General features: G+C 41.1%; 1 protein-coding gene across 26 annotated transcripts; it reads right to left on the reverse strand.

Annotated features, from left to right (window-relative positions):
* Positions 1–8,755: 8,755 nt before the first annotated feature.
* On the reverse strand, positions 8,756–117,840 carry EPB41L3 (erythrocyte membrane protein band 4.1 like 3). Of its 26 annotated transcripts, none has more exons than XM_088060304.1 (27): positions 117,824–117,840; positions 73,729–73,943; positions 68,745–68,942; positions 49,218–49,322; positions 46,927–46,969; positions 44,025–44,100; positions 42,251–42,469; positions 41,877–41,964; positions 38,225–38,377; positions 36,051–36,148; positions 34,535–34,710; positions 32,207–32,427; positions 28,153–28,719; positions 24,061–24,114; positions 22,165–22,200; positions 21,932–21,997; positions 21,265–21,456; positions 17,884–17,958; positions 17,368–17,469; positions 15,889–16,617; positions 15,248–15,370; positions 14,328–14,720; positions 13,141–13,272; positions 12,604–12,702; positions 11,450–11,530; positions 11,067–11,183; positions 8,756–9,838 (listed from the first exon to the last, which is right to left on the reverse strand). In XM_088060304.1, the coding sequence occupies exons 2-26, from the start codon at positions 73,930–73,932 to the stop codon at positions 11,073–11,075; spliced, it is 4,341 nt and encodes a 1,446-aa protein (XP_087916430.1). In that variant the 5' UTR covers positions 73,933–73,943; positions 117,824–117,840; the 3' UTR covers positions 8,756–9,838; positions 11,067–11,072. The 26 variants fall into 26 exon arrangements, with proteins under 26 accessions (XP_087916430.1, XP_014112360.1, XP_087916434.1 ...); XM_014256885.2 differs by lacking the exon at positions 117,824–117,840 and adding an exon at positions 105,024–105,138; XM_088060308.1 differs by lacking the exon at positions 117,824–117,840 and adding an exon at positions 104,152–104,413 and having other exon boundaries at positions 32,207–32,373.
* Between the last annotated feature and the right edge of the window lie 26,339 nt (positions 117,841–144,179).

Genomic DNA, 144,179 nt, shown 5'->3' on the forward strand with positions numbered 1-144,179 from the left:
TACCAGGAAGATGACAGTAAAGCTCAACAGGAAGTGTGGCTGTGACTTCATCCCAGAGAAAATGACCGAGATGAAGCTGAGAGCTTTGTTAGAAGAAGGATGAGAGCTAAGGGGCCCATAATGCATAACAGTGATAAACACTGCAGAACACCTGGGAGGGATGCACAGGAAGCACAAGCAGAACAGGGGAGGCCGGTTTCTCCCCTGTGCAGTTCTAGATTAGTTACACTGTAACTGGGCAGGAAAGGATGGAGAGGAGACTGATGAAATACAGCTGGAAAAGGCAGCACCATTTCCAAAAGACACCATCAGATCCAGTGCTCTCAAATACCACATCTTCTGAGGACAGTGACTTGCCCTGTCAGCAAAGCCTGTGTGGGATTATGACTTCTATCCATCGCTGTATTCCCAAGAGGATCAAGAGGGAAATTCTGCTGTCTTTGTTTATTTTTTGTTCTTCTGGGAGAGAAATGAACGCAGAGACATCTATATTAGCAAGTCTTAGATACTGAGACTGTTGTCTCAAAAGATCATTATTTCTCTCTTCAGCAGCAAAACAGTGACAGAGGTGGGTGAGTTTGAATTGTTGGTGCCAACACAGTGTGCATCAATTTTGACAAAAGCTTTACCAATTGACTTATATTAATTAATAGACTTTATAACAAATCTGTTTGCCAGAGTAGCTGAGCACACAAGTCTTTTTTGACCAAGCAGATAATTTAAGGTGAACATCATTATCAAATTATGTACAGCTGAAATGAGATCACTTGGGAGTCTCAGCAATATCTGCTTTGCATAATTTCATGTAGGTACAGAGACATTACTGGTTTAGTGTTGAAATACTTCAATCTTGTTCACACAATTTGTAGCTTCATGCCTGCTTATGAAGGGGAAAATACAAATGCAAATATTACTGCATAATGAAATCCCTTGAAATTTTTGCTCATGACTGAGCTATCAGCACTGTCTTCACAGCAACTCTGCAGGCATTGCAGACTCTTTCCCCTAGTTTCTCCCTGGCCCACATGAGAAATATCATCAAATAACAGCACTGTTGTTGGTGTCTAAAGACATGATTAGAGATTTAGTTTAGTATTATATAACCTGAGGATAAGCTGTGGAATTTAGCAACATTATGGGGATGGCCTTTTCTGTTCTTATTTCTCTTCATCAAGGTCTTAAAGTAATAACATATACAGGTGAAATATGCCTGTTTCAGATGGTGGATGGATATAAGTCCATCACTGTTTTTACTCCTTTTGGAGACAGCAGTGCTAGTAATTTATGACTGCAATAAACACTATGAGTACGTTTTACAGGATACATGCTAACAGAAGAGATATATTTGTCTTGCACACCTGAATTTTTTGTTACACCTGTGGTACATTTTGTCTGGTTTATTTTTTACCAAGCATCACTTAGACAAATAGGTTGTGTTACCTTTACAGAAGTTCTGCATTAGCACTGTCTGCCCTACCTCATTTTCCTAAATAAAAAACCCCAAGATTTTTATAAAACCGACATAATTATTGGTTGTTCTGTATCACCATCTGCTGCAACACTACTCCCTTATTTTTCTTGTACATACCTGGAGGCTTTCTTTTTTCCACATGATGGTTCTCTTATGAATAGCCGCAAGTTTTTTCTTCCCCTTTGCCACCATTGTTTTGCTTTAAAGAAGTACAAAATTAATACTGTAAACAAAGCATAGAGTTTGACATGATAGCAAATTTTTTTACTGAGACTCAGGCATAAGCTGCATCTTTCTTGATCCTGAACTATTACCAATTACCTTGTCTTTCAGTCACATCATCTTCCCCAGGCTCAAAAATAAGTTCCATCATACATAGTGAAGGAACTGATTTTGACACCAAAACATGTCAACAAGACTGATGCTTTTGATGTAATTTTGATAAGGTTGTTGGCGGGATCTTTTCACATCACTGTAAAAGGCAGGTTTTTAGTTTTGGCCAAATTAGTTTTCTTTTGACAAAAAAACCCCAAAACAACTTGTTCCAAATCACTAGAACAATGGGGTTTAGCCTGCCATAGCATCAGGTGGCTTCCTTAATATAGCAGGCTTAATTGTCAATAGGAGATTAACATATTTCACTGGAGAAATTGGAATCAGCTTCCCACATTGTACATATATTTCTGGAAAAACAAGGACGTATAATGATAAAATTTGGGTAGGGAGCCAGTTGGGCCTACTGTTGTCACAACATCCATTAGCTTTAATTGCTGGGGTGATTGATGTACTTGACAACACAGATGGAACATGCAGGGTGCCAGCCAAGATCTCTGTCACCCACAAGGCTATGGCAGAGCCTGTGCTTTGCCTACCTCTCTTCTGCTATGCCGTCTTCCTCCTGCAGCATTAAATGCACTGAAGGAGAGCTTAGTAGCATGACTGAATAAATGGTGTTGATGCAGCATTTCAGTACAAATGCACCGACGCATGTAAGCAGTGAGTTGATACCTGACTTGCTCAGCCTGTGTCACAGCAGCCTGGCTCACGTGGATCAGAACATTTCACTGTATTACTAAGGTTTATGTAAGGGTCATGTGTACAGGAATGGAAGGAAACAGTCCCGTTCCTCAGCCCTTCCTCTGAGCAGACTGGGTAGAATCCAGCTCCAGTTCAGAGACTACAATGCTGGGCCCCAGTGAAGATGCCCATTTGGTCATGGGCATTTTTATCAGTGGAAATAGAACTGGTGGTTTATTCCAGAACAGTTTAGGTGTCGACACAGCAATGATGTTACCTCTTTATTCTTATACACTAACAAATAACCACATTTCCTGGGGGTGTCTCCATTTTGCCTTCACACTGAAGTTCTAATGTGGTAACACACATTAGACAGAGCTGTTTCTACTAAACAGTGTTGCAGCTGTAAATATACACAAATTGCTTGAAGAGAAGCAATACTAACTTTGCTTTCAATAAGTTAGACACAATTTGGGCTGTCTGAATCCACATTCCTGGGAAAGATCACAGCAAGGAAGTGTAAATAAAGACTGGATGCACACCACGAGCTCCAAAGATTTCCTCAGAAAAGTGGAGTGAAACAAGGAGGGCCTTTGCTAAAAGAGTGGATAGAGGACAACAGAAAAGTACTGGTCCTGAGCCTGAACCTGGAGAAGAGCTGCTGTGCTATCTCTTGTGGGGGAAAACAGGCTGGACTCCAAAGTGGGAGAGAGTAGTTCTAGGTAATGTCAGCAACATGATCCTAGATATGAAATTGAGACTTTGTGGGGACCAGAGCAGACATTTTTACCATGAGAGGAACTAAAAATTTAGGAAATAAAACTGATACTGTGAGGAGGAAGATCCCTTGGGATGCAATCATGAGCATGTGTTGAGGCTGTCAGGAGCTGAAGTAGACAAAACACTTCTATGGCTGTGAAAAGGGCAAAGTGAGAATGAAAAGGAAGTAGAGAGGCTGGTAATAGTCATTCTGCTTGTTAATTCTGCATGTTAATTATGCTCTCCTTGGAAGGTATGGGCAGAAAGAAGAAAGCAGAAAGAAGTAGAAGCAACAGGCAGCACATTCTTGGGGGGGTGGGATTTATTTAAATAGAAGAGTGTAGTTTAATATTATTAGAGAAAAGAATATTTACTGTACTGAAGGCAAACTATCCACAGCATTTCCATCATGCATGCTTTTCAGTGACGGGTCAGAAAGAGGAGCAGGGAAAGTAGGGATGGGGTTTGAAAGGTCTGAAAGCAGATGACAACTCATCAAAGCTAATGGACCAGAAAACATGAAAGGTCCAAGTGTCAGTGTGAGGGAAAATGAGCAAACGTTGAAAGAGATCAGATGAAGGTTGAAGAGGGAGAAAGTGGCTATAAAATAAATATCAGAGAGTGCTGCTTGATAAAATCACTCATGGGAAAGACACCAGTGATGAGAAAAATGAACAAAGATTGAAATTTGTAGAGATGTGAAAGCAAAGAAATACGCACCTAAGGGTTGGATGTATCATCATTGTAGGAGTTGAAATGGTTATGGATGAGTGGGGAAGATTGCAGGATAGAGGATTACCAAGACTTTAAAGAAGGTTGATAGGCGTGATAAGATGTAATGGCAAAATGAATAGAAAGAAACATCAGATGCAGTTTGCTCAAAAGCTGGGAGAAAGTTGGAAGAGGAAAAGATGCAGAAAGAAGCCTGATAGATCAAACATAGATGAGTTAAGTTGGGGAATATGAAAGTAAGCAAGAAGGGACAAAACTAATTTAAAATAACTGGGAAGTGGTGGGATAACTATTACAGGCTGTCTTCCCAGAGTATGCAGAAGTGTCCTCATCACAGGAACCCTATCACACAGGTATTCGAGTCAGTTGTTTATTTCTAAATTATGTCAGATATCAGGCCACATGTTGCAGTGTTTTTGTGTTGTTTCCCTTTATGGAATATGACAAAAAGTACCTGTACTGAGATCTCATCTGATTGCAGGAAAAAAAATATCTTGTTACATGTCAATTACTAGATGGCATGTTGAATAGAAAGAAACAAACAAAACAAAAATCTGCTGTTTAATGGATATTCAAGGATGATTTCATCAAAATAATCTTAGAACAAATAATGTTCTGTGGAAATTTGTGTGTGTTAGTCCGGTACCTTAGGATTTAGGAGCTCCAAAGATGAGTGGTTAAACTGTCACTGCCTCTGTGACTATATAAAATGATTCACATCTATCTAAGTTGTGTATTGACTGGAGATTGGACTACAGAAATATAAATGCCTTTAGAAGCCTTCATATGCCAAATGCATCAACTTTATGGCCAGAAAACCAGTGTCTGAGAAATAGCCTCCTAAATCCACTGAGAAAGGACACCTGGGCTAGCAACACTCTTGATTTAAGAAAACATTATATTAGCTAGACTGTTCCAACTGGAAAAGACTTTGAAAGTTCTTAATCATTTGCTTTGTATACTCAGATATAATGCTTTAATTTGTTTCTTTGCATTTTTGTACAATTTATGGTAACACCCTTCCCTGAGCCCTTTAATGTGCTTTGTCTAATCTTGTATCTTTTACACTGTAGCCACCCAGGATTATCCACCAAGTAACACATGTCCAGTACTTTACATATGCACTGTAATGCAAGGCTTGTGGGGAAAAACACCCTCTGGGCTGTAGTTCAGGCAGCTTTAATGCTGCACATGTTCTAGGATCTGCTTTTTAGCAGTTCCTATTAGTTGACATTGCCCAAGCTTTGGTCATGCACAGAAGTTAAGAGTCATGGTACACCTCACCACAGCAGACAGCAAAGATACTTCCAGAAAATGGAAAAATAAGTTCCTAGTCAGCTCTGGACAAAAAAACCCCCTTCCTCAGCCAAGAATAAAAGGTTTGTAATTTAAGTTTTGTACTGGAGAAAGTAGAGCTGGCAGAGATAAAAATCTAATGTATTTAAAAATTAAAACAATTTCCAGTGTCAGAACTCTTTCTCATTTTTCTTTTCCCTTTTCTGTCACTGTAGTCATGCTCAAAGACAGGCCATTAATTCTACTTACAGTGAGTGATGGTCATTTCAGCTGCAAGGGTGAGGTCACTGATTTATGGAGGTTATAGCTGAATTTGGGAACATGAGACGATAGAAGAAAGAATTACTTTTTTTTTGTGTCATTTGAACATACTGGTTTCCCTTTAAACAAGGATTTTTGAAATTCTGTTCCAGGAGCCTTTACAGGTACCATTAGTTCCAGCTGAGGAGCAGGACTGATGCTGAATAGGAGTCAGAAAAAAGGGTGGAGGTGGAAACAAATGGCATAAACCAGACCAATGTACAATCTGAACAGAGGCTAACAGTATTCCAAGGTAACAGAATAATCTGGTTACAGTTCATGAATACAGAAACTTATGAAAAATATTTTTATAGAAAAACTAACAAAAATATGCCCCCTTGTTTATCTATATGTAAATCCTTGAGATGGAAATAGAAGATGCAAAAGTAATAATAGTCATTTTAAGTATGATTGAGTTTTAATTAGGAAGGCTGGTATTTTGTGTTGCTCTGAAGCGCTGGAGCAAACCACAGGCAGACTCTTTGTGATGTGGCATAACATTAATGACAAAAGACACAGCAACCCACTATATATAAATATAATACACTATAAGTGTAAGATTAATATAGCCCTTGGAATCTTAGATATTTAAAGTGCTTAATTTTCTTTCTTTAAAAATAACATAAACAATGGAATTAGTGTTTCTCATAGCCATCCACTTGTCCACCCACAGTCCATCCATAGTACCTCAAATCACCACTGTACCTTGGCACCTATATAAGAAGACTGCAGGAGATCTCAGCATTACCTCAGGCACATCACAAACCTTTAATAACTAGGAAACATTATTAAAAATAATGATTTGATTCCTGGTTTTGGAGATCTTGACCACATTATTGTTCTGGTATAAAAAAGGGGAATTCATTTATTTATCTCATCCTTATTACATATGAGGGGGGAAGATGTAAAAGTGAAACTTGTAAATGGGTTTTCTGATCTTAACTGACGGAACTATTTTGATGTAAGGAAAGAAACCTGCAGCAAGGCTTGCCAGTGCGATTGCCAAACTGAAGCCTGGACTCAATGTCGGATTTATATGCCATGAAGAACTATTTATGAGGAACTATCATTTTAGCAGATGCAAATTGTGGTACAGATGAAGCACATCATCTCACCAGCTGCCTAAATCTGCTCTGGGAAGAAATAAGGCTAAGCTGTTAAACCCTTCCTTTGATCAAGTATATGGATTTAGAATCTCATTAAATGTTTTTTATATTTGCTTGAGCATAGAAACACCATTACTTGCCATTTGTGATGAGACAGCCTTAAAAGATTTCAGGGGCATACATGTTAAGGGATTCCAGGCAGCCTTAAAAAAATGTCAGTGTGATTTAGTCACTCTTTCTGTATGTGTAATGGTCACTATTGCTGTGATCACTTGCCATTCTTGCCTGGTGTGCACAGTCCTTAACACAGTGGTGCAGAGTAGTCAGTTCTCTCAGGATTGAAGTTGGGACTCCAACTTTAGCAAGTAAGGATGTCTCTTGTGCTGGTGTCTGTGTTGGCAATGGTGCCCACAAGTAATACACTATCTGATGGTTTGTTTTCCAGGCTGGTTTATGTTGAGAAGCCAGACAAAGACCAACAATAAATGAGAAGAGACAGACACAAAAGATGGTTGGTAGAAACAGGCAGGTGCTCTTTATTTCATGTGGCACAGCATTAGGCAGACAACCCAAGAAACAGTTTCTAACAAAAACCAAAGCTATCACTTCCAGGAACCATCCCCCAAACAAGGGTCTACTACCAACAGTGGCACTGAGATGTCCTTGCCTGTCCACTCTCATCTCCTCATAGTTTTTATGCGCTTAGGCTGTATCTTAGTGGTGAGTGTCCTTTCCAAGGAGACTAACTTCTTACAATGCAGTATCTTTAGACAGAGTACATACTGTGCAGGATCACCAGAGTACAATCTCCTCAAGCCATGCTAAAATATAATGCTAACTCTGGAGAGAAGGCTGTGCGATCGCCTTGTGTCTCTCTGAGGTAATACAATGCTGTTTCTTAGCTGACAACATGAGGGGCACCTGAGGGAGGATCAATATGGCTTCAGAGTCTATTTTTAAACTCCTGATGCAGTAGCGAGGACCTGGTGTGCCACTGGCCGAGACAGGGCGAGGACCTCGTCCAGCCCCGACTGCTGCTGGGCACCAGCAGCACCAGAGAGCTGAGCCTACTGTCACTCAGGGGGTGAGAACAGAGATGGTCTTGGACAAGGAGGAGGAGGAGGAGGAGGAGGAGGAGGAGGAGGAGGAGGAGGAGGAGGAGGAGGAGAGGGCCATCAGAGATCACAACAGACCATCAGCTTCTCGTCGGTCATTAGGCAAAAGGTAACAATGACAGTGGCGCGGGGAGGGGTTACATTGTTAGCACTCTGGATTTAAAGGCATGAAGCATGGCTGGTGGAAGGAAGATGTTTTGGAGACTAGGGGCAAAGCTTTAAAAGCCTTGGGATATTACTTTTAATTATTATCTACAGGTTATTCTCTCTATATATACTATTTTTTCTTTCTAAATTATGAAAATAAACATTTATTAACAAGTCACTGGGTCAAATCCTGCTCTCCACTGAAGGCAAATCCATTGACTTCAATGGGAGGGAGCCCCGTGTAAACAACGAAGGGCAAATTTGGCCCTTTATGTCCTGAAAAGTCTGCTTGTACCCACTGTCTTTCAATCTTGCAAGAAAATACAGATTGAAGGGTGAACTAATCATTACAAATTTCTCATGAACTACCAGGGGAGTGTCAGTGAGATGTGGCAAAGGAGAAAAAGGAAAAAAAAAAAAAAAAAAAAGTAATACTGCTTTAAAGATAATTTTATCCATGTTTCAGAGCCAAAGTACAAAAAGAGAGTGGATCTGGATCAAGAGCTACTGGCCTTTACTTTCTAAGCAACAACAAAATTCTTCATTTAGCTTCGGTGAAATGTTACACAACCAGAGAAAACAGAAGGAACCCAACAGTCCTTTTCCTTTGCAAACATCATATGCCCAAAGGTGAACACTGTAATCCCTTTGGATTCTCTGCTAACTCCCACTGTCTGCACAGTGCAGTGTCAGCCACTAAAGACAAAACACATCTACTGTGCACGAGTAAAACCTGTGGTGTCTTACAAACAACATTTTGATGTTTTGAATACTAAAAACTACTAGGTGCTTTTAGACACAGAACAATACGATTTCATATGCGTTTACCACTTTTATTTCACTATGCAGAAACATACATTCACCATGTGTTGTGATGCAGCTGACAGTGTAATGGACGCTATCCCTTCCGTGGGTATTAGAGCTGGACACTAGCGAGTTTTCAGTGGACGTTCTGTACAGGTTAAGGCTTGACTCAGAACTAGATAGTAAATGCTGACCAGATTCTCAAACAGATTTTTTTTTTTTTTTTCCTCTGAGAACAAAAGGGAAATCAATAGAAAACCATCACGGTTATTTCAGATTAATAATTTTCTAAAGCTGCAAACTAAGTAAAATACAGATTTTTTTTTTTTTTTTCTCCAAAATAACTACATATAATTTACAAGGTTAGGACCTGTGAAGGGTGACTGGAAGCTGACTCTGAACAATGCTGACAAAAATTATTAAAGTTAATATACTAAAATCATTACTACCTCATAAGGTATTCAGTCAGGTATACAAAGCACACTTTGTAAGCATTTATATGTTTGGATAAGAGTGAAGATTCGTCATTGTTTATCGGGCAGTAATAAAACCAGATGAAACAAATATAAGATTCAAGTTGTTTACTGAATAAACTGTGTTATTGGCACATCTAATGTGTGGTAAAACATTATACACAGTACCTATACAGCTTCTAGCATTTTGGGGGTAATCTTCATTTACAGTATCTGTAAACAAAAGGCTTGCCACCTAACAAATTTTAATTTGTTTAGACTTTCAGAAACTGTGAAAGGCATGAACTGTTTATGTGTTACATGAGATCACTGTTTATATTGTTTATGAACGTGCAGGTAAAGCTGAAAACTTAGACATTTTAAGAAAATTAAAAATGCTGCTTTTCTGTAATTTTATTGTTGCTTCATGCAATATTGTTTAACTGCTGCTGATTCAGATTGCTTTCTATGGGAAGGTATCTCTGCCAGTTTCTTTATTAACGGTCAAGATCAATTCTTCTGTACTGAAATTTTCCATAGACAGATACAAGTCAGTCAGGTTGGAACTGAGACTCCATATAGGCTCTCGTATTCCTACTGGTATGCATGTCTGGATTCATATGCATTTCTAGGTTATTCCTGCAGAAAAGAAAACTGAGTTAATTACTCAAAGCAACTACTCTCTTGCAAAAGAGATTTTGTCAATTTGTTCGTATAAGAAAAGCTGTTTGAAAATGGCATCATCCCCATATAAGCAACTTGGACCAAATCCAAAGTCCACTGATGCCAACAGAAAGAATCAGTGACATCAATAGACTTTAAAGCAAGCCACATTGAGCTGTCTCTGAAACAATTAGCAGAATACCACAAGAATCACAGCTACTCACTCCTTAGTGACTGGTTCCATCTTCCAAATAAATAACTGACACTGAAATTCAGTTTTCTTTAGGGTCTGCATATCCAAAAGCAGGAGAGCCAAAGAGCTTCAAAAGGTGCTGTGCATTATACTCTGTTACTTACACCAAGTGCTAGGGAATACACATTGTTTTAAGAATAAAATGCTGCTATCGATTCAACAAATCTGACAAGCAGCTTTTTCTTCCCCTTCTGCATACAGCATTCAAAGCAATTTGTGCAATGGTGCTGGCATTAGGAGTTTTTGCATAGCAGGTTAGTATGCATGACATGTTTCTGCACACAGAATAAATATAGGAACATTGAGGCGTCTGTTTAGCCAGCCACTATTGGAGAGCATGCCTTTACTGAAGGAAAGCTAGACGCAAGGAAAGCTGCATTATCATCTCATCCTGATAAACAATGCTGCTTTAAAACATTAAATGTTCTTTCAAGTACAAGAAAGCCAAGACACCCAAATACCAACAAACTAATTCACTGTGTTTAAAAGCGAGTTGGACCATATCTTTGCAAGTTGGGAATCAAAGCATAACTTTTAACATATCTGCACAAAACATTTAAAAAGCAGCTGTAGGTTTTTCCCTTGGCATTTTAAAACCAAAATGCACACCTTTAAGAACAAATTTGTTTTGTCCTTAAATGACACAAAAGCAGACAACAGATTTTTTTATGACTTCAGAAATAGAAAATTAGACTATAACAAGGCATGGACAATGAGGACTTTTCAGAAAGCCAACGAAAGCAAATGAGTAGTTTCTCCAGCTGGCACTGTTTAATGAAGACAGATGTCTAGAGCTAATGTGGTTTATTTTCAAATATCAGAACTGATAACCAGCAACTTGAAAATGCCAGCGAGAGAAAGTGAAGAGTTAAAGGTGAAATATGGTAGGAAAACAACATCTGCAACATGCCAGCTCAGTAAATGCCTAGGAAAATCATCTGGTCCTCTTACCTGTGGTCAATCCTCCCCATCTTCTGGTGTGATTTCTGTCTCTTTATGTACCACTACTTTGGTCACTGACATGTCAGGGTGCTGCTCTTTGGCTTCTTTAATTGCCTGAGCCAGCGCCTATCCCAAGGAAACCACAGAAGGGCAAAAACAAAAAGGAGGTGGAACATGCATGATCAGTAGCAAGGTGGAGAGATTCATGACATATTACACAATTTACAAATGAGGAAAATGATTAAAATATGAAATATACCATCACTGATTTAACTACTATTCCCGCTTAATTTAAGGCATGCTAGTATGAATAGTATCTGTTGAAGGAATGTTTAGAAATGTTGTTTTTGGCAGTCTTCAGGGTAGCCTTTTTAGCAGTTTGTAGATTTTACCTGATCATGATCAATATCTGCATCTCCTGTGATGACTATTCGTTTTTCAATTCTTGTCTCTGAGATGCCTCCTTTCACAGTCTAGATGGGGGGAACAAAAATGCATATCAGTAACTTACTTCGGAGTGCTGCTACTCGTCCCCAGAATGATCAATGCAGGGATTCTCTCATGACTGGACTGAAATGGCTCAAAGAAATCTGCGCAGAGGTGACAACCCTGGACTGCAAGTGAGAGCTCTGGAGTTGGCCTGAATGCTCTGAATGGACTAATGGCCTCCAGATGTCCTTCCAACACAGGAAATTTTGTAATTCTAGTTAATGTGCACATGCATCAAAAGAGAGGTCTGTATGTCAAAAATGACAAACTCTTCCCATGAAAAACAGAATCTGGGAATACAGACAGCCCATATTCAGAACCTATTTAAGTCCAACTGCTTGCTTCAGAATGGCATAGGGGTATGGCCTTTGTATGGCTCTTCTACTAATGGGGGAACTTCACTGCAGAAAGATGAAATCCTGTTCTCAGTGAATATTGGTAGGAGAGCTGTCATAGCACTAAGAGGGTTTCTTCTTAGGGAGGAACTGTTACTTAAATGCTGCCTTAGAACCTGGAAGACACTGCATGGTTTGTCTGTGCAGATGAGCTTTTGGTCTGGCTGTGGGCAAGTTCCTCAGGGAATCACCCAGAAACACAGTGTTGGAGCTGACTGAATGTCCTGTTATGGCTACAGGATATAGATTCACTATGTGCTTTCAACACCATGCAGTGCTAATATCTCAGGGCTGAAAGGCACAGTAATGGCAATGGAGCCTCATGTTCAGACAAGTTTTTCCTTCTAGGATACCATATGATGCCAATACTCTTCCCTGTTCCAGGTATTATTTGCAGCTAAATCAAGTATCTCTGTACAGCAAGGTTTTGTGCTTTCATAGACATACCCAAAATGTTTAAGATTCGTGTGAAGTCATTGGATGATGCATTAATCAACTCAGCATAGCCAAAGACAGGTGAATAAAGACAAGGATAGTAAATGGACAACGTTTTGTCAAGAGAGTATCAGAATGTGTTTTCTTTTTGAAATAAATCATAGAACTAAAGCTAAGATAGCATACACCCTGGTGAAAAAGGAGCTCCCTGTTTTCTGAGGACTCACTTTGGTGATATGTGTAGTAGTTGTAGTGCTGGTGGTTTCAGATGTGATCGTTTGTGCACTCATCAATACACCTGGTTCAGAGTCAGCACCGCAATCCACCTAGAAACCAGAAGAGGAAACCAGTCACTGAAAAAATGCTCTTGAGCACAGGGAGACAAGAACTGGTCTGTTAAACTTCCCTGTTTCTACAGTTCTTCATAAAGTGAGTATCTTATGGTAGGGGACAACTGCTATTAGGGCGACCACATGTCAGTATTTCTCTGTGCATCTGGAGGCTGTCCTTCCCCTCTGGAAGCACAGATGAGAGGATGGTGCTTTTAAATCTGCACTTTCATCAATGTTCTCAAAAGGCCCTACATCATGATGTGAGAGTGACCCTCTGGTAAGTTATTCTAATGTACTTCCTCCTCATGCTAACATTTAATACTTGAACAACTTAGAAAAGTTTAAACTAATAAATCCACTTAAAGACGAGTGAAGAAATGGGTTCCTTAAAGCCACGTTAAATTAGATGCTGTCTTTTTCAGAATTTCTTACCTGAGAAGACTCATATGTAATGGTTTTTGTTTCTGTATGGACTACTGGCACTTCCTTTGTTGAAATTTCAAGGGTTTCCCCACCAGCGGGAATGCTGCTGAAACTTATAGTCTCAGTCTTCACAACTGGCGACTGCATGAACAAAAAAGAGGAAATTGGAACATTTAGCTAAGCTTATGGATTTCTCTACACAATTTTTTTTTTTCACTTGGGGCAAGGAAAGAATAACTAAAACATTCTCTTCATTTAACAAAAAAAAAAAAAAAGAGAAAATTATTTTCATTACAACAGTACATTCATGTGTATAATGGTGGTGACATTTAGAACTTCCCTGGATTTTACAAAAACAAAGTCCAAAATGTTCTAAATAATACAGTAATACAATGATACAGGAGGCAAGGGTCACGACTTGAAAAACAAAAAGGTTCCCTGTGAACATCAGGAAACACTTTTTCACTGTGGGAATGACTGAACACTGGCACAGGTTGCCCAAGGATGCTGTGGAGTGTCCTTCCTTGAAGAAACTCAGAAGAAGCTCTCTGGACATGGTCCTGGGCAGCAACTCACTCTGGATGTACTTGCCTGATCAGATTGGAGCAGATGACCTCCAGAGGGCCCTCCCAGCCTCAACTGTTCTGAGAATCTGTGATTCTACATTTTCTTAAAATGACAAGAGAATGAATTCTGTGCAGGCTTAGTAGTTTCATCTCTTGGGAAAAAACCCCGTACAAAACAGCTCTTGAATTCTACTAATGGGGCTAAGATAAGGAACCTAGTCTAAGACACAGTACACTTATTTATAATTGACCCAAGCATGGAAAAAACCAATCCATTTCCTATTTTTGAGGACATGTGAACTTTGCCAACCTTGATGGACTTTCCCAAACAGAATGCCAGCTGATCTTGTTATCTGCTGTGTAAAATGCCATGAAATTTGGTATTTCTCTGTAGCATGGAAAGCAGTTTCAAGTAAAACATGCATGGCATTTTGCTAATGATGGAAACCAGCAGCAAGCCTTGCAGGTGACATGCAAGGAGGAAATAAGAGGAGAAAAAAACCTGCTTGCTGTAAAAGTGCAATCATACAAGCTGGGCACACTTTACTTTTAATGACAGGAGTTAACTTAGCCCACTATTGCCTACATTCACAGTTCAGCACAGACATGACCAATTTAACAAGAAGTTACCTCAAAATGAGGTTTTCTTTCCAAAGACTCTGAAAGCTGGACTGTTGTTCTGTGCTCCTCCGCCTGCTCACACGAAGCAGTGGCAGCGGCTCCTTCCTGTTTGGTCAGGGCTTTCCCAGCCTCCTCCCTTTTTTCCTCCTTCGCCCCCGCAGTCCCAGCAGAGCCCTCCTTCCCTTTCACGCCAGCAGCCACCGCCGATGCTGCCTCAGCCTGGGCATCCAGCGTAAGTCCGGCCATTTTAGCAGGATCCCCGCCTGCATGCACCTCCATCCCATGTCTCTCCTTGACAACTACAGTCTCCTGTACAACCTTCTGCACTGTATCCTGATCCGGCTGAACTGCTTGCTTCGTGTCACTGGAAGTTATCTCCTGAGACGTTGTCGTGTCTATTCTCTGCAGGGAAGGAGGAAAAAACCCTCAGCATCAGAAGCACACAATACTATTTGATTTGCAGTAGCTCCCAAGCTTAATGTACTGTGAGAACATAAATTCTGAAAAATGGGCATTATATTTTGCCAAGTTATTTCTCTCACACTGCATAGATTTTTGTTCTCAGGATGTTATTAGTATAGCAGAAATGGAAAACAAAGCAAGAATCAAAATTTTTAAAAGAGAAGAGAAATTTTGATGTTGGTGTTCTCCCCCTTGGTATTTTCGTGTGAGTTTTACAAAGGCAAAATATAGCACCCCACAAAATGACCAAAATAAAATGAAATGAAAGAAAACCTGGTTACTTTTTTTTTTTTTTCCCTTTTTGGTGAAGTTTCTGTTGGTGGTCCATTGTAATAAAGGAAAACACACATGAATACATGCACTAGTCATACAGTTCCGTATTGTGCAAAAAAACCCCACAAAACAAGAGAAAAGCAAAAGCAATTGCTGTGTGGTTATGACACTGATGGAGGGAATCAAGCAGCCACCTGAGCCCAGCTATGGGAAGAAGAAGTAACCCCTCCTATGAACTCAGTCGGTTTTCTGGCGGACTCTATTAAAGTGAAGATATCTGAACCATCCAAGGTTTTTTCACTGGTGGACTGTTTAGTCTAAATAGACAAAGAAATGTAGAGTCATACACAGAAAAAAGGCAGACGCATATGCACAGACATATTAATTGCCAAAACCAGAGGCGGAGACGGAGGAAAAGGAGAAAAGGTTGCAGAGGCAAGGAGAGGTTGGAAACAGGAAAAGAATGGGAAAATAAATCAGAGCGAATTCATAATGGCTGTAGTAAGCAATAGTTACAAAGCGTAGTTGTTAGCATTGGCGTTTTGCTGGTTCAAGCAAACCTTTTTTTTTTTTTTTTCCCTTTTATTAACAAGCCACAGCAGCAATACTTAATTTCAGTACATAAACCAGGAGGGTTGAAAGCCTTATATAATGTCTGCTTCAGACTGTGAGTTGGAGTCAAAGTATGAGAGAAAAAAAATAAGCTGGGTTGGCTGCTGTCAACATAAAGCCAGGCAGCAAGAGAACCGAAAGCTAGGGTGGTGTGAAGGGATTGCCTAAAAGAAGTCATGCTTTTATCTTTAAATCGTGGCATGAAGTGAAAGCCACTTGTTACCACTACTTTTGATGCAGACGACTCAGTAACATAGTGAGCAGTAGCAATGGTAAATGGCTGTTCTCTGGAATATCTCCACTCAGACAGGCTCTTATCTGTCCGGGCAAACGCCCCTGCTTTTACAGCTTCTCCGCCAAGATGCTTTTCTGCTTTGCCAAGCTGTAAGCTTTCCAGTGTACCAAGTAACTGCAAATCCTGGTCCATCCTCAGTGTTTTTTTCAAACTCTCCTCTTCAGGACTTTGCAACTGAGATTCTGCTTCCTTTATGGGTGTCAGAGAGTCAGACAGCTTCCTTCTCGTGCTCTGCACATCGGATCCCCGCCTGGCATTCTCATCAGCGACAGGCTTGAGGATTTCATACTTGGCCACTATTGGAACGATTTTCACAGATTCTTGCACTTTACTTTCCATTTTTTGCAAAGTTTCTACTGAAGGCTGTACTGCTTTCTCGCTCTCTTTAGCTTTACTTGTCATGGTTACAATTTTCCCAGATATGGTATCATAGGACTTTCCTAGGGTGAACATTTTCTGCTTATTCTCCTCATTGGATCGTATTTCACTTTCCAAGTCCTCAAAGCTCTGCATTAGAACGGTACTGGATTTTAATATCTCAGGTGGAAAGGCAGTTTTACTGCTCACAGTCACCACTTTGTATGCCAGATTTTTTTCCGATTCACCATCAACTACCTCAGAGGGTATTTTGTCTATAATAACCCAATCCTCAGTGCCCTATATTTGAGAATAAAAGCTAAATTAGAATATCTGAAGGTTTATCTGTACTTCAGGAGCACTAAATTATGAAGACTTTTAAGAAATCACGTTGCTTCTTCTGAAAGCATATAGTAACTTTTAGCATTGTACCTCTTAGAGCAGTTATGAAGCTAATAAACAGAATCACCTTAGGCAAAATACAATTTCTTTGCATATTCTCTCTCTTCAGAGGTCCATATGACATGGACCCAAAAATATTACTTTTGCCACACTATTTCTGTATTTGTTTGAAGCAAAACAGCATGTCAGCACATAATTATAATGGTGATTGGGATCAAGCTGGGGTTAAAAATCACACATTGCAGTGGTTCACAAAGCTACAGTCAAAAACAAATTACAAAAATAGGGCAAATAAGCCCATTCAACTGTACCCCAGTTGTTACAAACATGCTGTTAATGACATTTTAGAATAGTACGCTTTTGTATGTAGCCTGTACTGAATTTCCTTGTTTTCCTTAGAAGAACATCAACACCCTTCAGGACTGTTTAAATGGAGAAGCACAACACAGCAAACTGTATAAACTAAGCATACTACTACAAATTCTGAATGAAACTTAATTGCAGCATCTTTTTTCCTCCTCATGCAAATGTGCTATGCGCTTTGCTTTGACTATGCAATCAGTATCCAGTTATTTGACTTTAAGACCACAACTTCTGTATTTAACTAAGCAAATTATGTAGTTTAAAATCGAATGAATTAAAAGTAACCTCTAGGGATGATGGGATACTTTTCTGGATAATGATTTGATGAGAAGTAACCAAAGTGCCAGCAGATTCTCCTTCCTTCAGCTTCTTCTCTATCACACTTGGCTAATAGAAAAACCAATAAAAATATAAAGTTCACCATCACTCAGCACAATCTAAATTCACTTGACAATATAAAGGAAACTCATTCTCGTGACAGAAGTGCCCCATTCACCGTAATGTTCTCAGTGAGGTTTATGCTGGAAATGCATGCAAACTGCAAACAACATCCAAACAGCACCGTGCAAGTAGATTTCTAACTAGCAGAGAAATCAGTCTCCATTAGGAAGCCACAAGCTCTGGAGAAGACCCATTCCTCAGAATTTGGTCTCCAGATTATATCCCTATCTGAAAATTATGAAATAATAATAATAAAAAAAATATTAAAAGGGAGGGCTTGGAAAGGAAAAAGGATAATAAAATAATAAATCATTGCCATCCTTTCTGACTGCATTTCAATGAAGTATTGTTTGTTTTTACCTGCATTTCAAGGAATGTAGTACCTCCCTTCTGCAAAAATATGAGTTTTTCTGATTTTTCTGTTTCTTCTTTGGTCTAATGTCAGGGGAATAAATGATTTTAGTAAATGGAAGGTATAAAGTCCACTATATTTTATAGTAGCTCATATTTCTCCACTCTACAAATTATTAATCACATGGAAAATTAGGAAACAGAACTAAAGGGAATCATTTTACAGCACAGAGGTTTCCAGTAAGAAGTGAAATCAGTGTCTCTCTATGGTAAATGCAAAGGAAACATGAATATACAAATGGTATGCACAAGTGTAGACCAAAACCCACTAAACTGAGCAACACCAGGTGTGGATGCACTGCATTTGTTTCATTTCATATTATTCTTTAATTTAACTTTTAAACTGATTAAACAGTTTAAAATTTAACTGAGACTGATGCCAGCTTACACAGCTTCCACCAACAGCCCAGAACAGGCCCCTCCACCTTCACTCTGGGCAAGGCTCTCTCCGGAGTTTGCAGCCCTCTCTGCTGAAACAGGCAGAAGGTATGCCCAGCAAAGATTTCAGATCTCCTTTTTTCCATGCTGGTATTAAAAGTCTAAGAAGCGCCTTTCCTACAGAGGGAGCTAACTGTTTTTCTATTATCCTGTAGTGTGACACCGAAATCTCCTCACTTTTATCCCATCAGCGCTTTCCCAGTGCTATGAGAATATCTCTATCTTGGACAACTGGGGAAATTTTAAATGTTGGTAAGACTCAATTTCCCAGGGCTTCTGAGTCCACCTTCTGGGCTGGCCACTGTTGTCATTTGGCCAGAGAAAGCAAGCCCCCGCAGAGCAAAATGGGTCTCTTGACAAACCCTTTCATGTGACTTCAGTAACTACTATATTTAATAGATATGCAAATGGAAGTCCTATGACTGGCATGATAAAAGGGTACATATACTCAAGAGGAAAGATAGAAATTTAAAGAGAAATATGAAAACAGAAAGGGATAAATGGCTCAACTCCCTGACTGCAATGAAATGCAAATCTTCTTTATTCCTAAAATGTTGGTTTCACCCAATCCAGGTCAGGTTAAACACTGTCAAAGACTTTGTCAATATGATGGCTTTCATATTCTACAGCTATATGACCACCATCATGGAAGTTCTTTAAACCATATTTTCCATCGTTAAGGAAAACCAAAGTATCTCCCCATCCATTCTAAGGAACCTAGTGGTGACTAGAGAGGCTTAAAGTCACACTGACCAAACACTCAGGTGCCACATGCTCAAAGATAACATTTTGAAAAGACATATTTCCTCTTCTGTTCTTGTTTTATTATAAGGAGGAGCTACAGGTAACAGCACTGAACACTGAACACATTTTAAAGTGGATATGCAAAATGAAATGTGTAACTTTGACTATCAGAAGGCAGTATACTATCTTGACTGCCTCTGCATTTCTTAGCAGACATCAAGGTGCTGATTTTGACCTATGGATGGCTTCAGCTTTTTTCCTGAAAAAAATCCCCTCTCATCAGGACATGTGAACTGAAACCATCTCACTTATTGGGACCAAAGGAATGGCCAGATGTTACCTACAGCAGAAGTCACCTCAGAGTTAGGCTCTAATAGCGCCAGTCTGCTCATAATTTTCCACAGAAATACCTTTGGATGAGATTCTGTGAAACACATGTAGACTACTTGGATGCGTGTAAGGTATACATGCATCTAAGTAACTGGATATTGCTTTTGAGCAAGTCATCTACTACTAACAAGAGAAGAGATACCAGATAATTCTTACCCTTTCCTTTCCAAATGAATGGATAAATTCAGATCTGTTTCCTCAGGGTGAAGCCTACACAGCTGTGTAATACTTTGCTACTTCTTGTGCGTTTTAATTAAAACTTTTTATTAAATTCCTAAAGTAATAAGGATATTAAACCAACAGGGTGGTCCTAAATTTGTTTCCCCTGCAATCCTCTGGTTCAGGCTCAGCTAGCCACCCTTTCCAACAGTTCCTTACAACTGTATTATACTAAATGCATCCTGTTCATCGTACTTACAATTTTACTTTTTAGAAGGATAAACCTTTATTTTTAATTACAATCAAACCAACCTGTTTGTAGGGTCTGTTATGATTCCTGAACAAGGCAGCAGGAGAACCACTAAAACGCCTCTGTGCTCCCCTCAAAATGGAAGCTTTGAGCACTGAGCCACTTTTTAAGGTATTTTAATCCAGTTTGAAGGCCACACTAATACATGTCTGGTGCCTGCATCAGCCACTGGGTATAATGTGGTAGAGGAGGAGGTGAGAGCCCTTTCCTTGGCAATATCCCTTTCCCTGTGAGGAGAAGCTGACACTTGCTACCTGCATGCCTCCAGGGATGCCCTTCCCCAGAGCTGTGGGTCTGCAACACCAACCAGGTGAGAAAGCAGAGCACTCTTTCAATTTACACTTTCCAGACAACATCACATCAGTGCTGTGGGCACAGAAACAAATCTCGTGACCATTTATTGGTCTCTAATGCTAAAACCAAGAGGTACCCATAAAGATAATTCCTGTGAGACGGAAACCAGATAGCCATTCAAAATAGAATAAAAAATTAACTTTCCGGCCACACATGCTTATTTCTTTTTGCTCCACTGAACTTAAGCCAAGACACTGGACTATGTATGTTATTGCAACACAAATGTTGCCTTGCTACCCCTCCATGTCCTTATCTACCTGAAGATCAAGTAAACAGCAGCTTTTAAATGGGCAAGTTTCCTCCAAGCACTTCGAGACTGCACAGTGAACAAGTTTTCACACATACACACTGCATGAAAGTGCAGATACTTAGCCATCTGCACTGGGTCTTCAATGACAGTATCCAGCAGACTGTAGCAACCACCAGGTCCCTTATGGAACTGGCCAAAAAGGTCTAATTATCATCATTATTTCTTCTCTGTCTTCAGAGACTGAGAGTTCTGCCCCTTCTCTGTATGTTCTTTTCACACTTGGCACCATAGCCCCCACCCGTCTCACTACACTGCTGCTCCCAACCAGTCAGCATTGTTTAAATTTTCTCTCCATCACTTTCATGGTTTCTTTCATGCATGGCTGGACTTCCTCAAGCTCACCCAACCTGTAACAACGCCTGTATTTTGCACCCTCAAAGAGACCCAGTTCTGCCACATGGCTTCCAGTGAATTTAATTCTCTATATACACATATATTTATATATGTATATATTTAGGGTATCTGCTCTTCCTCCCGTCTTTGCTGCTAGAGCCTGCGTCCTGAGAAAAAGGGAGTGCCTGCAAGCAGGGATTGGCCTCTAACTACGGCCTCTAACCTAGTGAGAGCTGCTATAAGTAAAAATGCATAGACAAATACATAATGAAGCCTTTCAGCTCACGCTGACCTCTTCAGGCACTAGTGGTTCAATCATAGGAGCATCCTCCTGCCTTGCTGCAAGCCGAACGGGAGATGTGGAAAGCCTCTTCTCCCACTCATTAGACACAGTCGTTTCTGTGGAGGTTTCCAAGAAGGTGCGTTTCAACTCGCTTATATTGGTCTGATGTTTCATCAGATCTTCCTGGGTTTTGTCTAGATCCTAGACAGTTTTAAAAGAATAGAGCAGTTTGTGATACATCCTAAGCCAACCAAACTTTAGAGCCAAAACACACAACTTGGTTAGTATAGAGGGAAGTAACAGCTCAGGGAGCCAGGGAGCACAGCACTAACACAACACTCTGTGAAAATGTGGCATTTTGAAAGAGAACAGCATAGCATATCTCGTACAAGTGAGTCTAAATACACTCTTAAAGAGCCTATCCATATTGCTGTAATTTGCACCTGATAAAGAGGCTCCAAACAAACATACATATGCGCGTGGAGGCACACACATATACGCACACGCATATATCGATATTGATAGTACAAGTTAGAGGAGTCATCATAATCTGAGAGAAAAAATAATCTATTAGCAGGTGGGAGTACACAGTTCATGCATCATAGTGCAGATCCACAGTTTACCACTAAAACTAACACACATGTACGTACATGCACTGGTATATACCAATACCAACCTCTAACATAAGATTACTATGTTTGACATACACATTTTCACCCTGTATTCGCTTAATCAGACTATTCTGAAAGAAGTGAAAAAGAAAGGGAAAGGTAAGGGACACAGTATTGAAAGGATACAAAATGCTGTTTCTACACATTTCTTCACAGAGAACTGACAGTAACATGCTGAAAGAGGCGAACACCTCCAACATTGATACCTGAGAAACTTCTAGACCTTTTGTTTCTGTACCTGTGCCTTTAGATCTCCGTCCTCCTCTTGATCCGACTGCCAGCATGAGAAAGATTGGAAAACAACACCTTACCCACTTGTATGAACGAAGGCTTTATGAACATTGGTGAGAGGTACACACTAGGTTAAAATCCCATTTTCTCTTCATTAAGGGTTTAAGGAGAAGGAGTAGACACACTGGGTTTGCACGATTTTCCTAATTCAGAGCAAACATCCTCTTGTCAAATTTTTAATTTTAATTATCAAAGGGGTATGAAACATCTTCCTTTTATAAATATTGCTACCCTCCACATTCATAGATCTCTATTTATGGAGCAGCAGTTGCACCTTCTCACCAAGGTCACGACTAGTCTAGGACTGAAGAGCAACAGCAAATGCTTTGGAATTCCATAACCCCAGAATCTGGGCCACAAGCAAAGCTCTGCATAAACTCACCATAGGCAAACAATCTGCAATGCTTTCTACAGAAGGAAGCACATTTTATTTGCTTAAAATGCTATTTTTCCTTAACCATAGTCCTTTTCTGTATTTCTGTAATTTTATTTCATATTTAGCCTGTATATATTCTTTCAGGACCTATCATCTGGAATGGCACACACATCCCGTCCACTTCAGTGCACATTTTCAAAAGCAGTGCCCTAAGGACTGCCTCAGCAGCCCTGTTTCCAAGGGTGCAAATTTCAGGTGGCAGATATAACACACATTTTGAAAATCAGGTATCTGTAAGAAAAACTGAGATGTGCTGTATCTTCTCCTCTAAATAAAGACGGCAACTAGGGATATTAACATGAATTTTTGAGGAATAAACTGAACATTTTAAATGTCACAATTTTATGATTATGTTTTACTTTCTGCAGGGCTCAGAAGCTATGGAGTGGAAGAAGCACTTCAAAGCATTTTGCACTCCTGACTCATCTCAACAGACTTTATGTTGTTGCACTGTTTGAATTCTTTTAATGCCCATGCTGCTATTTTATTGTTAATTTTTCATACAGTCCTAATTAGACAAATAACTCATGGGAAAATCTGTTGATTATTTTACAACTCAGTTCGAATTTATTCTATTTACAGCCAAGTCTGAATCGTCCTGACGTGTGACACAGAAAATTTTTCCTTGACGATAATTTTAACGGTCTCAAATATTAATGAAATCCTTCTGAGAACCTAGAGCGGTGTTTGTGGTAAGACTCTGTCTTCCAGCAGACGTCAGACAAAATTCAGCTCATTTTTGCAGCTGCAACCATATTAATTATGAAAGCATTATATGCACTTCAGTGAAGTCACATAGGGTTGAATTTGCCTGCACAATCTATGTACCATATTGTGGATATGAGGCTTCTCAGTGCAAGGAAAATACAAACATTTTACATTTTTCCTCTGAAAGGAATACCTGGACTAGTAGTGGCAGTATGTGAAGATGCTATGTGAAAGTACGTTAAGAAGAAAAACCTTAGATACTAAATATGTGAGAATACCTCTATTCAGTACATTTGAAAACTGCTTTTTATTGTCTTTTCCCCATTCTCCCCATCAGGCTTCAAAGTGTAAGAGCAAAGAAGGGAACAAAAACCCCCAGGGCATGATCTGGCCAGCACAATCCCCGGGTAGGCAGCACTGGCGCGGGTGACACCGCCACTGCCCCACTAACTGCGCAACGCAGAGGCCTTGCAGCTTCCAAACCCAACTCAGAGACAAGAGGAGCCCATAGGGAGCACTGGAAGCTCAACTTTCCTAGCAAAGCTCTCCCGCTTGCAGGCACGCACATGCACACACGCGCAGGGAGGGATCCTGCACTGCCGTAGCAGACATGCGGTTTAGCCCCGAGGCCCAGGGTCGGGAAGAGACGAGGCAAAACGCTCTCCCCTGCCATAGCTGGGTGCCGGCGACTGTACAAACCTCGGTGGCAGTGGTCTCACCATCAGCCGCAGTATCCGTCTGCTCACTGTCAGTCTATTGGGTTAGACAAGTACCCGGGTCCCGAGAGGAAGGCAGGAATAAAGAATAAACCCAGCTCATCAGTACACGCGGCTCGCACGGGGCACTGTTAAACTCAACAGCCCTGTGAACTGCATTAGCATTGCTTTTCAAACAACGCACATGTCAAAGAAGCAAAATAAAAATGCTATATTAGTAAACAGAACAGACTCAGAGGAAGACTCGAGGCGTACTGTACACAGTATATGGCTTTACTGGAACAAATTTATAAGCCAAACAAAACATTACTGGAAAAGTGTTATTTGAATAGCAGATATTTTTTTTCTTAAGAAAGCCAGGTAGCTTTAAAAAAAAAAAAAAAATGGGGAAAAAAGTGACTAATATTTTCTAAACAAACTTTTCCTCCCATAATGATTTTTTACAGAAAATTATTGAACTAATTTTTGATCTAGCCAATATAAAGTGGGGGTTAAATTTTTATCCGGAGGGGAAAAAGATAATTAGAAACAACAACAACAACAACAACAAAGAAGCTACTTTAACAGTCATCTGACTTTCAGCCCCTCATTTGTACAGAGGTTGTTCTTGTCTCCACATTTTTACACCATGAGGCTGTCTCCATTACCAAGGAGTTCAAATAATGGTACCCCCAGCCCATCTACTGTCTGTCTGTGGAGTAATGGTAAGGCTCAGATCCCACTCGGTTCCAATAAAGAGCAGCTGATAATTGTTAATGATAGTAAAAAGAAAGAAAACTGCCAGTAAAAGAAGAAAAAAAATACTTCTCATTCCATTTAAGAATATGGATGAAAGCAGGAGAAAACAAAAATAACTCCCCCCACCCCCCAAACACTTACTAGGTATGAGTGATAAAAATGAAACAAAGCACAGCATTGCACAGACTGATCTATCCCTGCTTTGTATGAAGAACATCTTAGTGGAGAACACAAATGTCAAGATTAATAGAGAGTGGAGTAGAGGTTGCTACAGACTGAGAAGAGAGCTCAAAAAACTACTCCGATGTCAGGTAAGCATATGGAAAACTAGTAAGTAAAGTGCACCCTACTGCCCCAGACTGGCACATCCAAGTTGTTTTGATAGCAGTAAAAGCTCTGGTTTCTGTTAGTGATTTTCTGTGGTCCTTAGATAATCTAAAGTAACCCAATTTAAAGCCAGGACAATACATCTCATCCTCCAATCACATCAAAATGAACAAGAACAAAAGAACAACCTACTGGTGGATGGAGTATCAGTCTTAGCTTTGAATTTCCTCCAATCTTTTGTCATTTTCTGACAACTCCAGTGTTTCATAAGACAATGTTTTGATTTTTTCATCACTTTGTTTTTTATTCTTTGAAGAGTTTGTATTGTTTGTATGACAGATAGAAGAATAAACAAGCATTTTGCACTACTTGCTAAGTGCACGAATGCAAGTTACATGTAATTTTTCAAGCCATGACCACTCTTCAGACAGACCACATTTATTTTTAAATGGAAGTGTAATGTCAAAGTAGTCTATTAGGCTGGTTCAATTGCTTTCACTAAAGTGCTAGAAAATTGTTTCTTTATTAACAAAGGATCTCATATCTTTATAACATTATAGGCAATTGCAAAGGTATGGCAATAGAAAAAAAAAGAATGCATTGTCACTCCTATTTACTGAAAAAGAAAAAAAATACAGAAACAAAGAGGAATTAATGAATGTAGGCATTTAAAAAGAATTAAAAATTGTGTCAAGGCACTGTAACACAAGTCTGGCACATATGGTTCATTTAAGAACCTGAAGTCAATAGAAAATTAGCTGCTAAGGTACAAACACATAAGCCAGTAACTCCAAGGGGTGAGATTCTGTCTTTGACTGCACGGACTGACTCCAGATGCATAGCTCAAGGGAGAACAAGCTCAACAATGTATGACATTGGTTCAGGATACTGGTTGTAGTCCTCTGCATCTCTGTGTGCAATCTTTTGTGAGCTGTGGGGGCGGGAAAGGTTCCTATTCCTTTTGCCGTAAGTGGAATGAAATCCTAAATAAAGCATAAAACTTGCTTTACTGCAAATATATGTCTGCTAATAAGCCAATCAACAGCCATGGAGTCAAAGTCACCATTACTGAACTACTTGAAATAAAGATCTAGGGTTATCACAGAGCAGGGAATGGTGAGTTAAGGCTGAGCAAGGCAGGTCTCCTCTGGAGTGAAGAGTAAGAAAGGCCAGGCTCAGCTCCAAGACAGGCTGAGGTACAGCTGAGGTGGGGCTGACGGGCAGGCGAGGGCTGGAGCAGGACAGAAGGCAGCTTCTCCTGACATGCTGTGGCTGCACCTCTCCTACCTTGTGATCGTAATTGCTGTGATTTGTTTTGCCAATGTAATGCAGACATGCCCGAGTTTAATACATATTCACTTTCATGCAATATTTTGAACAAGAAATACCCCGTGGATTAGGCACAAGTCTGTGTTGTCTGCCAGGAAGCACTGCCAGAGTAATCACCCTCATAAAAGAGCGGTATTAAAAACCCTATTTTAGATGTTTTTATGCTGAATACTTCCTAACTTTACTAACAAAAAGAAGTGCTCATTTCTGAAAAAGGAACAGACTAATGTATTACATAAACACTGCCTCATTATTGCCTCTAGAGCTGGAACTATATTAATGCTGTTATTGCTATTAAATTAATCCAAGTGCAGAGCTAATGCAAATTGAGACCTAAATGCTGTCTCAAAATGAGGACAAGAAATGAGACAGCAGCATTTTGGGTGTCTTTTATCAGAAATTGCACAATATTTTTTAGTTGTAGGGCATCACAGAGCCAAAAGCATCTAAAGACAATGTTTTTACAAGACAAATTGATGTGACTTTTGGCTTTCCATAAAAAGGAAATTAATTCCTGCACCAAGTCTTACAAAACCAACAGCAGCAGATGAGAATGTTCAAGCTAGTTTATTGCAGAGAGCTACTGCAATGGACTATCGACAAGTGGCCAAGGTGGCTTTTTACACGGCCAACTGGTCAGCGATTATGTGATCTGGTTTTCTTTCTTTATATACAAGGCCAAACCATACTTTTGTATTTGAAGCTGAAGAAGAAAATAGAAAATTAAGGAAAACCTGAACTTGTTATTTTATCCTGTCAACAAAGAACCATCAGGCTCCAGCAAAAACTGAGATGCCAGTTACTCTGTTATTTAAGCAGATTCCTTTCCGATTCCTGCATATACCATCACATCCACAGTACCCAGAACCACTGCAGATTCCTACTGCAGCTGGTTCATCTGCCCTTGATGACTCTGGTTGGCTTGAGGCATCAATTTTGGCACTGCTAATCTAACACTGCAAATGTCAAGACAGCCCACATGGCATGCTCCTGCAACAGCTGCAGAACAGCTGTCCCAATCTAACCCCTCACTGATACATTGGATTTAACCATGGGAAAACAATTTAATCTGCAGCAGAGATGGGATCAAGGCTGAAAATTGAGATCCAGGTTTTGCTGGATCAAAAAGCCTTTTCTAGGGTTCAGCTACAGCTGATAGCCTTTTGCAAAAAAGCTGAGTCCATCTGGACTTTGAACATACTGAAGCTGGTGAGGGTGCTCATCCTCATTGGAAAGCTAGTTATATAAATAAATGTAGATACATATGCATATATTTGCACACTTCAGTAGTTATGCAGGAAATTATATTTAATACCCACTATTTAGATATCTTTTCTAACCTTAGTAGAAACTGATAGAGGGAAGAAAAAAAGTCTTATCACTTAGTGCAAGTCTCTTTGCACCAGCTGACACAGTTCAAGCTAAGCCTCTTCCACACAGTGTTGTGCCTAACCCTGGGCTCCAAGCTGTACTCCCAGCATGAGGAAAAAAAAATAAGAAGAAAAAAACCAAACCAAAACAAAAAACAACAACCCCCAAACCAAAAAAAAAACCCTTCTAACATATCAGCACAGACAGAAATGAGGCTCTGAAAGTAGGACCACTATTGCAGCAATCTAACACTGGTTAGGACTGAAGCACTGAACACAAAAAAGAGTGTGTTCGATGCCGAGGTACACACCTCTTCCTCTGAACTGTCACTCAGGTCATTGGCAAGTGAGGCACTCAAGGAGGCCGCCTTGGGCTCCAGGTAGCAGAGGCACATAGCCAGAGGAAAGGAGAGAGTGAGGGCGTATGGCACTGAGAAAGAGGCAGAGAGCAGAAAGAAAAAAATGAAGAGGAAGCAAGGCACGAGGGAGGGGGAGCGGATGGGGAGGTAGTGCTGCACACTGGCAGGCAGGAGGTTGGTTTCGGAGAGATTAGGGAGCGACAGGTAGCCATCGTCATCCAGGAGGGAAGGAAATGACTCTGGAAGTTGCAAGGAGAAGGAAAACAGTGTTCCGCCTTTGCCAGCTTTTTGCTTGTAGCCAAAAGCCATGTCTTGCTCGGCGGAGCAAACTCGCCCCTTTCTGTCAGAGTCTGGCTCCGACTCGCTGTGTTTTGGAGTGCTCTCTTTGAGGGCCTCACAGCCTAAGGACTTTGTCCGAGTGCTCTCCTTGCATCTCCTGCGAAGCTTTGCTGAAGATACATGGGGGCCAGGCTGAGAGGATGGCGAGGAGTGGTGGGAGTCAGTGCCAAGCAAAGATGGCTGGTGACAGAGAAAGAGCAGCAAACAAGGCGCAAAAGCAAAAGGACAAAAAGAAAACTGTAATTAGTTAATTTTCTTCCGTGATGGTAAATAATATATATTATATATATAGAATTATAAACAGTATTTTAACACCACAGCTTTCCACTGAATCGAACGGTGCATGTTCCCATGCCACACATCACAGGTATTAGCGAATCACGCTTCCAGCTTACAAAAGGCAACTTCTTGATTCAACGTTTGTCTAGTCCTTTGCAGCACAGTATTTACATAAAAGCCTCCACGGCCACATGGGGAGTTCCAGGTGCTGCCAATTTCCTCTTACTGCAAGATTGGTTTCCAATCATAAGGAGTTTTCAAACATGAAGTACATGGAGAGCAACAAAGAAGGAAACATATTTCTGATACCAGCACGACTTGTAACAGCATTCTTGCACTCAGGAGGAGACCCGGTGGGGGCCAGATGCTTCCCATCTACGCCTTGGACAATCTCAGTAGTAATAATTAAAACTCCAAGGACTTAAAATTCCTCCATTGCAATATTAAAAAAAAACAAAAAAACAACAACAAAAAAAAAACCCTAGGCCCTAAACCAAATTAAAACATATTATGGTTTGGTGGGAGAGAACAAATCCATTCATCAGCTGCTCCTGATGGAAAAAAACAGCTCGACAGCTATCCCAGAAGCCACTTCCTCAGCACAGCTGCCACCACTGGTCCCTGCTGGGCATCCCCACAGCCCTGCCTTCACCTCTGCTCAGTGTGAGCCCAAGCAGGCAGTGCTGGGGGCTCACCCCCTCGCAGTCATGCACCCTGCCAGCCCCTCCACGCAGCCACATCATTGCCTGTGCACTGAAAGAAGGCAGCTGAGACTTGTGGCTCAGCAAACCCCATCATCTTTCACTGGGGATCTGAAGGGGGAATGGCTAGAGAGAGGTCCTTGCCCCACACAGCCAGATCTCATAATCAAAATGTGACCCTTTACACGCAGTGAAGAGCCAAAATGCCCCTGATGCTTTTGCTACAAGTTTTACCACAATGCCAAGAATACTGGCTACCAACAAGCAGGATTTTCTTTGATATATGCCACTTGTAGGACATTCAGCTGGCCTTTCAGGTCATTTGAGGACAAAAAATTGGTAGGAGGAGGGAGATGATTCAGCAGAAATGGTGACTGTCATTTCACATGCTCCCTGCAAGCAGACACCACTGTCATTACCAAAATGCATACCCCAGTATGACACATCTGCCACAATGCTGATAGATCAGAGATGTTTTGGCCAAAATCTACCAGGTGCACATAGCTGAAGTGGCCCACAGGATCCATGACCAAACCCTAAGTGCCTGAGCTGCTCCATCCATAGTGCATCTCCCCAAGGAGCTATAATAGCCATTTAACTTTCACTCCAGGCTCTCAAAAGCAAAATTACTTTAAAGCCACAACAACATTTGTCTCCAGTTCAAGCTGGTGTTGAACTGGAGGCAAAAAGCAAATCCATGTTATAGACACAGGTTGCTACTAAGCCCAAACTTTACCAGGTATATTAATGGTAGGAATGGGATGTAAGCCAAGTAATTACATGGAAGAACTGCTTTCCTTCCTCTTTAGTATTTCCTTTTATCTTTTTTCTAACAATCTATCAGTTCAAGGAATCTGTATTCCCACACTAAGCAACCAGAACCAAGCCTAGCTTCAAACCACTTACAAATGTCTTTATGGGTTTAATGCAGTAAGCTCAAGTCAACATTTAATGCTGATGGACTCACACAGGTTTTTGTGTGAACTAAATACACACACAAATATAACTTCTCTTTATATTGTAAAGGTAAAAATCCAAAGTAAATGTATTATTTTCTAATACAGTCTATTCACTTACTGACATCTTTACAGTGTTAATATTTAGAATAACTTCTGGTACTTAAATACACATGGATAAAACAGAGACAAAATGTCCTAATGGAAAAGCTGAAAACATCTAAAACATTTATATGCGCATAAAAAGAGATTTGATTTCAAGCTTGTCTTGTGTTTCTTGAGACATTCTCTTTATGATGACAGACAAATCTGTTAACAGGTCCATGTGGAAGCAGGACTGAGATCTCTGTAGGATTACAGAACTGAAACTCTATTTATAATGGTTTGAACAGAATTCATCTTTTGAGTAGGGGGTAAAAATCAATCATTTGTGCATATTTAAGTTCCATCAAATTAGTCTCCTAAAATATCTTTGAGTATTTCTACCCATATGTAAGGAATAACTAGATGATCTTCAAAATGCAACTGATCCCTTCATGGACTTAAATTAATAAACAGTTGGAACGGAACTAGCTTCTGTTGGATGTTTTCTACACACTTGATTTTCACCATTCTTTCTCTATGTGGAAACTAATGGAGTTTCAAGAAGACCACAGTTAAATTTTGCAGAGATTATCTTTTAAATGTTACAATTACAGCACACACTTTCAACCTTTTCTCATTCACAATTTTATTTGTTTATGGTTTTCAGTACCTTAACTGCAACCCTTTTGAGGACTTGATCCTTTCACTATGTTGCTTATCATGGCATTATATGATAAAGCTAAAAGTTCAGGTTTTAACATTTGCATACTTGACAGTTCTGTGGGTGTAAATATATATGTTTTTCTTCCTAAAAGATGAGGGTTAACCTTACTTGTATAGCAAGTGCATTCCACAGTACACTTTCTGAATGTTATTCTACCATATTTCTCTTCCCTGTCAATCTCTATTCACTATTTTCTCCATCCTCCTGTTTGGTTTACCCTGTATTAATATCTCAGTAGATAGTATGCACAACCATGTGTGTATGTGTGTGGGGTGTTGCTGGGATTGAAGATGATGAGGGATGACTCAAATTTAACAATTGAGAAGAGAACCATCAATAAAAACTGCTTTCTTAAGCACAAACTTCAAACAAGTGAAGCAAATACTTTTGTAAGCCAGAAAAAAAATTGCTTATAACAGCAGATTAATATCCAGAAGTTAATAGAGAAAAAATGCCCACTGAAATTCATGCAAGGAAACAGTGTTATGAGAAGGAGAAGAGGAATATTTTAAAGCACAGAGCTATATACAAGAATACAGAACTGTTTTGTTGCCTTGTCAAAATAAAAAAAACAGGATGGCCATACTGAAGTCAAAATATGACCGAAAACCAGAAGAACAAACATGCACCACCAGGCTACTTCTGGGTATTTCCTAAAGAGTTGTTGAATGCTGTGTGAAAAACATCATTCTGACTGTTAAACATATTTCAAAAAACAGTCCAAGGCAGGAACTAACTTTTACAACATCATACGAAAACTGAAAGGACTACAAAAACACTGATTCAAGACATGCGTATGCACATAGCATATTTCCTTTCGCAGAACCAGTTTTATTTCCTCATTTTCCCCCCTCCCTAAAAATTCTGTTTCTCCAAGCACTCTCCAGGCAGCCCTGTTTAATACAAAACTGTGAAAATTCTACCTTGGTGTCATGGCGTATTGCTGAAATCGGGGTGACTTCCTCTGCTCTCTTCTTTTTGCCCTCTTCATCAACTTTGTCCTCTTCTGTCTTTTTCTCTGGAGTCACAGTGGTTATCAAGTTGGTCTGAGAGATGCCCTTTGTTGTGGCGTACTGGCCAGTACCAACCTCTGCAGCAGACACAGAATCCTTCATGTACATTTCATGGTTTTCATTCACTGATGCTAAAAGCAAATATTTAAAGAGGGAAAATCTGAAATAGCTTTTGCTGAGAAGCTGCATAAAATCAAAAAAGCTGGTTTAGAAAAACATTTGAAATAGTGCTGAAAACACAACTATGTCATGTTTCAGGAAACCAGAAGCATGTGCATACATTTAAATAAACTGTTTACTTGAAATGAAGCTCATAGCTTTTATATGCATACACATATATTATGGATGTGTATACACACATTACTGTAGTTAATGTGTGTATACACAGTTGTTAAATGTTAGCAAGCCGTTAAAATTACTACTGTAGTAAAACACCAGACAAAAAAAAAAAAAAAGCAACACGTTGCCACAGTTATCGGGCAGGAAACATAAGGAGAACCAGCTATGACATCAGCCATGGGGGTGGAAGAGATTTTTTTTCTAAAATCTGTCAGAATATAAAAATTCAGATCAAATGCAGATTTAGTAACATGCTGCATTACAGAAAATGACAATATTGATATAACACAGGCATAATACCTGAGAAAAAAGAAATGTGATCCTTGTATTACTGAGTACTAAAGTCTGCCAGTTAGGTGAGCTCATTATCCTAAAAAATTCTGCAAAGTGATGACATTCAGTTCAGTGCACCCAACCAGAATATTTTAAGATGCAAGTGCTCAATAATTAATCAGATTTAAGTATTAAAGTTATTTTGAAAGAAACAGTACCTTTACAGATAGAATGTAGTCAAAACTTTAAGACATTCCCAGACCTTGCTCTTGACTATTGGGTAACTAATTTCTAAACCCAATAGGATTATTCAAATTTCTAAACTCACATCTGTAACAAATGATAGAGTCTGGGTCACAATGTAAGCACAATGCAGAATGTTACAGACACATCTGCATTATAGTAACAACGCTAGTGAAGAGATCATAAGCATTGATTTAAAAAACCTCTTTCCCCCATTTTCACTTGGGCAAATTAACATCATAAAAACCTTGCAGAGTCTAACAAATGCTGTATAAAGGGTTTCAGGTATCTTATCTCTTGGGATTAAATTTAGGAGGCAGGAGAAAGCAAAGGGAGTAGAGGGAGACATCTTGTTTAGATGTTACAAACAAAATAATGCAGAAGGATAATTTCTGCTTTGAAACACATGCACAGCAATCAGGTCACCAGTTGCTTGGTAACGAGCAAGAAGCACATCAGAATTAGAAGATTCCAAAATAATTAATGACAAACAGCACCTTTAGAGGGAGAGAAAAAGGCTTGTCACTTGTACTTTTAAATCAAATCTTCTCCCAATTCCCACCACAAATTATACTCATTGCAATTTGTGATATTCTGCAAGATAATTAACCTTTTTTTTAATCTGTAATGAATCTGAGTTTAGCCTCAGTCTCTTTTTTTCTACAAAAATAAACTACAACACTACAACCTCTTTTTACTCAACAGCTGACAACAGTAATAGCTGATGGGAGCCGACACTGAACTACACACTGATTTAACCAAAGTCAGCAGCAGAACTGTGACCTCCATGAACCAAGGAAAAAGAGAGGAAGGATGTAGTATTAACCTATGTATATCACTCTCCATTTCATACCTTCAAAAATAATGTATGAAAAAGGTCTCAGTGCTCATTGGAGCAGGAATTGGGTAAGGTGAGGTAATTGGAATCAAGTGTTATTACTCAAAGGATATAATTAATAATTTATGGATTGTAACAAACTTAAGTGAAAAACCTACACAGGAGAAAATCTCAGATTCAACCAAAACCCAAACAGTCACACGTGCAAACCCTGAAAAAGTGTTGAAGCCTGACTTTCTTGGGCAGGCAGGTCCATCCCATCCTTCCCCAAAGCAGGGAAGCAGATATGAGGCCAAGGACAGAGGCTCCAAAGAAGAGTGGGCTCCAAAGAACATCCTCCAGCCAAACACTTTGTAAGAACACTGGCAGTACATTTAGCATGGAATTTCTCTGCATCCTCCTCTACCCCTGCAGTGCACATGCAGGTACTCGCAGCCTCCACTCAGCCACATCTCAAGGAGAGGAGATGGTGAGCTCTACACCTAACCTAAAGCAGTGACCACTGTGATGATAACTTCTGACAAGGTCAGTTGAGAGGACCTTACCCCCATCTAAGCTGCGAGACATGGTGTAACGTTTACTAGAGGAGCGCTCAAAGTAAGGTGCAGGACGGTCGATGAGGGCACTGGCTCTTCTCGTCTGGGCCTGTGTCCGGCCGCTGTAGCGAAACTTGGAGCCCAATGTGAGGAACTTCTTTGGAGGTGCTTCTGGCAGCAGGAGCCTAAAACACACCAAGCAGTGCACATGTTATTCCCCCTCCTCCAAAATCAGTCCACTGTTTCTGCACAGGAGAGAAGATGACTGCTGGGTATCACTCTCCATCGTAACCTGCGCCTCACCGGCCTGTGGCTAAAAGGGAATCAAAGGATGCCTCTCATACAGCATGACAAAACCACTTAGCTAAAGCATTTGAAGATCTGAGTTCTTTGAAATGGGCAAGAATCACTCAGCTCCTTCATGCTTGAAAATCAGATTTACTATTTTCTGATTACCAAAAGTAAAAATAAGGTGTTCCTTGTACCAGAGGCCCCCACTGGGCTGGAATGCAGATGTAGCTCTTCAAATTTAACATGGTGATGTTATGCTGAGGACAGGGCCAGAATTGATTTCCAGTGAATGACAGGCAGTATTCATTCACAGAGGTGTAGACATTTTTCAGGTTTGAGCTCTCCCCCCCTCTGTATTTTGGGCATGGTATCTGGCTGAAGAAGCCATTCTCCTGCTATGGACTCTATGCTTCAGACACTGATCTTTCATTAAAAATCAGAAAATACCCCAAAAAATGCATACTTCATTTCTCTTTAGATCTTTTGCTGCTAAGACTGCATTTCATATGAATGTACAGACAGCCTGAACCAATGGTTTTAAGAAAGGAGGGAAATTCTTCAGTACTCCCAAATATTCCCCAGAGGAGGTTCTTAAACACTGAACACCCTTTTAAACTAGTGAAAATATCACCCTTTTGGGTTTTCCTTGTTAAGTACCTATTTAATGACTATCTTAGCACAAACTAATTACAGCACTTATTTCACTATCCTAAACTTTTCTCAGTTCTTAGAAGTCAAAAAAATAGCTGCAAAACTCCTTAGTAATCCAAAAATTACAGCTGTGGGTTGGGTATTCTGGGTGACCAAAAAAAACCATGGCCTACTACTGTCTGTACTTTCATATATAATTAAATATAAATATTCTTCTTTTTAAACTCTTAACCACATCCCCCAGCAATCTTCCATATAAGTTGTTTTCCCTATGCAAGCTTCTATGCAGTAGTGCAGCAGAGTCCTTCATCTCTTTAATTATAGCAGCTGATAATATCGTTGCACAGATAAAGCAAAATGATTAATTAGAACCATATGGTGATTTTAAGCAGTATCCATCTGAAATAGCATGAATAATTTGGGTGCAACATCTCAAATTTTGAAAAAGCAATAATCTTCATCTGCTCAGAGGTACCTCATGATCAAAAAGACAATTTGATTTGAAGGGTTTTGTCTCTGCTGACAGAATTGATATTTTTCTTTGCGTTTTATATCACACCTTTAGGAAAAGAAATCCACATACCTGAAAAATGTATGGTGTTCAACACACACTTTCCATAAGCGCTTTGCAGCACGATGATTTGGCAACTTAAACCCAATAGTGCTTTCAAACTGCTCAAACTAGGTAGGAAAAAAGAATAAGTATGTTTTTGGTGCTGTGCATCTATTTTTAGACAGTGTACACAGGTTCATCTTCACTTCCTCCGTCTGTATCACTTCATTGCAAGGGCGAACGTATATGCTCATGTATATAACACACATGTACATATTCTACAGAAAGTATTCTGGGAAAGAAACTGTGAATGATAATCTGTGGCAGCATTTGAGGATCACTTCTTGGGGGGAAATATTGGTAATGAGCAAGAGATTTCTTATGGTGACAGTGATGTTTTTTATACCCCATACAAAGAGATCAGTTAAGATTTGGGAGACTTCTGAGAGAACACCATTCAAGTGTTTTAACCCTGTTGATTTATTTTAACCCCGTTGATTCATTTTCACCAGTTTAAACTACAGTGGGAAGGCTGGTAATAGCTGGAGGTGAGCAGCAGTCCTCAGGGACTGATTTGGTCTCACACAGCCTTAGATTAAGGATATTTACAGAGAAAGTACTACCATTAGTAAATCACAGTGGTTAGAGCCAATTCATCTGAGGAGGAGGAGGCAAGACAGGTAATTGACAAGAGTTGTCCAGAGATATGAAGAGACCTCTTTAGATTGTGCTGCAAATTTATATATTCCAGATGGAGAGGCTGTGCCAGCTGTATCTGCTGTAACATTTTGATGGCCACATGCAGACAGCTGAGCAGAAAACAGAGTTTCTGTGATGGAGGGAAGGTAGACAGAAGGCCACTTGTAAGGAAGTCTGGATCCCTACAGGAGCTGACAGGGAAATAAGGCAGGAAACAACAAAATAATAAAGATTATGTGGGACAGTAAATCACATTATCATCAAATGTAATTTGGACAGAGGCTGCATTGATTATTTTGCACACAGAACAATGACCTGGTCACAGGATACTGTGTCCCAAGAACAGCAGACCTCAACAGGGTAGCAGTGGTGGAGAGCTTCAGGAATGACAGTGAGGGCACTAGGAATGACAGTGGCTATTTGTCTGGGCTTTTAAAATCAAACTCAAGGCTGGAAACTCATTTACTAAAACTCTGTCTGCAAAGGGGCAGGAGATGTAGGTTTGAGGATTTCAGTTTAGGACTCTAAAAATGGCTCAGGCTCTGGGGTGGGGAACCCCCACAGGTTTCCCAGGTCAGTTATGAAGTCAGTCCCATAGACATTGGCTGCATTAAGGGAGAAAGGCCAGTCCTTATTTAAGTGATTTCTGTCCTGCTATACAGCTCCACACTCTAAATGGATACGGGGTATTCATCTATCACTGGCCAGTTAATGTACTGGCACTTAAAATGGAAATCCTCCTTCGCCTGTGATCCTGAGTTCTTTAAGAGTTATCATCTTACAGGCCAGGTTGGATGGAGCTTTGAACAACCGAGTCTAGCGGATGGCATCCCTTCCCACGGCAGAGGGGTTGGAACTAGATGGTCATCAAGATCCCTTCCAACCCAAACCATTCCATGATATCCATGATTTCTGGGTGAGCGCATGCCCGGGCCGTGAGGTCGGTATTTTTTTCACATCCAGCTGAGCCACGAGAGGGCACTCGCTGTACGAGGTTTCACATCCCCTTCTCCAGAGCCGGAACAGGAGCTCCGGTGGGCTTGGGAGGGCTAATGTGTGCAGCTACCCAAAGTGCTCTAAATACACTGGTCTGATATGTTTATAGGGTTTGGCATGGCCTGTCTACATCTCTTACTGGGTGAGATAAATGCCAGTTTCACGTACAACATGAAGGAGGATAGCAAGCTCTCCACAAATAAGCACTATGCTACTTAAATGCCCAAAGTATTCATAATATGGGTGAGCTTATTATGTGCCGATGGCCATATTTGTTCCTTACATCAGTTCATGGATGTAAACAGAAAAGTACCAAAGTTGTTTTTTACCTGTAATTTAAAGAAAGTATATAATGAATCTTTTCTAAGAAAATCAGCATAAATTAAAATTAGGAAATATAAATGGAGAGGAATGTTAAAAGCATGTAAGACAAAACAAATGAACAAATCAGTAAAAACTCATGTTTTTTCAAGAAGTTCATCCACTTAAGAGAATCAGGACGTCCTTACCTCCCCTGGTCGGATTTTGATGTAGAAGTTGTTTCTCTTGTAGGAAATTTTCAAAACCTTTGGCCAGGCAAATCTATTTATTCTGAGCCTGTCTCGATATATTAAGAGTCCACTTGCACAGACTCCTAGCATGATTTCCACTCCTTCAGAATCCTGGAATAGCAAGAAGTGCACTTTGTTAAGTATTTCTATCCTTGCATGCTACAGTACTACAGATTCCCGTATCCCGTGTTTCTATCTGATCTATGTCTTTTTAATGCATCAGCTGTAGTGACCTGATTTCTGAGCACTACCCTACTCACTGAATGCATTCATGCAAATAATAGTAAGGTTGGGAAGGGCGAAGAAAACTGAGGGTTTCCAGTGTTTCCTTATATTTTACAAAGACTCCAAAAGGAGGAGGGAAATTTTAGATGTCATTAAAATAAAGATATCAATCATATAGCAAAGTTTCATTAGCATAATAAAAAAAGGTTTATTAGCATAAATACCAGATTGAAAATAAGTATGACAGCATACAAATTTACTTCTCCTCATATCACTTATCTCCATGACTAAGCCTTGTGGATCCTTAGATTTTCCTTCTGTAGTTTGCTCATCTTGGCTTTAGTAGGCTTGTTGGTTTATTTAATGTTCTTATGCCTTTGCCAGTATTTCCACTTTGAAATGGCCAGTGGGCATAAAGTTGGGCATTTGGACCAGTAAAAGTTCTTTTCTAAAAGTGTGCGACTGTGCCTGTGCACAACCTACGTTTGACAGGAGGCTGTAGCTCAGACACATTAGCACTACAGAAGATTTGTCCACAGTCTTATCAGAACATACGCATAAATATATGGTTTTTAAAGTAAGAAATACAGGTTTTTTTTCCTTTAGAAGTCTTCAAATAGTCTAAAACAAATTTTTATTATCTTCTATCACTGTATCTTCGTTTAGCTAAGCACTAGTACTGATTTAGTAAAGAAGAATCCACTTCAAAGTAATTGCATTTTTCAAAAATTGTTTTTAAATAACCTAAAGTCAAAAAAGCCTGATCGCAGATGCTATGAAGATGTCACCCTATGATATTCACGAAATGAATTCATCATTTTCCTCTGGTTTTCCCAGCCAGCTATCTTTTAGGCACTCGGTGAAAATCTGATTACATTTCAAGACCAGCACAATGGTATATATGGTCAGTCATGAAAAAAACAGCTACGGTGCAGCTTGAAATTAAAAAAAAAAAAAAAAGTTTTGATATCACAACGTAGAAATAGTGCCATGAAGTCATTTCAGTATTACAAAGCACTTCAATAGAGGACATATGTTCCAACAACGATGGTATCACCTCTTAAATATAATTTTTTTTCCAAATACAGCTCTTGTGTGGTATTACCATCAGGCACTACAGAAAAAACAAAGCAAATTTTTTCAGTGTACTTCTGTTTCACTTTCCTAAGCAAAGAACAATGTCCAAATACAATGAATACAGCCTAGAAAACAAGGTCTTACTGCAGTAATCACACTGCCTGGTGAATGCCTGAAATGCAAGTGTGTTCATACATGGCACATACCTGCAGGTGCAAGGGGTTTCTTTTTTTGATACCCTTTCTCAAAAACTTGTTGCAATGCCTTCTTCCCTTATCTACACCTTTGCTGCAGATCTAAGTTTATTCAAGACTTCTGTTACTTGTTGGTGTCAGAGAATGTTTTCCAATGTAATACTACTAGTGTAAAATGAAACCTGAATAAAATAATTTGGCTTTTTTCAGGAGCCATGTGGTTACATAGGGCAGAAACCTGTTAGCTGTAATGTCTGAGGCACATCCCTGTAGATCTGCATATGGATGGGGGGACTTCCTCATAATGGTGACAGCCCAGAGGACAGATCTATTTGAACATATTTTTCATCACAGCTTTGCACTGGATAACTGAGAACTAGTTTTAATGCGAGCTGTTGAGTCCAACATCTGTCCAACACTGAGGATATTGGCACAGCCTTAATGAATTGACATTTATGTAGAGACATTTGCCAGGGCACGACTTCCAAAAGGCATGCACACAGATACTTGTCCCCTAGCCTGACACCTTCAGATCTCTCTGGAAGACCTAATTAAAACTAAACATGACTTCTCACGCAGAGTCCACTTTTCCCACCTTCAGCTCAATTTTCAAGATGACTGTCAAGTTTCCTAACTCACAGACAGACACACCTTGGTTATCACCTCAGCTTTTTAAAATAAAGAGCATTAGTTTGAAGAGAGATTGGCTTTTCTACTAACTTCTCTTGTTCCGAGTCTTTCGATATGAAAAAAAAAGAAGAGAAAACCAGGATACTAATACTTTTTCAGGAAAGAATAAATAAAATGGTTATCTTATAATAACCCATCTTAAACTTCACAGCTGTTCTCCAGTATTCTGAAAAAATACTTAGGCCTTAATGCTATGTTATGTAAAATTTTCAGTAACAAAGCTTGTAACTTACTTAAAACAGTAATCCATTTAGTAGCTGGTTTTTGGTTTTCTTTGCATCAGAAAAAAAACTATCAAGTGACATTTGCCAATCCATTTCTCTCTGCTCCAAATATCCCTCAAGACAGTGTGCGTATCTGCAGGATACAGGGAAGGCAGTGGCATCCCCTCCTGGTGGATGTTGCCCATTGAGCTGTATACAGATTCTTCATTTTCAGTGAAGGCAATTAACAGAACACAAAAGACTGCCTTGAATTCTCTAACACACATACACAGCTCCTACAAAATGCCCCAGGGACACGGTTGCAGGCTCTTTCAAGATCCAAGCTGCAAATTTATCTTAATTCTTGAAAGGATCTGCTGCAGCAAAAAAACAGGCTCACAATAATTTGACCTTTACAGAAAATGGTTTTCTCCACAGGGCAGAATTCTTTGTTTCCATATTCATTTGCCAAGGATGCTTGCTAACCTCAAAAATGTTAAAATCCGTTAGTCTTACTCTGAAGAGTAAAGAAAACAACAGTAATTATTTATTTGAAAAGAAAATTTAAAACCAAAAATCAGACAACCAACACAAGGCTAATAGGTGGTTCTCCCAAGCCACAGTAAGAATGAGCATGTTTTATTCATAACTTAGCCTGCTGATGATTAGAGAAAATACTTGAACATGGAAGAATGTTTCCAGGAGAATTACTGCCCTCCCTGTCAACTGCAACAACCACACTTCAGGAGAGAAACAAGCTGCTGTCTCCCAATTATCATCAACCTGATTAGGTCATCAGCTAAATAATTGCTTGAAAGTCCTTTGCAACATAGAAATGATCTGCTATCCAGCTAAGATAGCATGGTTGGCCTTATTAAACTGGAAAATGTAGCTGAATTAAATGAAACTTGACCACTCTCTGGACAGCTTCTAAAATCCTCCCTCATCACCATCTATTCAGTATTTTCCTCAAGGATAGCACTGTTAAATCAACGTGAAAGTTGATGTGCAACTTCTTTGGATCTACAGGATAAGTTATGTTATGGTTACAGGATATATTTACACTTACTTCATGAGTCACCTTTCCTCATGTTGACACATAATCCATCCCACAAAATTTGTGTCTCAAAAATACAAGAAAAAATAAATCAGGGATTCCATGCAGATCCATGTACTATGCCACAGGAGACATATGCCCAGTGAAAGAACTAAACTACATACCTTGGCATGATGGAGATCTACTCCATACATGGATAGTTTTTTGGCATTCTCCAAGAAATGCATCTCAGCTTCTGCAGGTGTCATTCCCCTGTGGAAAAGTAACCAGTTCTAGCATAAATGTTAAGGAAACAGAATCCAAAAGAAAATCCAGCAGCTGGAAAACATTTTCAGAACTACAGCCATACCCCTTAGGTACCTACCAGAGCCACAGCTCTAGAGCAGACCCTGTTAACTCACATGCTGCAAAGCTCTTCTCTATCCAAAGACAAACAGAGGAGTCTTGCCAATTAAGTACACCACTTCAGAATTTAACATCTCCTGATGCACCAAGATGGTACCAGAAGCTAGAGCTCACACTGATGCCCTCTGCTTACCTGTGGCTCTTGTGCAGCTCGATCACTTTGTCCTCCAGCTCTTTAGTGTGGTTTGGCGCAAAGCGGAATTCGCTGATGTAGTCGCTGCCGTACTCGTCTGGGTCGTAGTCACCAAGCTCCGACTGCACGGTGTAGGAGCCCAGCAGGGCCAGCGTGACGAACGAGCAGGGCAGCCGACCCGAAACGATGTCATCTCTCAGCTGCAAGCAGAGGTAGTACCTGCAAGAGAGCACCAAAGCAGCTCAGACAAGGCCCCTCCACCACTGCCCCCAAAGAAGCACCGCCCGAGCACTGGAAAGAGACCTGGGTTCCAACAGGAATTTGCAGACGGCCAAACCCTGAGATTTTCAGCCATTTACAAGGACAATTATAATTTTGTAAAAAAAACCCCAAAACACCAAGCTTTTGTCTGATTTATCAGTAGGAACACCTAATTTATCTTTATACAGCAGCATGGAGATCTCTTAATAAAATAGGTTATTACTTTGTTTAGTGATCTAGATGAAAAAATACCCATTAAACATACTAGATTTCTATCATAAGTCACTTAAATATAGATCTACCTGATAACTCTTTAAGGAGAAAAAAATAATTAAAACCCTCACACACTGTTCATTTAAGAATAGCTGATCTCCAAGCCATTCAAAAAAATAAGCTGTCTCTTTTGCAATATGTTGTGCTGTCTCAAAAATACATTTAAACAATAAATGCTATTAAAACCACAGAAATATGCAGCGCAAGGTTTCACCAACTAGATGAAAACAGAAATACAGGTGAAGAGCATTGGTTTGGTGGCAAAGGCAGAGGTCCCAGGGGAAATTTAAGAGTCCAAAGAGGAATAAGGCAATCCTTTCCTTTGGAAGTCCACTGCTCAGTTGTGAACTCTTGGCACACTCTCCTTCCGCACAGTACCTACCACAGGGGACCCTGATCTAGGCCAAAGGCTTCATGCTACCTTAAAAGCAACGCATAGTTCATAAAGCAATGTAGGTTAAAAATATTCAAAGGTTGCAAATGTTGCAACAGGCTGGGGAACAGTTTGCTGATGGCATAATATCTCATCATGGCTCAAAGCTTTTGTGCCTCCTTCCAAGGAGGAAATCAGGTGAGGTTTTTATTTTGTTTTTTTTTGTTGTGGTTGCAATATGAATACAAAACCAGAGAGCAGAGGTATAGAGTGCAAAGCTGAGTGACTTGGAGAGCAGGGAGCAGCTATTCATTACCACCATATTCGCTATTCCATGCACATTGATTGCTTACTTTGTCGAATGATATACAAAATTTACATGCATGCTTATTCTCATCTATGAGAATGTCGATTTCAGCTGGGAAAGAGTTCATTCTTTTTTTTTAAGTAGCTGGTACAGTGCTCTGTTTTGCATTCAGTATGGTCATGAAACCACAACATTATCTCACTTCTTTCCTTTCACAGTCATAATTTTACTTACAGTAGTAACTTGGTACTGCTGGAAAAAATGGGGATTTGGTGTCTTTGTGAAAATTAAAATCATCTCCAAGGAATATATTCTATATTCTAAGGAATATACATATTGAAAAAGCTGGGGTTTAGGCTTAAACTACATAAAATAGTTCATAACACAGGAGATAGACACTGTTCACACTGTCTTTTCTGCCAAAGCATTGCATATTTTCCATAAGCTCATATGAAAGACAACAGAATAAAAGCATTTATTTTCTTGGATAATTAGAGTGTAAATACTACCAGGAACAGCTTTTAATCCACTTTTAAAAAGGTATTTAATGTTTAAAACACCTGGTAATGTCTTCAGATAGCTGGGCAGGGTCTGGAGGGTAGAATTTCACATTAAATGCAAACTGCCAAGCACCACCTGGAAAAGAACACAGGTTGACTGAAAGTATACTGGAAGTGCAAACAGAGATGCTCATGCTATTCAATCACCAGCAGACTTAAAAAAATATCCCAGACAAGCAATTAACGAGAACGGGCTTTAGAATATTTTTCTCACACGTTGTACTGAAGATACTGCATTAAATCAGATTTTACAGCTCTTTTCTTATTTAGTAGGACTACCACTAAAATGAGGACTCTGAGTGTGCAGTAATTTATTACTAATACTAAAAAAACCCTCAGTCTGAGAACAAAGTTTATGGAAAGTAAGCACCACACAGCCTGTACAAGCTTTAAAAAACAATAACCCAGAACACCGAGGCACTGGAAACACCACAAGCCAGAGTACAAGCTGGCTCTGGAGCAGGGTGATGTGCCGAGGTCTAGCTGCCCAAATCAGCTCACAGCATCCTCTCAGAGTGCTGCCTCAGCACATAGCTCCTTTCTTCAGCAGACATAAATTATTGTGCAGAGAAAACTGCAAGGACAAACAGAGAGTATGACTGCAAAAGTCAGCACTGGGGAATTCTTATTTAATTATTTCACTAAAGTTAGTTGACCCACAGGATGAATACTGGTTTGTATCTCCAGATTTAGCAAAATTATTTCTGGAGTGTTAGCTTTAAATGTTGTTAAAAAATAATATTAAGATTTAAAAAAGGAGTTGAACATGGTATGTAAATCTGGAAGTTATTCTGAAAAAAGGGTTAGGTTACACTAACACATGACTTGAATACAAATGAAAAGCAATAACAAAACCCCAAACCACATTGTTCTTACAAGCAACAAGGAAATTTTATCCCATGGGAGGCCCCATCCACTTTGGTCATACACACATCTAATCTCAGATATTCAAGGCCAGGCTGGATGGGTCTTTGAGCAATCTGCTTGAGTGGGAAGTGTCCCTGCCCATGGCAGGAGTTGAAATTCAGTGATCTTTAAGGTCCCATCCAATCCAATTAATTCTATGATTCCATGAATGTGCAAGAAGAGTTTTGATGTTCACCACCAGGACTTCAGCTCTTGGCATGACTTTTGGAGTCCTTGAGTCTAGGAACTTCTCCATTTTCTTGGGCCATAAAATAAAGGAAGATTTGGCTGGCAATGAGGATGGGGCATGATCCCACCAGAGAGCAGACCAGCCCCAAGGTGGTAATGCTTAGCCAGAGGTGACACCTGGTTCCACAACAGGTGGAAGGGACTATGGCCTGCAAATCTATTCCTTGGCACAAAAAAATAAATCAAAGCTATTATGATCATTTATTATTTATTATTATCATTTATTATTATGATTATTATTATGATCAAGCCTATCATAATAGCACAGATGGTTAAGACAGAGGAGTAAGCAGTCTTTACCTGAATTTTTTTGGAATAAAACCTAACAGTACAAGTGCAAGTCAGTGAGTTATAGCTAATGGGGTGTGAACCAAGGGCCTTTCTCAGCCACTGGGATGAAGTCCCAGCAGTGTGTCCTGTGTGTTGTACAACTCAACCAGCGTCTAGCAGGACTATATTTATTTATTTATTTATTTATTTGTTTGTTTGTTTGTTTGTTTGTATTTATATATTTATTTATATTTATATATGTTTTGGAAAGCATTATGGGTAACAGCACTACTTTTCTACTGTTGGCCTGTTCCAAACTTCTGGGATGAATTGTACAGAGAAAGCAAATTATTACTGTCATTTTCTGCAAATACAACTGTCCACTGCCTCAAGTCCAGGATGAGACTCTTCTGCCTTCGTTAATCTCCTGCTGTCACAACCCTTCATTGTCTATTTCATGGCTTGGGTACATATGAAATGCATTTCAAATATGTGGTGGGGAGCTGAACTGCTTTGCTTTCATTGGCCATCTGTGTAACCTGACTCATTGTGGTCTAAAGCACCTTCCTCTCCAGATCCATCCCTTCATTAGATTTAAAAAAGGCAAATGTTCATTACTTTGTTATGCAGATCACTTACTTGTATAGAAAATAATACTGGAGAAAAGGGGAAGTTGCTCATAGTAAGTGGGGAAATTTTCCTACCAGTGTAAATTAACCCTTTTAATCTTGGAGGGGAAAGAATTTGTTTGCCAGGCCCGACCCAACAAATGTGAACTACCAGATACATTTGTTTTTGGAAGCACAAATTCTAGAAGAGGTCACCTACAAAATGTGCAAAAAAAAAAAGTTACTGAGGCTTTGCTGCCCACAGAAGTCATACACACAAAATTCTGTCCTTTTTAAAAGTGAGGGGAAGTAAAAAAAACACAAGTCAACTTTTGAGCCCAGCAGTCTCAAAAAGGTTTTCCTTTGAGAGATTTTTTTTATTTCTAATATAACAGACACCTAATTATAACAACTGAGCTTTTAAAAAGATTCATGTGAATCAGAAAATTGACTGAATGGTCATTTTAGGAGCAAAGATCAATATTCTAAAATGAAGAAAGGAAAGGTATTTAGATGGAGTACTATTTTGTATCAGTGAATTATTTCAGTATGGGGCAGTGTTTTTGGATATGATATAAATATCAGTAATGCAAGTAATAATTAATATACGTGGCCTACTCCCTAAGGTTACATTGCTTAATGTCAAACTTCAGGATTTTGCATCTCTGCAAATGTCAAGTTGTTTTCAGCAATGCAAGTTCATGCGCTACGAGCATCAGAAATGCCTCACCATCATAGTGGCGTAAAAAAATCTAAAGGATGTACATAATTCCTTTGCTAAAGACTTGGGACAGGATACAAAAGATGACTGTGAAATACACTGTCCCCATGGGGAGACATGTAGAAGGAGGCAATGATAACAAACTTACTTCGGATCTGCTTCTTGATTTCCTTGGCAGGGTCCAACCAATTCTGCAAAGAAAATGTTTCCTCTTTTCAATTTGTATTAGAAAACACAACAAATACTATTTTTAAAACAGTACTATGAGTCAAAGCTAGAACACAGGAAGCTCTGCCACACCTTTCTCCTTGGAGTAGCAGTAGACAGGGCTAAGACTAATTTTCAAATGTGGCCCTGGGCAGAAACAGGATTTTTGTTAACCTTCACAGACTTTGAGGGCCTGAATGATTTGAAATAAAAGAATAAAAAATAGGAATTGGTAAAATGAACCCACAGAGATATCTTCACGGAGCATCTTCCAGGAAAACTAAAGTTCTACAGGCTTGTTATAAAAAGGTGGTTTTGATGGATTTTTTTCCTCCAATCCTGGAAAGACTGAGAAGACTTGCTAGGGGATAAGCAAGTGCAGAGTACGGCACTACCCTGTTTGCAATGCAGCATGGGCATGAGGGGCTTTCCAGGGAAAACCAGAGGCAGAACCACAGCACCTCTGCCCGCACCCACACCATGCAGAGCCCACTGACTACTCAAGATAAAACCCCTGCTGAGGAGGTGAATTATCCCAGTGATGTGTTAGTACTCCATGGATGCCAAGGAGCAGATGAAATTCCTCCAGAGGAGGCACATGGCAGCTTGGGGCCCTGAGTGACTCTGCTGTCTTGACCTCTAAGAGAATCAAGTTAATATTTAAAATGCGTCACAGTCCAGAACAAAAAGTTCGCTTTCCCCAGGAAAGTTCCACTTTCTCCAAAGGAAGATAAACAAAGGTATCAGAGAGACAATAAAACACTAAAGAGATATCGAACAAGCTGAACACAACAATCACTCCCCAACAAAAACAACCACTTTGCAGCTGTCCAAACCTGCTCTGTGGTGCAAAACATGAGCCTGAAGATCTCCAGCTATTGCTGAGCACAAAAGCACACTATGCACCGAGAAATTAAAGACGCATTAGGATTTCTGTTTACAAAGATGACATGGGGTATGGGCATGTACGTTGTCTGCCTGGAAGTTATGCGCCAGAGGATGGAGGTGAATTGCTAAGTACTTTGACGTTAAAAATATGCATGTTATTGATCAATAAAAGTGGTAGCAGGCAGTAGTTCTTTTAACTGTTTAGCTCTGTAAAATAACAGGTGACCTATAAATGTTTAGTGCTTATAAATCACATGTTAATAATGAACCCATGCTTCTTTTTCCCGAAGGAAAGTATACCTATCTGAAAATGCATAGACTTCTGCCTAGCTTTTCTCAAAACTAAGCACATGCTAAGGCAATATCTTGCACTGGCATGGACCAAGCTGCTTAAGTGACTTTTGGAATTAGAAACAAAAAAGTCTGTGAAGACAGGGGGGAAAAAAAGAAACAAAAAGACTGATTTCTTTCATATCATATATATTTGAAACAAAAGGAAGCCTAGAAAACAGCTGTTGTTCCCACAAGACATAAACAGCTAAAAAAGTAGTAGCAGCTCCAGCTCCATCAGGGAAGACCTTTCAGGCCATGCAAAGCACAAAGTCCCTTCAGCTGGTGAGCTCTGCTGAACTACTGCACACATTGCTAAGAAGTTTGTATTGGTTTCTGTCAAAATATTTATCTTAAAATGTCAAAATAACACAACGTATTTTAAATTACCCTTTGATACGCTCTCTTTCACCATACCATGCCCCAAACAATGTATGCACGTATCACCTGCACGTTAGATCATCTTTGACACTTGCAATACACAGCTTGTTTCATACTGAAGCTGGAATGCAGGACAGCAGAATGTGATTCACTACTGTGACCAGCTGCTTCTGAAGACTAATGTCTCTAGTCAAATCAACAATAATGCTAAGATAAAGTCAAGGCTTAGAGCCTTCCCTTATCTTAGCAGTTAGCAGTCAGTCATCTCCTGCCTATCTGTGTCCCAACCACTATTATTAAGCCATATTTTAGTATTATATGTTTTGCCGTGTATCTATGAGTGTAAATCTGACTTTCATTTATGACAGTAAAGGAATAAATCATACTAGAAAGAGCACCAGCTATGTGATTAATATCTTTCATGTCATAAATAGCTGAAAGAGAGGGAACCCAGGGAAACACAAGAGATGCTCTTGAGAAGTAGAGTCACAAAAAACAATTGCTCAAACTGTGTCTATGGAACTTGGCAAGGAAGATAAAACCAGCTTCTGGATTGTTTGCAGCTGTCTGGGGAGCATCTCAGGGACTTCTGACGTTCACAGGCCAGAGGCCACCTGCAGTTTTGTGTGTTACCTTTTGGTTTTCTGTATCTCTGTATGTTAGCCCAAAGTAGTCTTTTTCCAAAAGGTTCAGATGCTCGCACACTTTGTCAAACAGCACTTGACCTCTGGAACGTTTCTGTGGGAAATGAACAGAAAACAAAGAAAAAGACACTTAAGTTTGCAAACTAAAGTAAAATAAACATTAAAATAACACTTTTTCTGTCAAACCAGTAGCCTCAAAATGATTCAAATCAATGCACACATCTTTCCAACCTATTGACCTGGAGCTTCATAAGAATCTGCTGAATGGGGCAAATCCTCTTTTCCTAAAACCTCAAGTATTCTTGCAGAGCTAAAAATAAGTCATACGTGTCATGTTTCAACTTCCAATAGGAAAATCTCTTCTGTTTTTCAGAAACTGCAACTTCAAGAGCATGATGAGGTCACACCTCTGTAAACTGAAGCAATTCTTCATGTGCAAGTAGCAACAAATAGCAGTTCAAAATATTCCTGGTCATGGATTACCAGAGTTGTGACTGAGGGGCAATCCACTGGAGCAAAAACCAAACATGGACATACTTTTTTCTTTGGTAATAGTCTGGACTGATTTCAGGACCCATTTTTGTTTAATACACAGATAAATGTGATTACACCATCTATGAACATCATGGAAAGAGCCTAGTATCCGACTGGGAATGCAGCTGGGTAAAAAAGCAGCTTTCCAGTGCCCCACTAACCTTCTTTACTGCTGGCATGTCAGATGAGAAGACCTCTCACTGTCAACACACAGAGCCCTTAGCAGAAGCTTCATAGTATCTATCATACTGGACAGTAAAAATTCAGGTCATCCTGGTTCTCAGCGATGAATGTGAAATTGAGGAAAAAATTCTCCAGAAAATCAAACAGACAGAAACATCCTATTTATAACCTACACATGCCAACTTTGATATGCATTAGCTATGATAAACAACTCAAAATTATTTGGGCCATATTCATCACTGCGTTTCATCATTGCCTGCTTCCCAAAGCGCGACTCAGCTAAAGGAAAAAAACTCCCCACTTTATTGTGACCACACACAAACATAAATATTTTAGTTGATGTCAGTGCAGCATTTTCTTTATCTGTAGCATACACATGACTAGAAGCAGACTAGAAATACACTACTTGCTTCAAAGGCAATGCAGGCAGTTAACACAAAAGAGGAGAGAATGCCACCCCCAAATGTACGTGCCTCTGCCAACAGAACTGTGCCCCGACTGCGCTGCCAGCCCAGCAGCCTTGGCTGGGAGAGGGCAGTTCAAAATCCAAGCTGACACAGCTATGCCAACAAACCCATGGAGCCCAACGCTGCCCTCTAACTATTTTAGAAGTTGTAAGCAAGCCAAGAGAAAAAAAAGGAAAGAACTGAGGGTTGCTGCCTAACACCCAGGGAAAACATCACAGGAGATGATGGAGGGAGTGGCACAGCGCAATCTAATTTGTATTAAATTTGGTATTTTTACTGGCATTTGAATGGTATATTGGAAAGGACACTGGAAAACATCCTTTACATTTTTATCAATGGAGAAACTGAAGCATGGCCTAAAAAATGTTCTCCAGTTGAGGAAAATAAACCAGGCCCAGAAGTACATTACAAGTTTATTCCTGTAACTTCATTTACTGTGCCTTCCAGCATTATTTGAACAAACAGCTCTAGGGCCTTGTTCTGCGTGTCACATGCTTTCCACCCTGTAAGTAGGAAGCATAAATATGCCCCAGCTCCTTTAAAATGTCAAACAAATGTTTAGTTAATTCTTCACGCCCCGAACTTGAAAGTAGGTAACAAGAGGTTGGTGGTTTTATACTTGGTGTTCTCTGCAGAGAACGAGGAGGATGTAAAAGATCTTAATACTGGTGTGTGTGGAGAGGAACCAACTCAGAAACTTCAAGCCAAAATGGTCACATTTCTGCTATAAGCAAGCAATGCTGCATTTTGACAAATTTCTTGCTCTTCTACTTGTTAACAAACTAAGTAGTTACACTGAATGGGGAAAAACAAGCAGGTCAGCTCTAGAAGACACCAGCTTTGAAAAACACTATGTTTTTCACTATGGTACACCAGTGCACCATTCACATGTATTTAAATTGTGGCACTTCAATGCTCTCTAAATTTTAAGAGTCACTCAAGGCAAACACAGGAGCTGTTTCATGTGGCCAATCCATCCAGCTACATAGATGTCTGTTTTGAGAAATAGTTGCGAGCAGCTGCAAGGTGTGGTGTTTTAACAGGGAATTACATCAAACAGTTGTGCAGAACTGTGCTGTAATAAAAACCAAATGCCCAGAAAACCCCCAGTGCCCAGTATTTCTTGTTTGGCTAAACACTGTAAGCAAGTGAGAGTATCAATGGCAATCTGGAACAATTTTCATGGCAATGTAAACTCCTCTTTCTCCTCCTATATGAAGATACCCAATTTGTACTTAGTCTTCTTCCACAAAACTCCTGCTGCATCAGGATATGGGAAAAATGCAAGAGGACATAAGAAATACAACATGTAAATGACAGCACTTCCTGACCGGGGTCTTGTCTTTACCACCGCGAGGTAAGAACTGGTGATGGTTGACGGAAAACTTTACCAAGACTACTTCTCTTCCTACAGAAATAGCCATTAGCATCCAAACAGATGAGCCTCATGTTGCAGCCTCACCACTGCCCCTGAATGCCTGTTCCCAGGTCAGAGATGACCTGTGGGAAAAGGATTTAGAGGACTCTGGTCATCTGGGGAGCTGGGGCTGCCTGGCTGTGGAATCACCCCTGCTGCTCTCCTAATGCAAGAGAAATCCTCATGCACCTGCATAAAGGCAGCAGTGCTACTTTATACCCATGTGCTGCGAGCAGGCACACTGTTTCTGAAGCATCACTGCAGAGAAACACAGTGAAAGAAAGCTACTGCATAAATTCATAGGAAATTAAGAGGTTCAAGTAGAAATGTATAATTAAATCAATTGAAAAATTTGCCCTTGTTAATTGTTTTAATTTTACTTCATGCCCAAAAAACCATGCCATGAAAGGCAAGGATATCATTGCTTTGGCAGGGAGAGAATAAGAGCAGAGAAAGGTCAACTTCATACAGCTCCTCAATCCATCCTAAACCTTCACTTTCCATTATTTTGGAGTGGCAAGTCTAAGACGATCAAAGATTGACAGTCTGCTGGTTACTGTGGATCACAAGTTAATGCCAAAAACGCCCATCAATTCTCACCAGTCCAAAAAATGTGGATGCAAAAGTAAATAAAAAAAAAAAAGGCTTTGTGCTATAAAATACTTTGTAAATGAAAAAAAAATCTGCAAGGTAAATATGGCAGGAGTATCCACTAGAAATATTCTTAGACGTTTTTCAGGCATGAATGGGATGAAACAGAATGTACAGACGTGAAAAAATATGCTTTGCTTAAGCTCTGGGAAATCAAGTTAATAGAAGGAATGCAGCACACAGATTAAACAGTATAAATGAACACAAAGGTCTGGGAGAAAAAATGCTACGTTTTTTCACAGCCTCATCCCTGCATCGCTATAAAGGCCAGGGCTCTCTCTTGAAGCTGGAATGGGAATAAACAGCCTCCTGGTGAAGTTCCCAGTGAAAGGAGCCAGCAGCAGCAAACTTGGCAAGCCAGTGCCTGCCAGCAATTCTCAAACACAAGGAGAAGCAGCCTCTCTTCTCACCAGCTTCTCCTCAGATTTGAAGCTGAGTCCCTCCCTCCTTGGGATGCTGAAGGTCACAAAAGGCTCTCTTGTCCCCTAATTGGCTTCTGCACCATTCTCAAATCTTTCCACATCATCTTCTTCAGCCCATATCCCTCCATCATATCCCAATTGTCTTACAAGATCACCAGACCAAGATTGTGAGCACAGAGTGAAGAGCTCAAAAATTCAAATACTTCCACCTTTGCTCTGCCTGGATAACATGGTTATTGTCAAGTCTATTATTCTCACTGGCAAATATCTGGGTACATTCAGTATTTCTTAATGCATAACAATAATAAGAAAGTTTTCCTGTATTATGATTAAACCCATAAACTGTATAGTACTTACAATATGCAAACATTATCAAAGTGAAAAAATGCAAGCCTTTGTTACCACTTCAGCCACAAAATATGTACTATATGGTAATCACAGAATCACTGATTGGCTGAGGCTGGAGAGCATCTCAGGAGATTGCCACCCTCCCTTCTTCAGAAGCACCATCTAAAGCAGATTGGTCAGGATTGTGCCCACTTGGGTTTTGAATATTTCCATGGATGGAGACTCTGCAGCCTGTGTGGGCCACCCTCAAAGTGGTTTTTTCTTTCTTCTGTTTAAATGGAAATTCCTGTCTTTCACTTTGTGCCCCTTGTCTCTTGTGGCAAATGCGTACTACCAACCACATTCTGGTTCTGTCTTCTTTCACTCCTCCCATCAGATATTGATACACATTGCTAAAATCCCCTTGAGCCTTCTCTTTTCCAGGCTGAACAGTTCCAGCTCTCAGCCTTTCCTCATAAAAGACATACTCCAGGGCCTTCATCCTATCTGTGGCCCATTGTGGAACCCTGTCCAGTATGTTTCTGTTTCCCTTGTACTGGGGAATCCAGAATCAGACTCAGCACTTCAAGACTGAGTAAAGGGGAAGGAAAACCTCCCTCAACCTGCTGGTGACATTGCAGGCTGGCTGGCAGGCCTTCTGTGCTGCGAGGGAACATCACTGACTTATGTTCACCTTTTTGCCCATCAGGACCCTTGAGTAACAAAAACCCTGTGTTGCACCACCTAGCACCACCAAACTCATGTGTTATTGTCCTGTGTTAAGCAATGAGGGAAATGACATAGAAAATGACATAGAAAATGACACAGAAAATGAGAAACTAACAACTTAATACAAATATATGATACCAACTTCCTTTTCCTACAGGTGCTAATAAGACTCTAGAAAATTCCTTTGGGAGTCAGCAAAATACAGGGAAGAGATCAGGAAGATTTCAAATGTTATGTGCTGGATGATGCTTCCCAGGCTGGAAAACAGTTGTGCCAGAGGAAAATTTGTCAAGATTCAGAACTGCCACCTCCAAAGGACAAATTTTATTTCTGTGAGAGGCTGTAGGCTTGGCTGCCCCATACCAGGAGGCACCACCTCTCCAAAAGGTCTTCTAGCTGCTGTGGCTCCTTGTTTGGCAAACCTGCCCTGTCCCTGAAACACAATCATTTGCAGTCTTCCTGCAGGCCATTTTGGCACCCATCCTGATAATGCAGTCTGAGCCTCTTCTGATGCACCTCACCCTGAATGACCCACTTTCGCTTGTTGGGTAACCTCCAAGCTCCAGGACCAGCCATCTTTCCTAGCTCTACGCCAGCTAGAGCCATCCATGCTGTCAGTACTCAGCCTTCTTTCAGACAGAATCCAACCCTCTGTCTGACAGATTTCTCACTGGAGGGGCAACGCCTTTCTGGGACTGGTAGCTCAACATGGCTGAGGAGCCCCTGTTCTCAGAGAGTTTCAAAGCATTGGCCAGGCAATGCCACAGCTGGCCTGACTGTACCTGCTCACTGCCCTGGCCACTGCCCTGCCCATGTCAGGGGCTTCTCCAGTCCCTCTGAACCAGCACAGGTATGATACTGGGATCTCTGTGCACCTCCCCAGGTGCTGAGGGGTTCAGTGTCTGACTAAGGGGTAGAGTGTTGGTCTACTCTCAAGGCTCTATTTTTGCTCACTAGCAGATTACCCTCCTCTCACTGAGAGGAGAACAGGATGAGAAGCTGACAAGCTGCAAGCAGCCCTCTCTGCTTCCTAGAAATGAAAACTATTGCAGCCTCCAAAGTGATGCATTTTGGGGCGGGTCTACTTTGGCATCCAATGCTGCAGTCTCATGTGGGTGCAGAATGCTGAGCAAGGGCTACTTGCAGCATGGAATCAATTACAAGAGATCACATTCAGACCAAATTTTGCAGTACTAGGGAAAACACAAAGTGAGAACAGAATTCCACAGCCAAACATCTATAACAGGATTCATTTTTGCCACCAACAACCATCAACTCCACTGCACAGTAACCGCAAGGTCAGGACAGCGCCATGAGCTGAAACTTCCCTTTCTCATCAGTCAAGGAGCACAGCAAGATGAAAATGTATCACAGCTGTGAACCTGGATTTTGAAAGGCAAGAGTTTGCATGTAACTTTCTGCACAAATACGTATGCAAACGACCTTGCTGCTTTCCTGGGAAAAGCTGCCAAGCTGCCAAGCTGCCAGTGAGTAATGTCACACTAGTGCTAGCCTGGCATCCAACTCCATACAATTACTGTAATAACTCTAGTTAGGCAGGGTCGCTGGAATAAGGACAAACAGATCAGTATCATGAAATCCCAGTGCGAATAATTGGACTCGAACTGATGTTGAGGTTATCTAGTTCACATTCCTAATTAGCACTTGCACTTTCCAATGGATCTCAACAATGCACTGTGTAAATGTGTGGGCTGGCTCTAGCCTTGCATGCTGTAATGCATTTTGGCATGTGGCTGTACAACCTCTTCCTTTTCCCTTCTTCCTTCTGATGAGGAACAATTATTTTTTTTCATTTCCAATGCTTCAATTTTTTTTGATTAAAAATATTCCAATTGTGTGCAGACCACCGATTTTATTTCATTTTACTGTTTCAATTTAAACTACTTTTTGCAATTTAATTGAATTGATACTTCCATTTTCTACACCGCATGGGCTGTGTGGTAGTCTCCTATGTGGAAACAAACACAAGTAAAACACCTGCAAAAGTTAAAATGTATATGGAAACAAATAAGTAGCATACAGAAGGGGAAGCTTCTCCATACCTACACTGCAGCTTCTGCAGTTATTCTTGCAACACAAGCAAGTGAAAATGATTAACTGGTTGTCGGGAATACTTTGTACTCACCACAGAGAGCACTCTCTTAACAAAATTCCCCCAGCTGAGTCTCTGAGTTGCTGAATTCCAGCCTCCTGACAACACAATTTCTCATTCTTTCCTTGTGAACTACCCAATTTACACAAAATATATGCCAGATCCCAGACAAAAAAAACCCCAAACCAGTACTTCTGCAAATACTCACTGCTTGCAAGCTGAAGTGACCAAGCCTACAAGATCGCTTTTGTATGAAGAACCCCATTTCTGGGGGAGGGATATGAACACATATGTCATAAGCTAATATGCATAGGCAAGTATGCATACTTTGTATGTATTTGATGGATACAATAGATCCATACAAACAGATGTGAATTTGTAAGTGGATGTTCATTGTAGTTCCAAATGGAGAGAAGCTTGTGGCCACATCATGTTGCTTCTCCATCTATAGAAAGTCAATCAGAGATTCTAAACTCACACAGTCATTCTGGTAAGAAGCACATTTTTATCTGTAAGTGAAATAATAATCAACCTACCATGAAACATTTCCCATGTTTTTCCTGAAAAGAACGTGAGCTGTTCAAGAACCAAAGAGCTGAAGTGAGAAATTCCAGAAGCTGATCATTGCACTTTAGGCCAGAAAATTTCCAAACATGGAGAACGTGATTTTCGAACATGTCTTGATTGAAGCCAACAGAAAGAAGTCGTAATTTTTTTCCTCAAGGAAGATAAATTGAAAAACTCATTCTGAAGAAGTTTAAGTTCATTTCACTTCTACACATTTGTAATTTGCATTTTCAAAGGATTTACTCTTTCCTTGTTTACATTTCTCCACAGTTTCTCTCCACAGGAAAAAGAAGATGAAGAGAGGTGACGGGAGAGAAAACAAAACCCCTGAATTTCTTCAAGTCTATAGTTTCTCAACTGAAGTTCCCAGCAGGAAGCTAAGTGAGGAGAATCCAGGAAAAAAAAACCAGGATAGAGGATCTTTCATGGAGTCTTAACTGGCTGCAAATCAACAAGTTTTCCTCTGGTTTACTGAACTAAATATCACTTGTGTAATGTGTAGGATAAAAACATCTGTGAGCAAGTGTAGCATGACTTAACCACTGGAATTTACGTCTCTAAATCCCCTGCCGTGCTTGCTGAAAATGGCACTGGCAGTTCCAGAAGCATCATCAACAGTTAATTAATCCAAAAGTTCAGTGTGTTGCAAGTCATGTTCTAGGCGTTCCACAAAACATTTTCTTGTCATTTCTGCTCAGGAGAAAAAACCTTTGCTTAAGTTAGCAGGGCAACACTGTACACCAAAGACAAAGGTAGGATATACAGTGACAAAGCAAACAACAAATGCCCTGCTCCCCTCTTCCACACAGATCAACTAAAAAAAAGCTTAAAAATAAAGGAAATTAGCTCATATTGTCTTTTTATTCCAACTACTTTTTTCTTGCAGAAGTAATCTGCATATGCAAAGTATTATAAATCAATGGCTTGGGTTGGAAGTACCCTTAAAGATCATCTAGTTCCACCCCCCTGCCATAAGCAGGGACACCTTCCACTAAACCAGGCTGCTCAAAGTCCCATCCAACCTGGCCTTGGACACTTCCAGGGATGGGGCAACCACAACTGCTCTGGGAAACCAGTGTCTCAGCACTCTCAGAGTAAAGAACTTCCTCCTAACATCCGACCTAAATATTCCCTCTTTTAGTTTTAAACAGTCCCCCTTTGTCCTGTCACTATCTGTCTGAGTAAAATGTCTCTTTCCCTCTTTTCTGTAAGCCCTCTTTAACTACTGGAAGGCCACATTAAGATTTCCCTGGATCCTCTTCCAGGCTGAACAACTCCAACCCTCTCAGTCCTGTCTTTACAGGAGAGGTGCTCCAGCCCTCTGAGAATCTTTGTCGCCCTCCCCTGGACGTGGAGGAAACATAAATGTTCAAAATATAATACGTAATCATTAATAATAAACGTTCATAAATGCATCCTAAGGATGGACAGAACGCTCTTGTCCAGTTTATAAGAAAGCATAGAAAATACTGAATGAGACCTTTCAAGATCCAAAGGGAAAAAAGACACACTCCAAGAAAAGAAAGCATTCAAAGCAAAATACATTTATTTTTTGGTTCTCAAAAGTTTTCCATACTTCAGTGGTAAACTGTATTTGGAAATACCCCAAGTTAAAATTCCAGATAATATCTACTAAATAAAATATTTGCCCAAAAAGTGGGGAGCACTATGAATTCGGCAATTTCAGAAATATTTTGCTGAATAAAAGCTATATTAAAAATAGTCTTTTTTTTTTAATCTATTATGAAGCTACTTCATGTACAGAAATGCTTTTCCTGAAAGCTGCATATCAATATAAGCTCTCCAACTGTTCTATTTCTTTATCAACTTCTTTATGTGGAAACCTTCATAAAACATCCCAGTAAGTGACTGATGTAGACTAATAGCTTGAAATAAAACCTGCAATAATATTTTGCATATGTCTCCACCTTTTAATTTAGAACACTATCTTATACTGCTCTGCACATATAAATGAATGCCACATTAGGAAACAGAGTAGATGAGAAAGTATTTTAACATACAGCGATGATTTATCTCTTTCTTTTTTTTCCCCATTGTGGCAGTACTGTAATTCAGCATCTTATTGATATTTATTGCAATAAACCATATTGAAATGTATTACCATCCCTGAAAATAACCTCTTCTGTCAACCGCTAACCAAGCATTTAGATAAACAGATAAACACATAACACAGGCTATGCTACAGTTACGTACCTGCAGCACATGTCAGTGACATTGTATAATATGACATAGTTTTTATCAGGGGCAACCTTCTTTAATGCCATTTGAGCTCGCAATCCTGAACAGCCAGCACTAATCTAAAAAAGCCCAGAGGACTGCTAAATCCCAGTAAGAAGATTGGTGACCTAGTCCCGATTCTGGCATCAAACCAAATTAGGGTTTTTGCCTTCTGCATCAGCAGCAGAGATCGCACCAGCACTGGCATCACACAAGCTCTAAGCGTACCGATGGGCACCCAGCACAGTTTGCATCCTTGGGAAAACACTGAGCATTCTGTTCATGGCAATGCAGCTGCACAGGGGGCACTCGATAAAACATAAACACTCTGCAGCACCTTTTCATATGTGGAAGTGTGAGAGCCATGTCTGCACGTGCACTATGGCTACAGAAATACCTGTCAAGTGTGATGATTATCAAATGCGTCCCAAGTGCATACCATATCAACTGAGGTCTGCTACCAGCTTATGAGCACTACTGTCTGATAAATGAATATAAAAACAGTGGACACAACTTCTCAATTAGGAGTTCTGTTCTCAGTACATCTATGAGCTTCACACATTTGCTAAATCATGACATAAAATAATAAACAGTATTCCATTTATGAAGGCTTTTCAGCAGAGAAAGTAACCCTCTCACTCAGCTTTCTCGAGAGCACAGATTGTTTGGGCTTGGATTCTAGCTAGACATGCAGCTGATGCATTGGCTTAATGCCTCCTGATTGCCCTACCACCTCCTGCAAGACTCCCTGAAGAAACTCAGGCAGGTCTCTTGGGATTCACTACAGCAGCTGAAGCTTTCCAGTGGCAGCTATAAATATTTCCATTATTCTACCTACACTTGGACAATCTCAGCAAACACTCATCTCTCCTCATCTCACATGTTAACTAACTGCGCACAAGCCTAGTACCAACACAGCAAGGGGAACCAATCACTGCCTGAAATATAAATAGTCCTTGGCATATATCAACAAAAACCAACCATAAACAGTTTGTTTATTTTCAGCTGAAAAAAGCTCTACTGTCAACATAGTCCGATTTACAGAGTAATCTTGCCATATGAATTTAAAAGCCACAGAGCTCTCTCTGACCTACATTGCCAGCCCGGAGTGAAAAAAAAATAAATTCACTGCAGAGGATGATGCTCTTGAGGCAGAAGAGGGACAGAGAATGATCATGTTTTTAGATTTGGGGTATCTTAGATGGTATTGCACCATCAGTGCTGGGGTTTTCACGAAAACTAACACATCCTATTCTCGAACTACATCCAAGCTCTATCCACTTCAGATCAAAACCATTTCTGCCAGAGTGAGATAAACCACGAGAGACAGACCGTGCTGCCTATCAACACTTTGCTTTGCAAGCAGATATTTCACCACCCAGTCTTGTTATGATGTTCTGTTCACTGTATCAACAGACAAGGATAAGAAAACATAAAACTAGCCCAGTGCTGCATGGGGCTCAGCTGGGGGAAAAAAAAAAAAAAAAAAAATCACCCATATGAGGCAGTAAGATTTTATATGGCATGCTAATATATTTAGAGAATATAAAGTGAAGATTTACTTTGTTTGGGTCTGGAAATGGCAACTCTTAGTGTAAATGTGGGGACAGCACCTATAAATTGGAGCAACCAAAACCAGAGTTGATGATGCATTTAGACAGCTCATTTGGGACTGGAACAAGCAGGAGGCACTTCAGTGGCACAGACAGCAGGAAATATGACAAAATGCAGGGAGGCTTGGAAGAAGCATGACTGGACAGAGACATGAAAACCAGCAACTTCTGTGTTGTTTGGGCATGAGGTAGAGAGGGATTGTACACATTGTACAGAAACAGCAGAAGGCTTTGAGTGTCCATTTGGAAAAGGTAAAAGACAAAGCCCTTCATCCACCCTTCTTGATTTATATTCCAGCAGTCATTAAAAAATACATGCAGAGATTGGGTGCTGGCTGCACAAGGCACTCTGGTAAGAAGCTGGAGGCTCACTGGGGAAAAGATCACCCCAGGCAATAAGCCTGGAAAAGACAAATTCTTCTGTACCCTGGTGAGGCCATCAGCAAGGATGGTGACAAGGACAGGACTCCTGGAGCCAACAGACCTCTATTGGTTTGGGGTGAAAGGCAGGTGGAAGATCATCCCCTCCTGGGCTCTTGCGAACAGATTAACTAGCAATGAACCATGCAGCACTTCAGTTTGAGTGTGCATGACCAACCCCAGTTTTTAAGAAACTTTACCAGATGGAGAACAAGCTTCTGCTGCCTGGCTCATGTCCAACTGGTGCCCCAAGGGGAGGGAACCGGCGACAGTATTTCAGTAGGAAGTTTTCAGCTAACTATTCATTCCCAAAAATACGCAGTTTCAGAACAGCTGAAAGTATCTGTCAATGTAGGTGGACCCCTCACAACAGTGTTCAATGTTATGAAAAATGGCTGGCACATCCAAGGTATCAAAATGTCACTCTATTAGGAATGGCTGGGAATGAGCAACACAGACTCTCATGGAGTCGATTAGGAGAATGTCTCGTAGTTTATCACTTCAGGTCTATTTTATGGACTGATATGTGGAAAGTACAGAAAGGAAACTCTTATTGGTTAGCAAACCACTACATCACCATCATTGGTCAGTGGGGCACACCACCCCCTGACTTTCTCCTGCAAAGAAAACAAGCAACAGAGAAACAACACCTGCAAGGCTGTTTTCTGTCTTTGAGGATTGTTTTGAATCCTCCTTATGAATTCCCAGGCTACTTTCTCAAGCTGGACTGAGAAAGCTATATGGCCTGTAATTTCTACAGGCTCTCTGTTTCAGACTTAGCATACACATCAAAATCAGTATTTTTGCCTGATAAACTCAACATTTCACTGTACAAATAATTTTCAGAAACTATTAACAAAAGGCAATAGTTAAGAGGACTAGATGTAGAAAATGTAAAAGTGGAGAAAATGTGCACAATTTTTTTTTCCAAGCTCCTGGCATTTGACTATGACCATGTCATCTGCTGTGCCAAAATGTGTAATTTAAGGCCCCACCTGCTGTTCACTTGATACATCTAAAGGAGTGACTTAGCTAATTCTTGGTTCCTCATTCAGTCTCTAAAATACCTGCATATTAACTGGAGAAAACATCTGTCTAATCATTTAGGTGTCTCCCTACCAAGGTTATATGAGACCTTCTCCCTGAATACCACACAGCCCAGACATTCCCAGCCACAAGAAGTTGTGGGAGGCCTGAGTCTCTCCTGGCAAGGCAGAAATGTTCCAATCCTATTCCCTCAGCCTTGTGGTACTTCCAAAAGGCTTAGCTCAACCTGACTTGCTTTGATTTAGATTTCTTTAGCTTCAGTGATAAGAATAAGAATCATAACCACTAAAAGGGAGCCCAAACATTTTTGTTTTAATTACTAAACTGAAGAAAAAAACCCCTTTCTCTGCTCAGACTCACAGTTGATCATTATGAGCTGGATAACATTGGTGCTGATTTCCAGAGCATTGTGCTTCTTGACTTGACAAATATTTTATCTCATAAAAAGCAGCCTATGGTATTTGGAAAAAGCAAGTCAGAAGAACTGTATATTAACTTTATCCAGCTGAAACATATTCAGGCAATACTCAGACTCCTACTGACACGTGTCAGGTAACATAGATCTTCAGTGAATCCCCTGGCTAATCCAAGTCAGCCCTAATTAGAGGGTCTGGGGACAGAAAACATGCTGTGTAACAGCAATGATGCCTCTCAGCCCAGTCACTTTTACTGAAACATATCCTGGGGAAGGAACAAAACCCAAAACAAAAGTCTTCATATTAAATTAAGTGAAATGTGAGCAATGAGTAGGTCAAAAGGAAAAGACTTATTAAAAAAAGTCCCTCTTGCATTCAGTAATCAGTTTCACATGTAGAGCAGAGCCATTTGCAAGAGACTGTGTGGAATTCGTTATACAATTAAAACGTGCAGGGGGTAACCGAAACTGTATCCTTCAGAATGCAGAGTGCATCTTATTACAAGGTTTCCTTCCTGACCTTAAAACCTACCTCAAAACAGACCAGAAATTTGATGTTATTAAACTCCCCACGCAAAAACGGCTCGGAGGTCCACACACGAAAACTCCCAGGGAAGGGTTAGCTTGGACACTGTGTGGGGAGGGGGACCACAGGGCCATGCGTTCCCCCTCTATCATACAGAAACACGGGAGGATTTTTTCCTCCAGAGGGAGTCTTGCAGGTCAGGAAGCACAGGCAGCCATCGCTCTCTTTCATTTCTGGCAGAGGTGGCAGTGCAGAAATAATTCTGCTTGTTCTCAGCTCTTCAAGCCTATCCTAATCCAATCCTCAATGACTTATTTGATAAGGAAGCATCCTGTATTCTCACTTTTTAACAGAAAAATGAGAAATTAATGCAAAATGTGATAGTTCAACTATTAGAGAATCCATTTATTTCATGTTCATTTTATCTTCAAAAAGGATTATTGTGTAGGGCAGAAAGGGACCAGTTCGCTCCAGTCTGCTTTGGTCCATGCTACAAATCCTGGTTCCAAATGTATGAAAAGAAAACTTGTTATTTCAACTCAAGCATGTTACTCTGATGTCACCTGAGGATGTGGGGAAACCCATTAAGAAAGTGGGGTCTCTGCCAGGGAGAAAGTCAGCAGAGGTTCATTACTAAGGCGTAACAGTGGCTACAGCTTGGGACATGGAACCACTGCCCAGGTTGCAGTGGCAGCATGACTGAGAAAACTGGAGTTAAAAACCACTCATATACAGTGTATTTTTACCAGTCCCTTCCTACCTCAGCTGACCCCAACTCACACAGAAGTGGGGTTAACAGTAATACTTTGTGAGATGTTTTTTCTCCATGTGCTGTGCAGCTTATCTGGATCCTACGTCAACTTGCTGTTTGATGTAGGGCTGCAGAGATGCCACAGACAGGCTGCCATGGAAACATTTGTTTTCATTCACTGGTGGCCTGCATGATAAGAAAGTCTGAGTGGTACAGGAATGATGAAAGAGTATAAATTACCAATGGCGTCAGACAGCTGAGCCTTTCAGAATTAAATCTAATTATTTTACCATTTATTTAGACAGATTATGTTACAGCTTTCAGCCTTCCCATTGTGAGTGACAGCATGTATATGTTTAGAGCAGAAACAAAGACAAATTCCAACTTCTGTGTTTTAGGAAGATGCTTTAAATTAGGCTATGTGTAATGGAGAGCATGACAGCTTGTTCCACTTGCATCTTTTAATTAAAAAGCAGTGGTCTAGATAACAGAAAATTGAGATGAGACAAATATGGACAAGAAGAGACATAAATCCTAGAAAAACATAATTGTACTACAGCATTTGAAAACTCCTACTTAAAGCTGAAGAAACACAGAAATAAGTTATTTTTGCTTGTTTTCTTGAATCTTAGGAGAAACTTGAACTAGCATGTTCAATGCCTTTTTTAAGGTTATCTGAGATTAATTTGCTGGATTTTGCTTTCTCCTTAGCTCTTCAAACCAATGAATGCAAAGCTCAAGTCTAGCCTGCTTAAAAGGGAAATCTTCAGCTACCACGTTGAAGTGCAGTTTTGGCCACAGATCAGGCCTTGGATGCTTTGACAATCAGCATTTCTGAGCCTGATGCTGGCTGGGAGAGCACAGTGAACATCCTAAGGAGAACCACTGCTAGCAGGGCTGGACATCAAGGTGGAAAGCATCACCCTGTGTCCCTCTGAATGGACTGCATTGACTCCTGTGATCCAGCTCCTCTCAGAAGTCTCCAGGTTCTTCAGGACATGGGAGAAACACACAGCCACCCTGAGGCTGTTTTTCTTGGCAGAGTACCAGGGACAATGCCAATGTACAAGTATCTCTTCTCCAAAAGCCAACAGCTTTCCCTGGGGAGGGAAAGCACCATTAGGTAGCCATGGCTCCTTGGAAAGGAAACCCCCCTCTGAAATAAGGCTGCCACTACCATCTGCAGGCTTCCGAAGAAGAGCAGCATCAGGGGTACAGATGGTAACACTGGTGGTTTATGGTTTTGGAAGAGGATGAATGAACAGGTTGGGTTACCTCCTTAGCCTGGTTTTGGCTTGTAATGTGTTACTGCATGAAAGACTTTCTGGGTCAGGACAGATAGAGCGCACAGCAGTAATACTGCAGGGCCTCAAGAGAAAGCTTTTACCTGCTACTTGCTTAAGATCCTTTCACTGAATGGAGACTACATTAGATGACCCCCTGTTAACCTCAGCTTTGAAGTTATCTCCACTACACTTTGCCTCATACATCTCATACAACATGAAAAAACCCCAGGGTCACAAATGCAAAGCACTGAATGTGAGAGAGATTGAAAGATACAGCAGCAGACAGTGAGGATGTCCAGCATTAAATATGGAATAAGAAAGAGGGGCTTCTGAAACAAAGGACAGCAAGGGCATAATGGATTAACCAAACTTGCCTCAGAGGTGTCTCAATCTGCGAGTACATGCCACATCGGCTGCCAGGTCATTAACAGGATGAACACATAATTGATAAGCTGCAGGTTGTGCTCTACTGGAGAGCAATAAGCTCCTTTAAATTACATTAATATTTAACATACATAAAAAGCATTTGTCATTTGCAAAGCACTTTATAGAGTAACTGATGGATTCTATAATGATCCTAAACTCCCAGACTAGGGAATGCAATTCTGAAGAGATAAATACCTGGCCTGCATCCAAATCAAGATTCAATGACAAGAGCTATTATTCTAGCTCAAAATTAGGTTTCTAAATTTCTGGTCCTTCTAGATCACATTGCTTTGTAGCCTTCAGCAGGTAGAAAGAAGCACAATACACACAGAGCAGAAAGAAAGGAGCTGACAACACAGGATGACATTTCTGACTCACATCTAGAAACTGTCATATCCCTACCTTGGGTCACTGTCCACTCTGAAAGATGCAGTGGTTATGTAGGTTGAACACAATGAATGGAAGTATTAAATATCTGATTTCCATGTTGTCTGTCCCTCTCCCTTTTCTTTTAAATAATCAGTCTTGGCAAATTTACTGACCTCCATAATTTGTTGGGTGCCTTAGCATACTTAGTATACTATAAATAAAAGAACTGAGATTAGCTCACTTGCTTACAGCGTGGTGATAATAACACCAAGGGGGTGGGTTCAATCCCTGTATTGGCCATTCACTTTAGAGTTGGACTTAATGATCCTTGTGGGGCCCTTCTAACTGATAATATTCTGTGATTCTGTGAAAACTACATGGCTTTGTGTGCTTCTGACAGAAAAGAATATATACATATCTGTATGTATGTATGCTTGTGCATATATATTTTCCCCACATTTAAATTGACACAGTGAGTTCACTTGAAGGTGATCCTTAAAATAAGGTAGCATTTGTTTGAGATATGATAGATTGTTTCTCATGCTGCAGCATTGAGTTTCTGTGTAACTGACACAGAACTTTATTACCCAAAACTTCCATAGAACTTCACCTTCAGCCTGCTACACAATTTCCTGAGATACCTCCTGAGACAGACCCTCAGTTTCCTTGCCCTACTAACTCCCTTTGTGAATACTTTTTTACTCCTCTGGCGAAAAAGCTCAGCGAAAAGCTCACATCATTTGTCCTGGGGGGACTCAGCATCCTTTCGCTGTAGCTAACTTTATGCACATAGGAAGTGGACTTTCTTTGGATCTACAAAGAATTCCCATGAGCTGGAGTGGGCTGTGCCAGAGAGGCACCTGCAGTTGTATTATCAATACATACAACATACTGATAATACTACTTAGGAAGGATGCAAAGTCTGAATCACACAGTTTAAGATATGTAAATTTATGCACCCCTCCAGCTGCACTCGTTCCCTGAAATATTTGTTCCTCCTAACTAACTTTGTTTCAATGCACCCCATGGTCTGCTCATCATCACAGCCTTATAGCTCTGTCATTTGAAAATTCATCCTTTTAGGAGCTCTGTTCTCATCAATATTACATTCTGCCTGGGAAGCCTGATAATCTTAGAAGCAGATAAAATGATTACTGATGACAGTCAATACAACTTGAAAATATTTCAGCAATGTAAGTAGAAAAAATTCATACAAAACTTATATTGGACATTATTCAAGAGCCATTCAGTACTTGCAAAGCAGAGAAATTTGACAAGCAATAAAACATGATGGCTTCCATATGCCAGCATTTTGACACTTCAAGAGAACTCAAGTTTAGTGAAAGAGTGAAATTTCCTATAGAAAGTATTATTCACAGTATTTTTTTGCATAAGTGGAAATCTAACATAACAAATCTCCCTTTCTGCTCCATCTTAGATTCCGATAAAGTTCAGCCTGCTAGACAAGATTTCCATAGAAATCTTATTTGGTAAGATTCGCTTGACTATATTCCAAAAAGTGACTCACATTTTACAAGCAAGTGGCAAAAGCTGAAATGAGTTGACTCTTTCCATCAAAGCATGAGTCATTCCTTCAGCTTAATGGTTTCCACACTATCCCTGAGTGACAAAACTGAGACTGCAGGTCAAGAAATGACCATTTAATAGTCACAAAGGATGCGTCCAGAGAACTAGTCCTAGTCTGAAGGAAAAAACATGGGACTTGGCCGGTGAAATTAAAAGACACTCAACCACGTGGATGGCTAATTTGCTATCTGTTTGCAGCTCACTCCTAGTGTCACATTTGACCCAAACTGTAATGCCAAGGTTAAATAAAAATCAATAAGGTTTTTCTTCACCTTCCATCTCCAAAGCACTTAAAATGAGAGCAGCTGAAGGATTAATGGGCTGAGCACAACTGATTGTAAAGATGCCATGATTTGTCTCCCAGTCAGGTACTCCTTTTCTCCACCCTTTCTCCTTCCCCATGCTCCTGTGGATTTTCCTTTCAAGCCTGAAGACTATTTTATCTCTGCCTTTATACTTCTCTGTTCTCCCTGTGTGTCCTTTCTTCTCTGTGGAACCCCACAGTTACCCAAAGGAGGTTTGGCTTAGCCAGGCCCTCCAAGACATACCCTTCCTCTGCAGCCAGTGCTTGGTCAGGCTCAGCCTTGTCTTGTGTGCTTGACCTTCTGGCCTAAAACAGGACAGGCTGGTCCACTGCCCAAAAATCACCTCGATGAAAATGACTGAATGGAGAAAGGGTCCATCCTGAAACGCTGAATTTTCTCACGCTTACTCTGAGATGCTAAATGTGCTCAGTTTTTGCTTTTCTGGGGCCTTCTGGAGTTGAAGGCATCCTCTTTGCACATGTCTGCCCACAGGCACAGACTGGCTTTTAAGTGACATTGAAGACTATCCCTCCCAAAAGTAGGCTCCTGTCAGAATCCCAGCAGGGAAAGCAAGCTTCCTTACAGAAAAATCACAGCATCTTTTTGCCAGTAACATTCAGACACAACTACAATTCAGACATCATGGAAAAGCACACAAAACTCTCCATTCTCACTGCTATTTGTCCCTGACATTTCCCCCGCTTGCCCAGGGTGTCTCTCATGCCTGCACTAATCTCACAATAGTCAGAATTACTGTATGGACAATGACTCAATGGAAGACTCAACTCAGTAAAGTACCAAGGAAAAGAAAAGCCCAGTGAGATCAAAATCCTTTGTTTCTGGGCTTTGTTTGCCATACTTTGTTCCCTACATTCTGCTGTGGCATGTGCCAACAGAAGATTAATCCAGTCTCTGGCTGTTTCAGGGAGTGGCCAGAATCCTTCACCTAGCTCAAATCTGCACACCATCTTCAACAACCTCCAGACAAAACAATGAAAGTATCTCTGTGCTTGGCACTGGCAAAATATCATGCCATTCATCCTTTTTCATAAAATTCATACAATTTTCACCATTTACCTCCTGACAGAATGAAAAAAAAAAAAGATGACAAAAAGCCAATTACCTCTACTTCACATGCATATTCTGATCCATCCAGGAGCGTCACTTTGCATTGCATATTTTTAGGTTTCTTGACAATCTTTAGAGGAGACTTGGAAAGTTTGCTAGATGAAGATTTTTGAGAGAGCTTGTCGTCCTCTAGCTGCTGATATTCCAGCTGTTTTGCACTCGCAGCAGCAAACTCCTGTTCTTTCTCTGTGGCCTATAAAGAGAAAGGAAGAAAGGTATTTTTTGAGGTAAGATAAACCAATCATGCCCTGCAGTTCACTGTACATGCTGCATCAAAGCATTTAAGTGAGCCTTTTGGGGGCTTGGACAAGAAAGACCCTGAGGCAGGACAGAGTCTACTGAAAAGATTTCCCATATTCCTTCTGGCCCTCCCTTCTCCCTCCAAAATGTACAGAACACCCATGAAGGAGGGGCATTCATGAAAGTATTTTAAGGCTTCTACTTTTTCCACAGGTACAAAATCCCACATGGGCTTCTTTTACTGGTTTTTTTTTTTGGTGTTTTGGAAATACTGAGTAATCAGTGAATTCTGTTGATGAACAGATAGATACTCCCACATTTTCTTGATACTATGAAGTTCCGTACCTCTTAAGTGATACAATGTTTCCACGGTGGCATGCAGAATAGAAGAATTCTATTGAACTCCATCAAATTTGCACTAATTAGGCTGTCAGTGGGAAAACAGTCCCTGAATGAGGGGATAGATCCCCCCTGAACAGTGTGAATTCGTAAGGGGATGCTTACGTTCCTGGGAGAGTGAAAGGATCCCCAAGCACCCAAGCAAAGGGTTAAGAAAACATGGTAGAAGTGAGGGGCCAAACAACTTTAATGTGCAGCTTTAAATGGACAGGATGAGAGGACGAATTTTGCTCTCTGCTGATGCCCAGTAAGTCTCTCAAGCTGGAGAGAAGTAGGTGCTATTTGAAAGACAAATATACAGCAGGGAAGAGGGGCAAGAAGCAAATGACCATGGCTGCTTTTGCTCGGGTTTATCTGAGGGTAAGGTCATTTGAAGTTACCATGATGCAGCACAGCCCACAGTCCTCTCCATAGCACTAGATGAAAGCCAGAAGAGCTCTACAGCATTTCACCCTTCCTAGCAACAGCACTGTGCTGCAGTCATTACCCTTCTCATCAGTTATATCCCTAATAGGCTCCAAACAAAACCTCAATAGGAGTGCAGTAATACCTCAGCTAAAGCTTAAGTTAAATAAAAACATCTTTCTGTTATCTCACTACAAAGCAAAAAAACCCAACCTGCTCTGGCTCTGAATTATTTCAGTGTAGTAAGCAACAAGCATTAGTGGAAATAAATTGTAAATTAATCCCGCAAGTCTGTTTCCATTCATTGTATATAATAAAACTTCACAAGAATGGAGCAAATCCATCCAAAGGCTTTAAGCTGCTTTGAGACCAGAACAATGTTGCATCATGTAACCTAAAACAACAGTGTACTTCTAAATCGTGGGGTACTGTCCCTGAGTGATTTCAGAAAAACAAGCTTTAAGTTTCTCCTCTGCCTTCTGACAACGGGGGAAAGGACACACTGGAGCTCGCTGTGAGCCCTACAGTGTCAGTTCCCAACAAAGCCCAGCAAATTACAGAGAGGTGTGGCAAAGCCTCACAGTCCTCCTTCCCCTCTAAGGAGTACACAGCAATGGCCTCCTGGGCTTTCCTGGATGGGGAAACTGCAAGAAAGAGGGGCTTAAAAGATAAAAAGGCAAGAGCTGCTTTCAAAATCTACCACATCCCCAGGGCCATGAATGTTCTCCCTCAGGAGCAGCCTAACACCAGCCATCTCTTCCCCTGTCCAGCTCCAGCACAAGAGGATTTCCTCCTTCCAGCAGATGGACACCAGCTCTGTGCCTGGATATCAAGGTCCTCAGATATCTTGAAAACTGGTGGGAGATAGAGGCACAGTGTATGTAAGTGGATCAGCTGTTTCCTGAGCATTTAACACTCACAGCAGCTGTGATGAAGAGGCAGAGTCCCCCTGGGCTCACAGCAAGGCTTGAGGCCAGCTTGTCTTCTACCACATCTGCAGCCAGCTGGCAAGTGGTCCAGCCTTGTGCAATGAGAAATAAACAACACTGAAGATGCCTCCTGCTTGGGCCTCTGCGCAGAGCTGCACTGCTGCTGGTGGGCAGAGGGGCTGTGATGATTTCTGTATGTTTTGTCAAAAGAAATCTGCCAGGAAAGGTGCACGTAAAAAATGTCAGTATGTCAGTAAAAAAAAGTAATTCCAGTGATGGGGAAAAAATGCACTGTCTTACCCAGTGGCTCAGTACATTTCTCAAGTGAAAGTTAGCACTGTGCTTAAAAAAAACAACAAAAAACAACCAAAATATCCCAGCATGGAACTAATCTCTTCCAAGAAAACAGAAAAGCTGCTTGAGAAAAAAATCCACAGCAAGGACACCCATCATCCATTTAAACCTTAGAACCATACCAGCCTGCAAGCAATTTATGTGAATCCCAATGGACTAGTCATTATTTTCCTTCATAAAGACGCTCAGTATATCAAGACTACTGCAGAGTTTTGCTTATTTATAAATATTAAAAAAGATTATTGAGGTTATTTTGTTATTAAGATTCCTATTTACATTATGATCAGGGGAATGTGTCTAGGTAAAAAAGGTTTTCCTCTCATTTGTCTGGAGAACAAAACATGCCAAGAACTATTAGAGAAGACTCCCCCAAACTATCCTGACATGTTCAGGCACTGAGGTACTTTCAGACTGTGTTAAGTCTCTTCTTCCTAAAGAAATCTGACATACTGGAATCTAGGAAAAAAAAAAATGGCCAGTGAAAGACCTATGCACACAGAGAATTATTTTGTACCTTGCAAGCATAGCTTTATTTTCTCCTAAATTCTTCTCCCAGGTATTTCTGCATTGTTTCTTTTGTGGTTTCTCTGATTTTAAAATATTTTTTAAGTGCTGAGGACTAAATTCTAATGCAGCAGAAGTTGTTCCAGGGCTTGCATTTTTTGAGCATAATCTCTCTCATGTATGACACAGTATGTTCAAGCCCTTCTAAAGCTGGACCTCCTCTCAAAGGATGCCTCTGGAATCATGGGATTCAGCAGTAATGATCTTGGATGCTTTGCAGTTTCTCATTGGGGAATGAAGTGATAGTGCCACACTTGCAAAAAACATTAATCCCATTTACTTATGGTAGTTGCTCAGAAACTTTGGTGCCCAACCTTGCTGCCTCCTCTTTTTCGAAGAGACAGGAAGGCAGGCAGAAAGTGAGGTTGCATTACTACACCTGATAGGAAGGGCTCATTACTTTAATACCTGTTAATCTCAATATGAAAACGTTATTCATCTACAATAAAATGTTGGGGGGTTTCATGTGCATAGGATGACAAAGAAAAGCGACTGTCGTGGATTGGTAACTTAAATCTTCCTTCCCGTGGTTCTCTCATACAAGCAAGAGGAAAAAACCACTCCCTCACTGCAATGATGAACAGTAAGACAGGGAGTAAGATCCTTCAGGTTCTGGCTTTTTAATGACACTGTTGCAAACAAGCTTTGTCTCTTAGTGCTGCATTTAAGTGCTCCTTTCCTGACATACAGCCACTTAAGCCACTACGAAATACACTGGGCCTATCAGTGCAGTTGGACTTGGCAGTCTACTTACACCATGGGTGTTTGGATTCAGTCTGGTAATCCCAGCAGGAAGGTGTCACATACCCCTTTCACTAACCCAGCTCTTCTATCTTGCCTTCTACAGAAGCAATCTCACTGGTGATCTCTGGGAAAAAAGGCACCTCACACCTCTAAACACACATAGAAAGGCTTGGTGTCTAAATTAATTTGTTTTGGGGTTTTTTTGTGTGTCTGTGGTTATTTTGGGGTTGGACCTATATTGTGGTTTGGGGTTTGGTGTAGTTGTTGTTGCTGTTGTTTATTTGTTTTACATTTTTAACATGAAAAGAAACTTGAGGTGGAAAGATTACTGAAGACATCTGGAAAAACATCTATATAAATAATAATACTTACTCCTAAGACTGACAGAATTACACTTTTAATCAATGACCAGTTTATTCAACACCTATCACTTTTGGACAAGCAGCTTTTCTTCTTTTCCCCAAACTAATTACAGGAAACTTCTGATCTATTTGAGAGATCAAAATTGCTTTGCCAGCACTGTCTACCCCAACCAAGTAAAATAACAGGAGCACACTTCAAACAGCCAGAATTTTTAAAAGGATGGAGAAGAGGAGGAGCTATGACTGGCTTATTCCACTCTCCAAAGGTACATTACTTACAAAGGTAAATGTGATCATATGAGGGTCATAACCTTATAGAGCTAAGGGAAGTGATTTGCAGGTACCTCATTAATTGTGTGTCACTTACCCATGAAGAAAAATGCCTGTTAATCCTATTGACTGGAAATTATTAACGGAAAGAAGAAAGCAGCTTCCGCAAATTTAATAAGTGCAACAATGAACTAAATGGAAAAGCACATAATAGCTCTTCTGAAACCTATTACATGAACAGCTCGAGTAATTGTAACGCAGTCATTTCAGACCCACGAGAAACTTAAGGCATCACAGATTCTTCATGGCTCACACATCAGACAAGCAAGCATGAAATCAGTGTTCAGCAGGTGTCAAAAGGAATGAACTCTGAAAACATTTTCAGCTTCATAAAAACTGACACTGTTTACTATCTAATGCAAATGCAAGGTTGAAGATGTTTCCCTCTTAGTTAATGAGACTGCCCTCCTATTTAAGCACTAGGGGCAGAAATAGCTGCCGTGAACTTAAAAACATTCTGCACGAGAACTATTTTTCTTTAAACGCAAAAGACCAGCCAGCCCAGATCTACAGCATCCCATCGAACACCCTTCCGTGCGGATCTGGATATATATTTGCACTCCTAACGTGCCAGGCTGGTTATTTCCTGGGAGCAGTAGGTGGGCACACAGCCAGTTGAGTGCAGAGAGCGTCTGCCCATGGGCTGCCTTACCTGCTCCTTTCTCACTGGCGTGCTGTGCGCTGCCACAGCCGAGAACTGCTCGAGCGCGGTTTGGTGCTCTTCACTCGGCGGCTGCTGCTGCGGCTGCTGCTGCTCCTGCGGCTGGGTCTCTGCCGCCCCTTCCTGCGCAGGGCTCTCCTCTTGATCCTGCTCTTTATCCTTGGACTCGGAGTCTGATCCCGATTCTGTAGTCATGGTTGGTTATTCTGCAAGACACGGTGAGCAGACCTACTGAGTACAATCTCATAGCTGTGAATTTGTAAGCCAGGAATATGAAACGAAGAAAGATCAGAAAGTTTTAATATCCTCAGCCTTTAAAACTTAAGTGCCTATCACACTGACCCAACCAGGATCCCTAGGAAAGCTTCCCTGGTGCAAAAGACCAGGTCTAAATGCATCCATACGCTAGGGAAAAAACATGTTGCCAAAAAATCTCATTCTACAGAGTAATACACAGGGCATTATAGGACTTACATGCAAGATAAATACGGGATACGTACGTCATAATTCATAAAGGGAGAATAACATATTGGGCCTTAAATCTAACAAAACCCAGTGGAGTTTGGGTTTCTAAACCATGAGGAAACTTGAAACACTAAATCTTTTGTCCTTTACATTGAAGTCAACAGGACTTGAGCGCACCAACATCTGCACTCCCTTTTGGAAATGTACTCAAGAACTTTTGATGCTTCTAAGCAATACATTAATAGTTGAACTAGGTGATCTTAGAGGTCTTTTCCAATCTAAACGATTTTATGATTCTATAAATACTAGAAAGATCGGAAATGGGTCCACCAAAAACAGTAAAACATAAATTTGTCCTTAAACCCAGTTCTGTCCTTCCCACTTGAATTAATCTGCATTTCTATAATTTCTAAGTGCTAGAGCATCTAAAAGGAAACATAAAGACTTCCATTAAGTCATTCTAAGTGTTAGATTTAAGATGAAGGGAATACAACTTTCATTGAATAGGAAAAATGTGTTTGTACTTCGTCCAATACTAAATCAAAATAAAAATATTAGCAATATTCATTCAAAATTTTAACTGCTTCCATTAAATAGTTTGGTTGCAAATATGTGGTTTACACCCAATTCTCAAACTAAATACTTGCAAACCCCAACTTTTAAAAAAAAATGTGATTTTTTTTTTTATCAAAGCAAGGATCTGAAAAAGCAGACTCTGCATCAGTTCAGCAAAGGGAGTGTGCTTTTATGTTTGTTACTCATATGTTCTCAGACCTCACAAACTTATTCCTGAATAGTTTGCTACTAAGCAACTTGAAGGCAAACCAGTCTGCTGCCATCTATTTCTGTTAGTCATCAGGACATGATTTCTTTAACCTGGTAACCATGGCTACTGTGTAATTATAGGTGATTCCACAAAACATACATCTGTTAACTCACCTGCTAGGAAGTCACGATGAACTCCTAGCATACACTACAATGCTTACTAGCAGTAGCAAATTTATTACAGAACGTAAGAAAAGTACAAACCTTTCTCTTTTTTCTTCACTTAAATGTTTGATAAGCTAAATTGCTTGCAGAAAATGTTTTAAGCGAGGCCAATTACTATTTTCAAACTCACTGGTGTATTCTGCGAGCAAAGCAAGTCACAGCATTCAGCCTGTGCTCAGCTCCTGCACTGTGTGTGAGGAGGGGGGTGTGTGTTCCCACCCCCTGCCAGCCAAAACAGCACGAGACAGAGGAATCAGAAAGCATACATGGCAGATTCAGGCCTCAGGACACATTTTCAAGGTACTAACATGTGACACACTTGTTTAGAAACACATCGTAAATTTCTACACTCAAACTGGCAAAACTGTATGAAAAAATACTTTTCAAAATCTGTTATTTAACAAATTGTCTTTAGCATCTATGAAAAGCAATAATTAACTTGGCTCTTAAAATGAGAAAGGCATTAGTTTAATCAAACTTCAGCTGTCCATATCTGAGATAGTCACTTTAAATGAAGAGCAGAAAAACAGACGTTTCAGAGAGGGATTCATCTGACCTATTTTAAATTCCTGCTTTAAGCTGAGATAAATCACATACTAGAGCGACTTCAACATGAAGGAAGCCGAAACAAGTTCCTCCAATGTAGATCATGCAAACTCATCCTCCATGTTCAATTCTCCTAAGCCATTCTTTTTTGTATGCTTTAAACATTAAATTGAACACCAATGTTAATCTCTCAGAGTTTTGCTTTACCCATCTGTCAAATTCACATAGAATAAACTGTTCTTCATCTGACACTCATTATATTTGCCTTGCTTTAAAAGCACCCAGGTCTCCACAAATGTCTCAAGTTTTCCCCCACCCTGCTTTGCAGAAGTGTTTGAGGACATGAAATGCAAATTAATCAAGTAATTATTTCAATAAACTCGAACTACACGTTCAGTCTTCTTTTCCAGAAAATATGAATAAATTACCAAAACCTAACTTACAGCTACAAAAGTAATTTCTCAAACAATACAAAACAGCACCTATGAGCAATACAAAGAGCGAATGCATACAGCAAGTTGTAATACTTTTTCCCCCCATCATGATATTACTTAGAGAAGTGTAAATAAAAAGTAACTATCATACTTTCTGTTTAGAAAGAGGTATTATTCTCTATAGGATCAGGTTTCCATCCAATACTAACCAAAAGTCTGTCTTCCTTCAGCTTCAGAGGCAAGACTATGCCTCTGAAAGCTCATTTTTGCACCCTGTGTAGCTTCTTTCCTAATGAACATTTGTATCCTGGCTGTTTGCAAGCACAGAAACAGACATTTAAATTAGCCCCATAAACCACAGCTTCATGTAGCATGAGATGTAAACAAGTTTTACTTTCCCTACCAGTTACAATTTTGAATCTCAGGGAACAACAAATTCGGCTGTCACATTCTTCTGGGACATTCCTGCATGAAGCATAGCCTGACAGCACTGAGTTCTCTCTAGGAGCAACTGATTTTCTCTCCAGTCCCCTGAGCTCTTGCTGGCTTTAAGAGTGCTTTATTAGAAAATTCTGTGTGCTTTATCAAATCTTTCAGTGTAAGAGATTCCCTGGATACAATATTACTATCGTTAGTCAGACAGCAGATGGATTTAATTAACCCAAGGTTGCCATTTCCAAATGTCTTTATTTCCCCACGCATGCAACACGTTTAACAACAAATACTGAGAACAAAATACTGTTCTTCTCACACCGTTCTCTTACAGGTGTAAATAGAAGCAAAGCAAACACATCGCAAATCCCATTTCTTACAAACTCCTCAATGACAGTATTGTTAAGATTTATCTCCTTCCATCTAGCACGGGCTGAACATACCTAAATTACAAGGCAGAAAACAACATTCCTCTCTCAGTGCAAACCAGTAAGTTGTTTTGCCTTCCTCAGCAAACAGCTGCTTATCCGCATGAACCCTGACAGCATTTCATTTGTTATAAGTAGCACAACAATCCTCCTAGGAAGAGGTAATTTCACTTATTGAAAGAAATAACAGTAATCTTAAGAAATTTACCAACATAAATATTACTCTACTTTTTCTTTGCACGCAGCAAACCTGACAGAATAGCTGGTAGTGCCTAAACATTTATCAAGCACACAGCTGGCTGAGAATTTCTTATTCTTATTTGATTAGTTTATTTACTATAACTGGCTATGTATCAAAACCATTACTTCTAATGAGAATTTCAGCACAGGAAGAAAGAAAACACTCAAGTTGCTTCAACTTTTTCTGCTGCCAGCACAGCCTCTGTATCAAATTCCCCTTTCCAGCAAACAGAAAACAAAGTAATGAAGAGAAACTGGGAGCACTACCTTATACAAATGAGGTAATACTATGCAAGCCAGATGTGCTCTTGGATAGCTACACTTTGGCTTAATAACCCAGTATTCAAAGATTCCAAAAGATTAGCTGAGTCCAAACTTAACACAGGTGCTGCTATTCCTGGATAGTAATAGCATAGATTCTGAGGCGAAAGTACATTTATTTGGTGGCAGAATGAAAATCAGAATGAAAATTAAGTCTTTTGATTAAAGAGAGGGGTGGGGGTGGGGGAGAGGAAAAGCCCATAGCTAGCTTATTTTAACCTACTACTAAAAATATAAGTTAAAAATATATGTACTTTCAGCAGTGTAAAATAAAAATATCAGTAAAATATTAATATTAATTTAATATTAAAATATTAATAAAAGGTCAGTGTTTTAGTGCTGCTGACAACAGGTAAGCGAGTACAGATATTAATATACTATCAAAGTATTAAAACTCAACTTCAAAAAATCAACATGGCTTTCTATAGTAATTTTATATATAATGTGGACCAAATCACAGACAACAAATCTTTTCCTACCCTCACACTACTCTAAAACATTACATAAGGATTACAAAACCTGCAAACCACTTATGCAAAACCCCTACATCCTAAAACCTGACACAACACCTAGACCTTCTTTCCTTCAGCTATGAGACTTGGGAGATTCCCGTTCCCACTACCAATTACTGGCTGTAGACTTAGAGAACGTAACTTTTCTTCGTAAGGGAACCTAAACCATGTTGTCCTCTAGGTCACCTGGTCCCCTGCAGCAAGTGACAACCCCACAATACTGCATAAATTTATACATTCAAAACCTTGACACTCTACCTCTCGTTTTCAGAGCACAGACCTTCTGGGCTGCATCCACAGAGCACCAAAATTCACAGCTAACTGACAGCAGAGCCCACAGTTTAATTAACGCTGCAGTCATTAATAAACCTTTATTTATATATAAATACACGCTAGTGAAAATATCTGCTATATTAAGCAAACAGAAGTCACATTAGACAAGAAATTGCAAATTAACTCCGAATAAATTGTGATGTAATGAGAAAACAAAATTGAACCAAGTATAATTAAATGAACTATACATAGCCACTAACTATTTCCTGTAATGTGCGGATTAATGATTTACATTTAAATGCTTCTTTGATCTAATTAATTCTCTTTGTAGAAAGTTCTCCTTTAATTACAGTAATTCTTGAAGATTGTTATAAATCCTTGCAAAAGGTCCAAATTTGGAAATTATGTAACAAAATAATGATTCCATACTTCAAAAATAATGTTCTGCATAATGAGAGACATATTTATCCAATAACGATGAGATGCTGATGAGAAGAGCATATGGAGAACAATATTGCTGCAATGAGCAGTGACAGAAATGCCAATATATGTTTCAAGAAAAGAATACACACCAGAACGCCGACTTCTAAGCTTGAAATATAAACTGTTTCCATCAAACTGCCTGAACCTCAGCTCACTTATTCCAGCTGGGTTCCTTTTTAGGAAAATGATCATTTTCTGTTGATCCTCTTTAATGTGGATGAGTTTCAGCCTCACAAGCAGGAGGCACCCATGCCACGAACAGCTGGCACAGGGTCCCCAAGAGTTAAAACCAGCTCTTTCTTGACCCATCACCATTGCCAGCAAAAACTGGAAGCCTCGCACAGGAGGCAATTCCCTGGCCTTACAGCTACTTCAGCAGATACCAACAAGCCAAAGCGACTGCAGAGATGAGTCCTGAATGGACACAGGTGGGAACAACCCCAAAACCGGCCACTGGATGCCCCCTCCCAACTGCATGCTCCTGTCACCTTTCTCATGCTGGCAGCAGTGTGACTTTGGGGACCTGGTAGCTCTGCTGGGAGGGCTGGATCTCCCCAGGATGGGGAGGGGGAAGCAAGAGCCCTCCTTTGGGCACTGATGGGTACCCATGTCTGACCTGGCTGTGAGGCTCCAGCCCAGCAACCCTTATGTTTCAATGCACAAACGCACCAGCTGTGCTGAGAGTTCATTATTGCGTCTTAAATGTACACATATAAGCACAAACCTGTTACAGTCAGTACATTAAAAAACCAACCAAACAAAAATAAAGTCAAAAAAGAAATAACAAAAGAGACAAGAGGAAAACCAATGGAGAAAGGTGCTAAGCATCTGGAAGAGCTGCTGCCATCGTGCCAGCAGAGAGTGCTCCAGGCTAAATGACTTAACAGATGTGATGGCAGAGGACATGGGACCAAGCATAGATGCAGGAGGGAGACTGCAGGGAGGGCAGGGAGGTGTTAATCAGCAATAATAAAAAAAGCTGGGTGGAGGTGTTGCAAAATATAACGATCTAAAATATTTGTTTGGCTTTCTAGGAAGGTGCATGATACAGATTTCTTAAAAGTTTCTTGATGAAGATGAAAGGAAAACCAGAGGCGACATCTAAGAAAGGAGTAATGTAATCTGGAGGAGATGGAGAAGGCACCTTAAAACCACCAGACACACCTTTCAAAGGGGACAAAAAGGGACATGCAGACATGAGTTACCTGGCAGGACCCAAAACTCCCTCATCCCAGGCACACATGCACCCCTTGATAGCACCACCACAAAATGAAAATGAGTGTTTCTGGAGAAACTTCACCTAGCAAGCCTGGGGACAGAAACTGTCAGAAGCTTTGAAAGGACCTGGGAAGGGGAGGGATATATCAAAAAGGGATTGTGCACCAAAGCAGAACCAGGAACACATGACTCAGGGATGAACAGGATGAAAAGGAGAAATGAAGACTAGGATGCCAAGTGACTTAGAATTAAGCAAGAGATGTGGCAAACGATAAGAAGAAAGTCTCTATAAATACATTAAAAGGAAAACCAGGCCTGTTACAAAACATGAGAAAGTTTTTTCTTTATTATTGGGAAATAAATATTATTTTTCTTCATTATCTGGGACCAGATAATGGGGGCATATTTCATCTGACACACAGGATATGCAAGTTCAGGTTGGATGGAGTAAGGGAAGAACAGAACAAAGACATCAGTCAGCCAAGTGGTTTCAAGTCAGCAGGAGCAGTGAAAATGTCCCTACAGTGCTGGGGAACCACCATCAATCATCTTTAAACCATTAACCACTGCTATGTAGATGCCAGAGGGGCCAGGTGAGGTCTAAAAGAAATTAAAAGACTAAACACAGCACCCGATCTTACAAAGGAAAGTGGGAGCAGAAAAGCCAGTTAAACCAAAGTTACTGCAGCACACCGCTAAAGGATTTCTAATCCTGTAAAAATAATGAGATTAGGAACAAAACACAACAAATGGCCAACATGAATGTATCAAAAAGTCATGTCAAACTAGAGTAAAGCCTCTCTCACTCTCTCTGACAGGGCATCTGTCCCAGCTGATAAAAAGGAAGTAGAGTAGTACAGATGACAGAGCCTATCTTTAGAAAGGCTTTTAAAACAGCCCCACATGACTTTTTCATGAGTGAACTACCGAAATAGCTTACGTTATCACAAAGGAAAGGCGGGGGGCAGAAAGGTGTACAAGTGATTAATAAAACCCAAACCCTAGCCTACTAGCCTTCAAAGTTATCAGCACCATGATGACAACCTGTAAAAACTTACTGATTTCAGGAGTCACAGCTATATGAGGATCAGTGGAGAGTGCCTGATCCATGCTCAGTATCACACTGCTGAGGTTGGGATACACCATTGGCATCCTCACCTGACTTAAAGAAGAGCAAAGCAGTCAGAAAGAAAACCACGTATGTGCTGAATCTGACTACATTCCTGTAAGGGTAATGGCAGCAGCAGTGGGGACCTCAGAAGTGAAAAGTGATGAGGAAGATGTGGGTTGGGCAGCAGAAATGAAGCAGCATGAGCATCTGATGAATTTCTGTGGGACATAATGCTGGAGGTGTTCTGCCTTCTGCAGCACCAGGGAGAGGTATACAGCATATTATATTTAAGTCTGAGATTCATATTTTTCAAAAAAATGTGCATTGAAGAGTGTCAAGAAGGGAGCAGGAAGAACAGTAGCAGCTTTAGAAAGTGTGACCAATGGAAAAACATTTAAGGAGCTGGATGTTTACTCTGGGAAAGGGAAGAGAAAGGGGCTGATAAGAGCCTTGCAATACATTCAAGCTTCTTGCAGACGGAAAGGAATCACATATTTGCTAACAGTAGAGCAAGAACTTGATTGGCATCAAGTGGGATTTGGAATAGACAGCATACCAACTATAATGACAGTCAAGAAGAGGTTATGTATAGCTGTGTGGTGTCATCATGGGACACTTACGTACTGATAAAAAACCAGCAACAAAATTCTCTGTTTGCAACTTTTTAAAGTATAAGATATTGGAGATTTTGTCTATTTTTCTACCCCTTCCACTTGGGTTGACAACCCTAAATTAACAAAATGAATATATTTGCTTCTGTTTCAGAGCACCTGGAAGCACAAAGTGACATTTTTATCTCCTGTTTACCTTTAATTTCTATGAGTCAATGCAATTACCTGGGTCTGTTTTGTTCTCTGAATGGGGGGCTTCACACAGCAATAAAGCCCAGAACCACTGCCATTTCTGCTGCCCCACTTGCATGCAAGGTTTACGAACAGTCTGACCAGGTTCCCTAAAAACACCAGATCACCTTTTGGAGGTCATAACACCAAGAGCTCCCCAAGAGCTACCCTAATTTCTGAACAGGAGGAGAAAAATTAGGCCATTGTAACATGTTTTGGATAATTTTTTCCTGTCCTGCTGATCCAAGCATTTTTTCCCAGGGGCAAACAGGACTTACCAGGGGAAGAAGGGAACTGCATTTTCCCCACTAATTTCTCTGTTCAGGTCTCCAGGCGATGGGTACAGTTGCTGCTGCTCCACCCTTCCCTGCATCCAGAGTGAGGGCTGGCTCTGCCCCCCTAATCCCCCACTGCCAAGATTCATCCAGCAGCTCCAAAAGCAGGACTGATGACAGCCACTGCCCACCACTCACGCCAGTTCCTACAGATGGCTCCTGTCTGGAAGAGCTCACGTACACAAGCTGGCAAGCACACACCTCTCTGAGAGCGCTGGGTGTAACTAGAGAAATGCACAGTTTAAGCCAAACCAGACAGTTGTTTTATTCCTTAAAAAAACCCCAAGTGCCGCCACAAAGAAAACCCAAAAGGTGAAAGCAGAACTCCTGAGAAACACAAACTGCTGCTTACAAACAGACCTCAGCAAACCGTCCGCTCATGAAAAAGCTTTAGTCCACACAAATACTGCATTGCAGGAAGGTAAGGGGGACCAGAAATAATAAAAAAATAACTCAGCAAATCTGTATAGTGAGAAACAACAGGGAATTACAGACAGGAGGCAGATGTGAGGAGGAGGAGAAGAAGGAAATGAAGAAACCCATAATGGAGAATACAGCAACATCCCACAGATGTTGGTCATGAGAGAATTGCACAGAAACACACCCAACTCCAGCCCCCATTTCCACACTTCACTGAAAAAATCCTGGCAGAAAACAAAACCCACAGCAAAACTGCTTGTAGTTTGATTACAACCAATTGATAAATATTTCATTCAGAAACTAAAAAGGCAAGAAACAGCCCTCAATGGCATAGGGTGATTTTCTGCAAACAAGTGACTTTGATTACTTGGGTTACATTTACACGAGGTTTTGACCTTTCTAAATTGCTCTGGAGCCAAATGTTCACATGGGGCTCCCTGTGCACCATTCACTATTTAATGTCACAGAAGCTGAGGGTGCTTCAGGCATCACATCATTAAAGTTCATATTCTCTTATATTGAGCAGAAAATGGAACAATTCAAACTTTAAAAAAAAAAAAGAAGAAAAAAAAAGAGTTGTGCATGGTTGCTGACACATGGCAGGTGTGCTACATTATCACACTACCCTCAGGCCAAAATACTGTAACACCTGTGAACAATATTTTTTGTTTCATACAGTACCTAAATAGACTGTGCTCCAGTGCTCCCAAGCTGGTGACCTGACTAACCTCAAAGAAACAAGAGTATCAAGCAGACAAGGTACAAATCAGAGCATCAAGCCCATCTCCTCCAAGGGCTTCTGACTCCCTCTGACCAGACATTTTTCATTCCAGCTCAAGTGATGGAAGAGCTTATGAAGTAAAAGAAAATTTGAACTGTAATTTAAAAATGTCACCTCAACTTTTCTGATTTATGTTATTAATTAGAATCCAGCCATGAAACCACTGGTATTTTTTGCTTTATTTTACTGAAGAGTGCTTGAAAAAGCCATGAAGAACTGTCTAATAAATTAAGCCCTCCCTAGCTTATTACTTGCAACAGCAATGTAGCAGTATCATTTTTTTTGTTTGGGTTTGTTTGGATTTTGTTTCAGCAACTGAATGTTTTCCCCCATTTTTATGGTTTGGAGGGAATTCACTGTTGTGTTTTTGTAGTCTTTTTTCCAAGTGTGGTTCAGAGATGGAAGAAAGGAAGATAGACCTTTTGCAGCCAGTTGCCTGATGCCTCTTTCAGCTGGCCACAGACATTTCCAGTGTCCACCACTGCTCTTTCCCAGCAAGACACCAATCAGCACTGTGGCTGCAAGCTCTGCTCCCAGCTCCCAGCCCTGGCAGAGTCACAGGCACTGCTGCCCTCCAGCATGCTCAGCTTCAGCAGGTTTTCCATAAACCTCCCCAGAACTGAGCATTTTAAAAGCAATTTTTTGAGGGTGTCATGAATCATTTCTTCTTGGAGGCAGATGTCTGACCTGGGTCATGCAAGGCAGGATGCCTGAGCAATGGCTTTCCCCATAACAGCACTTGCTCTCCATCACTAGGAGCTCCAGGTGTTCCTCGATGCTGGATTAAAACAACTGAGAAAACTTAAAAAATTCAGGCAGATGCAAAAGGAAGGAAGAAGTCACAGGCTGTGAAAAAAATGCAGAGGAACCACCCTGAATTCATGCTGGGTCCTAGTTAAATTAAGGTAGCTCTGTGTGATGAGAGCCGTCATGCTGAGGCCTGGGGACAAATGTGCTCCTACTTCATCTTCCTCTTTTCCTTTTGTTCCCTCCCATCCTAACACTAATTTTACACCCTGTGTTTCAACTTTTGAAGGTTCTAAATGGGTCTGGTGCATTAAGACTACATGATGGTGAGGCACCACAGTGTTTTTATTGTAATAGCTTTTGTTTTTCTGAAATGGATTATTAATTTCATATTTAGATTTTAATCTCCTGGGAATTCATGTCAATTTTGAATATAAAACACATCCTGCAATATCAAGTAAAAGAATTTCCACTATGGAGCACTGCATCAGGAAACCACTGGTTCCCCAAACAAATTAAAATCTTGTGAGCCTAAACAACCAAACCCATGGCATCAGACAGCTAGGTTCTTATACCTAAACTCTTCTGGGATCTCCATGCTTCCCAGAGCTTCAATTACCTGCTACAGATTACAAAAATACTGTTTGACTGGCACCTAGCACCAGCAGCTAGCCTATGTCACATTTACTCCAGGTTACACTGGCACTGCGAAAACATTCTCCCAGCACCCTCTGAAAATGCAGTTCAACGTTTCCCCCTGCCCTGAAACCCAACTGCACATACCAGCAGTCAGCCCTAACCCCTCACAGACACCAGCTGTAAAATCATGTGTTGGATGCAAACCAAGATCTGAGGATGGTTTGGGAGCAGGGACCTCTAGGAACAAATTGGTCAGAGCAGAAATGCACAAACAAGTATATTTATGGTGGGCCCAGGCATCTTTAGAGTGATCTCACTTAAAATCAGCCAGGAAGGAGGATTCTCTCCCACAGCCAGGCACACTTTGATTAAATGTTTCAGGACCATTTTAGTTATATGTTTCCAAAGCACGGGAAGATCCTTCACACCTCCCAACACACACTAGTTAAGTCCTGAGTGCCCTTTGCATGATCAGCTCTGTAAGGAATTAAGAGCAAGCTTTCAGTGTCTTCACTTAGCATCCCAGTAAAGCCAAAATCTTCCACCATCTGTGCAGCTACACCAAACCACAAGGATTTGCAGACCAGCATCCAGTAGAGCCTGACAAAGAAAATAGCTATCTTTAAAGAGGCTCTAACCCTTTTTAACTATTAAACCCTGAAATGCTCCACATACAGTTCTAAAGTAATTACATTATATACTCCTGACCCAGTGTTATACTGGATTATGCTGTCCCTGAAGATGGATGTCACCAGATCTGGCAATTCCTCTGCAATGTGTATGACCTTCTTGGAGTTCAGACACATAGAAACGACAGCAGCTCAGAGAGGACAGAAGGGGTTGAGGCAATTGGGACAGACAGGTGGCCTAAAGTGTCCCCACAAGACAGGGGTCAGAAAAAAAAAAAAAAAAAAAGAGAGAGGAAGGAGGGGGAAAATAAGAAAGAAATAAGAAAGCAGAATGTTGCAGTAATGCAGCTTAATCACAAAAAGAAAAAAAAGGAGTAAGAGGGAATGGACAAACTTGCAGGAGAAAGAGGAAGGAAAGCTCTTTGCAGCTTTTAAATCACTAGGGTTTCAAAAAAGTAAGTCACATAAATCTAGGTTACTCAACACAGAGTGAGCATTTAAAAGGTAATAAAAAAAAATATATTCTGTATCAAATTGATAATTTGAGAGGAGAAGTGAGGGTAATTACGCTAGATGCTGCGATTCCCAAACCCCGGCACATACTTTTCCTTAAGCATACCTGTGTTAAATGTTTGATGGTGTTTTTAAGGCTACAAACCACTAATTGCATCACTACAATCTATCTTAATTTAAGGGAGAATACTACAAATCAGAAACAAAGCGAGAGACTTTGATAGGGGCCCCTATTTAGTGTGCTGAGTTTCAAGCTTGTCACATGTGCTAATGAGGTAAGTGGCCCAATCAGTGAAACAAGTCCATGAACAGTGACTTTTGCCATCTTTCCTCCTGATGTTATGCAGAACCCTATGCAAGACTCTCTGGCCAAGTGACAAAAGACTACTGTGCATTGTAACTAATGGTTATCTTATGCCAATCCATTTTCTTCAGTACCCTTCAGGTCACAGCATGTAAAATTCATTTCCATTCCACGCCATATGCTAGTTTGGGCGGGGAAAAAAACAAAGGTAACTCGGTTACTGTCTCACTCCTTACTGGAAAGATTTGTTCAAGAAGGCACCATCATTTCAAAGTTTAACATATCAAACAACTTTGCTACCTTAATGTACAATTCAACCTTCTCAGGAGCTAATAAACATGTAGGAAATACAGTTACTCCCAAGTGCATCATAAATGGTGACTCAACAACCACAAGCTTCTCCTAGAGCTATGTCTGATGCTGGATTAATAACAGTCACATTTCACCTCTCCTGCCCCTCTTCTGCTCACTCTGCAGTCTGTTTTCTGTGGGGACACAAAACTCCATGCCAATATTCACAGGGCCATTACATCTGAACTAAAAAATGAATGAGGTAATCCACCCACTCCCTGGATGTCATGAATGTTCCAGGGAAGTGGTACCCTGCAGCTGGGCTCCAACCCGTTCTGCTCTCTGTCACCTTCTCTATATGCATGTGTTTCACTACAGCTGGGGCCACAGACGCTTCACCCTCAAGGAATCATTGCTTTAAAGGTTCGAAAAGAAGCAAGAAACCGACTAACTCTTCCCCCAGCTCCAGAACGGCATTAATTATCCCTACAGCAACAGACACATTTTCTTTGAAAGACACAGACATGCAAACACGCCAAAAGCACCACCACAAAACAAGCACATCAGATACATACTGGATCTTAATTAGGGAGCTTGTCTTGCACAGTGACTTCAGTGCTCCATGGCCCCTTCCCAGCTGCCCTTGCCTAAACTCTACCTGACATATATTTATGTCGCCTATTACTAAAATCCCACAATGCTGAAGTTTACATGTTCCATTTATTATAATGGTTCCCCGTTTAGGAAAGTTTTCCCAAATGTCTGACCTAATTCTTCCCACTTGAAATGTACTGAGTTCTCCTCACCCTGCAAACAGTGGATGCATAGCATGGCTCTGCAGCTCACAGACAGCTGCTGTTTGCCCACTCTATCCCCTGCCTCTTCTGGCAACTCCTATTTTTAGTCCTCTCTCAGGCTCTTTCTTCTCTCCTCTGTTCTCTTTGCCACCAGTTCACCTCTTTCCAGAGCAATAGCATCCAAACCCTACTTTCAGCTGAAGATCAACTGTCCTTACTGATGCTGAGCTTGCAAGGACAGCTTTGTGCCTGAAAACAATACTTCATATTTCCACCTAGCAAGGAGTTCAACATTCTCACCATATTATGACAATTATCAACTTAGTTTTAACCTTTGATGCATTCATAAACCCACACTGTTTTCTCCACACTCCTGCCTAAGGATCTCCCTAGTGGATAAAAACCACCTTAGCTACATTTTATTCAACAAAAAGTGAGGAAAAAGCTTCACTTGCTAGCTAGATATTACTTTTCTTTTTTTTAATTTTATACTTAAAAGTCCCTTTTCTTTTGTTGGGTATCGTTCAAAAAAATAAAACATTTATTACCATACAAGATCTAGTTTCAGTGACAAGAGTGCACATGATTTATGTTAGAACAACTGCAGCTCCCTGTATCCAAAGTACATTCATGCCACGATACTCTCGTATTTATTAAAATATTAGGGAGTAGCAATTGGAAACATTTCCTATTTCACCTATAGTTTCCATTCACTGCTGATGTGCACTCCAGTTCCTTGACAGGTCTTGGGGGCATCAGAAATTGGGCCAGGCTGACCCCCAGCATGTTTGCTGTAATGGTTTCACACAGGGGCTGAGAACACCTTCCAAACAAGGCAGGAACTCGGCGTTCCCGTCCACTTTCAAGAGCCACAGGGCCATTAAGGCGACCTGAGTGGCATTGCTGCCAGTGTCGTAACTTATTAATAAACAGAGAGCAAGCTCACATCTGCTAGGAAAGGAAAGTCTAGTCTACCTCATTTTATGGTCTCTAGCTGAGTCAAGCACATTAAAATATGTATTACCTCTGTCTACCTGTCACTTCGTGTAACATGCTTAGGTGAACCCATGGCTGCAAGCCAGAGCCCAAACTGTTCCAATGCAAGCAGTGCTTTTGGGGAAAAGTTATTTGCAACAGAAGTGTCAGGTTCCTCTCAGTATGCTGGAAAATGTTTGCCTCAACCCTTACTGAACCAAAAGTTAAATGGTGAGGAAAGACTGCAATTTCAGGTTAATCTGGGAATTGTAATATGCTCACGAAATGAACGACATGCTCTGCCTCACCAATGAAAAAGTAGAAAAATCAGGAGAGAGATCAAGACTGATTCCTTTAACATGCATTTTAAGAACAGTTTTGATACTGGTTTCTCGAGAGAGGGAGCACAACCCCAGCCTACACTATGCCACCAAGGAGACCTTCTCCTCCTACCTTTGATACAGACAGCAAATGTGCCTTGGGGACATGAAGCCAAGAAAGGGCTGACAGGCCAATATAGGATACTGCCTCATTCCAACCAAGTGGTAGACAATGGCTGGCATTCAGACAGCTGAAAACTTGCAGAGAAGCTAGTCCAAGCTGGTGTAAGTGGATGCAAGTGTGGGCATGGATATTTAGGAGTTCTTAAGAAGAAAAGCAGCTTGCAATATTTCAGGGCGGGGTTCTGAGACTTTCTTTTTTGTCTAATCCATTAGCAGTAAATAAGACCAGGAACATGACAGGGTCATGTGTGCCCAGAACTGCATCTAAGCCTCAGAATTACAGCTGCAATTAATGGGTTTTCCAAGGTGGGGGGGAGGGGTAGGGGAAGGGAGAGGAGGGGAGAAGAATCAACTGGAGAAGAAAAAAGTAAAGCAAAACTAAAACTAGCCAGAAAACCACAGCAGCAGGCAGACTGAGCAAGTTAGAGATTTCTTCTCTTGTTCACATGCAAGCACACCATCAAGGGCACAACTCCCAAAACACACACATTTGAGGTCTTTCCCTGTTTCACCCCTTTTATAATCTTTTACAGTCTTGTAAAAGTGTGCTGCCTTCAAAAAGACAAGGATTCTTTCTATTTCTTATTATTTCATCTGCAGTTCAGCACATCACTTGACATAACCTCTAGTGACACAGGTTCAAGTATGCAGCTTCACCATCCCTAAAGCGAGATGCATTTTATTAGGGTTTTTCCCTTTTTCCTCTTCCTCTGCTCACACTTCAGATGACAGGAAATGCCTGCTGTGAATTCTTGTCCAGCATTTTAAATAGCACATGAAGTGCTTTCTGTCCAATGCCAGACAACTTCCCATGGGCTGTGAGCTCTCCAAGAACAAGAGGTGTAAATACCTTTGTCCCTCCTCAGTGAGTGGGAAGCAGCTGGGCCAGAGAAGGAGCCCACAACCCCTATGTGCCACTGCACCTACCCAGTACCTACTCAGGCCAGCAAGGACAGAAGATACCATCAGCCCCTTTCACTCAACCACCCAGCTCCAGCTGTAACCAAAACTGGCAAGCACCCAAAAGTTTCCAATTTTTGTTATGAAGATTGTTTTGTTATTTTTCAAGCCCTTGACTGTACCACCCTATAGACCACAGCCATATGTTCATTATGGTTGCTCACATGCAAGTAAGTGCAGACAGGTTGAATTTTTTTTGCAACAACCTTGGTGTTGTAACACGCGGAAGTCTCATGGAAGATGGTTTTGCAGCTTATTAAACTAAATACATTTTTGTGCACTGCAAGTTTTAATTGTCAAGGAAGATCACGAACAGCTATAAATCTATGAAATGTATTATAAATAACGCATATGCTCAAATTAGTTCAATTTTAAAGGAGAAGAAGATTCTCCGAGTTTATTCCTCTAATACTGTGGCCATAGCAGTCTGTAAGGTACAGCAGGTCTACTACTACAGTTGAATAGAAGGCAATTTTGAAACTGACATACAAGAAGGACAAATCCAAACTTTTCTAAGAGCAGAAACACCAACAAGCCATGATTGCACATCTGTTTCAAACACTCTTCATAACAAAAGGGCTGGCTTTTTGGTTGGGGTTTTGTGGGCTGGTTGGGTTTTTTGGGATACTTTTGGAAGTTTGTTTCTTGGGTTTGTGGGGGGGTTGATATTTTTTTGTGTGTTTTTGTTTTTTTCAAGAGATGGCTTATGGTATCATTCTCTGTCCTCTCAGAGGATGACATCTGGTTACTGCAGAAAGAAGGTTTTTTGTTAGAAAACAGATTGATAAGTCATGTATGCACCTAGCAAGTTTAAGTCTGGCACACATCCCTTTAAACTCCTCTTCATTCAAAGAAAATTTATATAGTGAAAAACCTGTGCCACAGAAGAAAAAAAAATGCTATTTAGCTATTTTCAGAACAGACTGAATGTACTTGAATGAAAAAACCTAAACTGAGTACCTAGGAAAATGACAGAACAGGAAGACAGATTCAGCACTGTGTTGGCTGTAACCATCCTTGGCCTTTGCACTGTTTCTAACCTCAACAGTGGTGTCCAACCTGTACAACAGGATTTATGGGTACCCTGAGCAGAAGTATTTCCCAATATATAGCTTTCAGAAGCAAAATAATTTGGAGTTTCCTTCAAACTGCATGTCTGCAACACAAGGTACAAGGTGCTTACAACCTACAATCAGTGCCATGGGTTCTCTAACTTGCTTTAGTTCACAGGTCTTTGCAGGCACAGACAGTGTGCTGTTTGGGACAAGAGCAAAGCCAGTGCAAGGCATGTGGATGTCAGGGCCTCAGCCCAAGCATTTCACTGTATGGTTCTCCTTCTCTTGGGCCAATTCCACTCTCCTAATGAGGACATGAGTACATGCTTCTCTCCCAGTTTATATTTATCCTTGGCCCAGGTGCTGTTTTCCAACTGTGAACACAAGCTCCCCTGTGCTGCAGACTTGGAAAAAAAAAAGTTTCCCCCCTCCACATGTGCAAGATGGTAAAATGAATTCACACAAACTGGTGTCACATGCCAAGGCACAAAGGTCTGGGGTTTTTTCAACGCCAGCATATGTTTGTCCCTACACTTATGTTCTATATGTTCTTTGCCTCACTGAAGCCTACAGCAAACAGCTGTCATTAACATTCACCCCTTTTGCTAACACTTTCCTTAATCCCTAACTGACTTCCCTGACTATAATTAAACTTTCCAGCTGCCACACTAAGAGATGGCACCAATATCCATCATTTATTTCTAAGTAGTCCTTAAAAAGCTCTTTTTCCAATTTCCAAGACCATGGACTAGAAACAAAGCTTCCTACCCTTACAGGTTTTTGGTTAAAAACCTTCTATTCGCTTAAAAACTGTCTCATCTTTTACCAGGGAAATTAAAAGGCCAAGTATTATCTTAACAATTAAACTAATGCATTTTTATACTGCCAATAGCTGGAATGCAATGAGCTTGAAAAATGATACATACATACATTCAAACATGTGTTTACACATTTTATATGGAAAATATACTGGAAAGAACTGTATAACCATCATCATTTACAAAGCTGTTTGATTCAAGCCCAAAGTTTAAAGAGAAGCTTGAATTAAAATAATGAAAGGCCTAATATCTTACTTTAGATTGCAACAGTAAATTGAGGTTATCACTTCAATCTGGAAAATGTGTTTTTCACATTCATGTAAGAGATTACTTGAACAGCAGAGCTGGTTGACAACATTTCCGTCTGGTACTATTCTTGCAGTGTTCAAGAGGACTTGATACTTTATAAGAAAATTACTGGCTTCACAATCGAAAAAGGGAGAAGATGTCTGAAGCAATTGCTCTATTTTTTGGTAACATGACATAACAAGACCCCGAGGAAGCTGAACAAAGCAGGTGAAGGCAGTGTAACACCCAGTGGACATGCAGAGTGGGGTTCAGGAGACTCATTATCCACAAGCCCTTCAAATCCAGTCCAAGAAACCCCCCCTCAAACAGCCACAAAATGCTGTTATTTTTGTGAGCCCCAAATGCCTGGGACACCTGCTGAGCCTCCGAGGCCACAAAGTTCCCCCAACCCAAACTTGAAGGTTGGAGAGACGTGCACATCATCCTCAGTCCCAGAGCTCTGCAACTCTGCACACCAAAACCCGGGAGCCTGTATCTCCAAATACTGTTACAGAGTAGGGCAACATCTGCTCGACTGCTGAGGCACAATCTCTGGAAACAGCAAGCAGGCTCCATTCACAGTATGATTGGCAAGTGCCAGCTGGCAATCCTGACAGCCCACAGCCTGTAGCCTGCTGATGAAGACTCAGGGATGTTCAGGATCAGCCACCTCGGTGTCTCCTTCAACATCTTTAGGAGTCACAGCATGCTTTGGTTTTGCCTTTTGTCTCACGTGGCAGAGTAAAATTGAGTGGCAAGATGCAGCCTTTGTGTTTATGAAACTGCAGGGTGGTTTCATAGGGGATGAGGCTACAACCGTGCTGGAAGCTACCAGCCATTTAAACAAAGTGGGGCACCTTCAGGAAAGGAATGCATTGGTTTTCCATGTTATACTATTGCTTGAGGTTAACAATTTAACATTAAGGTTTTAATGGATTTCAGTAACTCTGCAGGATTTATCAGCTACCGTAAGGCTATTTTGGTAGGCCACCAGATTCATCATTCAGGTTTTGTCAAGTCTAAAAGTATCACTTCTCAGCAAAGAGATCATGCCAGATAAGTTCAGAAATTCAAAGTCTGAAAAGCCATGGCTTGTTCCTAGCAGCAAGGCAAGAAAGGTCAATATTTCAAGTGAAAATGGAAACACTTTTATTTCTCTTAAACTATAGGTGAAACTTTTCTCCCTCCTTAAATTAAACATATAATTTTAAAGATGAATTTTGAAGAGTGCGTGTGACACTCTTAAGCTTCAAATACGTATGTGTTGAGAGGTTAGGAGAACATGAAAACAGTGTTTCATTGAAACCCGTTTGTCATTTTTAATCACAGGATAACTCTAGAAGAGGTGTGACTGATGCAATTTAAATTTTCACCTGACAAACTGAATTATTCATCTTGGCGGCGCCCACGACAAAAGACCAAGCAGAGCAGTCAGTCAGCCACCAGCCCCAGGTGTCGCTCTATTAGGAACGGCTGGGTAGAGACAACACAGACTCTCATGGAGTCAGAACAGGAGAATTTCTCGTAGTTTATTACTTCAGGTCTGTTTTATAGACCGATCCGTGGAAAGTACAGAAAGGAAACTCTTATTGGTTAGTAAACTGCTACATCACCATCACTGGTCAGTGGGGCACACACCCCTCGACCTTTTCCTGCAAGGAAAACAAGGGACAGACAAACAGCACCTGCAAGGCTGTCTTCTGTCTTTGAGGATTGTTTTGAAATCCTCCCATGAATTTCTCAGGCAAGACTGAGGAGCTATGCGGCCTGTAATAACTACAGGCACTCTGGTTCAGATTTAGCATCCATACCCAGGAGCTACTACAGAACATCCTTGAGAAGGGAAAGCCATGTCTTGCAGCACCAAAGGGTGAAGTCCTGCTCCTCACAAGCACAACAGCCAGGAGGGCCCAGGACGTCACCCTTGTCCCCACTGCCACCTCCTACCTTTTGTTTTCCAAAGCAGGGGAGGACCTGTGCAGGCCCACTGATAAGAAATGCTGTGGTTTGCAATGAAGGTGACAGAAATGAAGCTGAGGCCTTTATCTGCACCTGGAAAGGGCAGTGTGTTCTGTACTTGTGGCTCTGACAGGGAGGACTAAGGAGTCTGAGGAGCTTTTTATTTGAAACCGAATGAAAACTTTACCTGTCACTACTTCAGCTTGCCAGTGATGGGACCCAAAGGAATGGCCTGAAGTTGTGCCAGGGTTAGGTATTAGTAAAAGGTTCTTCACTCAAAGAGTGGCTGGGCACTGGAACAGGCTGCCAGGGAAGTGGTCACAGCACTAAGTCTGGCAGAGTTCAAGGAGTGTTTGGACAATACTCAGGCGCGTGGTGTGATGATTGGGGTGTCCTGTGCAGGGCCAGGAAATGGACTTGAAGATCCTTGAAGGCTCCTTCCAATTCTGCTTATTCAGTGCGCCTGTGAAACACTCCAAGCTCACACTAAGTTTTCAAGGACCTGCCTTTTTCTGATGGACTGCACTGGTTACCATGCCTTGTCACCCCAATTCTGGAAGATGCCATGCATTTTTCAGAACTGTTATCTTAACCAATGCTATATGTTATTCTTATGTCCCAATTTTGTACCTCTCTAGCATTGGTGATCAAAAGTTTCTTCACTGTATGTCCTACCAGAGTTGAGAAAGAAATAAAGTTCTAAAAATTTCTAGAGTTAATAAAATGGGGTTTCCATACATCACAGTCTCAGAATAGTAGGTTAAGAGAAGCCTATCCAAGGTCTTAACACGAAGGCTAAATGCCAGAGGAAAGCAGGATTCATTGCCTGGAAATGTAAAGATGTTTGGTTTAAACATGAGATTAGTCAAAGAGTGAATTCTGCTCAGCCCACATCTCCAGTATGTTTTTAAGTAGGAAATAATTCTGTTCATTATGTAAACTCTTATTCAGACTCTTGATAATGTTTGTGCTGTCCCTTTTAATTTCTGGACAGCTTCTTTCAGGCTCAGCAGCCAACATTTAATTAAGAAATATTTAACAACTAGTGTTTTTAAACAACATCACGTTTGCAGAAATAATTGCATATCACATCTACTTTACAAAATCTAAATACAGCCAGTGGAAACCAGATACAAAACACATGCCTTCAGCTGAGCTAGTTTTGTTTAGAAAATGAACAGACAATGTATTTCCTTGGCTGAGACCTTGATCTGTTTGCCAAATACTGTCCTGCAGAGCTTTTTCTTCTTGCAACAACATTCCAGGCACAGAGGACACTATCAAGGAAGCACACTCACAGTTCTGCAGGTTAGGAACAGTGATAACCTTGGCCTGCCTTAAAAGAAAGGTGGCAAAGCATTTTCAGTAAAGTACATAATGCAGTATGTAGTTAATGAGCTGTTTTATCCCTTTATAACTGCTCAGAAGCCACAGGACGATGGGTATCTTCTTATGCAATTAAAAAGTTTTTAACATTATGTTTTGTTGCCACATCTTCTAGTGCATTCCAGCACTTTTTTACTCGGGGAAAAAAAAAAAAATAAAGCACAGCACTATTTCTTACAAATCTACGGAATATCAAACACTCTTATCAATTTCCACAGACTGGTTAAAAGAAGAAGGCATAACTACACTGACAGTATTCTTCAAAGCAGCGTCATAGGATCAGAAGGTCACAGGGGGCATCTTTTTTCATAACAGCTATTTTGCTTTTAGATAGAAAAAATGCTGGCTAGAGTTAGAAAGGGGTGCTTCAGATGATGGAAAATGCAGGACACAGGGAAACAGGAAAATAAATTGCAATAACCAAACTTCTACTGGGGTGAGGCAAGGTGGTTCAGAACAACAAAGGATGGGAAAAATACAGTGATCATGTCTGCAAAGCAGATAGGTAAAAACAATATTGGAGCTTGAGAGGGAGGGCATCCAAAGCCAGGTAAAGAGTTTGCTTTAATACAGACACTCCTGTTATAGAAGCTGCTGGTATCCTTCTGGTCAGTGTAACCATTTTGCCCCCATGGGTAAAGCCAAACCATGTAGTTTGCCCTGAACTGACAAGAGACATTTTATGTCCCTTCCCACAGAACAGCAATGGGAGGTGGGTAAAAATTTAAAAAGAAGGAACTTTTTTTATTCTTCAGCTCTGCATCCTTAATCCAATCACTGTCCCCTAGGGCTGGCTTTACTGCTCTGCATTATCATGTTGGCAGAGAAGCTACATAGAAAAATATTCCTAGCTTATACATGATGCAAGTCTAAGAAAAACAGTTTCAGATTCACACAATGAAGAATAAGTCAAGAAACGTAAGTCACAGAAGTAGCAGATGAGGACAGAAAACTTTCAAATCTTAACTATGGAATTTTGTGTGGTTTAGCTTCAAAAAAAATGTGGTCAAGGGGTAACAGAAATAACAACCTCAGCACCAACACTTACAAGTGTAAGGTCGGCTTTCCAAGTATGTTTAGTTTAGCTTTCAAGTAACTTAGTTATATCAGCATTTCACCATCACAGTAATTGTGAGACATATTTAGTTTGTGCAAATAAAAGTAGGTACACTGTTTATGCGGACAGAAAGCTGGCTGAAGATATTTAAATATATTGATGAAGGAAGTGGGTGCTGTCTTTTCTCCCTATCTTCGAAAACCAGTGAGGGCATAAGCTTTGTCTGCTGGCTCTGCTTCTCCAACCCAGGCACAAAGGGATTCCTAAGATCACAATAGTGAGACAAATTAGCTATTCTCTATTTCTTGAGAGTGTCATTAAATAGGGTGGCACGAGAAGTGGCTGTGGGTGGTGGGCTTTTGGGTTTTCTTCCAAAATATCTACTATAGCCCATAGATGATTAAATGCACAAGTGTGAGTAGTGGCACTGAGGGCAGGACTGAACACAGAAAGCAAACCAGTGTCAATACCAGCTCTAAGCTGGCACAGAGCCTGTCCCCAACCTCTGTTTGCTGCACTTAGCACACTACCCCTGCAAGTAACAGATGAAACCCCGACAGCGTGCTGGCACAAAATTAAAGGCTCTTCCTAATTGCCATGCTTCAAATTCCAGCTCTAAGCCTGCTAAGAGAAAGTCTGCAAAACTCTTTAATAAATCATAGAAATCAGAGATGGAAATCAGGTCATGTCACCCACGCCTCCTATCTGCACCGTGAGTTTGTTACCCATACAGTGCTGCTGAGTGCTCTGTCTCGACAACTCCTAAATGATTCAAGTGCTGAGGTTTCTCCCAATTCCCCAGGCAGGCTGTTACACAGCCCAATGAACATCACCATCCATAGGCTTTTCACTGACCAGCCTCCGTACCAATTTTGCATCTGTCCCATTTTGTTCTGTTCCTATTTATATCTTCCTCCAACTTCCCCCAAATCTGCTCTTGATGCTACCTCAACTACTATCTGGCGAAAATTGTTGCTCAGGAAACGTTCTTCTGCCTCTCCTGTAATACTGCTGTAGTGTGCTGCTATTTTTAGGAGGAAAAAAAGGAGGTGGTAAAGGAATGAAAGGCTGCCAGCTCCAGCTGTACAAGAATAATGCTCCAGTACAGTGGAAACTACATTGCAGTGTTTCTCTTTAAGCACATATAATTGACCAAAACCTTAGTCTTCTGGAATGATCTAAATGGGAACGACAGAAGAAGTGGAAAAGACAAATTCCAAGGTTAAAAAAAGCCTTGTCATCTCACCTCACCTTTCAACCCCACAGCTGGGCTCCTCCTTCCAGGGCTGTTCTTAAGATTTTAAAACAGCACTTGCCTAGTGAGACGCATGGTTAAAGGAGCCACGTACTGCCATTATCCTAGAATAGTTTAGGTAAGAAAGGACCTTAAAACTCACAAAGTTCCAACATCCCTGCCATGAACAGGGACATCTTTCACTAGACCGGGTTGCATAAAGCCTCCTCCAATGTGGCCTTGAACACCTGGCTTTTGGTAATGCTTTCAGGCACATGGTGTGATTCTTGGGGTGTTCTGCATAGGTCCAGGAGTTGGCATTTATCTGTCCTTGATAGGACCCTTCCAACTCCAAGTATATTCTATGATTATATGACTTTCAGGCATGGGGAATCCAGAACTTCTCTAGAAAACCTAGTTATTCCATCTTTTCCTATCACCACATGCTCATGTAACAAGTCTCTCCATCTTTTCTGTAAGCCCCCTTTAACTGAAATGTCCCAACGCAGTGTCCCCAGAGCCTTCTCTGCTCCAGTCTGAGCAACCCCAACTCTTTTAGTCCGTCTTCATAGCACAGGTGCTCCACCCCAATGATCACATTTGTGGCCCTCCTCTGCTCCAACAGGTCTACACTTTTCCTGTGCTGGGGACCCACAGGTGGAAGCAATATTCCAGGTTCCAAATATTCCAAAATTCTCATTAGAGCAGAGTAGAGAGAATCACACTCCTCAGCTGGCTGGCTACACTGCTTTTGATGGAGCCCAAGATGCTGGTGGCTTTCTGGGCTGTAAGCATGCCTTGCTGAGTCATGCTGAGCTTCTCTTCCACAAACATTCCCAAGTATTTCTCCTCAGGACTGCTCTCAGTCCATCTCTCCGCCTGTATTTGAGTTTGGGTTTGTCCTGACCCATGTGCAGGGCCTTGCACTTAACCTTGCTGAACTTTAAGAGGTTCACATAGGCCTACCTCTCAAGCCTGTCAAGGTCCCTCTGAATGGCATCCCCTCCCTCCAGCCACAGCAAACCTCTTGGTGGTGTCAGCAAACTGTGTGATCATTAAACAAAGATAAATTAAGAAACCTGCTACAAGAAGCCTCTGTGCCTTGGGCCAGCCCCTCAAGTGGAAGTGAGTTTTATGCCTGCTTGGAGACAAAGTGACATGCTGACCAAAAAAGCAGCTTCCCCAACCTCCCTGGCCAATGCTGGTGCCAGACGCCCCACGCAAAGGCCGCTGTGCAGCCTGTGCCTGGACTATCGAGACTATCTGGCCAAACTAAAAGACCCTGCTTTCCTGAGCACACATTTTCATATATCACCCACTCTCCTTACCTTTATCAAACCTTGTATTTACCAATAGGCAAGGTCAGGAACCGCTACTAGGAACAAACCAGAGGTATCGGATTTCTTGCTACAAGTAATTCCCACAGGCAAGCAGTGATGGTTCTCCTTGTATATATGCGTATGTCCATGTATGGATTCAAGTGCATCCATGGGTCACATTCAGCAGTCAGACCATGCTGGGAGCAGAGGGGCTAAGCTTTGTCTGCCCCAACAGTTTGCTTTACAACAGCAGAAATTTAATTGAAAAAAAAAGCGAAAAATACAGAGCACCTGGTGAAGTAATCATTTCCAGGGTCCTTAGAAAGATTACAGCTTCCTGACCTAAGCTAGGATTTCTCTGGGTCAGATTTTGATACCTCCATCTAAACCAAACTGAGCCTTGCTTCACAGCCAGGCTTACTGATTTCTATGGGAAGACTGGCAGATTAAGATACTCCCCGACATGAGTCAGGGTGCAAGAACAGGTCTCTCAGTTAGTATAAACATATGTTTCCTAGGTCTGGAAGAGCTGGGTGGTTTTTTTCTGCTTCTTCTTCTGTTCTTCACTGCCTGTTTACATTTGCTGGCTTATTAAACATGATTTTATTAGCAGCCAGTATGTCCCAGGAAACTGGAGGTGTTACACATAATTGCCCTCAGATTCATAAGGACTAAACAAAGTAGTCTTCCCCACCAGGGAGTCCCTCCTGCTCCATTGCTACCAGCAGTGTCAGGTTCCCTGGCTGCCACGAGTGGTGTCACCTCCCGCCACCAGGGAAAGGCTGCTGGTGCACCCCAGCAAGTGGCTGTCTCCCAGGATTTAGTCACCTCCTCCAGGGAGGTGGAGAGCACTGTGACTGAGCCACCACAAGGGATGAAGCTCTGAAGATAAGGAATACGAAGGAATAATCTCAAATGAGGAGGAGGAGAAGCAGAGCAGGTACTTGGCCACTTTCCCAGGCGATGGGAAGAATGGAGAGTGCCAGAAGATTGGGTTCCAGCAGGGATTCCACCAAGGAGCCCAAAGACAGAGGGACCCAGCCAGTGACTGCAGCCAGGGAAAGGGGACTTGCAGGGGGAGTGACAGGCAAGAGCCTGACTGGAAGAGCAGGACACAACTACAGAGCAGAAGAAAACCACAGGCATAAGTGTGCAGCTTGCCCTGGTCTGACATGGGCCACGGCCAGGTGTTTTCCCTACCTCTCTCCCATGAACATCCCACCGTTCATCAACAGGGCCCCAAACAAAAGCCCACCATAATCATCTGTTGCCACCTGAAATTATTCCCTCACTTGCTACGTGCAGCCCATCTGGGAACAGAATTCAACCCCTGTTTTGGGAAAAAGCAGTAAAAGCCAGGTAATGGGCACATGCTACACCTTGGTAGTCCCAATTCTAACATAGCCCAAAACTAGAATCATCAGACATTCTCTATTCCATTTCTTTTCCCAAGTCTCACCTAATAGAGCCATGCTGTGACTGTTTCCTCCTGTCCCATTTGCCAACAAACATCTGTTTCACACAAATATACAGGTGTGTATGAGCAGGTATCCAAAATTGTATCCTGCTTTTTTCTCTTCACATTCCCTTTGCCTTCCTGAAAATATTTTTTTCTATTCACATATGCTTTCCATTTATTCTAGCCCTTTATCCCTGACACATGCTCTGAGTCCCCAGTTTCCACATTCTTCCTTAACCCTCTAAACTGAAAGACTTTTCTCAGTGGGATCAAACATCTGGTTGGTGATCCACATGCGGATTTCAGTACTTCTTTTGTTTCTCAGCTTGCCAACAGATCAGTTTTGATAGACAGTGAAGCCACTGAAAACGATTCTGTCTGTGGCACAAAGTATTTCCAAGATCTGTAAAGGAAAGGGTAAAAATTGAAGAGTCTAAGTAGAAAAGTTCCACTCCCCCCATTTTTTTTTTGTTCTGTGTACTTTTTAAACTTTCATTTATGTAATACTCTTTAATGTACTGCACCCCATAGGATGCAAATAGATTCATGGTTTGACAGATTATAATCTCATTTTTACTTTTATCCAGTTTATACAAGAACAGCCAGCTCTGCTGATACAAAGACCAAGTAAAATTTAAAAATGTCGTTTTCCTCCAGAGACAAAAAGCTGATAATTACTTAAATTGCATTGTATCAGTTACTCAGGAAAGGTGCAGGAGATACTGGTTTTGCTGTCTATACAGCACACTGTCTCAGATTAACTCAGTTGTCCCAAATAGTGACCCATTTTGGCTTTTCCAGAAGTATTCAGTCCCCAGCAATCCTCCTGAGCTCCCTCTGCACTGATGGTGACGGTGACAACAATTGAAAGTGGCAGGGGAGGGAGCAAAGGGCCTGTAGGTTTTCTCCTACTGAAGCCAAGAAAAGTGCTTATGCTCCTCTTCTCCACTACCTGGGCTGTTCCCTTTAAGGAATGGAGATCTTCCTAAAGAAAACAAGCCTTTCTCTTTGGGTGTTTCAAGCCAGCTACTGAGAGGCAGTGCTATGTGTCCATATACTCATTTAGACTCGGACCATTCCCCAGCTATTATAAATGGAGATTGAAAATTTAGAGAAAGTTGCTATAAAAGCTATATAATCTATCATTCTTCCAATGGTTCATCTCTTTTAAATACTTCCTTTATGCTACTGACTCAAACTGCTTAGTGATGCTTATTTAAGTCTAGTTCTGGGTAACACTCTTATACTCTACAACTTTGGTACCATATAAAAACAATCCATCATCCAGAATAAACACTTTTTCTAATTTTCGGCTTAGTTGAGAGCAATCATATTTTTCAGTTATATGCATGCATTTATACTCACTTGATTAGAGAGAAATTTTGTTTGAAAAAAACACTTTGAACATTCAAACACCGCAGTCTAACATATTTCCTGTAAAAATGTGATAAATAAGACACTAAACCACAAAATCCTAGGGCCATGCTCTACATATCAAAAAAACCACAATCCTGCAGACTCACAACAGCCTTCCCTGCACAGACTGACCCTTCGGTTTCAAAGCCCAACATATACTGAACATGCACTGAACACAGAGACAGTCTCACCCAAGGATGTATTTTGATGTGACAAAGTCACATAGTTTCACACTTTTGTGTTGAAAATGCTGTAGCTCAAGAGATAAAGCTGATGCTTCATCTCATGAGAGACAAGAGGTCTTTTATAATCACTTATAAATGGTTTGACGTTTTCCCTCAGACAACAAGCAGTCATTTACTGGTGCGTGAGAGTTCCATGAAACAAGTCTGAATGTCACCCACCGTGAATAACACATTTAACACATTTCAAGAACTTTCTGTTAACTCAAGATCATGCCTGAAATACAAAGAAGCGATATTTTACATATTTGAAGAAAACAACCATGCATAACCCCCATGGAACTCACAACCATACATCAAACAACAAATATAACAAACATAGGAGTGACCACATCGCTGTGGGACAAATATACTATCACCTACCCCTTCCTGGATTTCAAATAAAAATCTCCGAACAACAATTTTTTCTCATCAAAGACTAAATATTCAGCAGGTTTCCGCTACAGACAAGAACATATTTCACCCTGATTAAATGAAAAATTACGTAAGTTGTAGCTTCACCTTCACTTGCTCCTTCTCGGAAGAGAGAACAAAACCCCAACCCAAACCAGCCCTCTCCAGTTTTGGTGCAGCTCTCCAGCAGTCAGACACAGCCCTACCCAGCGAGGAGCTGCCAAGGCTGAGGCGCAGGGGGAGGCTGGGGATGGGTGCCACACCCTGCGCCCCTCCTCCCCCGCTGCTCCTCCTCAAAGCTAAACCTGCCCACCGCAGCAGCGGGCTCCCATGGGATGAGCTCCTGATGCGCATCCGACCAGCTCCTCGTCCTATGGGGAAGACTTTGGGGAGAAAAGGCCATCAGCTGCACCACTAACAGAGGGATGCGACTGCAGGCAATTAGTGAGGGGAGAGGCCGGGGCTGTACCGGTCTGATTAAATACAACCAGTGTATTTTTCATGTTTCCCGATGTGTTTCGTGTTCTCTGCTGCAGCAAGCAGGTCTGCAGTGTGCCAGCAGCTCAAGGAGCCTTCCTGTTCATGCAGCGCCACAAGGAATAAACTTCCAGCAGCTTTTACCCCAATGCAGTGCTCTCAGGCTCTCCTCCCCGATTGCCATGCAGGTCTCATCCTCACACTAGAGCTGAAACTTTCCAACCCAGGGAGACCAGCACAGCAGTATTTGCTCATACTCTATTATGCATGTACACACTCAGAGGTGCAGCAAGACCAGTGAATTTAACATCAGTGATGCAGCATGATGATCTTGACCTTTTAATACTCTATGAAAGGACTCTTCTCCATAGATTTAGTTAAAAAGCATACATTCAGTTGCATCTGACCTTTACTGGCCTTATATAGTTTGCTTATATTCTTATTTTTTGTGGGATTTAATTATACTTGCTTTCTTTATACAAACCTTTCAGCTTTCTATGGACAGAGACAATCGCTGACAACACTAAAAGTAAAACAAAAAGGTATCACTCAGCTCACCAGGCTGTGAAAGAACAGATGTGCATAGGACACACCTAAACCCGAGTTTTTTGGGTTGGTTTTTTTTTTTTTGCAAGCAGGCCTCTGACTTGCAATCATTTTGACAGAAAAGACCTCTAACATTGTAAGTAGTTTCCCTTCAACTTGGAAGCAACGTGCACGTTCAGTGGAGGAAATACTTTCCATCTCTGCCTCGAACAGGGGCACACGCCGGAGAACAGTGGTGAGAGTAACAACCGCCTTGACCCAGCGCTTTCCTCCTCCAGCACAGCCCCAAGAGAAATTAAATCAAGACAGCGCAAGGCCGGACGGGGATGCTTTGCTATTGCGGTCACCACAGCAGTGCGAGTTTTTCAGCTTCTCGCTATATGTAATGAAGTTTCGCCTTGGAATGAAAAATGGGACGCCCGAAGAAGACAAAATCCTATTCCACCCACCCGCCCCGGTCCCTCTCTGGCAGCCCAAGGGCGCGGGGCCGCACCCAGGATGCGGGCGCACTAGGGACCCGCTCAGCCCGCACTCGGGTCGCACCCGCGGCTTCTCCACTTCCCTTTCCCCACAGACCTGGCCGGGCACCGACACTTCCACGCCGCGCTCCGCGGGACCAGGAGGAGGGATGGGGGACAGCGAGTGCTTCCAGCGTCCGGGCCGTGCTCCCGAGCACCTGGGAGCCCGCGCCGGGTCAGGCGGGCAGGGACCCGCGATCCCTCCAGCGCGGGGCGGAGCAGAGCGGAGCGGAGCGGGGCAGCCCGGTCCGGCGGGGCCCCTCGCTGCCGGCCAGGAGGGGGCCGGCTCGGAGCTGCCGCTGCAGCGGTCCGGTGCTACGATGTGCTCCGTGCATAACCACACCCACCGCATTGCAGAAGCCACGGCCCGGGGCGGGGGGGGTAGGGGGTAACCCCCCCCCATGGCGAGTAGCGCAGCCCCGGCCGGGCCCCTGCACCGCCCAGGGGCTGTGTCCCCGAGGTGAGCGGGGCACTGGGGGAGGCACGGCCCGAGGGGGGCTCGGGGTGCGCCCCACGCCGCCCCCGCCCCCCTCCGCCGCGCCTCTGCCGCCCACAGAAGTTTCCCACAGAAATGCGTATCGTCCTAAAAAAATTAAAATTGCAATCGCCCTCCCACCCTCCGCCCCCCGGCAGAGCTGCGGCGGGAGCAGCCAAGCCCGTGTGTGTGTGTGTCCCCGCAGAGCCCCCGCCGCCCTCCCCGCTCTGCGGGGGACACCGCTCGCTGCCTGCCCCGGCTCCCCCAGGCAGCCCGGCCGCACGCACAGGCCGCTCCCCCCAACTCAAAAATGGCTCCTAAGAATGATGTAAATATATATACACATATATATTTATATATGTCTGTATATATACACGCACACATATATATAAATAAATAGGTATATAGTACAAAAAGGGGGAGATGCAATCTGCCCCCGGCCCCCCCGGGCATACCCTCAGCTCCCCGCTGCGGGGAGGACAGCGCAGGCAGCGGGGCCGGAGCGGCGCGGAGGTTCCTCGGCCGCGGCGCGGAGCGGCGGCGGCGGGCGCGGGGCTGCTCCCGGCGCGGCGGCGGCGGCGGCCACGCGTCAGCAGCGGCAGCGCAGCCCGGCTCTGCCCAGAGCGAGCCTCCTGCGCTCCACAGCAAATCAGGGCTGCCGAGGCTCCTCCGGAGAGAGGGAGGGAAAAAGGAAAGGGGGGGGAAAGAAAAAAAAAAAAAAAAAAAAAAAAAGAGGGAAAAAAAAAAAAAAAAAACAGAACCGCACGCCGGGGAGAGCGGCAAAAGCTGGATGCCAGCAGGTTTGTGGAGGGCAGCCCTCCCGCCTGCTCTCCTACCTGGGCACAGCATAGAGCCCCCGCCACCCAGCACAGGGATCCCCACCTGTGTCCGGAGGGATCTGGCCGTTTTTTGGCTCAACTAAATGAATCCATCTCTCTAGGGAGATGAGTTTAGCTGCTGCAGCTGCAGGCAAACCCCCGCGATGGGGAAGCTCCCCCAACTTAAAAGCAGCAAGCTGTGAGGTGGCAAGGTCTGGCTTTGAATTACACATGGGGGTTTTGATGGGGGGTGGGGGGCATGTTATCAGCCTTTTCAATTTTAATTTTCAGTGACAAACTACATGCTCTTAAAATATGAACCGTATTTCCCTCAAGAAGATTGCCAAAATGAAAAAAAAAAAAAAAATATAGGTCCTGTTGCTCACCAGCTCCTGGTCCAAAAGGGATAATGTAAAACCGAAAATGACTTTCAAGTTTGTACCACAACATGCCACATGTCAGAAAGCATCAAAAATTCATAGTGCATACAAAAGCAGTCCTACTTGCACCATTCCAATGTGGTAAATACATAGCTCCTCTTAGAGCAGAAAACTGACTTATATCTCCCCTCTGCACACATAGGAGTGGCTGCTGGGTTTGAGACTCTGCTGCATCACTGCACTCAGAGGCACTGCTCATTTGCTTCTCTGGGGGACCAGAAGCAGCTGAACTTGCTCTTTTCCAGAGGAGGAAGTGACCACAGTAAAGGCAGTGATTGCTTGGCTGCAGAAGAGTGACAGATCGACAGGGTCTGATGCTGCACCTTCAGTCCTGGTACAGCAAAGTGGATAAATGAGACTTAATCTCTCTTTAGATAGGGCACTTTGAGAGCTTCCAAAACTTATGAGATCCAAATTATACTCAGGGCAGAGGGAGGGGCAGGGAACAGCTCTTTTAATTAGCAGCATCTCTGGGGGATTTAAGAAAAGAAGGAGGTTTTGACAGTAGTCAGAAGCATACCATTTCTCAGATCTGCAAATCTGTGCTGTTCTGTATTTGACGTGGAATCGTAGCCAGACACACACCGCCCTCTTCACCTGCTATGCAAGAGTGCCGTTGAGCAGATCTGGCACCCCGTAATGTGCCTGAGAAGGAAGGAGAGTTAAAAAGGAAAATGCATGCCATCAACTAAGAGAGGGCATACCTTTGGTCACGCAGTTAAAATAACAAGACTTGTATACTCTTTTCTACCAGGAGCTCTGGAAGGCATCACAAATCACAAGGGAATGGACTTGACAGCTAAGACGCACATTAGAGTTGATTTGAAACAAAAAAAAAAAAAAAACAAAAAAAAACCAACAAAAAAAACCCTCAAAAAAACAAAACAAGAGGAAAGTAAGAAAAGGACTGAGTTGCTCTGAATCAAACTGAGTCTCTAAAACAAGCTAGGAGACTTGAAAAATATTTGTGAGAAAATAAGCAAGAATTTACCAGCTCGACCCTTGGCAGCTCTTGCACTGCCCATTACAGAGGAAGGTGTTGACATCACTTTTAAGCAGACACATCACAGGGGTATTAGTGCTCCCCAGCCACCCATGTTGTCCTTGAGCAGTACTGCAGGCAGATCTGCCCCACAGTTACACTATTCTCTGTGATCCCTTTTGTGGATATTCTGCATACATAATGACATCTTTCATCTGAGGCTCCAGAAGGCTTCCAGCACATTGATTTAACCTCAAAGCATCAAGTGGTATTAACAGGCTGCTCCTACAAACAGGAAATCTTCACAACAGACTAAAGGCAGCTGATACCTCTGGGCTACCAATATGGGCCTCAGTTTCAGAGCTCTCAACACACAGGGTTTTTTTTTAGGTTTTTTTTTTTCCATTTACAAGGGTTAATTTCTAATCCCAAAGTGGGTTTGTTGCCCAACTTGTCTTGACTTCTGTCAGAAGGAAGGTCCAAGGAAGTTTAGGTTTCCATGAAACAGCAGTTCTAGATTATTTTTTTAAAATGTTTTTTCTGTCACTTACAGCAAGCCTGAATCCATACTCTTCTTACACAGGTGGGAAATGTGAATAAACCCCCTGCACTTCACTGAAACTAACGCAGTGTCCATTTACACAAAAGGAAGACACAGGATGACAAGTCCGCGTAGCATGAGAAGAGACTACCTCCTGCCTTGCTATGGGACAATAACCTTTTTTTTTTTGCTATTTTCTTTTCCTTCTGGAGGTGGTGCTTCAGACCTAGATGTCAGGACCAAATGGTTCCATTTGAGTTTCATTCATCTCAACTCCCAACACATCAGGCTTGCTGCAGCCCAGGGCAGTCCCTTCTCACCTCCACATAAGGCCCTGCTGGCAACAAGTCACACAGCCCCTGCTGCCTGCCATGGAGGAGTCCTGAACTCCTACATTTTGCTTGTTTAAAAACAGCACTGGCTTGGGTGGGATGCAGGATGCCACATATTGGCAGTCACTCTAAAAGCACAGCCTTGGAACCCCCTGCTCCCTGCTGCTCTAGACACGAGCTCCCTGCGTACCACTACCCCCACACCATCTCCTTTCCATTTCAGTGACTGCAGAACGCCTCTCCCAGCCTGTTCCTGCTACACCATCCCCTCTTCTCATATCCAGTTTGGCCCATTCTCCCCCTCTCTCCTTAGCACCATACCTCTTGGCCAGGGATTTCCCAACATCTGTTCCTCCTCAGCCCTTACAGAGGTATGTCTTCATCTTCCCTCCAAAGCAGTATCCTTCCCCTTCTGCCATATACCTTCCCCATATTTTCTCCATTTTCTGTATTGAGATGGCAGGACCCAACTGTATGAGCAAGAGTCAGAGTCACTCAGGAGAATGACACATAGCTGAGGAAGGGGGTAAAATAGGTTTAAAGTTCCGCTTTCCATTCTCTTCTCTACCCACCCACCCCTTTTGCTGTTCCATTTTCTCCCCTTTGGTGAACACTTGCAACTTGCTTGTGTTGCCCTTCAAAGGGAGGAAGAAAAAGCCAGGGAAGAATAACAGCAAACACAGCCTCTGGCTAGCTGAAAGCAGGTAAATTAGAGCTGGGGAAGGAAAAGGTGCCAACACACACGCACACCTCTTCTCCATGGGGTTCCACTCAGAGGAAAACAGTTGTAAGGAAAACAGGCCTGTGCAAAGCATTTGGCCACTATAAGGACCTTTTTTATAGGGGAGAGGAATAGGGAGACACATGGTCTCTGCCAGGAAAAGATGAATAGGCAACCCTGGAAGAACAGGGACAAGGATTATTGCCCAGCTCTGGGAACTGATGCCTAAAACATTCTTGTGATTCCCTAATTGATTGGACATGGCATTCAAAATAGCACACAACAGAAAAGCAAGACACAAAAATGCTATCAAACTCAGCAAAAAGCCATCTCAAGTCTAGCCAGTGATGAATTAGCTGGGCACAGCACTTTGAAAAATGGCAAGTACTATAAAAGTACTAGCATTAATACAGCATTATTAAGAAGATACTTTTTAGCAGACAGGAGCTTGGCACTATCTGTCTAGACGGGCAGATGGGTTTGGAGTCAAACTGATTTTGTTTTTTCTTTTTTTTTATTATTACCGTATCCACTTCCATTTATTAAAGCAAACCATTCTGTCCATGACTCATGCAGCTTAACTTTCTGCATGGCAATGGAACAAAATTCTCATCATTAACAATGATCACTGTGAACAGATGAAGGTAAGATTTAGAAATCAAACCGTATATTCTATTTCTGTCTTCACTCACTACAAACATAATGCCAACTAATTGGCCAATATTACCATTGCCTTCAAATAGGTCAGTAGTGAACCTTTAGATGAGATATTGTTTAGTAGAACTCAGTGACACAGCAAGTCAGATTCGTTCTTGACACTGGCTTATTGACCTCAGTGAAGAGATTTATTTGGTCTCTTATCTGTGATTCTTCCTCTGCCAGTCACTGCCAAATCTACCTCATTTTAAGACTACTGAAGGAACAATAAGTAAATCTGGCCCTGGTGCTTTGCAACTGAAATCCTGCCTATAGAAGATTTACTGCAATTAATTCAGCACTGCCTTTTGCCACTGTCATATCTGTGGCTACTTTCTGACTGATAGAATTAACTGGATTATCAAGGATTACCTCCTGCTGCACTTCTCCAGCCCCCATTATGAACCAAAGGTAGCTACATTTTATGGATTTGTGATTCTTTGGGATGTACCTGAGGCCGTGACCAAAACATACCAGTTAGCTTTCAGAGAAGATAATAAACTGAAGCTTTTAATCTCAGTTAATTTTTGATTTATTTCATTTATTCATAGTCATAAATAAGGTTTAACTGTACTCTGATTTAATATACACCGACTAGAGGAAACCGACGATACAATATGCAGTTAGTAAAAATTTGTTTTCATTTCAGTAGGGTTCCTGTGTCTTTCTTTTCTGTTGTGTGCTATTTTGAGCAGCCCAATAATAAGGGAAGCAAGGATAACTTTCATTTTCCATTGGCAACTCTAGGACCAAAAGCTTCCCAGACGGCAACCATCTCTAGGGAGGTCAATAAAACTATTGTCCCTTACTGGGTTGTTTCCTTCATTCTTTTCCATACCATTAAACCCAGTCTTGCATTTTAGTTACAAAACTATTTTTAGCTCTTCTATGTCTTTTCCTCTAATTCAGAGAAGGATTTAAGCTGAAGTTTACCTTAAGCATAAGCTAGAGTCTCACTGAGTCAAAGAAGAATCAGTGCTCATATTTATGGACCACTATCAGAAATAGAAATGCCATCCTAAATCATAACTGCATTCTGCAAATCCCATTTGAGATTTCTCTTCCTCATGACACCTATAACAAAATGACTTGCAGTAGCCAGGTTAATAGGCATAGCCCCCAACTGCTTTTATATAATTTGTCTTCGTTAGCTGCAAGATTTACCAGGGAGGGAAGGCACTTTAATGAGTGCTTGCATAGCACCCAACACAGTTCAATTCTCATCTTAATGAAGGTTAATAGCAATTAAAGGAAGCAGTAGTAGGTTCTTTAAAGTACAATGAATGTTTATGTTTATCATCATACTCAAATGTTATTGGGAAAAGATAAGAAGGCCTGGTCAAAACAGAACACATTTGTCCTTTTTTATACTACATTTATCCTTTATTGTCTTATATGCTAAGAGGTCCCAGGTTGCTTTCTTCAATGGTTGAAGGATTACTTTAGGCTCAAGGATTCTTTACAATTAAAATATTTCTAACCTGGCATGTCTAAACAAGAACTTTAGGTTTGCTGACTATTTTTCCTGTCAGGCTCTCTTCATTTTTATTCTTTGAGAGCGACAGAAGAGTATAAAAACCCAGATTGGACAACAATAAGTAAACTCACAGAAAAGAGAAGGGCTCGTGTTTTTAATCTATCAAATACACCTCTTAAATAAAACAACAACAAAGCAAAACCCCAATTTATGGACTGTAATTTCTCTGTCTCTAGTGCACGGTTGTTCCCAGTATGCTGCCTCATCTTGCTGTTACATCTTTCCTTGCACAAAACTTTACAGCAGAAGTGGCTGCTCTTCACAAAACAAGGACCTGGGGCTGTGCCCGGTGGCTCCAAGCCCGCCAAGCCAGATGTCACCCTTGTCCCTCACAGCCTGTCCCTGGCCCAGTTCGATACATTCTCCCAGTTAGACATCTGCAATACCAACAGGAAAAATGTCTCCATCAATCCCACAATTTCCCAGCTGCTCCTTCCCACCTCCATCCTGCTCCTGCCCCTTTCACTAAGCCACCACAAATATTTACTAAGGCTGTGGGAAGAAGCAGGCAGGCAAACCTTTTCAAGTTAGAACTGAAAATGGAGGGGAAATAATAAACTTGATCAATTCCTCACTATGATTCCCTGTGAGATCTCATCAATACAAGACTGAGCAGTGGGTGGTGTGGTGTGACATGAGCAGTGAAAATGACAGCAGTATCACACCACTGCCTCTGTCGGGGGCTATGCCAGCCTGTGCTGGCATCAGATGATGATGTTGGGCATCAGCCTTTATTTCTGTGAGCAACTGAAAACCAAAATTATACCCCCATCCTTCAGCCCCAACCTGACTGGGGTTCACAGGGAGCAGCCCACCTCCAGCAAACAGCCTCTGCACACAGCCAGGAGCTCCTCCACCTGACATTTATAGCTGCTCAGACACTTCCAAAATGCATTAAAACATAATCTGATTCAGATTACAGTTTAAGTCTCACATTCAAGTCATGGGACACTGCCAGTAAAAACGAAGGTAGTGAAGAGACATTCATTCCTTCCTTCTGCTTCAACAGCTTACTCCCTCTGCATCTCACTCTCACTATCAGTACTCACAGGGAAAAATCAGAGGTTCCTTACCGATCCAGGATTCCTGTGTTTTTCTCTTGGCAAATATAGTGGCATACCTTAGATGCCTTGTGTGTACCCAGCAAACTGTGTATCAGGATAGAAAGTAGCAGAGGGTCACACTCCACTGTTTTCCTTCTAACTGAAATGCAGCCAATTGCTAACTGGACACAGACCTGCAAAACAGCCCTGTGATCTCTACCTTGGTATCTCTGAAGGGTAAATCCTCTCAATAGCATGAAAATGACGCTGGTACAGTCGGGGGGTGGGGAAAGGCAACACCAAAACAAACCATCATCTTCAACTCACAGCTTTAAACTAAAGAAATTTCATTCACCTAAATGACAAATGGTATGTGTCTGTCCCCTAGGCACTGAAAAATAGCTAGAAAGGCATCTCAGCCTCTCACCTTTTGAAAAGCTTTTTGCACTTTCCAAATAACAAGTATCATGAACAGCCTCTCACAGTGCAAATGTTTAATTTATTACACATCCCTTGAAACAATAATTTTAGGACAGGGTTTACTTGGTCACCACCAGGCTCTGCTCCCAGTCAGCCTGTGTGCAAACATCTGTCCAGCTGCTCCCACAGAAACGCATGCACGGCCCAGAGTTGCCAAGCAACATCCTCGATACATTAAGCATCAGGCCAGCTCGCCTGCTTTAAAAAAGTTACTCAGAAAAATAGGCTGATAGGAAGGCACAAGCTTACATAAGGATTCTGCATTTAGAAGAAGAGATGCTCTGCTGCTTTCCCAGAAAATTTTTGGGTGCACAATTTGTTCTTCATAGAAAAGTAAATGTAGTAATTTTTTGTCATCCCCTTAAAAAAACAAAACAAAAACAAAACCCAAACAATTTGTGTGCTGAAGTTTCTAAGGTTTCAAAATTAAAATCTCAACAAATACTCAGGTTGAAAAATCGATTTCCTGGGCAAAACCACACAAAGCACACACTGCCTTTCCATTCCTTACCCAAATCCAGGAATAAGCAAGCATCTCTTCAGTGTACCCGAGGGCTGACACAGTACCACTGGTGACAATTAAAGTCAAGCACATCAGTGGTTTCAAATACCTAATTAAAATAATGTATTTACAAAGATCCTGTGAACTAAAGAGTTCCAGGCTACAGTCTTCTCCACATTTGAACTAATTTTGCTCAAACTTTAGCCAAATTATTTCTAAGGCCCTCTTTAACACACCAATCAGAGCAGCCAAGCATTTGCACTTTTCAGGATTTTAATGTAGGTCCTCTCTCAAAACAAAGTAACAAATAGAAAAAGTGGGACTGGAATCTCTGTTTCAAGATAAAATCATGCCAATAGTGTCAGGTGGTCCTCAATTTCCCAACTTGCCTGCTCTACTCTGATGAGACCGTGGTGATGGATTGCATCACTCTGCACTTTGGTATCTTGACCCATCTGACCAAATTTGCAATTGCCATTGCACCTGTTAACATGTGACATGAACAGTCCTTTCTCAACTGAAGTAACCAGACCTAGCTGATGTTTGAGGTGCCAGACAAGGGCAATAAGGCTGGAAAAGGAGTATTTCCAGTTTAAGACATTGTTTTCTCCTTACAAGACACGCAGGGTAAGAGATAATGAAACCTCAATATTTTCTCAAAGGAAAAATACAGTGACATTGATACAAAAAATTACATTTATACAATATGCAGTGCACTTTCGTTGCCTTTGCAAGTGCAAGAAAATTCTACAATTCTATTAGTTTGTAATAAAATGTCCCAAACTCCTCCAATTCTGACTTTGTTATTAAGTCTGTTCCTGGAGGTTTGGGCCATTTTACTGCTATTTGTACAGCAGCTAATCTATAGTCTAAGAGTTATTTTTGGCAGAAGAAAGAAGTTACAAAGGAAAACAAGAAAGCCAGATAAATGAACTCATAAAACAGCCTTCAGAGGGTTCAGATTACTTCAATGGGTTTCTCTCCTCTCTTCCTTTCACATTTTGGGGAGAAAAATTGTGAGGATGAAAATGAAGTATGGGAAAGGCTGCATTCATAAGGTTTTATTTCTGCTCCTTGTCCTCTACACTCCGTTGTTACCCCTCCAAGCCCACTGCTCCGAGCACCCCTCTGGATCTTTCTGCAAGGCAGGAAGGAGCATATGCCCTGGCTGTGTGCATGCTGACAGGCAGCAGTGCTCACGCTGACCGTCTATCACAACATACGCTGTGATTAATCAGACGGGATACCTGCCTGCTAGGGCCTCGCAGGGCCGAGCTCACGCCAAAACAAAACATGTCCCTTAGAGAGAGGCAAGCTTTGCTCCTCTAGACCATCCATCCTAGACCACCAGGGCTACAGCAGCACCAGTCTTTATTTGTCGTACCACTGCACAGGGTGGATTTGAATGCGTAGCATCGAAGATGCTGTGGCCGCGTCTTGTGGTGTAGAGCCTCCATGTCTCTGCCTGCGCCAGCCACCCTCTGCTTCGCATTAAGCAACACCAAGTCTTGCTTTATTTCCCTTTGTGGGGGATTCTGCCACGCTTTGAAGGAACCTGAAAGTGATTATGCAGACGAATGATGAAACATGAGCTCTTGTTCTCATGTTCCACTCAAGCAAAGAGGCAGGAGATAGAGTGACTTATTCTTGGAGAGCTCAGCCTTGACTATCCGCCACAATTGTGGTGATGCATTTCTTGGGGTGCAAGAGTGCCAAACCCCTTCAGAAAGCAGGATCATTTTTGTGTAGTACTCTCAAATTGTCTTCAAAAAGAAAGTACTCTCATGTGATCAGTGAATTCCTCACTGGTATGTTTTTGGTTTGTTTTCCTTTCCCCTATTTTAATGAGTAGCAAATAATAATGATAATAAAAACAATAATAATATTTTTAAACCCTAACTTTTAATGAACAGTTCTTGGCATAACATGACAAAAGGTCTAGCCTTTGAGAGAAATAGATTTTCTATACTCCACAACATCTATGAAATCAATGTCCACTATGATGATTAAAGTAAAGACTACTTAAGTTAAACTCACCAATGATGAATTTACAAAGCAAAGCAAAATTTTGTTTTTCTGCAATTGACTGTGATCTTGAAATGCACATGAATTATAAGGTCTCTTGCAAAAGCTGCATCATAGATGTGGATATTTTATTCACTTACCCTCTTCAAAGGCTCTTTAAAGCTAAAATTATGTTCCCTATAATTTATCAATTTTATTTAGGCTAATCAAATAAAATGTTCACGTTGCAACTTTCCAGACATCCCATTATGTGATGTGTCTAAAGTTTGTATAGAATTCATCAGTCAATGAATGTAGCAAAGCAATGTTCACCAGGCAATTACAGCATCTGAAAAACTTGCCATAAAACAGCAGTTACAATGCATTATGTACATGAAAACTGAGCTATTATGGTAAGATAATGTAGCATGTTACATTTTACTTTCTTATCTTTGAAGTCCTTAATACCCTCAGCTTTACCATGAGTACAGCAACTGCTCTTAACCACTTCTTGTTACCTCTTTCAGTGCCTGAAACCTATAAAACACTTCCATTGTGTAAGGAAAAGTTCAGTTATTTTTGCTTATATACAAAAGAAAAAGAAAGCTATGAAAAATAAAGACATTTTTGAAATGTCTACAGCAGTGTAAGACTTACTAAGTTAAAGAATAAGGAATATTTTTGTTACAATTTACTTTGCCCACAGAAAGCAGTTATAGCTATACTTAGGCATTCACAAATATTTGAGAGCTTTACATATGGAGAACAACCCTGCACAAAAATGCCACATTTGAAGTGGAGTGAAAGAGAGAAACAACAGCTACTTGTAACCATGCAGCCAGCGCTGAGCTTGCACAAGCCCAGGGAGCGCCTCCACCTTCTGGAGACCTGCAGTGGGAACTCATCTCCACAACCCCTGCACTCAGGATCGGGGAGCTGGAGAGGTGAAGAACACAGCCAGCGTCCTGGGTACCTGAGCATGGTCCCAGAGGATGCCAGGATCACATCTCAGGAAGACTACATCTTAAGTACCGGGATGTGACCAACCTGGTTTGTTATGAAGGACCAATTTCTCTGACCTGAGAAAGCTAGTTCTGCGGAACAGATGAGATGAAAATACTAACGAGTGGAGCAGACTAAAACCAGCCTGAAATTTTTACCAGAGAAAGTATTTTGAAAGCATTGCAGTTTAGCAATAATATCATTTTCAACTGTATTGTATATTCTTTTGCACAAATTTCCGATGTTCCTATATTTGTTTCTACACCGGGCTCTCTTTATACACATCTATTTGGGGAAATAAAAATATACCAGGTCTTTTTGATAATTTCAATTCCCTCTTTTTCCTCCCATCCACATCTGTGCATGTTCACTTTGCTTAAGCCTTATGGTTCCAAAGAACAGTAAAGTAACTCGTGGAAGGGAAGCCGAGTGTTTTAACAGCTACTCAGATGAAAAAAATTAAATATGGAAGGGAGAGGTGGTATGAATCATGCTGAGTCATGTGATATTTCTTAAATCACAACAAAGAAAAGTTTTAAAAATGTTTTCGTTAATAGTAGCATTGTATATCTCAGATTCCTCAGTGGACAGCCTGTATTTGGACCTGATCTTATCTAGGCTTCTTGTACCTCAGTAGACTATAATTTTCCTTACTTTTTGTAGTCTTCATTGTACTCTGATAAAGTTTACTTTCTAACATAGAAGAAAATCAAACTAATCATGGCTATGAGAATGAGAAAAAAAAACAAACCAAGACATTTTGTCAAAGTGTTCACTATTACACTGAGAATGCATCCACCTAACACTTACTATGTTTTCTAGTAAGTAATTTGATGAAGTGCTATCCTCAAGTTATTCTAAGCAATAGAACAGTATTAGGAAGAATTTTGCAACTGAAAAAGATGACAAGCACTGGAACAGGCTGTCCAATGAAGTTGTGGAATCACCATCCCTGCAAGAGTTTAAAAAAGCACATAGACGTAGGACTTAGGGACATGGTTTAGCGGTAGATCTGGCAGAGCTGGATTATTGGCTGGACCTGATGGTCTTAGAGGTGTTTCCCAATCTTAATGATTCTATGATTTTCAAGTCCAGAATCAGAGCAAGCAATTTGCTTAAACAAACAGGCTTCAAATCTGATTTGAAGGCTGCACTGACTCCGAGCACATTGGCAAGAGGAAAGGAGGGGTCAGTCAGAAGCGGCCCTGCTTCCTCCATACCATTTCCTGATGCATACCCTGCTCTCTGGCAGCAGCCAATAGCTATATCGGATTTCACAAGTCAGCTTCTCCGCCTGAACAGTCGGGTTGTTTATAAAATTAAGAATTAAAGCAGCATTATAAACCACACAAATAAGCCACCTCTCTGCTTGTTTGCACATGGGTTACGCGTCGGCTGTACTGACAGGCCTTATCTCAACACATTCTTTTCCAACCAAGCCACTGAGAAACAACAGAGACTTTCTAAACCTCTGTTTGAAAATCTTATCACTCACTCAACAACAGCCTTAAACAGGCTGTCAGGAGTACTGCAAATACAGCACAGGTGGAAAAAAAAAAAATAAAGTCTGTTCTATCCATACTATCTGCCACAGTTGCGTTGCATAAGCAAACATGATACTTCTCCCAGCAACAAAGAGGTCTAATCTCAACAGTTCAGTGGGTGAAGCCCTCACCATTGAAAAGGATGGGAAAACACATCATTTTAATGATGCAAGGGTGTCCCTGCCCTGTGCAGTCTGATATTCCTGGTGGCCAGCCCAAGACAATCAACAGAAATACAGTGTCAGAGAGAAACATTGCATTGTCTGACTGCTCTGTTTCGCAAATTAGACAGATTATAATAGCTGTACAATTTTGACTCAATTCCTTTATTTGTGTTTTATCCAAGAGTAGCAATGCTGTATTTGTAGAGATTTTTTTTTCTAAATAAATGAAGAGTACGTTCAAGAGAAAAAGCTACATTATGCTTAGCAATGAACTAATTATTACAAAATACACACTCATCCCAAAAGAATTCTAGCCTGCTATTTCAGCCCATTTGATAATTCAATTCAAATGAAGACAATATTGGAAAATTACACAAACACGCTTGCACGAAAAAAGACAGCAACTGTGTTTAATATGGACAGTTAGTGAAATTACAATAATTTCTCACCCGAGTTATGTGTGCAGTTGATTCTGCATGCACGTCTCAGCATCAGACCTGCTAGACCCTCCCCCTCTCCTCCCGCAGCACATGAAGGTCAGCTGCTTTTAATGCCGGAAATTTAGTGAAACAGCTTGGTTTGTTATTGCATTGGAACTGGTTTTAGTCAGGGCAGCTCGCAGCTAAATGGCAGGCAGAACAAGAAAATTCAATTAAAATAGCTCTGAGGCAAAAAGGAGATGAGAGTATTAGGAAAATATAAATGGGAATTTAAATGGGTGCTACAAGAGCACGACCAGCCCACATCACAGCCCTGTCTTTCCCTCCTTCATACCCATGTTTTTCTCTAACAGTGAAGAATATTTTTAAATAGGTTGCTCCATTTCACAACTTTATCTTATCTCGGCATGCAGCAAGCAGACATAGAATAGCCGGGTTTTCACCAATCCTGACACACCAATCCTCCCCTGCAGAGGAGAACTTTAAAAACACATGGTCTGGAGTATCCCTCTTTCCCAAGCTAATTTTTTTCTTCCCCACCACCGAGAGAAGGCACAGAGAACATCCTTTCTGCACGATGTCTGGCTGAGTGCAGGCAGGGCATGAGCTGCCACCAGCCTCTGAGTGAAAAGGAAGGCACAGTCCTCACAGCTCCAGGACTGCTCTGCCAGGAACTTCAGAAATTAGCCTGAAAGTTATTCAGGCCAGCAGAAACATTGCCAGTACTCACAGGTTCACAGGAATGGCCACAGAATCCTTTTTTTTTTTTTTTTCCTTGTTTTAAATCATTGCAAGACGCTGCTCCATGTGTGGTCAAGGGTAGTATAACATTTTCTTGGGCTCCCAGCTCAGGATGGAAGTAGTTTGGGGCCTATTCTCTAAAGATTGTTTTAATCTAAAGAGTCCTAGAGAAAACTTCACCCATGAACTGTGCAGCCTCCCCAAGAGCCTTGTCTTCTGTACTAGGGCTCATCCATGCCTTGCTTTGCAATTACTTAATGCAATTCCTTCCCTTCATCATTGCTTGTGGCACCACTTTTATTTCCCAGCTGCAGAAAACTATCTAGAAAAGGGGAATCAAACCCTTTATAGTCTCACCAGATATCACAGTCCTACATCATACAGAAGAGCAGCAAGAATAAAATTAACATTTTATATTCAACTACTTCTGTGTCTCCCAATGAGAGTCTCATTTTTTAATTTTTAAATCAGCTGCATATGTGTTTGCATAACATCTACCCTAGATCCTAACAAAATGTATTTTCACTGGGTCTCTGTTGTGATAATAGCTGTGATGTGCTGCTACATCCTTCTGCACCAGCACTGGATCAGAGACCAGGACTCATCCAAATTACCAATTCAGTTCTGTTTCAGTGACTCTGGCACAAGTTTGAAAAAAAAGTCGTCAAAGCCATGTTCAAGTAATGCACATTACAGAAGTTTAGCTTTAAAGTCTTACTCTTCAGAGCTAACTAAAAACAGGCATTTTCTGAACTAATGTGAGTCAAAGTTGTTTGTGGTTGTTGTTTTGCTCTTTCTTTTCTTAGCATCAAAGTAATGCATCTTCAAGCACAAATACATTATTTTCTCAAAACATGGCCAAATTTTCCTTGTATTATTAAGGAAATTATTATTCCTTAATTAATTCCTTCATTAATTAAATAATTGATTCCTGTATTATTCCTTGTATTATTAAGGCTTCCTATAGCCTTAATAATCAGAGAACTATTCAACTTGGAATGAAGAAAGACCTCAGAGAACAATGAATAAAATCTTTTCTGTCCTTAGTACCATCTACTACTAGGGAAATCTTCTTTTTAAGAAAGATAAAATCTTTTTCTCCTGCATTTTCATTTTTTTTCCCTCACACCCAATTTATTTCACAGTTTTAATGATCCCTTTCAGATGTCAATACGAAAACAACTTTTTTTTTCCCCACTGACACACATGAAGCCAGTTTATTAATTCTTCTCTCGTAGCATCTCAGAACTCCAGGCAGTGAAAAGAGCTAAAGCACACTATAACTTTTACACATCAACAACAGGTAACCCTTGCTTTAGATAGCCAGAATTAAGACTAGAAACAGTACTAAAGTGAAATTGTTTTGAAACTAAATCTCCTTTTCACAGTGAATCCCAGCAATTTCACATTTCTTACATGTAATTATGTTTATGTTGTGTCTACAGCAAGTGTAACTTGGCAGGAGTGCAACACTCAGCAGACAGATATGGCAGCAGGAGAAAAGATAGCAACTCTAAAAATAAAGGCTCCAACAGTATCACAAGCAGGAGCCAAAATTCAGAAGAAAAATGTATTCACTATCAGTGAGGTTAAAGAACTGTTGGAAAGCCATGCAGCAGAACAGTCCACTCAGCCTCTGAAAGACAATTTTACCTGTTCTTCAAGCAAACAGGACAGGACAACTCGGACTTCTCCTTTTACATCAGTAATGCTGAGTAATGCAAGCAGACTGAGAAGCTTCAGAGGAATCATTTGGGCCAATGCTTAACAACAACAGAAAATAGACAAAACTAATAGGAACACAATTTTATAGGTAAAATTACCCACCAGAACACATTAGCATTATACAAGCCAATATTTAGAAATGCCAGACTTAAGATGCCTTTTACTGATGCGCTGTGTTCAACCTTCCTCTTCATTTTTTTTTTTTTTGCCAGGAAGGAACTGCTGCCTTATCCAGTGGAAAAGGTAAAGAGTATTTAAGGAATTGAGTCATGAAGACAGAGTTATCAATTTCCTCACCTGCTTTCCTGTGGTGCTTAACACTGATAAACGAGCTCTGCAAGAATGGCCATCAATACTGATAATCACCATCTTTCCAGCCACATTTTCTACACAGGGGACTGACCCACACACATTAATGTCAAAAGCCTCCATCAATTAGGGATGCCCAACTTGTGCCACCCAGGCAACATCATGTACACCACGTGGTATCTTCTAGCACTATCCCAATACTTTTCAGCTGCAGCTCGTCATTTTTGTACTGAGATTCTCAAATCACAGCTCAAATCTCAGAAAAGAGAAAATTCAGATAATTGACAAAGCCTTACTAGCGAACTTCAGGTTAATGGACAGGACTGAATGGATCAGTCCAGTCTAGCCTGATAGTTCATCACCCCCATAGCCTTGCTCTATTTATCACAGCCCTTCTGCAAAATATAAACAGGAGGCTGGCCAGCTTTTGAGCACACCACTGAACAAGTCCTACCTAGGACAAAGCAAAGATATCACTCTCTAGTCCCTTCCCCTGTCTTGTTTCTGTCCTGCTTCCTTCATTTCCCCCATTTTCTGATCTTCATCACACTCTCTACTCTGAGGCTTCCACCCACCCCTAGTTTTACCAACTTGAACTCAAATCCTCATTGCAAATAAACTTTTTGTGCAGCACTTCACTCAGTAAGGCCTTGCCAAAAAGCCATGCAGCCTGCCAAGCTAATAGACTTTGCCTGGAAGCACAAGAACAACAGAACCTTTGAGAAAGAACAGAAAAAGAGTCCTAATACAGGTAAAATAATATATTATCCTTTAATTCCTGAAAACAAGGTTAAGATAATTTTGGCTTGGGAAAAAAACCAAATCCTCTCTCTTTCCCTCCAGGTGAGGCATACACTCCTTTTGGATAAAAGACTTAGCTGAAATATTTCAAATTAGGAGTAATTATGGGTTAAAAAACACTTTCCATGAGAAACACCTGACTAGCAGTCTGATAAAAAATCAAAAGAGTTCAAAAAGCATAGGATTTGAATTGAATCATCAAATAATTAAGATTGGAAGAGGCCTCAAAATCATTAAGTCCTATCTCCTTGCTGAAAGCAAGGTTAACTTCAAAGATCAGACTGCTCAAGCATTTGTTCTGTCAAGTTCTGAATGTCTTCAAGGATGAAGACTGAATATTCTCTGGGCAACGTATATTGATGTTTGATCATCTTTACCATGAAATTTGGCTATTTTACACCTAGCAGGAAATCCTTGGGCTGCTGTACACTTTTAGGTTGAGGCTGATCCACCTTATTTATAAACTAAACTGAAAAATAAGTGACTTTATATTAAAAATATTTAAAAATGTATACATTTTTAAATTTTGATTAATTTTTTCTCTGGGATACATAAAGTCACACTTTTCACCTCTCTTGGTCCTTCATTTCATTCTCCAGCCTCCTTGCTATCTAGATAATCTTCATTCTAAAAATTAAAGCCTTTCTTCCATGGGAGCAGGACCCAAAACCAGGCACAGGACTCCAGATATACCCTGTCTTTTGCTGACTAGGGAGGACTTCTCTTGACATTCTATATGTGCTCTTTTTTAACCATGAACATGGCTTAATGGAAGACTTGGCAGTATTATGTTTATGGCTGGACTTAATAATCTAAAGGGTCTTTTCCAACGTAAATGTTTTTATGGTCTGAGATTCTGTCGTTGCCCTTCACTGTTGACTTACATTCAGCTTGTCCACCAAAAGGACTCATAGGTCCTTTCATGTAGTCCTGCTACTGAGGCAGCCACCCCCCAGCCACTGCTTATTCCCTTCTAAGTGCAGTTCTCTGCATTTTTCTTTGCTGAGCTTCATAGGGTTCCCTCTCAGTCCACTAGTGCAGTTTTTTGTGGCTAAAAACTCCAGTCCTTTGCATGGCATTGTAACAGTGAATGGGAATCACTTACACTCACCAAGGGAAAAGTCTTTGGAGCATGAAGTCACCTGGCAGGGCTGCTCATCCCCACCTGGATCCTAGCACACCTCTTAACAGCTGGTGAACGAGCCTAGGATTGAGACACTCCTGCTCAGTCAGGGAACCCCTCAGTGCCCACTGCTCTCAAAGGCAGCCCCATTAGTGCAGGGCAAGCTCTGCAGGTTCATGAAGCCTTCATTAGAAAAGGTCCCCCAAACCACTTCCCACAGAAGGAATAGGATATATTTCTTCCATCATCACTTCTGGATATATTAACTACCTTCATCTGAAGGCAGACCAAAAAAATCAACACAAACAAGGAGGTACAGATGTGGAACAAGAAGAAATGATGGATCTTTTGGGGAACAAGATGAAGGATGCAGAATTGACAGGTTTCTTTTTCCCCTCTCTGAGAAGAGCATGAAGCTGATGGATGAATTTTTTAAGGAACATATTGTTAAAAACATTGGCAGCATATTATCAACCTCTAGGGTCTACTTAATAAATTAAAATGTCTGTCTCTGAAAGAATCAAATTAATATTAGAACAAAAGTTGAAGAAAAAGCAGGAAGCTGGAGAAAGGAATAGGTTTAGCTGATTCATCCCTCTGAGATTCTTGTTTAATTACACTTTGCCTACAAAATTGCTTCTCAGGTATAAAGTTCATGGAAGGCAAATTCATCCATTGCCACTGCAGCAATGTACTGATGGTAAGGTGCTATGTTCCTACAATATTTAATTGACCCCGTAAGTGATCTGACTGGCTTCTCCCAAGGTCTAGCGTATGGCCCCACACCAAACAATTGATGGTGATCTCAGCTGGGATGTAATCACCTCCCACACCAAGGGCACTGCAGTTGTGCTGCTTGTCTGACAAAATACTTTAACAGTGTCCCTGCTGTGGCCAGCTTTGCTTCCTCATCATCCTCTGCCCCTTCCCAAACTATTAAAGCACCATGTGCTACATTCCTAGGGGGTTTTTGGTGTGATTGCATTTGGTAACTCACCCTCTGCTAGAATGGTGTAAGAAAGGCTGCTACAACAGCACATGAACTTCACTATTTGTACTTGACACACGTTTCTAATGTGGAACAAAAATGAAAAGTTGCTGTTTGCTAGCAGCTCCACTTGTGGTTACCGGATTGAATGTCAGGGTCAAAAACTAAATGCGAAAAACACAGATCTGATGCTCTCTGTAGGGAGCCAGTTTCTCATCTGTCCCAAGCTGGCACGGCTCCACCTTGGCAGTCTGGCTCCCAGTGTAAATGGGCTACAAACATGGTCTTTGCTTTATCTTCGAGGCTTGGGGTATCTTAAATTTGACAGTCACTGAAAGAAACGTTACTCTGAAGTTTAGAGGCAAATTATTGAACTGACTTGTTAAATTACATTTCATTAGCTGTAGGAGCATTACAATTTCAGCGTTTGTTATCTGAGCCTTCAATCTGGTTTTGTCAAGACTCTTTCACTGCACAATTTTCTAAAGCAAATTATTCTGAAAGGTTGTGCAAATGGCATAAAGAGCAGCAATGGAATAATGACTTTCTAAGCAATAGCCAGGGGTGGTGGGAATTAATTTTTTTAAAATAGCAAAATCAAAATTTTCTAAGGCTTCTCAGATCATCAGTTCTCAATGACTTCATATTCTCAGCCCAAAGGTGTAAACCCCAAGGAGCATGGCAATGTGAGAGCTTTGTGCTCCTGTTTGTGAGGAGCCTCAGTGAGATGTGATTTGATATGCATCACAGCAAAAGGGCTGCCAGCTGCCAGCAGAAAAGGAAAAGAACTGGAAAACAAAGTTTGAATTACTTTTGTAATTCATCAGCTAGGTATTAAGGAAAAGAAAAGAAGAATGACTGATTCAAAGCCTGTAGAGAATTACTAGGTTTAAATTTACCTCTGGAGAGAATGAAATCACATCTGGAGCTTAATAAATTTTTACACAGAAGCAGAGCATATTAATCTGTGAAATCTTAAATAGCATGAAATTATAGACATGTAAAATAAAATTAAAAAAACCCCAACAGATTCCAGTAAAAGATTTTGAAAATAACAGCTTTAGGCATCATAAAGACCATGGTCCGGAAAAAGCTATTAAAAAATTTTAACATAGTTTATTCACTTCCTAATATTTTTCTGCGTGTTCTCATATATGATCAGGTTTTGTCTTCTGCTGTACTTGAGATGAGCAGCTCCATGACAGTTTTAAGCTGTAGGTACTAAAACTGGCCGATGAACTTCCAGACCATGCCCTGTGCACAGCCTTGGTGTGGGAAGTTTTCAGGAACAAGAAGAAATGCAGCCACCGAATTAACATGTGATATTTTGGATCACATTACTTATTACCAAAGATTAAAAAGATTTGCATTTGCTTTTGGGTAGCTTCAGAGAACAATTCAAAGAAACAGGCTCAGGTTTCAAAAGCACTATGCTTAGGGAACCTTATCCAAGAGCTCTTTGCTGTCGCAGTCATATGTGACATCAGGGAAGGTACTGAAGCTTCATCCCTGTGAACACCACTCAGAGAATATGCCAAACAACATCCCTACTGCACCCCAAATCCTTCCTGCTTCAGGCTGCTATCATTGCTGTGCTTGGGCACTACCAGAGACAGTACCGGGGACACTGGGGTTGTACCAGGATGCTGGCTCAGGTTAGTTACAAGTATCCTACAGAACCTGACACAAGGTTTTCCACTCCTGGACCTGCAACACAAGTGAATGAAATCTGTCTGGAGGCGAAGCATACTCTCAAAAGAGCCAAACCAAATCTCAAAAACCTACCAAGGGTTTATTTGTCCTGGCTGATCTGCATTTACCCCCTCCCATCACCATCACTAGCAGAAGAATGAGGTATTTAGGTAGAATAAAAAGTAATAACAAGAATGAAAACCAAGTCTGAAAACCTTTGTTGTCACTTCTTGCAGAAGCAGAGAGAACCCTTTATTTTCCCACTCTATTTTGAAACTGGTACAAAATGCAGCAAAATAAAGTCTCGCCCAATGATGGAAATTTATGGTGTAAACAAAAAATCTCTGCAAGCACGAGACAGCCCATGAGGCTCCCACCCACTTCAGGATGCCCAGGAGCAGCCCACAGCTGGATTTCACCTCAGCTTGGTTTGACCTCATCAAACAAGGACCTCTTCCACTTTTGCAAATGTGTGTTTCTCACAAGTACCATGAGGAAGGTTTTGGTGACAGCAGACAAGAGGCGTCAGGTGAAGCCATGAAATCATGGAAAACACAGTGCATTTAAGGAAGTTAATGTGTCACTCTTGGATTTGGAGCACAGGGGGTTTGTACAGCCACAGCCCAGGCACCTGCTCTCCGCACAGACACCAGCGCTGCTATGCCCCACTCCAAAGCAGCTGCTGGATAAACAAAACGAAGCATTCACAGCGTGCAGCCCCAAGGGCTGCCATGCCCTCACAGATATTTCATCTGTGGTTCCTGTCACCAGAGAATGTCTCTGATTCACAGCAGGGAGGCCTCACTGATCAGCCAAAACACTCCTGAGAGAGGGAAAAGAATAATTTTAAGGTAGCATAGCCTAGAAATTTAACCCCAAGCCTCTCCAGAGGGCTGGAGAATTATTTCACCTTGCCAAAACCATCCTTGTTCTCTTGAGTGCTTCCTAACCCACAAAGTGTGTAAAATATTCTAGTCTTATAAGCATGACAGTTCTTTATTAAAAAAAAACCCGCAGCCCTTACCTTCCTCCCTCCCCCTCAAAATCCCCTGAAACAAATCAAACCGAAACCCAACCTAGTAAAGAACTCTTCCATAACTGAAAATAGAGATAACCCAACCCATAATCACCAGTGGCACCCACAATGTAAAAAACTCAAAGCACTTTGAATATTTATGCTATAACAATGAAGGTTATAAGCTCAAGGTGATCCCTTTAGACATTTTATTCCCATTCCTTTTAATGTGCTTAGTAAAAATGCCACATGCATTGTATAAGGCAAAAAATCAGTCCAGAAAATTCTACATGCAAGATGTGAATAAACCAGATTATCATCTAAGTCATGATAGCGTTTTATAGAGGGGAAAAACATTTGCATATAAGTAAACAAAGTATTTTTACAAAGTACTTGGAAAAAAACTTGCAATAACCAACTGGCTGGCAACAGAGCTGTTTCAAATTTACTTTTTAGGTTTTCATCAATATTCACATTCCTATATTGTGAATATGAGAAATGCAGAAACTTGAGAAACAAAAATTATTCACCTCTTAAAACAAACCACAGAAGAAGACCTGCACATAATTCACATTAGTACATTAGTGTTTTTTAAGTATATTCCTGACATCTCACAATCAATTTTGTCTTATACTCTCACTTCCCTTTCCAAAATTCTCAATACCAGGGATGGAATATGTGTCAATATCATGGAAAATACCATTGCAACACACTTTCTTTGGAGAAAAAGTAAAATTAAGAGAGCATGTTTAACTTCTTCCCAAAGATTCAAGAGTTCCAGGCAACAAAAAACACTCACCAGAGCTGTCAAAACAGTAGAAGTTTTTGAGGATCTGCACCAAACCTGCAGGAATGCAAGAGCCTTTCCTGTAGCCAGCTGGATGTCAAAGAGTGATGGATTACTTACTCAACCAAATTACAGGAACAACCAATTTTTAAGTGATTTGTTTGACTTTAAATCCTGATTGTGACTCAAAACAACCACCCTTAACATCATCCTGGTACCACTGTAAGATTTCACTAGGATTTGTGTTTCCTTTAGACAAAAAAAACCGCAATCAAATCCTCCAGTTGTGCCTGTGTAAAGAGCAGCTGCACTTTGCCAGAACATATTCTGAACTCAAGATTAAACAAGAGCCTATATCCACCCTGACTGACAAAACAGAGTTTCACAACAGAAGTAGGAACTAGAGAAAAGTCTCCATCTGGGCTGACTTATAGATACTTTTCTTCCACTCGTATGCAATAATATATCCATGCATACACAGCCAGAGCACAGTATTGGAGAACATGACATTTTTTATTAGTTCTTCATGTTTTACTATCTGTCCATGCCAAGATAACCACAGATCGTATCTCATCAAATGCATAATGAGCCAAATTATTTTCTACTTCTGTAAATCAGTGAAGGTCCATTGAGCTCATTACAGGAGCGCAATTTACACTTGCAAAGAGAGTGGGGGAATACTTCTAAATGAAGAAAGAGAACAAACCCCTTAATCATGGGAAACCTAATTCAGGAAAAAAATGCACACAGATCACTGCCTTTTCTTCTTTTTTTTATAGCTGAATAGCTATATTTATACCAAATTTTCACACTCAAGAGTTAAATAGTTTTAGAACAACTTACTGAGCTTCAGAGACTTTGACGACTCTCTGCAGTGCTTGCAGAGTTGAATAAAAGCAGTTTCCTTCCCCTGCAAAGCCACCAACGCCTGGGACTCACTTGGCATTCCTAAAGCATTCCTCCCTCCATCCCTTAGCAATGATAGCCAGGGCCACTGACCACCAGCCACCCTCTCCTCTGCAGCCACCAAGGATGACACTGCCAAATGCAATGCAGAAACCTGAGCAGCACCTCTGCTCATGTAATTGATGTAATTGCGATAGTGTCCGGTGAGCTCTGTGCACATGTTTTATAAATCTGGGGCAGGGGGAAGGATTCAGGAGCAAGTATGATATACCCTGATCTCTCTGCTATGCATTGCCTTAAAAAAACTTCTAAAAAAAAAAAAAAAAAAAAGAAGGAACACTATTAAAAATCAAAATATCAGTGGACTTTTGCTCTATGAACTGATGATTTGTTTACATTTCCTCTTGGTACATGACAATATATGTCTTGCTACAGTGTAGGCTGGGTAGGAAAACACATTTCAACATCAATTTATAGAAACTGCTTGCAAGTGAACAAATTGATATATCAGAAAATTACTTATTTTTGCACAGTGTATTAATAGCTTTCAAGCATATTAATCTAAAGGTATCATTTTTACATAGTATAATGAAGAACTATTCCTATTAAACTTGATTATTTAGTATACACAGTCTTACATGGAAACTTCCAAACCAGCTTGATAGAAGTCACTTAATTCTAGTACACAGCATGAAGGACAAAAGAACAAACCAAAATGGCTTCAACATGCATAATGCACTTTATTTGGCAGAAGAAACATCACACATAAAATATTAAAAATAAATGCTTATACAGCTGCTTTTGATTCCATATGCAGCTCAGAAAAACGCTGAGAGGATGCTGAAGAAAGATATTTAACTAGGGGGAATCTCTTCCAATGGTCCTCTCAGACAATTGTCATCTAGAGAGAAAATTGTTCTCTGCTGGGCAAGAGGCCATAGACATTACCCAGGATCCTATGGATCTCTGAGGATGGGATACTTCTAAAACCAACAGTACATTTTGGGGGAATTCTTAGGTTTTGAATTTGTTTTTAATAATGTGTGCTGGTACAGTGTTTGTCCATCAACCGCTGCTGCTCTGACCAATGGGTTGTGTTGAATTGTTACCTTCTGAGACCCACAAAAGAAGACAGGATGTCTTTCAGCTCCATACCAGGTAGAACCCACCCTAAATGGAGAGAAATTTAACTCTCACAAAGTTCTAGCAAAAATAAATAATAATGCTAAAATAATAGTAATCATCACTACTGGACTCAAAGAACACTGTCCCAGGTGGGGAAAGCACATGGAAGAAGCTCCAAAGTTTGTGCAGAAAAGATCTCTGCTGTATAGAAGAAAGGATAATAGAGCTCTCCATATAAAAGCCCAACCTCCTGCTGGTGGAAGTAAGGATGTTTGGATTTGATTAATAACTGCAAAATGCTTTTCTCTCCTTTACAAGAGCCTGTTAATGGTATATTGCTTTCATTATCAGGAGGAGGTATGTCACTGTAGGAAAGAACAGCAGTTGCATCCAGAAGTTGCTGCTTCAAGGCAGAGATTGCAACTGAGGCATGGGACTGGAGCCAGATCTGGTTCCTGGGACACAGCAGGGCAGGCAGGAGAAGCCCACGGATGCCCAGCAAGCCCATAATTAGCAGTCACGGCTTTTCTCTTAGTGACACCACAAAAGGGAGCTTTAAGGAAGATAAAAAGCTTACAAGAGCCATTTATGAATTTGAGATACTGGTCTGAAAACTTGACAGCTGATATAAGTCCTTTTCTGGCTGTATTTTGTACAGAAACCAGGGGTAAAGAGGAACCTAAAGAAAGGAAGCAGGCAAGAGAAATTGTTTAATAGGTAAAAAGAAGACATATAGAAGATAAGAGGGCTACTTCGCATTTTATCAACTGTCAGTCTGGAAGAAATGTCCAAGTGAAAGCTGAGGTACTGCAGAGAGAGGGAGAAAAGGAACTGGAACATGAACATGAGATGGTGATGGCAGGAAAGAGCTGAGAGAAGGATGCTCTTCTGCTGGACTGGCAGAGCTCCAAGCTAAAACCATGATACCAGAGGAGGAGAGAATTAACTTACCCTGAAGAGTCAAAGTGGTGGTGCACTATCTGCCACACACGCTCCACAGCACATTTGTGTCATTCCCTCAATGGGGACATTAAAACCTGGGCTATCTCCTGGCTGCCATTTAACCATGGTTTAGAAAGAAAATCTTCAGAAGGTAAAATCTCCTACCACAGGAGCAAGCAGCAGCACCTCCCGGGGAAGTACAAGGGGAGAATGTTTTCACCAGCAGTATTCATTTAATCCACAAGTAGATGTCTATGTTGCTGGCCAAAACTCAATTCCTAGTTCAAAACATAGTACCCCATGATGGACGAAAGAAGCATTTATCTAACATGTTGTATGGGAAAAATGAAAACAAAAATAGTTAAGCTACTGGAATTCAGTGCATTCCTATTCAAAACTTCAGAAGATTTGATATAATAAAAAAATAAATATTTACAGAATAAATGTGACGAGCAAAAAAACTACCGATTCATTTGTGTCTGACAAAAGAACAAATCTAATAGCATTTAAATGAAATAATTACAGTTTCTTCAGGTAAATATGAACATTTAGAAAGTACACATCAGTAGCTAAAATGTTAACTTTATTGCAATGATTTTCTTCTCCCTGTGAGACACTGTGTACTTATCTAAGGTTGGTATCAGACATTAATTATGGGCAGGGAACATTTTGTAGAGGTTTAAAAACAAAAGCTGTCTTTGGTGACCCCTCTAGATAGCAACAGCAAGCCAAATGGCTCCACTTCTGGGACACTTCCAAATCACTTCTCCGCCTATAACCATAAGAAAATGCAAGGCTTTTAAAAGGAAACTAATTTTTCAAAACATTAATGCAGTTCAAAAGATTTGTCCTGGTAAGGGATCCAAACAGAAACAAGCTTTCCAACACTGCTCCTGGGGTCCTGGGCCTTGTGTTTCCATTCTGATCCCAGTCAGAAAGTTTCAGTGGGTCTGCAGCTCTCTGCCTCAGCTTTAGGGGGGCCACAAAAACCAGAGCAGGAGAGAAATGAAAAGAGCTGGTAAATGCGAACACAGCATTTAAATTAGGAAAAGTGGGATACAAGGGAAGAACGGGAAACCATCCAGCCACTTGTGAGTCTGTGCAAAGAGAGTCACCAGCCTCGGCAGCACAGAACCCCATGCATCTGCGCAGGGCCAGCAAAGGGGTGGTGCAATGGGATGAGGTTGGCAGTGAGGTGGGATCCAAGTGGCACAGGGTCCTGCCAGAGCCAGGAGAGCTTGGTGAGGGGCACCTGGGCTTCCTGCAGCGTGACAGGAGGGCATGGAAGCACAGCAAGAGCTGGACTCAGTGGGGAGGCACCAAGCACATAAGCAGGTGGAGTTCAGGAGCACTTAGTCATGAAGCATGGGGAAGATCCAAAGGAGACATCTCTATGCAATGGGGAGGAAAAAGTGAATCTGAGTGTTGTAACAAAACAACAGGTCAGGCAAAACCACGGCAAGACTTCAAGGGCAAACCCCAACAAGGAGTTACAGGTGTGCTTTGGGAGGAGGGGCTGCATTTGTCAAAAAAAAAGGTTCCAAATTTCTGTATTATTTCCTTTTTCTAATAGTAGAATAGGTGGTTTAAAATTTTTCTTTCCTATTTCAAACAATAAGAATATATTAGCAGTGATATTTTTTCAAGGTAGCCTGAGACATAATCAGAGAATCACAGAATGGCTTGGGTTGGAAGGGACCTTAAAGATCATCTACTTTCAACCCTGCCTGTCATGGGCAGGGACACCTTCCACTAGACCAGGTTGCTCAAAATTTTGTCCAACCTGGCCTTGAACACTTTCCAGGGATGGGCCATCAACAGCTTCTCTGGGCAACCTGTTCCAGTGCTTCAACATTTTCACAGTAAAGAATTTCTCCCTAATAATCCAAGAGTTACAAATTCACATAAGCATGTAGGAGGGCCTTTTGACACTGAATCCACTCTCATACTCTGTCTTAAGCAAATGTGGAGTATGTGCATGAGCACTGCCTAATTTAATTGCGTGATGGCCTCTGCACCTTCTGCTTCACCTTCAGGCTGCAATCCCTCTTAATGCACACGCCCTTCTCTCACCTACCTTCTTGCCAGCAGGCTTCAAGAAACAGTTTTTTTCCCATTTTTATTTTTTTTAAGCTGGAAATGTTGCAGCAAGCCATTTTATTAATGTACAGAGTAGTACCAGTGTAACATCAGCAACACCAAACTTTATATGCGAAGCAATCGAATTCCTACTACAGCATATGCAAGAAGCTATCGAACAGGCTGGTATGAGATATAGTGCAGCCATTGAGCTTTCAATGCACATTTCCTTTGTAAAAAAGTTAAAGGACTGTATCCTCTCAACAATAAAATGACAGATATTAGGACTCAATAGTGGTCAGAAAGAAATGAAGTGATTCCCTCAAAAAAGAAGCCTTTCTTTTCTTAGATCACCATCAGATGATCTAAACCAAAGTTTTCTTCTGCTTTTTTCCCCCCAACCATTATCCAGAAAAATGAAATAGCTGTGTATTTCATAATGGATGTCAAAGTTCTCATTTCCAAATATCCCAGAAGTGATGGTTTATCTTCTGTTCAAAAATAAACACGTGAAATACAGGAGGTAAAATAAGCCCAGCCAGGGAAGGTACGACTCCTGTGCAGTTTAGCATTGATTAGCTCCTGGGAGCTCTATAAATACACTTTGGTGACAATGCCACCTGAAATATCTCACTTGGCGGCATCATCATTTATCAATACCATATTTTTCCTGCTCTGATTGAGCTATTTTGCTGTAACAACAAAATTATTCTTGAAATATTCAAAACTCTAATTATTGCACTTTTCTGAGAGGAATGCTTTTTTTTTTAATTATTTCTCCTAGAACAGATAACATTTACATTTTTTCTTTGGAAAAAAAGAGATTTGTCTTCATAGCTTCTCTTTGTATTTTGCTTTATTTTATCTTTTTTAACACTGAGCACAGCAAGGAAGAAACATTTGCATGCTAATGAAAATCAAAGCATGAAAGCCATCAAATCAAACAAAAAATAAAATCGTCTCTGGAATTAATGAAACTACTCCTTTTACAACATTAATCTAACACTTTCTTTTACACACCAGTTGACTAGCTGTCAACTCTTCCCTTAACCAAAATTATCAAGAGAAACAAACTTTCAGAAATTCAACATTGTATTGTGCATTCAAAAAAAAAAAAGGTTATACTTTTTTTTTTATATGCTAGAATGTGTATGCTTTAACTGACAAATTCAGAACACATACCAGTTTTTCTAGGATCAAAAACTTTTAGGTATGCGTTGCACCCTTGTAACTTCAGAGCAAAGCAGAAATTTGAGAAGAAGGATAAAACCATTGCAAATGCTATTGCATATTCCAGTTCAATCTAGTTTTATATCGCTATTTACACAGCAATCAGCTCCCAAATAGCTCCAATTAACCTCACGCCTATTTTTAATGGAGAATAGCTGCAAACCTGCTTGGGCTTCGAGCAAAACGGGCTTAGCGCAAGGGCAGGCAGTCTGGCATAGCAAACCAATAAAACCTGGATTACTTGTAACCTGCAAACTGCTCCGCTGGAAGAGGAGCAACTTTTGGCCATTGTATTATAAAGTATCATTTTAGAAGGCGCTCTGCTTGGGTTTTGAAACAAAATAAACCTCAAATGATTTTAATGGTGTGTATTCGGCTTTAAAAATGCTATTGAAGACTAAATATTAAGTTGTGTAACTTCTGCCTTCAGACTGGGCAATTTCATTACTTTCCCCTATAAAAAGTGGCATTAATAACTAAGCTTTTAAATTGTTTTCCCCATAATAAATAAATGACGTTAAAAGGCACTTGTCAGCACTGAAGATCTGGATCCAATCCCAGAGCAGACATTAAGGACATAGATTAGATCAAGCCAACAGAACACTTAAAGCAAAGGTTTTCCCTATTAGCTGTAGCAATTTTTAAATGAGATAAAGTAATATGATTTTAATGCCAGGTGAATGAGATCGGGCAAAGAAGAAATGACGTCAGCGGTAACCGGCAAATTTGTACAAATTTCATGTCTACAAATTAGAGCAAGCTTTCCTTCAAGAATGATTTATGTCCTATAAGCACAGAAGAAACCAAAAGCAAGACACTCCACAACATCAAACTCATGAGAACAGAGCTACAATACAATGATGTTTGCTATTGTTTCTTATGGGCACATTAAGAAAGAGGACGATAGCATCTCTTTCCCAACTAAAAAGAAAATTGAATGATAAAAGCAATGGTTTAGGTCATGAAAACAATCCTCTCAGTCTCAGGACAGTAAAGCTGCCTTTCCTATTTCTCTTCCTTCAGTTTAAATTAATGTCCTTTTAGCAGCACATTTCTGGCTCATAAATTTCCAATGTCACATGCTACCATGGCACAGACCCAAGAGGTTGTGCAGCTACCAAAGACATCAATCCCCAGCAGAGCAAGAAAGGAGTTCAAGTCAGGTAACCAAAACCCATGCAAAACTCCAGGTACTAGCTGGGTCCAGCTCTCAGGCCAGCAGGCTCAAGTTTGTGTGGGGAAAAGGGACGAAAGTTCTAGAGAGGTGAACATACATCTACTGTGACCTAGGTGCTGTGCCCACCACGCTGAGGAACATAAACAGGCAGGACCTGATCACACCACAGTCTGAAATGCTGATTGCAGAATGGTTTATGTTGGAAAAGACCACGGAGTCCAACTGCTAACCTACTGCTGCCAAACCACACCCCTAAGTGCCACATCTACATACCTTAAAAATAACTCTGCTCTAAATAAAGGATCTTAGCACTCTTAATCTGGTTAATTGATGTATTTGTGTATTCTCTCTCTCTCAAAATACACTACCCAACACATCAATTAGCTGATGCCAACTGTCTACCCCAACTATTTACTTCCGCAGTGTACTGCGTATTTGTTACCTCTACCTTAAAAAAGAGCAGGTAGATGACAAAGTATTTTATTCCATAATTTTACTGGGAGATACCAAGTCTAAAATAGTTAAGTCGTCTTAATAGTCACACACTTTCTCCTCCTCCTCCCAACCCTTTTATTTATAGCTTTCTTTTTCTTTCAGGTTAAATAGGTTAGGAATAATTACATCATCTTCATGACCTGCGGTACTTCAAATGATGAATTATTTCTGCTCTTTTCCACTCCATCTCTATTTTAACACTTTACTTCTGTACCAGTGCAACAGGAATGATCAGAAAGCTCCATACCTGATTTTCATGCACCAGAACCACCTTTCCCACCTCATGTTCTCAAGACTTTGCTTTCATTTTCAATTCCCGTCACAAACTCTGCATCAGCTCTCCAAGTAAAGCAGAGCATGCCTCTTCTAGATTACCCTCAGTTTTGCCATTTTGCAGAGCAGAGGGACTATCTGGCATTTGCTTTGTTCCTTTGGCCTCTTTTATACTCAGCAGAGGGACCTGGTGGATGCAGCAACACTTACAAGCTTCCCCGGGTGCCACCACCATGTTGCCTGCTGCTCAGTGTCTGGACTAAATCCAGCCCTTCTGAGGTTTTTCCCTCCTCCACAGAACTTTACCATATACAATCTTGGACCCAGGCAGGAAGTACTGGTGCAGCTGTGCCATGAGGCCACATTGAGGGACAAGGACAACTATTCTGGGACCTTCTCTCCCCTGCCAGCAGCAAACCATCTCCCCTGGCCATGAGAAACCACCACTGTGATCCCAGCAGTGATGGACATGACAAGCTGAGGTTCACTGCTCACCTCTCAGAGATCCCAAGCAACAGTGTGAGTGAAGTGTCCCATCCTGTTACCTGGTGGGTGACAACAAAGCCACCTGTAGGACCTTTGTAGTCAATTTTAGCCTCAGGTCGAAGTCATGCAAAGGACATTTCTGGGTGGTGCAGTGTTTTAGTTGATGACAGCTAAAAAAAAATACTGCCTTGCTTGTTTGGCCTGCAATCTTTACATTTTAAAGCTACACAGACAGTTTAGATTTGGCCCAGATTTCATTATGCTTAAAGCGACAAAGCAATTTAAGGAAAACACATATTTCCAACATTTGTTTATAAACTGAATTATAAGCACAGCTTCTACATAGGCAGCTAATAAACACAAAATCCGCAAAATATGTAGTGATCTACATACTACCATAAGATCCAGAAGCCTCAAGTGACACAAACATGTTGCTTTCATTGTTCTTCACTTCTAGAAGTGTGATATTAAGTAACATGGAAAATGAAACAGAATTTAACAATGTGGTATTTCATATTTTTTAAATCAACAGAAAGAAATGTTGATTTGTTTTTTTTTCTTTTCCTACAGAAGACAGCATTTAATAGTAAAACAAATCCACGTGTCTACTCCAATGTCATCATCTTTTGTGAGGTTGAGAGACCAAGTTTACACCTATAGGGGAAGTTTCGAGGTTGCCAAGTACACCAGAGTGTCAAAAGCTTAAAAAAAAAAAAAAAAAAAAAAAAAGGCAACAAAAGCAACAACAACAAATTATGAATGGCCAAGAAAGTGTGAGTATGTATATCTACGTAAGTCCCACCCCATAACTTCTGGCTGCCTTCCTTAGCCAAGTGAAACCTGCACAGGCCAACACTGGAAGGCTCCAGGGCTTGGCAGTGGTGCCCCATGCCCAGGGGTTTCACCACCCGCATCCCATTTCCATGGCTGTCCTCCTCAGCCATGGCTCCCAATCCTTTCCCCAGCACTGCAGCCACATGGGCAGCACCCCACCACAACAGCTCCCCATTTTCACATGGCCAAGGTACCACCACCTCCCCACTCCCTCCTGGCATCAGATGTTTCCCGTTAACCTTGTCCACACTCAGCTCACAAGTATCAACTGCAAAGCTCAGACCCCAAATATTTTACAGATGTAACAACAACAGGCTCTTTGCCAGTGACTCAGGCCTGGATCCCAGCCCTTGCTCCCCCCTTCTCAGTCAACTGGCAGAAAATGAGCCCAGAGCTGTCTGGGGATTTGCGTGGGGGATCTCCTCCACGTCACAAGGGCAGGCAGCTCTGCAGCCCTCAACGTAATCAACGCGAGGGCAACGCTCACAACCCCACCGTGTCTTTAGGTAATGGCAGAGGTCTGCAACACCCCCGTGCAGGCTGGTGGCTCAGGTGTGCATCACTCTCAGCCCAGCCATGGTGCCCACCTGCCTCTTCTCCCATCAGTCTCAAAGTGCTACAAAGTGCCAGACTGCTCAGCTTAAGTGGCCCCAAATGTCCCTTTAAGGAGAGGGAAAAAATCACAACTGGACAAAACCCCACTGTACTAACAAGAATACAGTCCTCAGGCAGTCCAGGTTTTCTTCTCTGCAGGTTTGCTGTAGTGCCCTCCTGACCAAGATTCTGAGTTTCTGCTTCTTCAGTATGGAGTGTAGCAAATAAATCTGCATTTAGTCTTAAGTATTTAAATCAAGCTGTTGCAGTTTCAAGAAAAAAATAATCTTACTGGTATTTCTTGTCTCTGTTTCACAGCACTTATTATCAGGGCACTGGCGACATGATAGATTAACTATCAAATACTACACTATTTTAGTTAAAAATAGTTCAGAATGCAATATCCTTTTTAATAAAAAAAAATTAAGTAGCATTTGAGAGAAGATTAAATACTACAAAAACTGAAATACTGAGAAAATTATAAAAATAAAGGTTGGAATCCCACATGCTTCTTTACAGAAGCATTGCATATTGAAAGATATCCTGTTGACTGGATATTAATACCCAATACACATTTCAAAATTCATTACTTTGTAAAAGAACCCCACAATTAGTTTTCTAATTTTGATTTTTATAGACAAACAGGCTGGTTTCCAACATGCCACATCAAACACTGTGAGAGGAACTAACCACAAAATATTTCAGGATCACATCATTGCCATGCTGGTTTAATTTCTTTTTATCCATGTGCTATTTCATAAAATAATTATTCTAGCTTCATGTGCACGTGTAAAACAGATGCAGTGTTTCAGGTTGCCATTCCCATACTGACTGCCTTGGAAAAAGTCTCACTCTAGATAATCATCAGCAAAAGCAATGCCTATCACAATTCCTCCTCTGTGTCCTTTATCCACACTGCAAGGGCATTTAAGAAAAGGAACTGAAGTCTAATCTTTAAATTAAACACTAGATGGAGCCCACTTCCCAAGACTGAAAAATGAAAGCTCTCCTTGCAGCAAACTCTTACTGCCTATTGCAATATCTGGTCATGCATAAACATGACAGGACTCAAACAGCTGCAGTGACTGTCCTTAACGCAAAAAGATATACTGTCCAGCAACCATATCTCTGCATAAATGGACAGTCTTTAATACCAGGCAACTGCAAAGGAATTTTTATTCCTTTAAGATGTATTAGTTTGGTGTAAAAGACCCACAATACTTGGAATAAATTTGGCACACATAGAATTTTGTAATGCCATATGACAAACAATGCTGGGTTGAGAGAACTATGGCTGGGTCTGACATCTCTTTATTTTGACAGTAAACTGTACTGATTCCAACTGTATGAAAATTTTGCACATGTAAATGAAAATTAAATGGGAAGAATCCTTTTCCAGTTGGTTAGAATTAGCTCTAGCAAGAAGGCTCGTTTGTGACATTTGATAAAATGCCGCCTCTCTCAAATGAAACATACCACACATTCAACGAGAGATAAGTGAGCTTTGGTGTTAAAAATAGGACACAACAACACCAAACCTCAGCACAACTATTCTGGTGAGAAAGAAAAAGAAAAAAAAAAAAGAGCCAAGTTGCCAAGATCCAAACTGAGCAGCCTCATGGATACTGGATAAATCCATTTATCTCAGGCTCCGCCACAAACAACTGCCAGTTCTGCAGTATTTTGGCCCCACTCTGGACTGGCCTCACAATGCAAAGGGCAGGCAGAAATTGCAGGCAGACAACCCTTGGCCCTTCCTTAGCTTGTTGAAGGACATGCTCGCAGGAACAGCTGGAAGCCAAGCAGACAATAAAGTTGTGCAAAGCCCGAGACCCGATCCCCAGCAATGCAATTCTGCTGACAGCCGAGCTATCGCTGATTGCTTTAACCTTTGCTCAGTCCAGGCCACTGCCCTCACCTCATTCTTTTCTTAACAAACCTATGGTAATAGCTTCATCACAGTTAAGATAAGCACAAAGGTAGTTATCTTTACCACTGAAAACTACCTTTTGCTCACAGTGATCCATCCTGTTCAAACAAAATTAACCACAGTAACCCAGCTTGCCTTAGGGCATTTTATGAACTGGCTGGGAGGCAAGACAAAGGGAAGTTATGACCTGCCACCAACATAGATCCCAATGGCTATTTCCAGAAGGGAAAATACAATATCTGTGATGATCAGTGAAAGTTTTCTTTTACCTTGAAACTACTTACTCCTTACTTCTGTGAAAAGCCTACATAGAACATTTCTTTGGTCCCACATCCTTGTGGATGAAAGATGGTCTTTGGGTCTTGCAGATTGCTGCTGGGATGCTCTAAAACCAAGCAAAGCTCTTCAAACATGAGACCTGCTGCTAGGAGATCATGGCTTGTACTCACCATCACACTGACAAGTGACTGCTCGACCCCACAAAGAGCACGTACGGGACGATGATCACTTCTGTTTGTCAGAGCTGGGGCTCGTGAGCAAACATACTGCAGCCATAAAAAAAAATGGGCTTTGCAGCTGTAGCTGTAGCAAGCACACAGCCACCTCAAACATTGATACTTCAGTCTGTGAATATCCTGGTTCAGTCCTATTACATTATGTTTGCCTTCCAGTGTATCTAAACTGGACACGTATCTTCTCCCAGATGGGAAGACTGATTCATGTTTTAGTTTTGTTTATTTACTTTTTCTAACCGTGGGTAAGCACCTAATAGCAAGCACCTAACATTTCCTTTACAAGTAAATCTGAAAATAATTAGCAATTGTTTCACACTTGACCTAAAACCATCTGGGAGAACACACCCATGTACTTCCACAAGCTTCTGGTTCAATAAAACAGGGACTTTATTAGCAGGAAGAATATCTCACCAACCACAGAAATTAAATGTCAGCAAAAGGAGGAGACAATCGAAGTACCAGCCACAGTGGTAGGTTTGACTAAATAGCAATGTTTAGCTACTTCCTTATCACAATCTTCCTATACAACTATAATTCAGGAACCTTTGCCACTGTAATTTTCCCTGCTTCATTTTCTTTACGGCTATGCTTTTATGTGTCAGACTAAATACTTGTTCATCAGCACTATTATCCATGCAACAGCTGAAAATAACCAGCTATGGGAAAAACACAGAGAAGAACAAATACAAAGGCTTTGCATATATATAAAAGAAATTAAAAGAAAAGGCAAATTATGCAGTGTAGTATCTGATGCTGTAGGGAAAGTGGACACAAAGCCACTACAATTACACAAGTCTAACTCTGAAAACACTGTGCAGACACATGGAGCAGAATGGTTACAGACAAGGTAAAGTTAAGCCTAAAGTCTAAAACTTTCAGTTTCTCACAGCAATAATCCTGACAGCTTTCAGTCTCAGAACATGAAAGGGATGAAACTCTGGCCTTGCTGTGACCTCACCCACTGACCGCATCCCATCACAGCTGGGGCATGACTGGCAAGAATGACAGTTCACTAAGTATGTGGGTGGCAGCAGATGGAATAGGGGTTTAAAAAGTGCAAAAAAAAAGCAAAAACTTTTAAAATCCCATTTGGAGTTCCTAACTGTTGCTTTCCACATTGACCAGTGTTGCTTCCAAACACAAAGGAGGAAAATCAATCTATTAGTTAAACTAATACCATTCTGGGAGAAAGAAAAACCAAGCAAAAAACCAAAACCAGTCATTCTCTGTTTGCTTTCAAGTGTTTGCCAGATGAACTCCAATGTTGCAAGCCATCTTCCTACAGAAGAAATACAGAAGAAAACACACTTGGAGGGTTGTGTAAACCATCAGCAGTGCTTTGGTCCTCCAAAGGCACTGTGGTCATCTCTGACACATCCACACTCCTCTTTACAGGTTCACCTATTTCATCCTCCATGGTTGTGTCAGTACCTTGACCACTTTTCTCCCCCTCTACAGAAGCACTGTTTGGCTTCACATAACCACCCACAAGCACCTACATCACTCTGGGGAGCTGGCTCATGTTCAGTCTGATCAACCCACAGATTTTCAGCCACCTCCTATTTGCACTCCCACACCATTTTTGAAGGAATGCAAATAGCCGTATATCAATCTCTGAAAAGAAAACCAACAAACAACTGACTAAACAAAAAAATCCTTGAAAGACTGGAAGTTTTCCATATGAAGAATTTACTTCTTCTGAAATCTCTTCCCACAAGGTAAGTGGTGTGTTAACCAATATAAACAAAAGTCAACTGATTACCAAAATTTTAGAGATTAGTTATACAGCTACCATTGGCATAAAACAAAGAGCATAGAGCTCCTTCAGAAGCAGTAAGTATCAGGTTTTAATTGCTAGATTAAAAACCAAAAGCAACAAACCTTCACAGACAGCCCCAGACAGCACTCCAGAACAAGCCTGGCCAGATGCTACATCCCTTTTCCATCTTACAGCAGCCACCACCAGCTTGCACACACCCTCCGTGGCCATGCCACTTAACCCTTCCAGTTTTACTCTTTTTCTCAGCATGAAGAGCTCTCTAAATTCAAGTGTTTTTTAATGGATCATAAATTAGTTCAGGCTAGGAGGAACCTCGTGAGATCTCTGGTCCAGGCTTCTGCTCCAAGTAGGGTCAGGTGTGAGATCCAGCTCAGGGCTTTTTTCAGTCAGGTCCTGAAAACTCCCAACGATGGAGACAGCACAGCCTTCCCAGGCGACCTGTGCCCCTACCCAGCTGTCTGTCCTCAGAGTGAAAACACTTTACCCTTGTAACCAGTGTGAACTTCTCTCATTTCAACTGTTACCCACTCTCTCTTGGCCTTCCACCACTGAGAACAGCTCGCAATGATGTCACTCTTTCAGTGAAAAGAAAGCACTCCTTATACTTTAAGCTCTGCTATTTATCTGTTTATGCAAAGCACACTTTGCTCTGTGATTTAGATTGCTGTTTCAGATTTTAACTTTGCTAACAGCATTTGCCAAAAATTCAAATATAACCAAATCAGAGTGAAAGTGAAAAACAAATCTAAGAATAAAACTTGGGTGGAAAGCTCACCCATGTGATCACATCAAACTTTCCCTGATGTGCCATGGTGATGGCAGCACTTCAGCACTCATTACTGCATTTCCAGATATCGAAGAAGCATCTCTTTATATAGGTGCAACATGAGAGCCAATTATTCATGCAGATTACAAAATAGGCCAAAAAAGCAAGATACATGCTGGAGCAGAGCGATGAGGAATGCAGTTTGCAAGTTTTCAGACTCAAAGACTTTTGAGCAGTGTGTCCATCACAGTAAATATGCATTGCTTCCTGGGCCCAGAAGCTATTGCTCTCTCAGGCTCCTTAGCACATCAAAGGACAGCAATCCAAAGCAGCAGTTGCCTTACAGACCTTGCTGCTACTCAGTCACCAAATTACCGTGTACCAGTCATGCAGAAGGCTTCTGAACTGCATTCTTAAGCCATGCAGCTGAGGAGTAAAAGACATAACCAGAACTAAGAGTGAAGGCAAATGCAGCAGCGCAACAAATGTTCATCATGCCTGGAAGGTCACGTGATATGTGATTAATGCCATTATCCTCCAGGACTCTGGAAATTGCCCTGAGACAACAGCTTTCCGGCATAAGCTATGGATCAATAAAAAGGATTAAGCAACAACACTTCAGAAATGCTTGAAAGTAAACTATCAGGCTTTATCTCAAATTTTCTCGAAATCTATCCCTGATAAGAAATTCTTAAGTTTGATGCCCATCTTTTAGTCTCAGGCACTTTGCACCAGTTCAAGAATGCAGGTGATGCAGACCGTGCACACTCAAGAGACTGAAAAAGAAGGAGGAGAGTGAGAGAGAGCCAATGTCAACCTTCCCCCTCCCCCCTGAAGGGGTGAATAGCAGCTAAACTCAGCCACAATCTGTCAGCAAGTAGCCAGTGCCAGCCCTACGCTCACTCCCACGCCTTACCCAGGACAGGGCCATCACCACACCAGGAACACTCGCCTCATTCTGGGATAGGACAGGCAGCCAACCCCACTCCTAAATCACATTTGTCCTGTCCCTCAAAACTTAAGGCTGTGCATAAGCGAGGTTGTCACCACACAAGTGAGAGGTGAAGCAAGTTGTTTTCCCTAATTAAACCTATTAGTAGTAACAAGTCACTCCTGCTAGGTCTAAATAGCTCAGAGATAAATCCCAAGGCTGCTAAGCTGCCAACCACCTCCCCTCAGTGCTCAGAGGCAGCTTTTTTACTCCTACAGACAACACTGGGTAAACACTACCACCTCCAGCCATGCTCCTGGAGCAGATCCCCAGGTTGATATATTCAAAGCTAATGTTTTCCCTGCAGCTGTCCAGTCACCTTTATTGAAAACCCAAAGTGCAAAAACCTCCTCCTCAGGGAACAACAGCAGAAACTCCCAGAAGAATATTCTGTAGGTCAGGTGTCTGCACACAAGGAAAGAGTATGACCCTGGCAGAGCTTTGTGCTTTATTTTTTCTTTTTTTAAAAAAGAAATCTCACCAGAGACTGCTTGGGATGGAAGACCTTTTCATGGAAAATTCTTCTAGAATATTTGATGCAAATACACCATCAACACATCATCTCTTAAAAGTTCACACCACAGGCAACACCAGTATTAGGAACAGTAAGGAGAATGACACAGTGCTTTTCTAAAAAGCCATCCAATGAATTTATCATCTTCTGTCTGAACTATTTGCAGAAGCAACTGAATAAGGCAGAAAAGAAAAATTAAAATGTTCTAAGCTGTTGCTTCACAGTATGTCTTACAGAAAAGTAATTTAGAAGTTATTACAAAGGCAATAACACTCAATCTCATAACATGACACTATTTCAAATTAATCCAGAGCATGTTAATTCTTTCACCTTTGCCAGTGATGAAACAGAAAAAGGAAAAAAAACCCAAACTTCATCAAAAATAACTTGAAATTTAGTAAGCTTTGTCTGTTGCATTAACAAAACCAACACTGCAAAAACAGCCTTAGCTTTCATCAAGAACAACTTCCAATACATAGCACTCTTCCTCTTTCTCCCAAGCAAGCAGAAGTAAGTGAAACTCATTTTACAGACTCACCAAAATTAC

The sequence above is a fragment of the Pseudopodoces humilis genome, chromosome 1 (assembly GCF_049639895.1).
Source record: "Pseudopodoces humilis isolate 2021_Gansu_Grassland_sample_001 chromosome 1, ASM4963989v1, whole genome shotgun sequence".
Lineage (NCBI taxonomy): Eukaryota > Metazoa > Chordata > Aves > Passeriformes > Paridae > Pseudopodoces > Pseudopodoces humilis.

Excerpts from the sequence above, each read along its gene's own strand:
- EPB41L3 (XM_088060304.1), bottom strand. The coding sequence starts at position 73,932 with ATGACTACAGAATCGGGATCAGACTCCGAGTCCAAGGATAAAGAGCAG. Across the intron at positions 41,965-42,250 it reads GAGCTGCACAAGAGCCACAG|GGGAATGACACCTGCAGAAG; the intron begins GTAAGCAGAGGG and ends ACTTTTCCACAG. Across the intron at positions 21,457-21,931 it reads ATAGTAATCTTATGTTAGAG|GATCTAGACAAAACCCAGGA; the intron begins GTTGGTATTGGT and ends AAAACTGTCTAG.